At 37.1% G+C, this 121896-nt stretch overlaps 1 protein-coding gene across 3 annotated transcripts; it reads left to right on the top strand.

The window, feature by feature from the left end:
* Window positions 1-20207: 20207 nt before the first annotated feature.
* Window positions 20208-103862, top strand: LOC137667501 (sodium channel protein type 2 subunit alpha-like). Of its 3 annotated transcripts, XM_068408319.1 has the most exons (27): window positions 20208-20306; window positions 50003-50326; window positions 52567-52685; window positions 53069-53158; window positions 54043-54171; window positions 54616-54707; window positions 55770-56006; window positions 60850-60913; window positions 62148-62289; window positions 63122-63328; window positions 65304-65594; window positions 66249-66629; window positions 68223-68355; window positions 69158-69396; window positions 71177-71350; window positions 72505-72861; window positions 74790-75242; window positions 83330-83447; window positions 85646-85800; window positions 87055-87228; window positions 92009-92131; window positions 92400-92681; window positions 95004-95057; window positions 95871-96008; window positions 99020-99124; window positions 99529-99799; window positions 100273-103862. In XM_068408319.1, the coding sequence occupies exons 2-27, from the start codon at window positions 50054-50056 to the stop codon at window positions 101457-101459; spliced, it is 5988 nt and encodes a 1995-aa protein (XP_068264420.1). In that variant the 5' UTR covers window positions 20208-20306; window positions 50003-50053; the 3' UTR covers window positions 101460-103862. The 3 variants fall into 3 exon arrangements, with proteins under 3 accessions (XP_068264420.1, XP_068264417.1, XP_068264416.1); XM_068408316.1 differs by lacking the exons at window positions 20208-20306; window positions 50003-50326; window positions 52567-52685 and having other exon boundaries at window positions 53074-53158; window positions 74790-74934; window positions 75157-75242; XM_068408315.1 differs by lacking the exons at window positions 20208-20306; window positions 50003-50326; window positions 52567-52685 and having other exon boundaries at window positions 53074-53158.
* The last annotated feature ends 18034 nt before the right edge of the window (window positions 103863-121896 follow it).

The raw sequence follows: 121896 nt of genomic DNA on the forward strand, positions 1-121896 counted from the left end.
TTTGAACTGTTGCCAAAAATATGAGGACACTGTGTCAATTTATTCTAAGAAGGCAACCAGAAAAAAAAATTTAGTCTAGCTATATGAAGCTCTTTAAGGGAATATGAAGTAAAATACAACCAAATACTATAGATGACTACTCAGTCAGGAAAAATGCATTTGACTGTTAGTCTGTCTTCTGATTCATCTACAGTCTTCATCACTCAGCCTCTTCACTTAAATACGTTGTAAAAATAGCTTTCAGACTGAAGCATTGAAACAGCTTACACAGCCAGAAGAATGAAACTTGCTGAGTGATTCTACCATTTTAAGATTATATTATATAAAATTCCCAACATCAAAGGAAGGAAAGCAGTCATCTTCACTTCACCCCACTTCCTTAGGGCAGTAATATGTGCTGTAACTATCCAAATAATTCAGTTCTTTGTTTTCATTTTAAATTTATGTCTTTGTCTTGTAGTTTACATACTAGCATTTCTGCTACAAATAAAATAGTTGTACACATATTATACCATCATGCCTTCATTCATAAAAACAGATGTAAGACTCATACTCCCGTTTCAGGTACAAAATGCTTTGGCCATGAACCCATAGAGGAAGGTGCCTACAGTTGAGAGAATTTCAAAAGGTGGCAGCAGTGTTTCAATATGGCCAGGCAAATAATGAAATGCCAGCAAGTAGGAATAGTAAGAAGCAAATATGGTATATTAAAGTACCCAAAATAACCTGTGGGACAAAAGTTCTCTTCTGTATATGTAAATAGGTGTGTTGCTTCTTTCCAAAAATCTCACTCCTTTAAAAAAATGCATGTTACCATGATGATGGCCGCAGGGACAAAAATCAGGCAGAAAGCACCATTTTAGTTTTTCTGCAGGTGACCCAGTCCCTCCAGGATGTGTTTCTGCTCCAGTCCAGTTCAACTCCCTCTTTGTCATGCTGCTCAGACAGCTTGTGCACCCTGCCCCTGCATGACTGCCCCTGCACCAATGCTCATCGATCAAACTCAAGGAAAAGGCCGGTGAGATTTGAAAGTCTGCTGGCTTATGTGCAGAGCCAGCTTCCAGGGATTTGGTACAGTACTCAGGTAATGTTATCCTCCTCTGACACATCAGTACAACTACTTTAAAATATAATTTATTATTTAAACATATTTATGGATGACCATAAGAAGTTAAGCAAAGGTATTGCAGTGTTATTATTCTGAACCATGGCATTGCCCTCCTAAGAGATTAGGATAGTTCACGTAACAGAGCATATAGAGTCTTCTTCAGTCTTCAATTCATGCAGGATAGCTACACCATGAAAAAATTTGCTTTTATATTTTTTCACTAATATCTTTCAAAATAGTCTCTTGTGAAATGTTCTTTCTGTGCTGTTGCTTCCTTGATGGTTCATTTTTTGATTGCTCTCTTAAATACAAAATAGGCATCTGTGAGATTAAAATGAGGACATAAATGGGGATTAATTTAAAGGAGGATTATGAGGGGATTCTAAATCTAACTATATAAATAAGGGACTACAAATGTAACCCAGTGCATTCATTAGTGTGATTGGCAGAAATAATTTAGCAGCCAGCTGAAAAATTACATTGACATTGTTTTCTTATACTATGCACTTTATCAAATGTATGCTAAAGAATTCCAGCTCTGTCCAAAGTGTCACCTTGACCAATTCCATATTCCACTTACTGCAAAGGAAAACAAAGTCCTTCCCCCTGCCCCCCAGACACCTGCTATGTTCATGCAACTGGCCTGAAGAAAGGATATTTGGGAAGTGAACGTACAAGCTTTGTTGTAGAAAATCTGTCCCTCATTTACACAGATATGCTGATAGAAATAGGACAGACTATGAATAATTTTAATGACTAATCCAGCTAATGCTCTAATAGCTTTGGATTTCTTTCTGTTGCGTCACATAATTTCCCTTCTATGTATGTCCATGCCATCTCCTCTGCAATTCTGGAGATACAGGCAGCTTCCCTACCTCTCTACCTTGCTTGCTTTATCTCCCTGAAGTCATGCCATTAGTAAAAGACAAGAATTCACAAAGGTGCAATTACTACTACTGTAGAAATGGACATAGATGACATCAATCTGTGTCACAGGTTTTGAGTATATGCTGCTATGAGGCAAATGCCTATGTATTTAAGGTGATACTAGAGAAGCCTCAGCTGAATTTTTCCTACCATCTAAACCCATTTCACTCTGCATTTGAATTGCCCATCCTGCAGTTCAGAGTTTACGTCTATTTAAAAGATGAGGAAAGAGGAGTCACATTGATTTCAGAGGTATATTTGAATAGAACTGGCCACCCATGTCCAATTTGAAAATCAGGGTAGCCACAAAGACTGATTTCTTCCAAGCATGCTCCTGTCATTAGGAGAGGGCAGCCTGAGAAACACTACACTGCCATTTATGAAGGGCTTTCAGAACCCCATGCTTGGCTGGAAAACTTTGAAAAGAAAACTAGATGTGCTACATGTCTGTGGGAAGCAGAAGGCAACAGCAGTTACCTTTGAAAAACCTGACTTAGGAAGGGCAACTTGAATAGCAGACTTGGAAGCAAAGTACTTGATGAAGTGTCTTTTGATCCCTATAATGTAAATCACGAGCGAAAAAAATGAGCTTAAAAATATAGCCAACCAATATCAACTAATGAGATACAGGAATCCAGCTGCTGACATTGCTGCCTGTGTTTGCCTGCATTCTTGCAAACAGATTGGCAAAGCCTTTAGTTAGCATTAAATTCAACCGGATAGTTTAAATGACACCATGATGATTAATTAGCTCAGGACTCATTCCAAAACTTATGCAAGTGTCAAACAGTTGCACAACATCTAACGATGAAGATTCCCAAAGCAATGGAAGTAATTTTATCCCAACATCCAAAAACATGGAACAGGTCTATTCCAAAGATGATCTCCTAAACAGCACAGTAGCTGTAAACCACTGTAGTCTGTGGATTTGAAACCCAATTTTCTTCCTCTTAATTGTTACACAGCTGTAGCAACAGGTCATGTAGTGTCTCTTTTCTTCCACGCCCAATAAGCCAGGATGTATTTACACTGATTGCTTAAGTGCCTAAAGAGACAGCCATGTCACTGGGCTGAAAAGAGAACTGATAGAAGATGGAGCAGAAAACAGTATTTCTAGTTGTCTTTTTGTGAAGATTCCTTTCAGAAGAGGAATCTCAGGCTGTTTCATTTGCACTCCGTGTGTGCAAATCTGAATTATCTGAAAATTATAATGTTTATTTTATGTGAATACTTAAATAACTATTGCCATGTAAACTATATTCAATATATGAAAAAGCTGTATAATGTCAAAAGGACAGTTGTTTTTTTTTGAATACTGGAAATAATGGAGCTTAATTTATTAAGGCTTTCTATATTATTTTTGCTTTTGAATGACATACAAACTTTAAGTAAATATTTGGAACAGTTCTGTCTCATCTGGATGCTCTAGTGTTTGATAACTCTTGTGCCCAGGCTCCACTCTTTTTCTCACTGAGGGCACTAACAACATCTGTCCCTTCTGCATACCTGGTGTGCAGAAACTTTTAGACTCTTAATAGCTAACAGGTTTACTTTTATCAAATCTGGCTGAGATTAGTCAATGGGCTTAAAAAAATCACTGGGAGGAGGGCAGGGAAGCAAAACTCTAGTGAATGGTATTTCTTAATATCCTTAAGAAATAAGCCTAAAAACGAAGGTGCTAACAATATGCTTTCACCCATATTTCCGCAGCCTATCCCTTACATATGATGATTGACTCATGGACTCCCTTCTTTGTGGAAACTTTGTTCTTGGTGTCTTTCAAAACTTTTCACATTTTCACCTGCTGGTGACCACAGGAATCTTTTCTTATTGGCTTGCTTGCTCGCTCAGCAAGTACTGAATTCTGTCTAACCAATAAAGCTGTGCGTCCAAGACTTGGGAAATGCAGGTTTGCAAATTCCTTTTCGCCCTACCCCATCTCTTCCCCAGTAGGGCAAGGACTGCTCTTTGAGAAGGATGCTTTTGAGGGAGCCTATGACTGTCTTTTTTTTCAGTATTTTAAAGGTTGAAGATTTAAAAGGTTTTCTTTTTCAAGATTTTTTTGTTTTTTTAAAATAATGCTATGCATTTAAAATAATATGCATCTAAATTTTTTTACCTTGTGTTCTCTGGGTGACACCCAGACTCTGGCCTTTATGCCATACAACTTTCTTGCATCAATACACTCTAACATGGAGGTTAATACCCTATGTCTTATGTTGCCAGAGGCCCCACTAATCTTGCTAACAGCTGCAGGAGAAAGGAAGTGATGCTTTTAAACATTTGTTGTTGACTGCTATGAAGAGAAAGTATCTGATCTACTTTGTGTCTTTCAAGATGTAGCAAAGTTCAGCAAATTCCCCATGCTACTTGTCCTACTGAAGACAAGGACTCCCTTGAGGAAGGGAGATGGAATTCATTTTTCCAGCTATTCCCAGACTAAATTGGAGAAGAGTCTGAGTACTGGGTTAGATTGTGACAAAAAAGGGGACTTCAATATGAAAACTCCTTGATAACTAATGAACTTAGAGGAACAACTTCTGCATACATGTTCACTGAAGCAAACGTTAACATTGGTCTACAGTTTACAGGATGCTTTCCTATGCTAGATAGAAATCAACACCCTTGGGTCTGTGAAACTCAGTCATTTTGAACCAAAGTAATCAGAGTGCATGAAGGAAACTTTCTGTGCAAAATAAACACCACTTGCACAAACAACTGAATTTTATCCTTTTCTTCTTACCTTCCTGTATGGGTTTTGTGTGACTGGACTTAGGTAGTAACAGATAGAGGAGAACCCAGCAATACTCTCCCTACTTCTCCAGTCAGGTGATAATCTTCTGACAGCACAGGATAACTATTTCCACTTCAACTTGTAGATTTTTAGAACTATAATCCCCTCCTTACCCCTCCTATACCTTACAGCTTCCGCTGGGAAATCCTTGCTGCAGAGATCCTTTCTATCTAGTTATACAAGCATGAACTTTCTTCTTAGGCAGGCCATGAAGTGAGGAATCTTCCAATTAAGTGGTGATGTATTTCTCTGGTAGATGGGAACAATGACCTAAATTTTGTCATTTTCATTTTTTACTATTCATCTGCTTTACACTAGGAACCTTGTGTATTCAAGTAATTTCTAAACAATGTGGGTTCTGCTGTCAGGATGAAAGTTAATTTTTTTGCCATGAAGTATTGTTTCTGCTCATAAAGGAGTTATCAATAATTTCCGTGGCAAGTTCTTGCCAGAATTCTGCTGGAGACCGACAGTCTCATGTGATGTTCCTAAATGTGCTTGCACAAGTCCTGCTTGTTTGGAAAGTCACCAGCATGAATATAATTCATGTTTTAGAAGTGTGATGTGCTGAAGTTACTGGAGTATGAGTATCAACACTCAAAAGTTTTAAAATAAAACAACCCTTTAAATGTTTGAATTCAAACTGAAACCATGTTAGTCTACGTTTGTAACTGTTTTTCGCGAGACCATATGCAGACAGATATCCCACTTAAAAAACATAATAAATATATTTTTGTGCTTATATATCTGGGGTATTATAAACAGCATTTTTGTTTTATGTCAGATTTATCATTCAATCTTGCAATCTGTTCTCCTGTTACCTATATTTGTATTCTCAAAAGGTACCAGTAAAGACAGCTTTTTTTTTTTTTTTTTTTTAAACCTGTAAGTAGGCCATGAAGCCATGGTGAGACACCCTGACAAACTTGTATGGAATGTCTGTGAGCCCCTGGGATCCTGGTTCAGAAGGTCAGTGGTGGAATTCTAGTTCATTTCACAAATGTATGGCCATATGCTGCCATCTGGCTGCTCTGCAGCTGGGAGTCAATAGTGCACCATAAGTTTTGTGTACCAAATTGCAGCTGTTTCGTGTGTTTCTGAAAAGCTGTTAAGATTTCTGCTGTATTATTTACCCCGTTTCAAAGCAGGTTCTCTTGGTCTGCTTTGGCTCTTTATGGGAAAGCAGATTGCAAGGCTGAAAGGTTTGATATCTATAAACAGATTCTTTTTTCTTTGCCTCTCAAAACAATGATATTCTTACCATCTTTCTAGAATGCAAGAGGAACCGAATCAATGTTGTCTGTGATATCTATCATTCTCACAACTATTATTGTGACAAGTTAGCACCATATTCCAACATACTATATGAGATCTCGAAATGCTAATTCAAGCCAAAGCCTATGATGGGCTTTTTCTTACCTCATTTTTCATAAAAGCCTCTGAGACTGAACTGGGACTGACTAGCATCCTAACAGTTCTGTGTATTAGAGACTATTACACCTCATTATTGTGACAAAGATTGTAAGGGAAGAAAGAAATGGCACAATATTAATTCATACTTTTCTTACAGTGCCAGTCTCATCTTATTATAAGTTTTATAAATTTATACCATTTTCATTGCAGATGTTCCCGAGGTGCAATTTTGTCCATTTGAAGTTATGGTGCTTGACCAAGCACATGATGAATACGAAGTACTTTGTATATCTCACATCACATCCATTTGATCATGCCACCAATGAGAAACAATTTGACAATTTCAAATTAGACAAATCGATAATTTGACAAATTTTTAAGTTTGTCATTTTCAAACTCGAAATTGTCAATATTGTCTTTAGTATTCATTACTTATAATAGTACTGTATTTTAGTGAATTCAAGTCGTAAAAAAATAAGAAATGAGGATATGTATTTTGTAGGCAAGAATACTAGTTTTTATGCAGATGCCTTATTAGAGATTTTAATTTATATTCCAAACTATTTAATCTAAAAAAGGTGTTATTCAAATACTGAATATTTACAAAGCTGCTCCAGTAAGTTGATTTCTATATGCCCATTTGTTGTCCTTATAGCTAAACCCTAGATAACCCCTTCTGATTAAAAGCAAAGATATTTGTCATTGCAATAATCAGAAAGACTAACAGTTATATTTTTTGAAATAGGAAAGCTATTTGACAAACTGTGCATATATTTTCCATATAGTCAGCCATTTCATGACGGTAAAACAAATCAAGAGAATGTACCTTTTATAAAATGCTGTTTCATTGTTAAACTATAATTTTTCCAGAGAAACAGCATTGTGCAGTTCACCCATATGCAAAACACTTGTAAAACTGAGAGATTAATGGAGGGTCATCATTTATATCAGAGAGTAGGGGAATGAATTCTGTATCATTATGTTCCTGTGAGAAATATGAAGGTAATAAACCCAGCATTTGTTCTGAGTTGTTTTCGAGAATATGTGCTGTTAATAGTATTGCTAAACTTAATACACAGGCTGTTTTTTTAGCTGGCTGTGAGTTTAGTCCTAACCTCACAGTCGACTGATCTTCCTAGCTTCTTCCTTCTCTTGCAAGTTTCTCTTGTCAGGTTATTGACAAGAACATGACAGAAGCAGCCCTGCTATGTAAAGCATAATGGGAGAATTATTGTAGGAGAAAGGAGGGTAAAAGCTACTTTGGCATCCTCCCTTCACGAGATATTTGAACTTAATCACCAGGTAATGCAATCTGAAGTCAGGAGTTGGCTTTAAAAAAAAAAAAAAAGACAAAAACAAAACACCACCAGGAAAAAGGAAAGATCAGAAAGGGCATATAGAATTTCCAGGGTGAAGTTCAAAACGTTAGAAATGCTGAGAAGTTTGTGCTGAAGTTTTTCATAATTATGTTCTTTATGCTCTAGAGCAAATTAAACAGAATTTTTAACTTTGATTCTTTTCATGAGAAATATCAACCTACATGAATGCTTTTCAGTGAAGACTGGTTTTGCTTCAAAATAGTTCTCCTTTCTGCAAATAACACAATGAAATTGTCAAAGCACCTTGCCCGTTACTGTTTTAGAAGAATGTCACATCAAAAGCAGTGTAAAATGTAGTGGTTTTGTTGTTGTTGCTTAACTTACTGGGTTTTTTTTTTCCAAGTAGATTACGTTCCTTAAATTTCCAATGTAGGCATTATGAAAAATTCACAACAGAGACCTGGAAACCCTGAGGAAAATGTTATCCAAAAGAGACTTAAAATGTGTAATTTTAAAATAATTTTTCTACAAACCATATTTATAGAGGTACCTACCCTGTAACCCTATCTCAGTAGGTATGTTTCATGAAAATCACGTGAAAGACACAACTTCTTTCATAGTTAGAGTTTGATTCAAAATGCGGTACCTCTAGCAGTAATGGCTTAAGCAGTCACTTGAGTGCCTTCAGTGTTTAAACAGCTGCACAGTCAATTTAACTCAGTTTAAAAGTATCCATCATCAGATAGTCCATTTTGGTTAAACAGACAGTGGATGTTATGCAGCTTGAATTGCCGGGAGGGGAATCTCATACTCAAAATGTGATGCTAAATAATATGGCTCATAAGAAACTGGTTAATTCTGTCTTCTGAGGCTGTTGTAACAAAATTGATGATTATATTCTGTTTACCAGAGCTATTGAGAATGAATTAGGTTGTATTATTTTCTGCAGACATTGGGGGCTTTTTCTTTGTTCCAGGTTTTATTTGGTAAATCTGTAGGTAGATTTGCGTTCTGTCTGCTCAGCAGATTCTGCATGTACCACTACTTAAAGTTACTGCAAAAACTCAAGAACTTTTCCAGCACAGAAGCTTGAACCAGAACTTTTAGTACTTGGAGGATTCCTTCTGCCATGATTTTAGTGTGAAGACTCTTGCATCCTTAGCCTTGTCTTAATCCTTTGTTCTCCATTTCTACGCTGCCTCACGGTAGGTGTCTTAGCACTCTTGCTTGTGATGTGGTTGTAGTTGTAGATGCAGTGTTCTGCAGATTAGGGTCACAGCCATACTAAGAGCTCAATAGTGCATTTTTTCCAGGGTCAGAAACTCTGCTAGTAGATTTTCATGGGTGCCAGGAATCAAATCAGTAGAAGGAGCTCCAAAGATGGGATGGGATGAAATGAAATTAAATTAAATCAGACAGCCTACATTTCCTACCCATGGGAAGCTTCACAGTTTCTGGGTTTTCCTTTTGATTCAGAATGAAAACTTTCCCAGCAGAATGAAATTTGAAAAGTCTGACCAGATCTATTTTGAACTCTTCTTCAAGTGTGCTCTCAAAAAGGCTCCCAATTACATGATTTTTTTTTGATTTTTCATCTCTTCTATTTCCTACAAAAAAAATACTTGTATATTACCCTTTCCTTTTCCTTCCAGTCTTCCTCCTGGTTTGTCCCCTCAAACTTGCTCCATACAGTTTGCCTTCTGCCAAAGAACTGCAACTTGTTCTTTCTTTTGTGATGCAATCAAATTTTCATACTGTATTGAAAGCATAAGTTAGTGATATTGTTTAGTTTTATGTTCTTATAAATATGTATAGTTCTCTGTGAAAATAACACAATTTCACTGATCAGAGGAATTTATCATCTAGTACCAGTAAGGGAACTCTCCGATTTGTGCGTGACAGAAGTCCACAAAACACATCAAAGATTATTGCTGTTCTGTTCAGAATGCTTGAATGCACCTTTCTGCACAAGAAAACAAAAAAAAAAAGATCTGGTTTCAGCTAACCGTATCTCAGCAATCATAATCCTTTGATATTAATCTGGATGCTCAAGTAAAAGATAGGCTCTCCAGCAACACAGCAATCCCCTTTGAAGATCTAGTTGTCCTTATATTCGTAGTACAAATGCTCCATTTTTTCTGTTTGGTTTCAGCCTCTGAAACAAAAGCTAGACTAGAAAGCCCTTGCTGAAAAGAAAATTCCTACTGGAGAATGACTGCTAAGAAATAGTGTCTCATTAATTTTCCTCAAGACTTTCATCTTGCAGTTACTAGCAGAACACTCAAAACAGCTCACAACTCTCCTACACTTAAGCCTTTAAAAGCATAGTCCTTTTATGAAACAGACTTAGTTGCTCTTGGTTCCTTTAATGTGGGAACCCTCTTTGTCTCACGACCTGTGAGTCTGCTCTTCATCTATTTGTATGCTCCTCTCTGAAAGTGGAAGACGAGGCTAATAGCAAACGAGCATACTTGTCAGGATTTCCAGTTGCTGAGAATCCCTAAAAGTAAGGAGGGATGCTGTATAGATGGAGGCTTAGATCTGTTATATGAAGGTGAATACTCTATTGTGATAATATTGGATGGGCTAGAATAATTAGCGCAACAAACAAAAATATCACAGTTGTACTTTAACCTTGTTAGAACCAGAATGGTTGTGCCATCAACGTGTGTATCTAGTAGTATGATAAGAATAGAGTCTTGTCAATATGTAATATTGTATATACCTGACAGCCACATAAGGGAAGGTAAAGTTCTCATTTGGCAGATGCTGTTGGTCAATAAAGCCTCACAGGCACTATTTAGCCAATCACCCTGCCATATGGCTTCCTGTCCTACTGCCTGAATCGAGTGGAACAAAGTGAGAATTTTGAATGTTCACTGCTGGAGAGAGGAAAGTCATAAGCCAAGGGAGGGGCTTACCTCTTCACTGTCTTTGTTCTCCTACCTTCCTCCAAACTCAAATTTTATAGCAATCCTTTCAGCTCACCTATCAAATTCCTGTTATTTTTATCTGTCTTGCTTATGTAGATAAGGCGTGTCATCCATTTTTGCTGCTTGAAAACAGGATGCTCCTCACCTCTGGGTAAGTAGGTCAAATTTGGCTTTTTATGATCATTGACGCTCTCCTTATGGCCCTGCTGTTGTACTTGTATCAGCTGTAATGCATACGTGGAAGCACGCAAGGTAACATTAAAGATACATGGGATAATCCCTGCAAACTGCTGCTGCATTGAGAAATGTAGTGCCACTACTTCTGTAACGTTGGTCAGCTTCCAGTGGACACAGAAAGCACCATCACCATTTATATCTCTGATCTCTGGTTAGAATGGGTGCATATTGAGACTGAACTACATGCCTCCCCAAGGTCCCCCCTTACCCCTTATCCTGGAGATAAGGAAAGCTTTGTTTTGCTGTAAATCAGAGTTTTCTGTCTCCGGGAAAATCAGTTCAATGCCTTTCATGACTACTAAAAGCTCTGTGGAGACAAAAGTAAATGAAGTAGGTTATCAATTGCTGTCTGTTGGCATCATGGGTAACTTGGGTGTTTTGCATGTTCTTCTGAATTCTTTCTTCTTGAGTGAAAGTGAAACAAAAATCCTGGATAACATAATTTGTTTCATATTTATAGTACTAATACTGGTAAGTTTGTTAGACTAATAGTATTTATGGCTCCCCTGCCATTGGTGTCCCTGACAATGCCAGGGGGGTTAGAACTAGATGATCTTTAAGGTCCCTTCCAACCCAAACCATTCTATAATTGTCCTGGTAATGTAAATACTGTTTTACACATGTAGTTGTCTACCAGGTGTTAATAGTCATATTTTTTCATAATGGTGTAACAAGGAAAATGATGGAAATAAAATACAAAGAACGGAACAAAATACAGTATGTCAGCTACTACTGATTCTCCAATCTTGGCAGTCAATTGCTGTTGGCCTTATTCTTGCATCATACATGTTTTTTCATAGTTTAAATACTCCTTAAAAACTCGAAGTTCCCTAAAACTTACTTATTTTTGATGCTGAAAGGACAGCCTTACCTTGTATATATGGATGCATATTGTATACTATGTATAGTTGATAAGTTTTCCCTCTTTGCCATATGCATACATAATATACATAATATATAATATGCAGTTAAGGGAACAAATAAACACGCATAAATATTAGTGCTAGTTTTCTCTACCAGATAAGAGTTGAGAGTTGAATGGTTCCAATTTTCACTTCTGTTGGATTTGAGCCATTTAAAATAACTGATGTGCATCTTGGTCTAATGAGAGAAGAATGAGAAAAAGAAATCAGGCCAAGTAAAGTTTGAGGCAGAAAGAAGCACTTCACAGTACTCTGCTTAAAAAAAAAAAAAAAAGTCAGCAAAGGTAAAACAGGCATCCGAAGAAACTGTTGCTCAGCTCAACACAGCAGGGACATGAAGTTCCTTTCATTTGACAGATCTCCTGGCAGTAAATTTCAGCTATTGGAATTAATAATCCTTAAGTAAGATATTAGCTTGAATGAAAATGGTTTTGCTTTGGAAATCAGTTAATTGTATTCCTCAAATTCAGCAGAGACAACCTGCATCTTCTGAAAATAAATACAAAATAATCTGTGACACTAAAGATTATGATTAAAAATTAATTTACAATTCAAGGTCAAGTCATCCAACTTTACCTTCATTCTCATTTAAAAATAATTTTCAATACATTTACCATTCTATTTACATAGGATGTTTAAATTTAGTTTCCTCTCTTGTGAATTATGTCTGTGACTTAAGGCATGGAAATCGCAGTCATTTTTGTCATTTTATTCTTCTTAAATCAGTGATGTTTTTCTTTGAACTACTGCTATTCAACAAAAGTGGTTCAGGGAGTGATTCAGATTCGGAGAGGTTCCCTTTGGCATTTCACAGGAATGGCTGAAGTCTCTTCTTAGAAGTTAGCTACCTTACATAAATCAGGAGTAATAAGGTACTCTTCAGTGTACCTACCTCTGTAACTAAGATCAGAATCTGAGTGTACAGGGAGATAGACAAGGCAATGGCTACATATCAGGCTTCATTTTAAGGAAAGAAAAATACAGCGGGCGCAGAGCAAAGCGTATGTAACCATAGTTTTGCAAAATCAGAAAAAAAAAGTGTATGTTTCTACATAATACTGGCTATGACCTAATATACAGTGGGTTTGGCAATGTGCTTACTGGTTTGGTAACAAAGGAATGGTACAACTTGTCTTGCCTTCAGTGTTATGTGTAGGAAACACTGGTAAATACTTTTCATCCATCAGTAGAAATTTGTGACAATTTCCCATGTCAGAACAGGGCATGTCTTACTCCCTTAGGATGGATGTTGGGGACTTTTCTACCTAGCCTCCTACCCTTCCTTCTGAAAGGTTAGCCAACATATGTCCTTTCTCTAATGGTTTTCATCCTCTAAAAACAGATGAGAGGGGAGAGATTTGTACCAGTGTAGTTAGCCAAAGCACTCCATCAGTGTTGTTTGCTTTGTGTGTTTCTGCACAGGTAACATAAACAGGTCCCAAAAAAGCAGTAGGTCTCCTCAGAGGAGGATGACTTCAGACTCAAGGAGTAATCCTGAGATCATAACCTGAGGCAAGTGGAAGAAAAACCCATCTGGATAGAAGGAACAGCACTAGTCAGAAGGGAGCTGTAGCTAATTTTTTACTATTAGCAATTCATGTTATCTTGGTGCTAAGCTTGTGCCTGTCTCATTATTCCAGGGATTCTGCCCACTTGTGTTACTGTACTCAGGAGATGATAACAACAAATGATGTTTGATCGTAAAGACATTAAATCTAGGGACAGTGAAAGTCCCTGGTTACATGTAGTTAAAGCTAACTACAAAAGCAAGCCAGATAATGAAAAGACAGAGTTTGCAAGCACACGAAGAAACTTTTGTTCTGGGACAGTCTGAAATGCCTGTTTAGAAGGTCTGTTCAAACTGCCTCTGCTAAGACCACACTTGAGTGGGAAAAAGTCAGCCAGACTGCTTTAACATTTAAAACCACAAACAGTCTTCCTCCTGGCTAAGATGCACTCAAAAGCGGTATCTTAAAAATGCTTTTGAAACAAGTATCCTACTACCAGTCCAACCCACTGTACCCGAATCTTAAGTATCCTGCTAACAAAAGAGAAACCTAGAATATGTAAAAGTCAACAGAGGAGGTTAGAACCAGTGCAAATTTCTTGTAAATGGAAATTGTTTTGTTGTCAGTAGTAGGGGAGCAGATGAGTGAAAATGTTACAATTCCTTGGCAGAGCAATAGGTTTTTGCAACAGATGCACACATATTCCAAATACATTTCTGACACTTTTAAATGGCATTTATTCCTTCTGGACACCCTAGCATATGGATAGACATCTTAATGGCAATCTAAAGATGACAATTTATAAATTAAATAATTTTATCCACTGTTTACAGACTTTTTACCATGTAAATATTATCACTGACATCATCACAGACACATCAGCAGTAATTGAACTAGACATAGTAGCTAACACTCTTGTCAATATTGTTTCCCTATCAACAAAATTAGGAAACCTGACCTTACTGTGGTAAGATAGAAGATAAAACAAAGGGGGTGGGGAAATGTTCTTCTTGCTTGAGGATGTGTTAGCTAGACTCCATTCCTCCTGCTAGCAAAGCCTGTCTTGGTTAAATAAACCTATTTTACTAGACAATGCCAAAAAAAAGCTTTATAATTCTGGTGACCCAATTACATTATTTTAACTTTTAGACTACGAGGAAATTTCAACAAAGTTGTTTTAGGAAAACATCAGTATAGAATTAATGCATGCTTTCAGTTAGACTTGCCTTATCAGCACTAAAATGATAATTAAGGTAATTTAATAGCTTTATATCTCACTGAACTCTCCATAGGGTTTTCTCTCCTCCTAAAGCTTTTGGAAAGGCCTTTTATTTTCGTTTTTATAAAATTCAGCTGTTAGATAAGGGTGCCCTCTAATGGAGATTGTGAGCACAAAGTCTTGTTTAAGTTTTCAAGTTTTTTAATGGGCTTAGTAGACACGGCTTTTTTTACAAATTACATAGTGGACAGTCAATAAACTACAGTAGGTGGACAAGTAATAAAGCATGCAATTTAGAAAGTAGAGACTGTCTTTGAAATAAGCACTTAGTTTCTTCATAGTACTCTCCTATGAAAATCTTTCTCTTTAGGGCAGTTTTGCCTTTGACTTCAACAACAATTGGATTTCTCTTTCAATCACAGATAGAAATTGTGCAAGTACAATTAAAACTGATGGAGAAAAAAATCAGTCAACCTATGGGGAAAAAAAGAAATGTGAATAGCTGGGGAAAGACTTGATTCAAATAAATAAATTTTTAAAAGCACCTAATCTCTTTTCAATATTAATTTAATAACCATTATTTAGGGTTTAAGTCAGAATACAGGTATACATTTCATATCTGTGAAGTAGATCCAACTTTATCTGTATTACTCCATGTTTTCGTATTGGAAGCTGAGATAAATTCTTACATTGATGTGGTTGTGAAAGAGGGATTTAGGCCAACCATTTTATGAATAGAAATATTTTCTTCATTTCCTACTAAAAATTTATTGTTAAAAATATATTTCTTTGTTTTCTTTCTACTTAAAAGTGCTTTTTAAATAGCAATTAAAATACTATTAACATTTTTCAGGTATCCACAACTTTCCAGTCTTTCATATTCCATCCTCACAGGTATAAGGGCATATGCAGCAGTTTTTTCATGTGGATGTGTCAATATAATGTGACTGGAAAGATACATGCAAAATCCAAGTCATATCCAGGTGAGATCTGACGCTAAAATGCAGGCCAAACTAATCAGTTATGATACAGAAATACTGTATTAATATTTCTATTATTATTCAAAATTAAGCAGAATGGTTTAGATGTTAGTGTGCTAATGCATTGCTTAACTGAGGCTTAAACAGCTTTAAACATCTGTGTTCACCGGTAATATTGAAAGTACTGAACATCGAAAGTAAGCTTGCATCTTTTCAATATCTAAAGATCTAAATAGCTTGTGTCCCAGAGTAAAAGGAATTGCCTGAGGAGCTCTTCGAATCACTGATGATGTATTTTTTTTGTTGCTTGTCACTGTGTAGCACATTTTACCGTTTGCTTTGTAAGAAGGGAAACAGAAGGCTGCAGTTGGAGTTACTCTAACAAATGCAGTTTTAGTGAGACCATTTGTGGAAACCAGTTCTACTGCCCCCACAGCTGAAAGAGTTAACAAACTGGAAGGGGGTAAGAAAATAATAGAACAAATAATTTGAAATCTGGAAAATACATGTGATGGTAAGTGGCTAAAGAACTGTCTGTTGAGCTTGTCTAAAAGAACTGCCTGGTCTACAGGTATTTAAGATTACTGATGGTGACGGCTCTACTTCAAACAGACAGAATGGGATGCAGTCTTCAAATACCTTGCTAAGTGCAAGTTATGACACTTCTACAAAATACATTTTTCCATCAACTTCACCTGTTCTGGTTTTTATAATGAAGTAGCAAAAGAATGTGTTTCCAATGTAAAACTGATAATCAAATGTTGCAAGTGTTGAGCAATCCAATGGGATTTTGCAATAAATTCTTAGTTTGATCCCTCTACAGTGTTGGCTCAGACACCCATATCGAGACAAAAATAGCAATACAAATGGCGTTTTAGAAATACTCATTTTCTTTAAAACTTCTTAGTCAACAAGAAGTTGAACTCAACCTTCTGTAAACGAGTTGTATTTGTGAATGACAATTCCACTAAAATAAGAGAAAAAAAACAATATGCAAGTCTTCAGCAAGAAGTAGGAGACCACTGTTGGTGGTCTATTGAAAGAGGAGGAAAGACTAAAAGCAGTACATGAATTTCCTTATTTCGACTCACTGTCTTGAAGCAGTGTTTTCTGTACAGTCTCTGAGCCCCTTGACACTGCAGCTCAGTGAGACCTTTCAGATACTGCTTCTAGGTTGCTTTGCATAGCGATAAATTCATTTTTGCCTAAACTGAAATGGATGTACTACAGGAAAAGTTTTAACTGCAAATTTTGACTGCTGTTTACTTTTCCACTATTTTTTTTAAGTTAGGTAATTTCATAGCCATATTCTAGTTCATTAGCAGATTTTGAAGGATTTTAGTACCTCTGATAATAGTCTGCTGCACATGCCAATGGCAGATATACTGTGGAAGAGCAGAGGAATCACAGAGCCAGCAACACATTACCTTCTACAATAAGTAAGCAGTTTGAGGCAACAGAACTTCAGAATCAGCTGATGGTAGACTTGTGCTGCAGCAGTGTCTCATGACACGGTACTTTTGGCTTTACTACTATTTATTTACATACTGCTTCTTTTGGCACGTGTATTTTCTATGCTAATATTGACTCACACCATCAAAAACCATCTTGTGTTGATTTTGATGTTGAATTCTTACATCACTGTCATGGCAGAATGAGTTCACACATATGACAATTCTCCTGTAGGGTGCCATCTGAATGGCTTATCATAAAACACAGGAGGAAATACAGTAAAGAAAAGCTAGGAGAAGGTAGACAATATAATGCCAGAAAGAAACACCTAACTGGACAGTGTAAGTAGCGAAGTCTCATGGTACAATTTTTAACGAAAACTGACAAGAAGAGGCAGGGAAGATTAATATTAGTACACATTTAAAAAAATCCAATGAAAAATGGTTTGTTTCTGACTGTTCACAGGCATTGAGAAAGTTGCTGATCTTGGCTTACTGCAGAGACACCACTAAAGCAGCTCCTGAGACAGCAATATTTCATGACAGAGAGCAACAAGGATTGCTGGAGAAGAAAACGGGATCATTTTAATTTCACATAGATCCAATCCTTGTGAGGAAACAGTCACATTAATACAAGCATCGTGACTTCAACACGGCCCAATGCCAAGCTGGAAATATGATGCAAGAGGCTAGACTTTCTTAAGCCAATTATCAACCATCTCCTTGCTAATTATGTCCATGAATGAAAAGTTATCACAGTAATGCATTATATGGTATAATGTCATTTGGCAGGAAGCGTGGGCAGAGAGTAAGTCTGTTCTGTTCTTCAGGATGATCTGTTGTAAGTAGGAAAGTAGATAAGGAACTAAAGGACTAAATGGGTCAAAAATTCTTTCTTAGCTTTTGGAGAAAAGATGCTGGTAACAAACTAGCAATTTCCATTCTGTTAATACTTCTATTTGGCTCATTTATATCAAGATAGGTACTAGATATTTTTTTTCCAATATGTTTATATTCAGCACACATTTGTATCCACACTTCTCTTATGGTATACCGAAAGGAAGCTGCACATTGCCGTATGTGTATGATTAATGAGGTAATATATAGTATGATCACTGTGTTTCTTCAGGTGGCAACGCAGCTGTTAAGGAAAGTACTGCTTACGAAGCTACATCCAGTCTGAACACTGAGTGGTGCTACGATACTAACTATTGCAATTCACTCCAGCTCCCTTGGAAACAGGTTGTACCCCATAGCTTTTCACTTATTAATTAGCAATTACAGTTATGATCCTATTACTTGTATTAAATAGTAGTAATGGCTTTATTATTACTATGGGGTGTGACTAAGACTTTGCGTGAAAACAGGGACCAAATAAGTAAATTAGCTGTCGTCTGTACTCCTTGTCTGTGCGACTCTTCTGAGTAATCGCAGCATAGTAATGAATCCAGATCCCATTGCAGGAGATGTTGTTATATGAACAGATGAAAAACGTCACAGCTGTGTGAGGATGCTTTTGAATGACCTATTTCATTTTAATGTAACAAGTTACTTATTTAATATTAATTTAGCGTTCTGTGTCATAAGGAAATCTATTGGTTGTACAATGCACAGTAATTTTTAAAAGCACTGTCATTGTTAGCCAACTACATAATCATCATTATCTGAAATATCACAGGCCTGTTTTATACCTAAGGCAAACATGACTATTCCAGTAATGTTGGATACTGAAATATTACAGATTTCAACATAGACAAGGCATTCAGAAAGCAAATGTAAATCAACACTAGAATGTCAAAATGGTAAGGAAAAGAAAAAAAAATTGGAAACAACTTAAAAGAACATAGTAAAAAGGGGGGAAAAAACCTTTATTTGGGTTGCCTTTTGAGAGAGAAGGAGAAAAAATAAAAAGAAAATTCTCCCTCTGCATGTGATTTCTTCCAGTTTAACGTTCAACTTTAAGTGCATGCAGAAATCTAAAGGGTTTCATTTGTAGTCACCAAAGTTGGGTAACATTGTCTCATGTGCTAAATTACAGCTTCTTAGAATGTATGTTGTTCCGAGCAACCAGACTGAAGCTACCGAATACCATTACTATACTGCAGGGAGTAACTGCCATTTTAAATTTTTAAAAATTTATTTAAAATGAAGAGAAAACTAGACACAATGAAGAAGTTGGTTTCTGGCAGTCAGACAGGACAACACGGATACCGTTTTTTGCAGGCTCCACGCGGCTGGTACCAAATCTGACACAACTTGGGGAAACGACTAAGTGTGCTACAGAAACAGGTAACCTGCTACCTGTGCTAAAATGATAGAAGTGAAGAGGAAAACGCCCTCTTAGCACCTTTCTCCCTCCTGTGGTATGCTGGTGCTGTGTCAGGAAAAGTGGCAGATTTTGTGCAAGCAAATATGAGCACAGGAGACAGGTCACACAGGAACCTTTTCAAATTTATGCTTGTGGTTTTTGTTAACATATTTTTCTTAGTTCTAAAGAAGGTGAAGAAAAAAGCACTGAGGACATTTTTATTGTCTAAGCAGGGCACAACGACTTTGAGGCACCTTTACTTCCGTTAGTAAAATAACATGTAAAATGTCTCTTCTTGCACTGAGCTGCAGACTAGCTTATTTTTCACTGCTTGCTTTTCAAGAGCTCTTCAAAAAGTATTACAATTAGCCATCAGGAGAAAAAACGCACCTAAATATTTTTAAAAGCTCATTAGGCAAATGTGTAATGTCCCAGCCTTGGATTACAGCCCGAGGACACAAGGGACTGCCTTCCACTCGGAAACCCATTAAGCCCTGTACGCGAACGAAGAACAGCGAAAGCGAACGGCTGCGAAGAGCTCCTTTGGCTTTGCCCTGGCCAGGAGCGCCCCATGCCCCCACCCCCCCCGCCGCCGCAGGGGACGGAGCGGGAGCCGGGGAAGCGCTGCCCGCCCCTCCGCTGGCAGAGCGCTCGGCCTCGCCCCGGCTGTACCCCCCGCCCCGGCTCCCTGTGGGACTTCCACGAGCAGCCGCGGCCCCGGCAGTGGCGGGGCGGGTGGCAGCGGGATGGCTGCCCGGAGGAAACGCGCTGTCCAGCCGGGACGTTTCTACGCGGCCGCCTCCCGGCAGCGGCATCCCCAACAGCGCCGCCGGGCGCCCCCCTCCCGCGGGGACCCCTGGGCTCTCCCTCCGCTCCGCACTGGCGGCCGAGCAGCTCCCGCCCCGGACACGAGCCCTTTCCCCTCCGGCCGGCCCCGCCGCCCCCCGTCGCGGCGGCGGGCTGCGCCACGGCTCGGCCCCGCCCGGCCCGCGGCCTCCGCGAGGGGGCGCTGCGGCGGCGGCGGGCGCGGCCGGTTCCCTGGCGGGGCCGGGCGGGGCTGGTGGGAGTCGGCCGCGGCTGCGGAGCTGAGCGGAAGGAAAGCGGAGCGGAGGAGACGGCCCCGGCGGCTGGGAGGCGGCGGGCGCCCTGCAGCGCGCAGTCGGCACCCACCTGTGGCATGGGAGAGGTGAGTATGGTCTTTCCTCTGTCGTGTTTGCGGGGGTTTGCCCCGACTTCGCTCGTAGCCGCCGCCCGCGAGCCCATCTGCCCCCTCCTCGCCCTGGAGGGCGGTGGAGCACTGAGTGAAAGTAGGTAGAGCATTCAGTTGATTCCCTTGTCTTTCTGGTGCTTTTCTCTTCCCCATCGCCGTGGCAGCTGGCGCTTTTTTTTTTTTTCCTTTCTTTTGTTTTTTGTTTTTTTTTTTTAACTGGTATCAGCATTTGGGGAGCTCTTTTACTGGCCAGTCGCACGTTCTCCTAGTCTCCAGCTTGTTAAATTCTCCCAGTACACCCACCAAGGAAAGAAAATTCAGCTCGCACCAAGCTGCATCTGAGGTGTATCTGGTATCTCTGAGGCAACAAAGAAAACCTATTCTTCTTAATTTGCCGTGAAAGATAGTTTGTAGCCATGGGGGTGGAGCAGGGTGAGCTCTAGGTGAAGGATTTTCCTCGGTGCCATCATGTCCCCTTGGTTGCTAAGCAGTGGTGACCACATCTGTAGAAAGATGGAAGAAGCACACAGAGGAGAGCAAGCAACAGGAAGAGCTCGGAAGAACAGCGTGTTCTTGTCTCGGACAGCCTTATCTGCTGCGTATTTGTGTAGAAAATAAAAACCCAACGCATTAATTTTCTTATGCACCTTGTTACCTTAACTCTAAACTTCTCACATCCCGTCTTGTACTCTAGGTAGGGCAAAGTTATTTTGTTTATCGAAATTGGTTTGTCATGACTTCTATACAAAGGGAAGTAATTTAGAAAAGCGCGCTTCGTGCTTTCCACATGAGTGGTACTGCTTCAACCTCAAAAAAATCTTGGTAGGAAAACGAATGCTGGGAGCAACCCTTATATAAATGTACATGGTTCATTTATGAAAAGTCATGCAGTGGGAAGGCTTTCATCGAGAAAATTAATTTCAGTACACATTTCCCCTACTTAAACGGCAAAATCTGAATTTACATGAGGACTCCAATCTATATAATGTTTCTTTGTTACCAAAATATCTCATTTTTTCTGGAATGTATTAAAGATTCGTAATCTGAGTGGGATGCAAAAAGCAAAAATAAGTAGTGGAAGGGTAAATGTTATTTTTTTTTTTCCCCAGTTGAACTTGGCTTAGAGCAAATACATGTGTGGGAGTTAGCAACAAAAAAACAAAAAAACCTTAGTATTTCATAAGATGAATTACTGTGATGCATGTTTACCGTTTGATGCATAGTACCACAGCACTATTAAGGTGTGAATTTTCACATGGAATGAAAGGCAGTTCTGACACTGCCATTTTCATGTCAGTAGTGTGTGTGTAGGGGGAAATGTCTTCTAGCTTCAAAGTGGACTGAAAATCTACTTTTTATTGGAATCTGATCAGTCGCTGTGTTGTTGTTGTTTGCCAAATGCAGCTGTTGCAGGCAAATAGGAAGAATCCATCCTGTGTGTTGGCTCTGCTTTCTGTGTGAGAAACACGGCTCCTTGACCGGTCAGGATGGAAAAGGGTGTGTCAGGGTGGGAAGGCAGAGCTCTGGTGTGTGTGTTGCACACCGAGGTTCGGGGCGGTTGGAGGTGTGCACAGGGTGTGGCAAGATTTGCCAAGGGCCAGGTTGGCCATCAGCCAGTCCAAGGGGTTTAATGTCATCTTCACCCACGCTCCATCCTTGCCACCTGTCTGTGTTAGGGATTCAAGAGGATAGTTTCGTCTAGGCTCTTGGCTTTTTTTCTTCTTTCTTACATATTTTTAAAAATACTGTGGTTTTTAAATAGTCTTCTAAAGGTGCATTTAGCTGAAGTTTATGCCAACACAGATTTGATGAAAATACCGTATTTGCATAAATCTTAGGCATTGATAGATACTTTTATATTATTCCTAAGAGACACAAGAGCAAGCATTGCCCCTTTCATATTTTAAAACATTATTCAGTGTTTGCAGCTGAGGTTCAACAGAGAGAAATGGAAACGAGTGAAACAGGTTGTTGATTTTAAAATTACACACATTAAAAGAAATACAAAATGCAGATAAATAGTATGAGACCGAACAAATTCCTGGGCTTTAAAATAGATTTTGTTAATCTAAGGTTTTATTACCAGCAGTACAGTATTGATATGGACAATTTTTGCCTTCAGTATTTTATTTTAAAACTCGTTTCTCTTGTTTGAGGCAAAGAGGAAGCTTTGAGGTAATGCTGAAAAACAAATACTTTGTTTTTCTTCATATAAGCAAACCTAATTTATTGTTAATACATACTTACTACTAAGCAGTGATAGCATGTAGAAGGCATTCCACCTTATTCCAGTCTAAGGAAACATACTATCCGTGGATCCAATCCTTTAAACACAAAAAATGTACTCATTTAATTTTTTTTATAGGGACACTAAGTTGGATGCTTTCTGCAGCATGTCCTTTGGGACTGCATATGTGCATACAAGTGCAACACATGGAGAGAAAACTGGTATAATTTAATCTTCAAAAATATTTTTCCCTCCTGTTGAAATAAATTGTAAACTCAGCCCAGGACAAGGATGTATTTATCAATAATAATCACAGATATCATGGTCCTTAGGGAGAGTTGAGTCATTCTCAATGTTGAGTGGTTGTGCTGGTTGAAGCACTTGTATTCAAAGCACATTGGTCTGTTACCAGGGAAGATTTCCCATTAATTGTCTTGTTCCTCTTGTTAAGGTTTTTGTCACCATTAACTAGTTGATTCCCAGACAGGGGACAAACCCTTTCTCAGGTTTCTAAATACAGGTTGCATTTTCCTATGTAATAAGTTCAGTATAAATAGTTTTCTTCAAGTCTTGGAAGAAATCCACTGTAGAAACTCAGTAGCAAAGCAGAAGTTTGAAAGAAAAATTAAACCATCTTGCATGCAGTTGTTGCATTCTGGAAAAAAAAAATCACAACAGAAATTTGAATATATTTTCGTATGTGAGATGGTAAGTTTAATACAGTTATTTCCACAGAAGTTCTATTAAGTTCTCTGTCACAATTGGACTCTTCCTTTGAAAGTCACACCATGAAATTTTATTGCCCGGAGTTCAACAAGTGTGGGAAAACAACAACAAGTGCTCCAGCAAGCTTCTTTGAGAATATGCACTTTTGTGACAGACATTAGATGGGAGTCCCTCCTGTATCTACACATTTAGTTGATCCTCTTGGGTTATTATTCTGCTGACGAGACTATTGACATATAGATCTAATTCATTTTTCTTTTAGCTTGGAGTGGTATCTTTCTTGGATGATGTATTTGCAGAATCACTATCCAATATTATCCTGAAATTTTGGACATAAAATTCTTGTTTAAAATTCCCATATCCTAGACAGAGTGGCCTGAGTGGCCAAGAGACATAAAGTGCCCCTCTGTGCCCTTGCAGCGTTACCTCTTCTTCAGATGGGCTGGATCACGTACTCTCTAGCAGCTGTTCCTTGCACCCGGGGGCTGGCAGCGCTGGGGTGCCATAGGGTCCAGTACTATGCCCAGTGTACTTGTCAGGGCATAGAGATCTGATGCCATTTATGCTGCACCCAAAGCAGCAGCAGGCAGGTTGTTTCTAGGAGTTTTGGTCTGTCTTGTGGGTATTCCTGGGATGTTGCCCAGTCTTGCTGCCTGAGTTCCCGGAAAAAGCTAGGCAAGCCCTTTGCATTTGACTCACTGTTTGGCTTTGTATCTGGACGACTATGATTTACTGTACAGATCATCCTGGTACGAAAATGAGTAGATAATACAGTGAGAAGATATTAAGGAGGAAAAATAGCCAAATAGCAAACACAATCTTGAAACCCAGTTTGATGTCATTTTAAGGTGCACATAACTTTACAATACTTTTACAGATACCGATTTACCTTGCTACAGTGTTGTTGACAAGGGCTGTTTTGTGCCTTAAGTACGTAATTTGAAATCCTATTGTGTTCATTAATATATTTCCAGGTTTCCTGAGCGTATAATATATGTCTTGTAATATTTACAACATCCCTGAGAAGTGTTTTGTCCAAATATTTTTGCTGTGTACAAATAACTTCTAGATCAGTGGATAGGCTATTACAGATGGTATAATCCCCTCCCCTTCCATTTGCTGCATTTGTCTTCTTTCCGTTAGTAATTCTTGACCGTTTCACACCTCGTCTTTCTTACCATAGCTCCCCTCGTGTCTCCATCCTTTCCTTCTGACTTACTGTCATGCTGCTGCCTCCACCCACCGTGATGATTGCCCTCTCAGGTTAGACACGGTTGTGCAGCAGTCATGCTGGCAGTTTAACTGCATGTGCAGGGGAGATGTCTGATATTTGATCAGATAGCAGCCAGATAGCAGCTCTAGGAAGGAGCTTTTTGTTTCTAGTACCCAAATGCTTAATTAGTGTGTGTATACTTCTTGGCCATCTGGCTTTGTCAACTTGCATGCAAATACTTTGTAATAGTGAGGAACATGCCTTCTGAGCAGCTGGCCAGCCAGTGAGGAAATGTTTGTTTTGGAGGTCTGCCACCGAGTAGGGACTTGGGCTTCTTTGCTCTAAATCCATCAGTGGCTTCTCTGGTACCTGCTGCCTGGGAGCTGCACACTTCCTCAGCATTGAGGTGGTGGTTGGCCAGCCCTCATATCTCCATCCTGATTCTATCTGAGAACCCTTCTTTTACAGCAAGGTTTATATTCAAGCAGAAAACCTCAAAGGAATTGAAATAAATTTGACTATTTGAAGACATGCAGTAGCTTCAGAGTTTTTAATATGTATAGCCAGATTAATCGGTACAGTCAGAGGCAGAAGAAAGCAGTTACAATATGTTGTGAAGCTACAGTGTGTTTATAAAGGCTTTGCGGCATTTTGATGAAAAAACTTCTGATTTGCTACAAGTTTTACTGGATTTATTTATCTGGTGCACAGGGTGTTTTAAATTTTTTTTTTCCCTAACTAGATAGTTGGTGGAGGAAGGGGAGGGTCATTATTCAGGAGCTGAAATTACCAGATAGAGTACTTCTAGTGTTGGTTGTCTTTGAATACATAGAGGCTAACTGAGGAGAGAGTGGGGCTCTAAGAACAGTCACAGCGAGGTGATACTGAAGAAAATAGTATGTGGAGGCACTGCTTAAGTAAACATATCTAAAGAAGGAGCAGTAGGCATGAAGGAACTTCATGTTTGGAGTCATGTATGTTAAGGGTGCCACGAAGGTGACTGCTTTGCTTAGCAATCCATCAAAACCTGAAAAATCTTTATTTAAAATAGAGACCTCAGGTTCAGCACAGTCAGGGGGATCTCGTCCAGGAATAGAGCCTCTTATTGGGTAGGAGACACTGATTTTCATGGTGTAATCTATTTTTTCTTCTCTCCTATCCCAGGAAGAGTGCAATTCCTTTTCCGTTACAGTACTTCTGCCTTGGGACTTGGACTCTGGCTTTTCCGTAGAGCAGTGGTGGTGATGGGTTGTGTTGAACTTCTGTTGATCTCACAGTCTGTCTTAGAGGATGTAAGATAGCAGCTTGCTTGACCTCTGCAGTTGGTCCTGTCACTGTTGGATTGAAAATTCTTGACCAACACAGCCTATATTTCTTCTGTAGCCTGTGCATGAGATTTCAGAGGACATAAGTATATGACGTGGTGGACCATTGTGTTAGATAATTTTGAGCTCTATGTTTTATACCACGTTTATTAAGAAAAATATGTTAATTAACTTACATTTGGATTTCAATAATAGATCCTAATTATCAGAAGGTTGTTTTTCTGTTTGCAGGGTAACTGATGTATTTTTAAGAAGGATTTACTATATTTTCCTATGTTAAAATATCTTTTTACAAAAAGAGATCCCAAGGTATTCACTTCATTAGCATGACCCTCAGTTTTAGGTGGGAAAAGATATTTCAGAATTAGCGTGACACCTTGGAGGACTTTTAAAGAATATATAAGTAAGTAAAAAAAACAAAACAAAACAAAAATTGTTACTTTTTTTTACCTTTATATTCTTAAAGACTTAAATCTATTGTATGTCCTTCAGGTGATGTATCAATTTTCAGTTCTTTTTTTTGTAAGACAAAGGCTGTCATAGAGAAGATGTGATTTAAAGCTTTCAGGGTGTAGATACTTGTGGTTAATACTTAATGATGTTTCAGAGATGATACTTAATGATATTTTGTAGCAGTTTCTGTTGTTTAAAAAAGATTGTTTTGTTAATTAGATTTAATAAATTGAATGAAAGAAGAGTCCATTTGTCTGGAGCACCAAATAACCATAATCACTTATTTTGTCTTTCTTTCCTTCACTCTCCGTCAGTCTCCCAATCCTCAGAGGCATATTTTAGTTTCATCTTGCTGCGTCTTTGTCCTTTCACTGAATTCAAGCAGAGTTCTTTCCTTCCATGTTCTATTTCATGGATGATGAAAAGGAATAAAATAATGATCTCCAGAGGCTTTGCTGCACTAAGTGAACAGAGATTGGATTTGTTACACACTTTGTTACGCAGATTTGTCCACACTTATTAGCAAAAGTATCTGCGTTTATTTTGTTTCTAAATAATCACAGTGGTTTTCCATTTAGGGATAAGATACATACTGTTCTCATGAAACGTGTGCACCAATATTTCTGAGATGATAAGTTAGAGAAGTTCAAAAGCTTGAAATGGACTTTGGTGAGGCACTATGAAACTAAGAGTGTCTCTTGTTTTCTGCTGCAGAAAGTTGTTTCAATTCTCGAGGAAGTCTTCAGACACTTGCTTTCCGAGAAGTTTTATTTATTGTGAAAAGAGAGTATAGCAATTATTGTAGCCTTGTGCTTTCCCACGTTTTTGTTTTGTGGATTCCAAAAACTTTCCAGAGCCTTTCAGAAATACTTCTTTTCTAGATTGTTGTAAATTATGCACTTTCTGCTGCATAATGCTTTACTTACTTTTTGTGGATTTCTTTGAGTTGGACACAGGGCCCAATGGACCAGTGGTCCACAAGAGTCAAACAATGACCTAATAATTTAAAGGCATGCAGAGCGTGAGAGAGTGTTTCTATTAATCTAAAAAAAAATTGAGTTAACAACTCTAAGATGACAAATCATAGGAATTGCTTTAAAATTAAATAGTACTGCATGGATATGCTGAACAATTATCTCATAATTTTACTGAGGGATGTAGATATAGAAGTAGGGTATTCTGCACTGAAACCAAAGTCACTGTATTCTAGAAATGAATCTCAAGTTCTTATATTGTGAAGTGTTTTTTAGGGCTTTTGTTTTGCGGTGTGTTTTTTTTGTCGTTTGTTTGGTTTTGTTTTGTTTGTTTTTTGTTTGTTTTTTTTTGTTGTTGTTGTTTTGTTTTTTGTTTTTTTTTTTTTACAGCATCCATACCATTAGCTTTCACTGTAACAAAAAAGTAAGTAAGTAAATTTCTAGTTCTTGGGGGAGTGATGACTGGTTTTGTTTCTTAGAGAAATGGTTGACAGTGTGGCAACTGCATCACAGAGGCAGATAAAACAGAAGGCAAATGGCATCAAGCATTAATAAGCCTCAGAACAGCAACTCCTGTTCTTTTAAGCAAGTGCCATAATTTCTAGGGCCAAACACGGGTATGTTTTATGTTTGAGAGCAGTACTGATATCTTTTTTTTTTTTCTGAAGCTTTTACATTGTTAAAACATTTATGTTAAAACTCTAGAAGCAGGACAAGGGTGTCTGACAAGGACACTAGTTGCTGCTCCATTTGTATTTGTTTGTGAGGATTCTAGTCCAGCTGGACTGGAACGGAAATAATAAATAAGGATGATCTTTAAGTTTTTCTGTTTAGAATCTGCCCCTGGTCAGTCAGATTAAGGACAATGTTCCTCCCATCTTTGGATGAATGTGTCAAATCACAGTAGCTTGGTACTTTGTGAGTGATTGAAGAAATGTAAATGTGTTTACTAGCAAATGAGCTAGCCACAAAACCCACTGCCTTTTTCATGGTTTTGCGTTACGGGGATGTGTGCTCATAGGTATCTTTTAGAAGGAGGTGGGTGTTTAATTTTGGAGATTGAAGAAGTCTCCGGTAACTGATTTGCTAAAAGGGGTATTGTTTTAGTGCTATTCTAGTTTATTATGCAGTGTGAATTTTCTGGTTCTTTTCCAAAAATTGTAACATTCTGTTTATACTGGTTCTTTACTCACTTCTAATTTTAGAAAGCTGTGTGTGAATTTGAAGATACTCACAAGTTTCCTCTTTTCTTAAGGTTGTAGAGCTGTTTTTTGTCCGAGCTATAAAATACACAGCTAGAAAGATGTACACTTCCACCTCATCTGGAGTTCTAAGAGATGCAAGGCAGTGAGGGGGAAGGAATGCAGGCACAGACTAATAGGCTGTTCCTCTCTCCTGATGAATACTTGATTAAATTATTTATTCCTACTGTATGACTGGGAAGGAAGGAACACGGAAGGTTTTGAAGCGGAGTGTCATTCCACAGTGCTGATAAAGTACAGCAGCTCTGGTGGTCTGGTCTGAAACAGCTGCTCACTTTCTGCCTGAAAAAGAAAATGGTGGTGAATTAAGTAAAAAAATTAAATTACTTTTTTAAACCAATCGCTGCACTTTATATAGTGCTTTTTTTAATAACTGTTTTCTGTGAATGTCTTGCAATTCTGTTTTAATTATAATTTGCGGTTGTGCAATGTAATTGCTACTTTCTGCAGCAAGGTAACACTTTGGGGCAAAGACTCCCTTGTTTCTAGGGAACTATGTGCTACTGCATGCGTATTAAGAAACGTTGTCTGCCTACACCAAGGGACAATAGATCAGTCCGTGTACCAAATTACACTTTGTTGTTTTTTGGTTGGTTGTTTATTTGGTTTTTATATGGCCATCTAAAAAGGTGTCTTCAATCCACTGGGGCAGCAGAGAAATGTGGGGTTGAGTTTTGGCACGTCTCATTCTGAATTCAACACCATTTATTTTCCTCTGCACACAAAAGTTATAAATGTGCATATGAGTTAAGCAATGGTAGTCAATAGAGGAAGCTTTAGCCAGTAATACAATACTTTGATGTCAAGATGCATCATGGCAAGTGCTGAACTTTCTGAAGTGTATGTTTGAAATCTTCACAATGAGTTTGTAAAAGCTGTTTATAATACAAATATTTAATTTTAAGAGTATTTTCACATGAAGAAAGCATATTGTGATGACTTCTAATAGTTTCCTTTAAATTTCATATTTAAATCTACCCAAGAGTTTTTGTTTATATGCAGTTTGCCCTCTGTGCTCTCAGCTTTGATGCAGGGGTTGAGGAGGAGATATGGTCTCTCAAGCCCTTCTCATTCCTTCAAATGTTGCAAAAAAAAAAAAAGCCCTCAAATTGCTTGTTCTACTCCACATTTACTCGAGATTTTATAGTGAGACCCTTTCATTCAATTGCACATTTGCCTTAGGGTGATTCCAGAGCCTCCCTTAAAATGACAAAATTGCATGAAGAATTAATTTGATCCAGTATCATGGAATGAGCTACCTGTCATCTTACCAGTAATCCTTTACCTGGAATATCATTTTATGTTCCCCTAAGTCATCAGTTTTTTAAAGGCACATTGTGATATAGCCTTCTTTTTCAGTTGCAAATCTAAGTTCGAAGAATTGGGGGAATGTCTGTCTCCTATATGCTTATGACTATTTTTAGTTACTGTAGGTACGTTTTCCGAGATCTGCCTGTAGGTTGCCCATACTCATCTGGTGCTTTGTGCTGCAGAGTAAATGATTAACAGGTGTTATTTCCAGAAGTATTCCTAATGGCTCTAGATTTGATAATGAACAAACACTGATAACTATCAGGGAAATCAATTTGGATAGTTTGGTGCTGATCATGCTGTATTAATAAAAGTGGGACTCTGTGAAGTGCTTTCATGTGTGTGAGGTGGGACCTGTAATGGTCAAAAGTGTATTTACCTCTCTATATGGGAGACAGGGATGTCTTTCAGGCAGGGACAGGCAGACAGGCCTGTCATCATAGACAGGGAGGGATGTCTTTCACTGGATGAGGTTGCTCAAAGCCCTGTCCAACCTGACTTTTCTTGAACCACACTAAGTGCCCAGGTGGGCATGTTAAGAAGAGTTGTGAATCACTGGGTTCAAGGCAGGGGAAATTGGTGATTCCAAGCCAGTAGATGGTTCTGTGACTTCTGAATAAGTGTTACTGGCAGACACTTCTATATAGGTTTTTCTTCCTTCTACCAAGTGGCACACGCTGATAATAGTGAGAACTTGGCAGATTTTTGTTTTATGTGGTTATGCAGCTGATACGATGATTGCAAACATTTTCAATATTTCAGAATTATTATCAAAAGCTAGGTCAATAAAACTATCAACTTTGTCTCCTTAGTCTTAATCATTGAATTTTTGAGTGTTTGGGAAAATATGGGTATATATCATACTAGTATGAGGTGAAAAAAGTAATTTTCTTTTGAATTCTTTGTATGTTGTCAATGAGAAAGAGTGGATTGCATCAGAACACTACGTTTATCTTTGTCTACAAATTAGCATGAAATAGCTCATAGAAGTTAGTAGTTTTCTTGCTGATGTTCAAGAATCTTTTATACTTAATTGCTGAAAAGTTGTTTCTCATCGCACGTAGCCACGACATCCTTTAAACTCGTCTCTGAATCAGGTAACTTGGTTGCAGAATGTATTTCCCTAGTTTGATTCTAAAACTATCAATAGTAATGCTTCATTAATAACTATCAATATTTCAGTATTTTTCAACAATCCAAGGTGGTATAGTGTTTTACGGCTGCCTCTTATTCATATATATTCATTCAGCTGGTAATTGATATCAGCTGCGGCAACCTTGATTTTGAAACTCTAAATTTAAATGTGGAGGGCAAAACATTTTCAGTGGAAAGAAAATAATTATGGAATTAAATTACTATTTCAGATTTGCATTTCCTTTTTCATTCAGCAGATTTTGTTTTCTTTTAGAGGATACTCTCATATCTGTTTATTGTTCATTGTTTCCCCTGCAGGTGCAAGGGTAGCATTAACTTTGGGGTTTTGTTTTAGAATAACTTAATCTAATCCAGTTAATTTTTTTGTTGTCCACAATTGTTGTTTACACAATCTGGAACAGTAGTAATTTTTCAAAAGTGAGTAAATAAGAAAAGTAAATGAAAATATGAGAGATGTGTTTCCAGCTGTCCTTTAGAGTCTTCAGTGGTGTGGGTTTTGTGCAAGTGGAGAAAAGTTTCCTGTTATATTCTTGCCAACTGGATGTACTGTCAGATAAATTTTAATGCCTACCTGTCTCACAATATAGAGCCAAGTAAAGTAGAAAGCCAAGAGGAAAAAGGGATGAGGGAGGACAAATACTTAGGAAAATACAAAGACTTTTGTATTCAAGCCGCAGAGAAAACTACTGCCAAAGCTGCCTTGAGCTTCCATTGTTCTGGCTTATGATCACATGAATGTCTGAAAATGACTGATAAAGACTAAGTGAATTAATATTGTTTACAGAAAAGACTCCGTGGTCATAGGGAGAAAATTTCTTTTTAAAAAAATTACATCCCTGAACAAAACTGAGCAAAACAGTTGCATCAAATGTAACAACAACAGTTGCAACAGTTGTAACAAATTCAGGCTTATTTGATTGTGAAAGAGACTTGTGGTTATCATCCTACTCTCACCGTGGCATTTTCTAACACTTCAAATTCAAGCAACCTGTTTTCCAAGTTTCTTTCACAATCTTTTTTCCCTTTGTCTTTTACTTGTGATAGAAAGCAATTCTGTAGTGAAATAGGTCTGACTGTTAGAAAGTGTAAGAAATCCAAAGAAAATGCTTCCTAATTCTTTACTTCAGCACTGGGATAATAGTGGAAATAGTTTGGTTAACATTTGGGTTAAAAACAATGATGATGGGGGTGCCTGTTTTTCTTTTTTTTGTGGTAAATTTGGCATGAGGAAAAAGGCCATCAATGCTTCCTCTCATTCCGTTATGTCCGCGCCAACGGCTGTGCGGTTTGTAATCTGTTACCATGTTCTGCATGTTTCTACATTGCTGTTTAGCTAACATGTATGTATTTCCTGTATATATTTTCTGCTTCAGCTGGAGGAGTTTCTTTGTATCTCTGACAGATTTTGATTTGTCTATACCCTCCTGGCACCTTTGCTTGGTGTGCGTTCCTGTGGACATTCCACAGCTACAGTGTCAAAGAGAAGGCACAGTCTTATATTAGTGTTGGTATTTATAAAAAGCAGTGGGTTTTGTAAACTCACAGAAATATATGCGAATGTAAGTGAATCTTTAATATTACTGTGCTGTATTAATTGAATTGGTCAGGACAGAATATGCAGATAACAGGAATCATTCCCATATATTTACTGTAGTTTTGTTTGTAGATCATATTGCTATTTGACAGTAAAGCTGGAGTTGAATGCAACTGATTTATTTTGTATAATATGTATGTCATCAATAATAGTAAAATAGTGTAGAAAGAGGGGGAAAGAATCTAAATCCAAATTTAATCAACAGTTCCAGCTTGATATAAAACTTTACTAAAGTCAAAGGCTGTGTTCAATAGGTTTTGATTCAAAATACAGACTTAAATTCAAACTAAAAAAATTTTACAATACACAAATAGTTATTTCATGTGTTCCATTTTGTCTTATATTTTAGGCTTTTTAAAAAGTTACTTGGCTTACTGGCCTGCTAATTCAGAGTTGGTAATTAGTTTCCAGGCTTGGTCTGCTGCAAATTCCTGCCTCTGTCAATTCATGTTCATATACATTGGTGAATATCTTTTTCTTGTTCAACTATGGAACAGCCTTAATTTTCTGCTTCAAAAATTATATAATTGATTAATTGACCTTATTGCAGTCTACAACTACCTGAAGGGAGGTTGTAGTGGAGTGGGAGTCGGCCTCTTCTCCCAGGCAACTAGCGATAGGACAAGAGGACACAGCCTCAAGCTTCGCCAGGGGAGGTTCAGGTTGGACATCAGGAAGCATTTCTTCACAGAAAGGATAATTAGACATTGGAACGGGCTGCCCAGGGAGGTGGTGGAGTCACCATCTCTGGATGTGTTTAAGAAAAGACTGGACATGGCACTTAGTGCCATGGTCTGGTTGACATGGTGGTGTTAGGGCAATGGTTGGACTTGATGATCCCTGAGGTCTCTTCCAACCTGATTGATTCTGTGATTCTGTAATTACTAAAATACACCTGAGGCCAGGCTGCAGTTTCTAGAGAAAAAGCTAGCTATCATTTTTATCTTGGAATGAACTATCTAAATAGATCACCCAGGACTAAATGTCAAATCATGTTCTTTTCAGATGTTACCACAATCCCAGAAACTTCAAAGCCTAGGTCGTGTTAAGGCTTAACTGTGAATTCAAATATTTTAACTGTGGCCAAAACAAGATCTTTTTACCAAAAGATTAGCAAGCACTTCTCTAGGGGTGCAGTTTATATTAACAGACTTTATACTACCTTAGTGGGTGAAGGGAAAGAAAAAGGGAAACTGAGATTGCCAAATGAGCGAGCTTTTCTTTCATTCCAGTCCTTTCTAAGACCCCACATTATAAAGACTCTGCATGTTTTGGTGGCAATCTCTGTTCTGTTCCCATAACTCAGTTAGCTCCAGGCGGGACATCGGGAAAACCGGCATTGTTGATAGAGTTCCATCCAGCTCCTTTGTTCTGGCTTTACGTAGGGGACACAGCTATTCTTAGGGCGCTCCTCTGTGAAGAACTGAATGTGAAACTCTTAAAGTATGCTAGTGTTTTCGTGCTGCTGATTAATGAAAAAAATGGCATTAAAAACTGCATTTGTTCTGCAGTTTGCTGTTTTGTTTTGTTTTTAGTGCAAATTCAAATATTTAGAAAATAAAGCTTTCTGTGTTGATTGGATGTCGTATAAACAGTGGTATTAGAGTCACTCCAAAATGTCTCATTACCGTGGGCAGAACTTTTAGCTGGAAATAGGTTAGCACGGCTTTGTCATGAGAATGAATTTTCTCTTACATGTCTGTTTTGGTCTTTATCTCCTGTGATTTCCCATCATGGTGTCAAGAATTTTCTCATTCTCTCATGTTCATTGGGAAGCAGATAGTGACCTTTGCCAATGTGGCTGACAGCCTCAAGATCTCTTGTAGCAATACAGCACTGCATTTTAGGCTGTTGAACTGAAAGGGATAATTGATATTGAACTCTCATCTCAATTTTACAGCCTTATTCTGCTTCTGTGGCTTTTTAATGGATGTCATGAGTAAACAGTTTTTTTTCTCATGCATACAAAAACTCAGTAATATAGTGGAGGTGCTAAATCCTTTTTGAACCTGACAGGTGAACCTTTTCAAGAAGAACATCCTGCCATACATCTCTGCGATGACGTATGCTGATGCAATTTTCCATTTTCCGGGTGTTTGCACAAAGACATAGAACAGATTTGGGAATTTTGCCTCCATATCACTATAACTCGAGCCAGGTTTTAGCGATCACCCCCAGCCTGTATCCATTTGCAGAACAGCAGCTGAGCCTCACTAGGAAATTAGGCACAAAAAGTAGACTCGGATTACACTAATGAGCCCATTATGTGAGGTACAGGGAGCCTGTCTGGCCAGAATGAGGAACTGAGAGAGGTCTGGCTGTACTCCTTGCTTTATGTCTCTTATATTCTGTAGCCAATTTTCACCTTCTGTATATTTATGGGGGGAAGTGAGGGGGTGTGTGTGTGTGGGGGGTGTAGTTGTTTTTTTCTCCCCCTCCTTCTCTCCTGTATTCTCTTATTTGCAAAAAGAATTCTTATTTTCCAACATCTGAGGGAGAAAATCTGACACAATTGGTGTTTGCAGGCTATAAAGCTTGTGACAAAGCACTAACAAAGCACATTTGCTTTCTAAAATCTTTCAAATGATGTATCTGTTCAGTTACGCGCTCTGACCATTTTTCAGAACTCTTCGTTTACTACATGGAAAATCAAAGCACAACAAAATTACTAATTTTTCAAATAGTCATTAGAAACATCTAATAAAAATCCCATCATGTTTATTGTGTCATAACAATGTTATCCATGACAACAAATAAACTGCGAGACTGCTTCAGAATTTTAGCAGTTTTTAGTTAATGGAAAAATGTATTTTGTATTATAGGTAGACATGTGCTTTGCTGCTATGGCCTAAAGGAAACAATAATGTTTTGAGCTTTCTGATAGATAAAAACCAGGGTCTACATTTTAAGAATTTGAGAACACTATTTTTTACTGTTTCAAATCCAGTGAAACATAGGTTTGGGTTCTGCAGCATGTTATTAACTTGTATCTTGTTAGATTTTGTTACGTTTTTCTCTGCTGCTGCCTTTTTTTTCAGATTATTATTATTCATGAGGACTTTCCTAATATAAAAGTCTGCCTGTTTTTAAACCTTGATTTGGGGTAGCTTAAAGAGCTCATTCTCTTTCAGTTCCTAATTCATTTTTGTTGTTCAGGAGGGAAGCTTTCAGATGCAGTTTTTGGGTGCTGTGCTGGTTTGACATCATTTATTGCTGTTGCTTTGCAGTGGTGACTTGTGTTAGTGATGGCCCAATACTTGGCAGAAAAACAGAAAGGAGAATTTGATAACAGACCAGCAAAAACCTGCAGCAAATATTCCAGAGTTCCACCTGGTGGAACACAAGCCAGAAAGCTGGAGGGGCAGATGGTGCTGAGGTCTAATAGAGAGATGATAAAAAAGAAGCCTGGGTTTGCACAAGGAGCAGGTTGGAATATGGTGAGTGGAGGTTTATTAAGGCACCTTGGGAGATCCTGGAGAGACCCAATGGAGGGGCATGGGGAAGCAACCTGGAACAGACCCCTTGAACCTACTGTGTTCTTAGTCTAGGCGATATAAGGTGGGTAACCTTAGCCTCGTTTTGAGCTGGAGTTTGGACTATCTGACTTCCAAAGGTGCCTCCCAAACAATTTTTTTCTCTTATTTCTGTAACCTTATTTTACATATCTGATTATAAATACAATACCAAACATTTTATCAGAAATTGACATATTTTTTTCTTCTGTAGCTGCAGTTGAAATAAACTAAATCTTCTATTTCAGACATGGCATACATGTTCCCTGTGTGGAAAAAACAAATCCAATGTTTTCATCTAACTTTCAAGAAATCAGTCATAATTCACAATAATACTTTCTGCATTAATGAAAGTTTCATTTATCTAAAGGCAGTGTTGGTACAGTCAGTCGGAGGGATCCCAGTACATTGACTTTAATCTGATAGAGGTAAGACATTCAAGAAAATTTTACTTTAAAATGGATTTTATGGTAAAGTTATTGGAATGATGATAACAGAAGTTCGAACCATGTAACAGTCTAAAGTCTGAAAAATTTATAGCAAGTGATACACCTGCGTGAGTTGGGATAAATCACTTAGAGATGTTTCTTCAATGTCTGAGTATCAGTAATTTGAGTAGTTTACCTGGAGCATTCTGATGTACGTGGCTTAACAGATGACTTTTTAATTCCATGCTTGGAAGAGTCAAAGTATGAAAAATCCCATGTACGTGGATGTGTGCAGTTTCTCTGCTGTGCACAGTGCTTATATACTTTGTAATATTGTGTGCATGTAATTTATTTATTATTGTATTAATAATTCATTAATACTAAATTATGAGGCCTGAACAAATTGTGGAGCAGTTCTGATTTGCTGCTGAGGCAGTCTCTCTGGATAGAAACAAACTTTAAGAGGATATATTTTAATGGATCAGCAATGGATTCACTGTGAAAATTCTAGCACCTAGCTATAAAAAGGCAAAAGAAACTTTCAACTTCTTTCCTCCCAGCCCTAAATGCTTTAACTTGCAGTGAAAAAAATCTTTAAAGGGAGGATTATCTATATTTTTATGAGAGAGAACTGAATCTGAAATTGTTGTTGTGTTGTCTAATTTTTATATCAAAAGCTTGGTATAAGTTATTTCTCTAGTAAATGTTTTGTGTCTTTTGTAGCTTCCAAGACAATAATAGATAATTCCAAGAATTATTCTCCTTTCTAAAAACTGTTAAATTTCACAAAATCCAGTGATTTGCCTTGCCTTCAAAAAACCAAGAGGTTCATCTCGATGTATCCTAGTAACTACTGACAGCAGTTCTGTCAGATGTGGGGATTCTCCCAGGTGCCAATGCAGAGGCTCAGCCATATGCCTTCAAGAATTCTTTCTCAAATAGCACCCTTAATGGAATAAGTAATTTATCTGAGGCATTTTGCTTCTATTTGGTACGTCCAGCTCCTCCTGTGTAATGTCTTTTTATCTAATGACTGGTAAGAATGACAAATCAGTAAATTTAGATTGTCTTCCAGGGTCACGGGCAGAGCTCTGTAGATATTGGTAGGATGATAATACATTGCTAACAGTGTGAGGAACATGTGTCTTTTATAAACAAAACCAAGAAAAGCTATATTATTTTAGTCAGCTCTGTGGACCCCAATAAATTTTTAGTTATGAATGGAAAAATATACTTGATCATAAAAGGACATGGCCATTAGCAGTACCACTGTATAACAAGGAAAAAAAACCAGTTAATCACCAAAATAGGTTGTTGAAAACTTATACTATGTTTGATGTAATGGTCTTGCCAGGGTTTAGTTAGACTAGTGAATCATATGGATTAACTCGAAGTGCCCTTTTGTTTAAGGAGTGAATGCAGATAGTTGAGATAGGCTCACCTCCTTTCATTCACTGCAACATGTTTGCTGACACGGTGTGCAATATGACCTAACTCCTCATCCTAAATTTACTTAATGTTGAGTTCTCTGTTAGGAGAGACTCATTTAGAAGTTTAAGTAATTTAAAATTTCACATAGATCGTATATTTGTTTAGAAAGATAAATAATTCCTTGCTTGCTTGCGTTATATAGATATGAAGTTCCAACTGCTGGAGGCAAGAAATTCTGTGTTTGTCTCTGTGAAGAAAAGCAAAATATGGGTAATTTAAAGCAGTGACCTGTTTCAGGGAGAATAATATCCTTAAGTTAGAGTCATAAACCTCTTGTGTAATAATGATAGTTTGGATGCAGAGATCATTAGATTTAGTATTTCAGATACTGCTGCTTTTTTGCTATGAGACCAGAAAATTCTTACCTGTAGAAATATAGAGAAATTTCTATATGCAAGAAGAAATGCATGTTCCTTTTGTCTAAGCTGTTTAAAATAAACCACTTGCCGTTGTTTGTAGATACGCTTCCCCAGAATTAAAGCTCTCAATGAAGTGGAGATATTTCAGAACTACTTCGGTTTGATTGGCTGGTTGCCTTTGGTTGCAGTATAATACTGACCTTCTCTGTGTGACTTTGTTAAAGGCAGTAATTTACTGTAAGGTTGACTGATGCCTAGAGATTTCTGATGCTCAGCTTTTTTCAGACAGTTTTTAGGAAGAACCTCTGGTTTATTCATTAAACAGAGTGTTTTCAATCCATCACCTTTATTCACAGCCTTGATTTTTGTGAGATTTATCTGAAACTTGCTCCGATAATGTAGTGCTGGACATAGGACCGGTAGAGTAGCTGTGGTGGTTTTTTTTTTCCTTTGGTTTTCATTTTACAAAACAATAGTGAAAAAGATCTCTGACAACACTACAGTTTACACACAAGCTTTAAACTATCTTGGATTTTGAACTTAACATTAATATATTTAACATAAAGAAGTATTATGGCTGTGGTTTTACAATGAGGCTTCTCACAACAGAATGTAGATGTTAGGCCAAATGTTATGTATCTTGTCTCCCTGTCCATTTCATTTTGCAGGAAGTTTGCATTTTATGCATGGAAAAATGCGCCTGCTTTTCATTTAACATGTCCTTCTCCAAGCATATAACTTAATACGTTAAAATATATTATCCTGGTTTTATATGCAACTGTAATACAAAGCAAAATCACTTCTTGTGAAAGTTATAATTCTCCCATTAATTCAGAAAAGAAATGTTGCTTACTGTCTCCAAGTTTGTAACTTCAAAATGTAGTTTCTTTGTAAATGTTTGCTCTTGATAACAAAGACTGTTTGAGAGACCTTAATCACTTTAAACATAATTGAGGGTTTTTTTAATCTCCTTCATATGTCAATGGAAGTCACAAGTGGCTTTGGATAAAACTAATTTAACGTTAGTCATGTAACATAATGCTGTATACAATTATGCTTACTCTTCTGCTGTGTGAGAAAGCAGAGTAGCTGAGAGCCTTCCAATAAATGGTCTGTTATGCAAGGAGAATCTGCATAATCAGTTTTAGATATTATGTTAAAAGCTTCAGTTCTCATATATATGTGCTAAATCAAATAAGAATTCTTGACTTAAGAACTTAGACCAAATTCTAGTTGTTGTTTGTTGTAACAGCGTTTGACAGATAATAAGTGAAGTTGTGAACTTGAAAGAAACATTTTTCCAATTTCTAATACTGCAATTTATGGATTTCTTTGTACATGTATGTGAATATTAAGCTCTTATTCTGTGGATCAGAGTCCTGCTAAGGACCACACAGCTTTGTCAGGATCCCATTTGAGAAAAAAACAAACAAACGAACTAATTTTTATTTATTTCTTTCCACTTCACAAAAACCCAAAGATTACTGGAAAAATATTTTTTTCAAACATAAAGATTTTTTTTTTTTTTACTCATTTTAACAATTGCATTATCCAAGAAAATGTGAAGTAAGCACATGTGCTGGTGATGGTGCCATGACTGCAACCTATAGGAATTTTGTAAATATCTGGACCTTATGAAGACAGAACATTTTAAAGCAATGCTTCTGCCTATTGTGGCAATTCTTTTCTTCACAATTTCATTTCAAGGATATATGCTTTTCTTTTTCATCTGGCATTCATTCAGCAAAGGTGAAATCTTAGCCAGGGAGCTTCTGAAAATTTAATCTAGAAGTACTGTAATAATTTCTTCTTTTCTGAAAGTGCTATTTATTGACTTATTGGAAACACTGCAGCAAATTGCAATGTAAGAGAAATCTAACTCTGAAAAGTAACTTGCAACGTTGTCATTGCCATTCTTGTTTTTCTTGTATGTTTGAGATCTTATTCCGTTAAGTGAGGCCAGAGTAAGTAGTTCTGAAAAATCTTTTTTTTTTTTTTTAATTGGAGTTTTGTCTTTTTTTAAACATCTTTATTCCTTCCTTTAAATTTGAATGCTTAAGGAAACAACCACCCTCTTGGAGAACTGTTTTCAATTTCCTTTTAAACATGCTGCTAAACCTGCCTTTTCTAAAACTTTTTCTCTCTTGTACAAGAATAAAAATTCTTTTTCACTGTGTTGTCACTAACTTCTCTTGGTGCAAAAACTTAGAGGATTTAAATGATGCAAGATCAAATCCATGCTATTTCTGGATAAAATACATTTTGAATTATCATTTGGGGAATCTGGCAGTTACATCCTAAAGCATTCATCTAGCTAAAGCAAGTTTAAGTGGTGTATTCAGTTTTGTAGCTGCACACAATTACTGGGTAATAAGTACTCTGTGTGAAGAAAATAAATTTATCCTGTATGATGGTTGCCCTTCCTTCATACTCTCTTACTAATGAATGCTTCTTATTCTCTCATACTAATGAATACAAGGAAACTAAACACTGTGCAAGTACCATGATTATTTGAAAATACATATAGAGGGTATTGTTTCATAGCTTAATCTCTAAGCAGCTACAGTATGTTATTATGTGGTATCCATGGAGATATTTAATTTTTCTATTTATCTTTTAAGCAACAAAACAAGGAGCTAGATGCATGCTCATTTAAATCCACAGACAGAATAGTATTTAAAAGCTTTGATGGTTGACTTTGCTATGAATTTATACAGAAAAATTATCCAAACTTACAAAGATAAAGGTCATAATGTTATTAACTTGATGCCATCATCTTCAGTGTCATAAAAGAGAAGTGGTTTGGAGCAAAGGTCACCCAGCACACGTTATCAGCGCTTTGTGTTGGAAACTACAGAAAGTCTTATTTTGCCATAAACTGGTTTAATGACGTATAAAAACAGCCGCAGATTGAAGGAGGAATCTGGAGAACTGAGGAGAAAAAAACACCAACACATTGATAATGAAACCTTTCAAGACCAAACACCAGCATTTACAAAAGCAAATCTGTCCCACAAAGTGACATAAACACAAAAAATGTAAAAATAAGTTTCAGTGACTAATATAATCTATTTGACTCAAAGAAAAGGTTTGCTGAACTAATTGCCAGATGAAAATTTAAGAGATGAGAATTTTTTTTCTGTAAATACATGAAAGTAGGAAGCACCAGTGGCTGACGGGCTATTGAAGTGAAGAATAGCCTTAGGGTAGGAGCAAATCTGATGTAAACTTGTCTTTAGATTGTAAAAAGAATTAACAGTTTGAGGAAGCTTTAGATTAGGATTATTATCTAGGGACTTGGCTACATGACTTATTCGGACCTAACTAGAAGCAGGGTCTTGAAATTTTGAGAAGAATTTCTGTGGTCTGGAAAAATGCCATAGTAGTCACTCATGTGAATGACAGAAATATCATACTTGCTAGAATAAAAATAAAATAAAAATGTCACATTTCTGACAATGTAAATAATTTTTTTCACTGGTTTCCATCATGTTGCCAACAACAAAAAACCTTCACAGTTTTGTATTTGCTATGTGTTGGCTCTGTTCCAGATTTTCTGTTTGGTACATCAGTGACTGGATTGCTTGTTTGTGAGGACTGAATTTCCTGGATCTGCACTTGATGAATACATTTTCTGACATAAAGGAAAGAGGCAGATCAGTTTGCCTAAGTGTTTGCAGATTTGAAAAATGCGCTTATATTAGAGAAATTTTCTTTTTTAAGATCAGCTAGCATCCTCTACCTTTTTATCATTTTTCTTTCCTGCAATATTAATATTTTTCAGATATGAGTATTACTATAAATTCATACACTGAAATCAGAGATTATTGAATTGAAAAGAGCTAGTTTGGAATAACTTTGGAAAAGTTACAAGTCATGTAAGGTGAGTTGCATATAAGAAGTTGAATCCCTAGAACTGAACAGAAATTCATTCTAACTTCTGTTGGTGTTTGGTTTAGTCTTCAAAATTATTTTCATGAACAAGCTGTAGAGAAAGAAACAACTTATAAATGAAGGACATGGCAAAATCTTTTGTTTAAAATGAGTTGTCCCACTTAGTCCTATTGTATTGGCACAGTCTCCTGCCGAGAAGAATCAGGGTGAAATGTACCATAGGTCTAATTTATTCAGTCTCAGAGCAATTAATAATTCAGAAATGTTTGAGTTCTTATTGATGTTTAGCATTGTAAGTAGACAAATAGTGTATGTACTGTTAGCATCTACACTGGAAATTATTTGAGAGGAGAAGGAAATATACTAGATTTTTAATTGTTGATTAGAGCAGATGCTTTCTAGATTAACACATTTTCATATGAACTTTCTGAATTTGTATTATAGCCTGCTTCTTGCTGTGCAAGCAGTGACAGAATAGTAATATTGAAGTCGCAGGGATAAAGCCAGCTTATTTTCTGTAGAAACTGTAACAGTCTGAAGGCTGCATCATTGAATAATGACAATATGGTAGTTAATAATGTAAGTCTTAATTTATATAGTAAAATTCAATATCCTGAAAAAAAAACATATTCTTTTATATACACATGTGCACAAAAAAGAGCATAGCAAAGAAAATATATGTAGGTTTGCTTATGACTCATCAAATTTGATCATTTGCCTAACCGAATTTCACTGTACATCTTCATCTGACTGTTGTGGTAGTAGCTTCTAATTTTTAGTTAATTTTCATATATGTGAGACTTATATGGTTGTTGAGACTTAGTAATTTCACCTGGCTTCTTTAGTATGCTGAAAACTTTATTCAAGTTATTCAAATAGCACTATAAAATGTACCATAGTACACAGAACATTGAATATAATACTGTAAAAATTCATCGTTATGGAATATAGAGTAGTAAGAGCAGACGTGTTGTTTCTAACTCTGAAAAATATGAAGATAAATACCCCGTGTCTGCATGGAAAACATTTCCTCAGTACTGAGGGTTTGTTGCTGTATGGTTTGGGTCTAAGATTGACCATTATTTTTGTAAATGTTAAAATAAACATTTTGTAGATTCCTATGGAAAATATAAACAATGGGTTCGTTCTTTTTTAGCCCAGTGGACTCAAGCTCAAAACCTCAAACTTCTACCTGTAAAATAATATAGGACTAGATTTAATATAACTTGGTGGAGAATGTAGTGGAGCAACAATCTGTTTACATGTCAAATGTAGAAAATGGAGTAATAAAAGAGATGTACTCTTTCTAAAATGACATAAATATGACCCTGATGCTTTTCTTTGTATACATTTAAAAAATATATTTTAAAAGATCATTTATTCTTGCTTATTCAACCATATTCCATAAGAATATATTAATGTTTACATTAGTATCATGTTGTTATTGTCTCATTCCTGGGCCCAGGAGTTTTCCTTCTAGTGCTGTGCTACTAGATAGTCAGTGGTATGGAGTAGTTGTCTGTAATTTTTCATTTATAACTTGCTTTTTCTGTCATGCTTGGTGGAGAAAATCTCCATTCAGGCTTACATGCACAATATAGCCCTGTTGGATTAGAAGCCTATTTCTTAATAGTAAGGTGAGAAAACAGGGGGTTTTGTGTTTGGTTTTTACTGTTGGTGGATTTTTTTAATGTTGGGGTTTTTTTTGGGGGGGTGGAAGCTTTCAGAAGGACCTTTGTGGAGTTTTCAGCGGGGAGGGATGTCAGTTTTAGTTTCTTCAGTATTCATATTCTTTCTTGTTTTCTGATTTGATTTGTTATTACCTCTTAGTTCATAATAGAAAAGCCATCAAGATTGCAGAAGAGAGAGGGAGAACATTTAAGTCATTAAACCAGTCCATCTGTCTTTGTAATTTTTTGCACTCCATTTCTTTCTTGGATAAACTGATTTTCATGAGGTGATGATGGTAAGTGGCATCAGTTTGCTCCACAATGCTACAGAGTTTATATATTTGCAGTACTTTTTAAAAAGCCATAACAAGAAAATAGTCACTGAGCTGTAACTCAAGATGTGTTTAATAGGTGTGGGGTTTTTTCCAAGCATGGGTTGTGATTAGGCTGCTAGGGTAAATCATTAATAGAGAGATTCTTGTTATGTATTGGAAAAGAAACATTTTCCGTTTTATGTTAGCACTGAAAGATGTGCTGCAGTCATTGGCTATGGTGTCTCTAGAGAGAAATACTGGAGTTCATCTCAGCCCTAAGGATACCACTTAAGCCTTGCTGGATAATCCGGCGCAATATGAACATGCAAGCGGACAGATTGGTTTTCATACTGAGACCATCTGTAACAACCCAGAAAAACTGCCATAAGGCCATAGTGGTATTTGGTAAGATGAACAGTCATAAACTTTTAGTTTTGATGTATTACAGACTTCTGAAGGGTAAATTTAGCCTAAATGCATAGACAGACATAAGTTAGTGACATTTTTCAAGTACATGTTTGATAACAAGTAGTTTCTGCATGCATTGTATTCGTCATCTTCTGAGCCTACATTCATAAAGTTGACTAGAAAACTATTTTTAAAGTTTTGTAAAATTTTTCTCCAGGTAATGAGAACATCCTCCCAAAGACTAGCTGAATGGTATATATGGTTATGGTATATATTTGTCTTATTCTCCCAGAGTGTCTCCCTCTCTTTTTGTTTACATGTTTGTTTCTGCCTGTTTTGTTTCTGAAGATAGTAATCAAAACATGAAGTTGCATAAGTTTTTCTTAGACTGCCAAGTATGCCTCTACTTGTTCATAGGCATGGTGGACTGGTCAGTGGTATGTAGATGTGCTGAAAAATCTGTATCGTATTTAACCCATAAAGTGTATCATGACTGTAACAGGGCAGCACTCTGTGTACAGCTCCTGTTTTATTTGATTTTAAGATAGAAGTTGTTCTAATGGCTGTAGATCTTGCTCTCTTGTCTAGACTCTAAAAGTTTTTGCAACCATCTAACCGTTCTAGGTAATAACTGAGTGTATGTAGACTGATTGCATATATATTAACTGTAGTTTGCATTACACAGTACAGAAATGGCAAATTTTATATAAGTGCAGTCCTCAGAATCTGTTACAACACATACAGTATTGGTTAATGTACCATATAGGAATGGGATTTTTTTTGGAAAACCTACTATTTAGCTTAATAATGCTACCACCTTGGTGTAGGAAAAAGCCACTGCTAGTAAGAACTTTCCTTGACTTAAAAAAAAAAAAAAAATCAAATTGACATGGCTGCTCGCACTAAGTAAATCTTTGTGAATTTTCAGCTTACAAATAAAGAAGCAGATAATACCCTCCCCACTGCCCCCCGCCCCCATTTTATTTCTGAAAAACAGATTTGTAAGCTAAATAAATTACCTAAGGGTACCAAATAATACTTGCATGACTTACTTCAGCTCTTAGGTAAAAATGAAGCTTACGGGAAAAGATCCTGGTGTCCTTCCTTGTAAGACAGATCTCCCTCCCTTTTTTCTGGTGCATGTTCCCTGGGTATTTAGAGCCACAGATGTCATCCGGCTTCTGAAGGAAAAGCACCTTTTGAGACAAAGCTGGTTCTCAGTCCAAGTGTGGTTGGGCAGATCTTCTGGGTCACTGGTGCTATGGATTTGGGAAAGGTTTGCCAGAGAAGGCTAAACAGTCAAGCCTTTCATTTGAGAATGGTGAACCACTTTAAGGCGGCACGGATGAAATTACTCATTTTTTAATAAACAAGGGAAGACTTGGCATTCTCAGGCTTTCTCTTCCAGATAAAAATAATTTCTGTGTTTTCCTAAAGTGCCTTGTGGCTGATATGAAAAATGTCTGTTTTCTATAGCTATTTATTAGGATATGTCTCATCTCTTTACTAGCCTGTGCAAAGACCCCTTTTTTTGTGTCTTTTATCATGGTAAAGAGTATTTGCTAAGGACTCAGAAGCTGTTGTAGCTCAGCTGAAAAAGCAGATGTTTAAAGTCTGTGCATGCCCTTGACTGGCTTATTTTGAGGAGGAGATGGCTTGTGTAACATTAGGTTGCGTGTCCAGGAGAATTTAGTTTCTGCTGGAAAATTGTTAAAAAATAGAAAATTTCCCCAACTAATGTTAAGTTGACCTAAAAGTTACCTAAAAGTTGACATAGAAGAAGCAGATTTCTGGGATTCGTGGTGTAATGTGTTAATTGACTTTGTAGCTGTTACACTTCACGAAAAAGTATGTTGTCAATTTTTTTCCTTCCCAGCACATGCCTGCTATTGAGTGCACACTGTGATCGGAAAAAAAATTGTGTCTTTAGCCAGCTCTCACCTCCTGAGTAGAACAGGCTCAGTCTGTGACATTCTCAGGCATTGGAACAGGCTGCCTAGGGAAGTCGTGGAGTCACCATCCCTGGAGGTATTTAAAAGATGAGTAGATGTGGTGCTTAAGGACATGGTTGAGAGGTGGACTTGGCAGTGCTAGGTTAACGGTTGGACTAGATGATCTTAAAGGTCTTTTGCAACCAAAATGATTCTATGATTCTATAATTCTATCATTTTTGGTGACAGAAGCCTGTAACAAATGGAGCAACTCATCTAAATCTAATGAAACGGTTGAGGGCCCCAAGAACAAGGAGGATGTTGTAAATACCTTAGACATTCGACTAACCTAGTTATATAAATAAACAAAGGGGAGCCTTTTTTTTTTAATTTAGGTGGGTATATCTCACTTCAGACAACGGGGCCTTGAAAATATAGTTTCTAATTAGGATGGCTGTATTTCACTTCAGACAACTTGGCCTTGGGAAAACAGAGGCACAGAAACCTAAAGATAAGGGAGTTGCAACAGCTGCCTTGAAGGACACAGCCTACGTGACCTACGTGATCCCTGGACTGAGTTTGCGCAGAAGCAGGGGTCAGTTAGCGAACACAGCGAGGAAGACTATAAGCCTTCATCTGAAGACCCCTGACGACCACCAGAGAAAACGACTGCGCATGCGGAACGGACATTTACATATATTAATGAGTCCCGGGAAATCTCATGACTATGCAAATGAGTTATTGGGAATCTTATGACTATGTATAACTTTATGGTATATAATCTCTGAAAATCTGCCAAATCGTCGGAGCACTCATGGTGGATAATCCCCAGTGCTGCCCAGCGCTGCAATAAAGAATGCCTGCTTAATGACACACTCTGGTGTTATTGAGTTTTCTTTCGGACTCCTTACCCAGCCGCACCTAGCTTCCCACTTCGGTGAGGAAAGTTAGAAAGCAAGGGGGTTTGGAGATCTCCGATTTTTGTATCACTACTTCAAGTTTTTTCCTCTCGGGAATTAGGCCTCACAGCACGCTGACCAGAACTCGGTATCTCTGTACCGCGTGCCTGTGGCACCGCCCGTTTTGGCGGGGGCCTGCAGGGGCGGCCTCTGTGAGGAGAGGCAGGGCCTCCCCATGCTGGACCCAGCGGCTCCAGCAGACCCGCCGCAGGGCACAGCTGCACTGGTGCTGCCGCAGGGAAAACACACCCAAGAAAGGGCAAAAGGCCACATGTCACTGTGAGGAAAAAAGTATGAGAAACAGCCCTGTGAACAGCAAGGTCAGTGAAGAAGGAGGGGGGAGGAGGGGCTCCAGGCACTGCAGCAGAGCTTCCCCTTGAGCCTGTGGGACAGGCTGGGGTGAAGTAGGTGTTCCCCTGCAGCCCATGGTGGAGCATGCCAGAGCACATATCCACACTTGCAGCCTGTGGAGGACAGCGTGCTGGAGCAGGTGGATGTTCCTTGAAGGAACTGTGGCATATGGAGAGCCCACATTGGAGCAGTCTTATTCTGAAGCCCTGCAGCCTGTGGGAAGGACCCATGCTGGAGCAGGCGAAAAATGTGAGGAGGAAGGAGAGGCAGAGAGGAACTGCAGTGGTCTGACCCAGCCCTCCCGTTTCCCATCCTCCCCACGCCACTCAGGGAGGGAGGAGGTTTAGGAGTTGAGAACGAAGGAGTGAAGTTGCGCCTGGAAAAAAGGGGCAAGGGGAGGGGGAAGTTCTTTTAGGTTTTGTCTCTGTTTCTCACCATCCAAATCTATTCTAATTGGCAATAAATTATTTTCCCCCAAGTCAAGTCTGTTTTGCCCATAACAGTAAGTGGTAAGGCATCTCCCTGTCTTTATCTCGATGCATGTGCTTTTTCACTTTATTCTCCCCCACCCTGCTTCCTTTTGAGGGGGGGTGAGAGAGCAGCTGGCTGGGAGTCTGGCAGCCAGCCTAGGATGACAAAGGCGACAACACTTACCAATGTCAGCAAGCAGGACTGGATTCCATTTTGTCTCTGTTCATAAAATTGGTTTGAGGATTGAGCCCATGGGTGTTAACTGTGCTTTCACTGTAGAAAACAACCTTAGAAAGAAGTGATCTATTGAAGACTTATTGTTTGTTGTCATTTGTTCCATTTATTATTTGTAGGTATTTTGAAAATATATCTGGCCTCAGAGAAGGTACTGTAACTTCGGGGAGAGTATGCTGTGTTTTTTGTATAAACCTAGACCCCTTCATCTGTCATAACTTCCTTAATTATGGAACATAGCATCACCAAAGTTACAATTAAAAATCGGGAAAATGCAAGTCAGAAAACCCAAAAAGGGAAAGATTAAACTTCAGCCCAATTGCTTTCTGCTTATGCATATGGCTTTAAATATAGTATGTGTTTAGATAGTACCTGTCTAACAGTATAATATAAACATTCATTTAGCAAGCATATTATAAGCCACCAGATGGAGTAGTGTTGCCATCAGAAATGAAAGAGTAATAGGGCATGTTTTTTCTTTCTACTTTTGTAATATGAGTTGCAAGTTTTTTTTAAGGTACTATCCCAACTTGATGAGTAAATCCATGTGTTAGAACTTGTAACCGTTGACTGCAGTACATAGCTATGCTAACACATTTCTTACCTTTTCACAATAAGGTGTGTTTTAACTTAATGTTTAGTCTAAGGAAAGCGAGAATGTTTTTCCTTTTTTCTTGTTGTGAGGTTTGTATTAACCTCAATTGACAACCTGTGTGCAAATTTGATCTTTTTTTTTTTTTTTCTCCTTTCATTTTTTTTCTTTACGTCATAACTTCTATCTGTTTGCCATGTGTCCTGGTTTCATTGGGATTTTGTTTCAGTTTGTGGCCAGCCATGCTGATCAAGGCCCTTAGCAGTTAAATGAAGGGCAGCTGACCCAGGCTGGCCCACAGGTGTATTCTATATCATTAACATCAAGTTCACTGCAAAAGGGAGGGCTTGCTGGGGAGAGGGGGGAGGTTGGTTTTGCTCTCCTCTCTTCTGGCTTCCCTTTTTCTCATTCCTAACGATGGGTATTCCTGGAACAACCTGCTGCAACGCTGTAGCTAAGTATACTTTTGTGTGTTTTGTGTTTTTGTTGATATTGGTTTCTTTATTTTATTAAATCTGTTTAATTTTAACCTCTTTTTCCCAACTTCCTTCCTTGGTTGAAGAAGGGATACTGGGTGAGAGAAAAACTGTTATTATTTAGCCCCTGGTGCAGGCCAAACAAAGACACCATGTCATTACTTTAGGAAAGCTAAGGTAGCTAATTTTTTATTAAGTATCTGACAATTAATTCAAATACTTCTTGCTACAATGCTTTAGAATTAGAAAAGACGCAGATGACTGTGCCAAAAGCTGTTGTTTGAGGATTTTTGTTGCTGTTGTCCTCTATTTTCTGTTTCTTTTTTTCTCATGTTCTCCTAGGATCTTCTTGCACAAGAGCCTAAGAGCATTTAAAATTTGCAGAATGAAAAGATGGCACAGGCAATGTTGGTACCGCCAGGACCTGACAGCTTCTGCTATTTCACCAAAGAATCTCTTGCAGCTATTGAAAAACGTATTGCTGATGAAATATCTCATTGTGACAAAGACGAGCATAAAGATGATGGTGGTCATGAAGAAAATCACCCAAAGCCAAGTAATGACTTGGAGGCAGGAAAGATACTGCCATTTATTTATGGTGAAATTCCTCCAGGAATGGTGTCTGAGCCCCTGGAAGACCTGGATCCATATTATATCAATAAAAAAGTAAGTGCTAAAGCATTTAATATAAAATTAAGAGTGTAATTAGTACACTCCTGTTGAACTATAAAGTGGTAAATGCTCTGGTGTGGAGGTAGTCAGAAGCCCTGGTTGAAAGTATTATGCAGTATGTGATATCATTTTAATCATTTTGACTACACTATAAATATGACTGTAACTCTTTTGCTTAAGTTGCCTTTTTTTTAAAAAGAGCTTTTCTTTTAATGTCTAAGGTTTCCTTATGATGATATTTTGAGTTAGTGGATTTTGCATTAGATGTCCTTTAACCTCTTCAGACCTGATTGAATGCTGAAGCATTCGAAAACTTCCTCTGTGGCTACTCTCTTCCTAGGGTTTCTAGGCAACACAGCACCTGACATCTAGTTCAGTAGGGTAGTCTTTGGACAAAGTGCTGGTTCAGTCATCTGCCAAAACGATCAACTGTCAAACATTCCTTGAAATCTTATAGAAATTTTACAAAAAGTTAAATGTTAAATTTTTTTACTAGGGAGGGACATAAGTAAAAACAATTATTATCACATATTGCCAGCTTCATGTGATGTGATTTCTGTGGATTGGTAACAGCTTGTGTCACTTACAGATGTGCGTTCATTATGCTAGAGTTTGCTTTAGGACAACTGCAACTGTTCTGAGTCTCATGGGGAGGATTTGATTTTTCTGGCTAGTTACATTTTTGCTGATGATTTTAATCATCAGGATGATTTTAATGCCAGTTCCCCAGCAAGTAATTCCCTCCCTGCACTGTCCTGAAGAACATGAAGACAGTACAGTTGTAGGACAATTTGAGGACGTATGCCCTATATGATAGTATATATCAGAGCAAGGAAGTTCTTGAAAGTCTCTGCATCGTTACTCTTAGAATTATTTTACATCTGCATGGATGCAAAGTTTTTCCCAGAAATTTTACATAAATGCTGTGACTTTGTTTAATGTAGAAGAGGATTTGTTGCTTAGTATCAGTTTAGCAAAACAGTATAAAAATAAGTCATGTGAGTAGCCCCACATTCACTTCTCACATGGGACTGAGTGTAAAGACTAAAACTGTGTACTTTGTGTTTCAATAGTGGGTCTATGTTATAGGCTCAATATAGACCTGAAGACAAAATCTAAATTTATATATAGGAACTGTAATGCGACTCCATTTCTTTTATAGATACAATGATTAAAAAAGGAGAAAATAGCAAGGGTGATGACTTTGGCAAGTGCAGACGAAGAAAAAATGTTTTTATGTAGGTATGAGAAGTGGAGTGATGTTCAGAATGAAAGCAAAATTGAGTTTACATTTAAAAGGCAGTACAAAATAAGCAGCGAGTGGTTTTTTGGTTATGTAAATCAATATACTTGTTGAATTAAAAACATAGAACAGGTTCTTGAAATGACATACTCTATAATCAACAGATCAGTATCTTGCGTGTAAGTAAGTGACCAGAGAGCTATATTACCTTTGTAAGAGGCAACTAAGTTAAAGCAGTGTGTTTTTTTTCTAGTACAGGATGTTGATGACTAATAATCATATGTGAGTTATTTTAGTTTTTGTTGATTCACCTTCATGAACACTACTGTCAAATCATCCATTTCTTTTCCAATAGAATATCATTAGAAAACAGAAAGATCCAGTGTTAAAACCTGCTTATTTCCAGATATTAGCCTTTTGGGAGAATAATCATAAGATGTAGATTGAATTAAGATTTCAGTAGATGACAGTTTCATTGTGTCTCCTAGTCAAAATCAAAAATGGTTGCATAAATGGTACTAGTGGTGACTGCACAGGCAATAGTAAAGCCTTTAAAAGCCAAGGATGTCTCACCTCAGAAGCAGTTTTAAAGTGCTGAAATGGTTAAATAGTCGCTCGTAAGTGTCCAAAAATGGTTAATTAGGTGCTTTGTTTTGCAATGCCAGCTATGATCTGAAATACAAGTAATATAGCTGGATTAATTTTTAATGTTAAAAATGATGAATTTTAAATTATATTTTTAATGTAATTGCATAATTCTGGAAAATGATGAAATGAAGATTTTGTTTAAGCACAGAGACAAAGAATGCGTGGTGTTCAGTTTTCATTGCTCATGTGAAAATTTAGAATCTGATATTTGCTTGTATAATTTTACTGAAAATAAATTTGGCTACTTCATCTGTGTAAGTGCAGCCTCTATTTATGGCAAGGCTGCTAATGTGTATCCTTAATTTCTTATTCCCCCCCCCTTTTTTTTTTTAAAAAAAAAAAGACATTTATAGTATTGAATAAAGGGAAGACAATCTTCAGGTTCAGTGCCACACCTGCCTTGTACCTTTTATCTCCTTTCAATATTATTAGAAGAATAGCTATTAAGATTTTGGTTCATTCATATCCTTTTCAAGTGGTTTGTTAAATATTATTGCTGGTCTTTTTTTAATATTTAATAACACTGCATATTTTGGTTTAGTATTTAAATGTGTTCCTGCCCTTAATTCTTTCTCTCAAAATGAATCAGAGCTAAGATTTGTCACTTTAACTCTCGGATTAAACTCAGAGGAAGAGATGCACAGCATGTATACCTAGATTACAGAGTTAGTGGTATAGTCATCATTATTGTGAAACATCTTTGCATTAGTTATGACATTGCTAGTGATAGTTAACTGTTTGGTATCATATATGTTGTCAGTATTCTATAGCCTGGACAATCTGCATGTTTTGTGGGATGCAAATTCAGCATTAAAAAAAGAATATGTTCCTTAACTACAGTTAACATGGTTCAGCATGCTCATTATGCTCACTATTTTGACAAACTGTGTATTTATGACATGGAGTAACCTTCCAGACTGGACAAAGAATGTAGAGTAAGTATACTTAAATTAGATAATAATTTGTTAAGTGGTTTAAAAATGAAAAGTTAGATTAAGAGCTAGACCATGTAGTTTTACTTACCCTAGTATGTAATACTAGTATTCTCCTTTTTCTCGCCTGGAGTTTGGTCCTAGCTGCAACTCAAAGCAGCACAGACCTGTAAGGTTTAGGAAGGAAAAAAGCTGTGATATTGTTAACCTTTTTCTCTGAACAAAACTCAGATTAATACTTTTATTCAGAATGTTTGTGCAACTAATATTTTTATGCATTTTCCCTTAAGCTGTTCCTTTAGCATTTTTATGAAAAAAAAAAGAAAAAAAAAGGGGGGGGAAAAAAAAGGAAGAAAATAGCCATTCAACCTGAAACTGCTGCTTTTCAGTGTGGAAGATGCTTTTTATAGCCCCTATGAAGCACCTTCATTTTGTGCAACAAAATCTAAAAATGGGACGCACACCCTCTTTAAAGACCATACCTCTGCAGGGAATTATTGTTTGAGATTCTCAAGTCTACCTAGTCAACCGTCAAGTAACTTTAGTAGGTTTTACTTAACCATTAATTTTATTTCTGATGTGGCAACTATGCTGAAATTATTTGAGAAAAAAAATTTTCTTCATGTTAGTCATGATTATTATTATTATTTGAACTGAAATGTCAAAATCTTATGTGCCAGAAATGGCAAAAATAGGTTTCAGATAAAATAAATAAATCCAGTTACCTTGTGGAAGAATGGTGGGAAAACAGTCATAGTTTATGTGAGTTTGTAAGTGCTGTTCCAGGGCATGTACTAATCACTGGTTTTGTGTGGTTTTCCTTTAGGCTTGTGATGTTGTATCACTGAACAACAATCTTTAACTTTTGCTTGGATGTTTTCCCATAGGTACACTTTCACTGGAATTTATACTTTTGAATTTCTGGTAAAAATCCTTGCAAGAGGCTTCTGTATAAATGATTTTACTTGCCTTCGTGACCCCTGGAACTGGCTTGATTTTGTTGTCATTTCCTTTGCGTAAGTATGTAATTTTTTTTAAGTAAAATATCAGAACTTTTTTTGAACCTGTAATAATTTGTTTGGGTTATTTTAGCTTATTTAAAATGAGTTGCAGTTGAATCGTGTTTCAACTTTTTCCATTTTAATATTTTACTCTAATGTAGCACACAGCAGAATAAGCGGACTATCCCACAGTACAAAAGAGAAGTTACCACTGAACAATCAATTTTTAAATAGTATTTAAACAATAAAATCAGGGAAATCCATTTCATTTTTAATTTGCATTCAATGGAAATACTTAAGGGTGTGTTTCTTAGGGAAAACTTAATTGAAACAGGAAAATATGAATGCAAGTCTTTCACTTAAAGTTGCACCTTCCAAAAAAAATAGTCTGGATTACAGGTCCAGGTAAGTAGCATACATTCTACCTTAATTGTGAATAACTGTGATTTAATCCTACAGGTATATAACAGAATTTGTAAACCTAGGCAATGTTTCAGCTCTTCGAACTTTCAGAGTATTGAGAGCTTTGAAAACTATTTCTGTAATCCCAGGTAAGAAGTAAGTGTGTAAAATGGTAGGCTCTCTACATCACCTCTGTTTAATTTTGTGTGTGCTGTCATTGTGTTTGTGTGTGGAATCCCTCGCTGCAGATATGTGACAGAGTTTGTGGACCTGGGCAATGTCTCAGCATTGAGAACATTCAGAGTTCTCCGAGCTTTGAAAACAATATCAGTCATTCCAGGTGAGAACGAGGTTAAACACTGAGGCTGACTGAAATTCCACAGAAGCTGAACTCAAATATTTAACAGAAACATCCACATTTTAGTCTTAACTTCAATTTGATTCCCTTTTCTAATTCTCTAAAACACTCAGCCTCAGAGTTTAATACATTCTTGCATGAGAAATTGAATTACGTAGCCTGTGTATATTTCCATTTCATGTCAAATTTTCTCTCCCACATTAAGGATCAAAATTAATTCTTTTTATTTTTCTCTTACTAACATGAATGTTTCTATTTATTGAAGACATTTGGGATTGAAAATTTCAGTCTGTTGCAAAGGTTGAATCCCTGACAAAGACAAAGGAATGAGATAATGAAGAGTAGCATGGGAATTGCATGATATATTTATTACCTTAAGATGCCTATCTTCACCAAACCCCACCTCCAGTGGAACAGGATGCAATAGAATGCAATGATTAAAATTTCTACTGCAATGCAATTGTGTTCTGGTTTTGTTTGCCATTATAGAACCAATATATTGTGTATTGGAATAGAACAGTGGCAAAGGTTTGGAGGCAGAGGCATCAGGAAGAAAAGAAAATGAACAATTTTCTTTACATGTAGTTTACATGTATAGAGAGCATGAATAAAAACTTACTACTTCATTTAAGAGCAGGTGCTTTTGGAATGTGTACCATTCATTCCCATTCATATTCAAATTAATTTGTCAGGAATGATGAGACTTATTGGTACCTTTTTCCTTTGGAAAATATTTTAAGACTATTTTTGTGAAGCTGTGCATGATATTTAATAGTGTGTTGGGGTAGTTCACACTGCATTTTAGCTTAGGAAAATATTTAATATTATAATAAAAATCTGCCTCTGTTTGCAGGCTTGAAGACTATTGTTGGAGCCTTAATTCAATCTGTGAAGAAGCTCTCAGATGTAATGATTTTGACTGTGTTTTGCTTGAGTGTATTTGCACTAATAGGACTGCAGCTGTTCATGGGCAATTTGAAGAATAAATGCTTATTATGGCCATCAGAAAATTCGACGTCTTTTGAAAAATACCTAACTCCGTACTTTAATGGTACAGTGTTTGATTGGACAGCATACATTGAGAATGAAAGTAAGAAATACTGTTGTAACGTGCTAAAATTTTTGTGTGTAAACACACCCAAGATGACTGTTTCATACTATAGGCTACTGATAAAAATCAATTAAATAGGATGACGAAGAGTAGAGATTTTTATCTTTTGCACCCCAAACTCATGCTGACCTGATTGTTCTTTCCACTAGCTGCACTTAGAAATGTATTTATAGGGTTAGCTTGGTTTTAGAATCACAGAATCATGCAGGTTGGACAGGATCTCCACCATTCTCCAGACCAACTGCTGCTTAGCTGCATGTCCAGTTAGAGCAGACTGCTCAGTGCAGCGTCCAGTCAAGTTTTCAATATCTCCAAGGACTGAGAGACCACAGCCTCTCTGGGCAGCCTATTCCAAGTGTTTGACCAGCCTCATGGTAACTTTTTTTAATATCAATTCAGAATTTCCCATGCTCAAACTTTTATTAGTCACCTCTTATCCTTCCAGTGTGCACCTCTGAGAAAAGTCAGGTTCCATCTTCATTACACTCTTTCATGAGTTACTTGTAGGTAGCATGAAGATCCCCCCCCCACACAGCTTAGCCTTCTCAAGACTGAACAAAACCAATTCTCTTAGCCTCTCCTTGTGTCTTTAGGTTATAAATAAGACAGAGAAGCACTAGATAAATACCAGAGATTTCCTAGTTAAGATGTACTTTAATTATTAGGTAGAAGTAAGAAACCAATTGCTTTCTGTGAAATAAAGCACTCACTAGGCAAGTAGAGATTCTGGTGGGGAAGGAGATGGTAGGACCTATTGTTACTAAGGGGGCTGACAAAGACATCTTTATCCAGATGTTTTTCGACAGTGTTAATCTCTGTAGACTGAAGTGGTGAAAACTTTTAATTGCCAAAAGTTAACAACTTTTAATTGCCAAAAATTTGATTCATGTTTATGGTTGTGCTGGAAGTGGATTTACAGAGTATTGTTCAGTAATTAAAAGTAGTGTATTTGAGTAAAAAGAAATTGGTAGAATAATGGATGCTAGCTTTTCTCCTCACTGACCCAAAAGTAAAAGAAAACACAGCTGTTATAGGCTGAGTTTTGATGAGTCACATTTTCTTCCTTACTTAAAAATGGACCTTAAAGTTCTCTGCTGTTTTCTGTATTTTCAGATTTTCTTTTTATACTTCTGAATTGTTAAAGAACTGGAAATTCTGTGACTGTATTTATATTTTCTGTGCAATATATCATTTTAGCTAGCTTATTTGCCTAAGAAGGGTCACGATAAATACCACTACCACCACTCCATTTTCAGCTTTGTGGGCAATTTTGAGTGATAGCTTATATGCTGTAAAACACTTGTGAATTCTCTCTTCAAATACCGTATATAGATTCTCTATGTCCATTTCCCACTAAGCAGCAATCTAAAACTAAAGACAGAACTAAAATCTTCCAGAACGTCAGTTGCTTCCTATGCTACAACTGTTGACTTTGCTGGGAGTCTCTACAGAGTGCTGATGCAGGCAAGGCAGTTCCATCTAGTTGTGTTTGTATTCTTCCTTTCTCATATAACCTGTTCTTAATCATTTGTATGTGTCAGTTGCATTATAATTTCACTGGGCTCAGTTGTGGGTCCTCCTAATATTTATTTCAGTGCATCATATGTTAGTCAGCTGTGACTGAGCGTGATACCCTCTAGTGGCTTTTCGTAACATCTGTGTTTTTTAATTTATTAAGGATAAGGCCAGATTCACTTTTTGAAGAGATATGCAGAGATCTTGGATCCACATGTCAAAGTATTGGCACCTGGCATTTAGATCAGTATCTGAACATTTAGAGTTTTGGCCAGCTCTAAAGATATTATGGAAGTAATAAGATTATAATTTTTCTAACATTGTATAAGTACTGTTCTTGAATGGTACGATTTTGGCATCACTAGATTTGATTTTAAGTGTTCAGTTTAGAATCCTCCTGTCTTCATATATGCTTCATCCTGTGGGCTGTTTCTATTTAAATACTACAATAAGTGTTTTACCCTGTGAAAACCAGAGCCATTTGTTAGCTTGAAAGATACATTGAGGATATTCATTGAGGATGACAGAAGATTAGTTTAGTTGGGATAAGAGGTTTTTTCCAGATCTCTGTTCTCCAGATCTTAGTGCCTGACTATCCTTGTGGTGAAAAGTTTCTCCTTATAACCACTCAGAACTGCTCTTGTTTCAAATTATGCCCTTTGTCTGTCATTCTCTTGCCACGCACTAGTGAAAAGAACCTGTCTCTGTCGCTTTGATAACCTCCTTGTAGTTGCTGGATACTTTCTACCAACTCCCCCCACAGCCTCCTCTTCTCCAGGTTGAACAATGTCAGGTCCCTCAGCTCATCCTCACAGGGCGAATGCTCCAGACCCCTCATGACAATGGTGACCTGCTGAACTTGCTCCACTTTATCAATGTCTTTCTTGCATTGAGGGGGCCAAACCTGGACACAATATTCTAGGTACATTGTAATGAGTGCTGAGCTGAGAAGGACAGTCACTTCCCTCGCTCTGCTCGTTGTGCTTCTGTTCATGCAGCCCAGGAGGCTGTTGCCCTTCTTGGCTGCCAGAGCACACTGCTGGCTCACCTCCACCTTGCTGCCTGTTCGCCAAGGCCCCCAGTGCCTTTTCTGCAGAACTCCTCCCCAGCCAGTCAGCTCCCAGCCTGTATCATGGCAAGGGGCTCCTCCTTCCCAGGTACACAACTCTGCATTTGTATTTGCTGAATTTTCTGTGTCTCCTGTCAGCCCTTTCCTCCAGCCTGCCTAGGTCCCTCTGAATGGGGTCTGCCCTCACTTACATCAACTTCTTCCCCAATTTTTTATCATCTTTCTATCTGTATTCTTTTTTCTTTTTTTTTTTTTTTTTTGGAAGGACAGCACAGTTGCTAATCACAGAATCACAGAATGTTAGGGATTGGAAGGGACCTCGAAAGATCATCTAGTCCAATCCCCCTGCCGGAGTAGGATTGCCTAGACCATATCACACAGGAACACGTCCAGGCGGGTTTTGAATGTCTCCAGAGAAGGAGACTCCACCACCTCTCTGGGCAGCCTGTTCCAGTGTTCGGTCACCCTCACCGTAAAGAAGTTTTTCCTCTTATTTATGCGGAACCTCCTGTGTTCCAGCTTGCACCCATTGCCCCTTGTCCTGTCAAGGGATGTCACTGAGAAGAGCCTGGCTCCATCCTCATGACACTTGCCCTCATGACACATAATTTATAAACATTAATGAGGTCACCCCTCAGTCTCCTCTTCTCCAAGCTAAAGAGACCCAGCTCCCTCAGCCTCTCCTCATAAGGGAGATGTTCCACTCCCTTAATCATCTTTGTGGCTCTGCGCTGGACTCTCTCTAGCAGTTCCCTGTCCTTCTTGAACTGAGGGGCCCAGAACTGGACACAATACTCCAGATGCGGCCTCAGCAGGGCAGAGTAGAGGGGGAGGAGAACCTCTCTCGACCTGCTGACCACACCCCTTCTAATACACCCCAGGATGCCATTGGCCTTCTTGGCCACAAGGGCACACTGCTGGCTCATGGTCATCCTGTTGTCCACTAGGACCCCCAGGTCCCTTTCCCCTACGCTGGTCTCCAACAGGTCTGTCCCCAACTTGTACTGGTACATGGGGTTGTTCTTGCCCAGATGCAGGACTCTACACTTGCCCTTGTTATATTTCATTAAATTTCTCCCTGCCCAACTCTCCACCCTGTCCAGGTCTCTCTGAATGGCTGCGCAGCCTTCCGGCGCGTCAGCCACTCCTCCCAGCTTTGTGTCATCAGCGAACTTGCTGACAGTGCACTCTATTCCCTCATCCAAGTCATTAATGAATATATTGAATAGAACTGGTCCCAGTACCGACCCTTGAGGGACTCCGCTAGACACAGGCCTCCAACTGGACTCTGTCCCATTGACCACCACTCTCTGGCTTCTTTCCTTCAGCCAGTTCACAATCCACCTCACTACCTGATCATCCAGACCACACTTCCTCAGTTTAGCTGCGAGGATGCTGTGGGAGACCGTGTCAAACGCTTTACTGAAATCGAGATAGACCACATCCACAGCTTTACCATCATCTATCCACCGGGTAACATCCTCATAAAAGGCTATCAAGTTGGTTAAGCATGACTTCCGGTTGGTGAAGCCATGCTGAGTGCCCCTAATGATCCCCCTATCCTTGATGTGCCTAGAGACAGCACCAAGGACAAGTTGTTCCATCACCTTTCCGGTGATCATTAATAACAAAATATATTCCTTTACTTCTGAAGGCTACCACCTTATAATGAAAAGAAAAATTCTGTAAAGTTGTTTATAGTACAACAGCTGTTATAACATTGTCATTGGAACATCCATCTCCCTTTTAAATGCTGCCTTCATATTTTCAGTTGCAAGATGTGCTGGTTAATGTTGCTCTGACTTCAAAACTGTTAGACAGCCATTGTAAATAGTTCAATTTTAGATAAGATAGACTTTAATTGTCTGATTACAATCTACATACTGATTAAGAGAAGAAGTTTTAAGCTTCGCGCTTTCTTTCTCTCATTTCTTGAACAGCAGTTTTTGGAAGGATATTCTATGTTTGCTATAACTCAAGAAGAGAATATGCAATTTATATTGTTCTAATAATTGTGTTGGGGTTTCATTTTTACATTGTGTTTTTATTTTATTCTTTTATTTTGCAACTTTACTTACCAGTATGGGTGTGCCAGCATTTGAACCCATTATTGAGAAAACATGAATGGAAGATTATGAACATTCAAACCACGATGACGTGAACGTAGGTTCATCCTCACAAAAAAAAAAAGAAGACTCCTTCCATTTATAATAATGTCACTTCCTATTTTTTCTTTAGGTCATTTCTATCGCTTAGAAGGACGAAAGGATTTTCTGCTTTGTGGCAATAGCTCAGATGCAGGGTAAGGTACACTGAAAATTACATACTACCTGTCTAAAAAACTGTAAAAAAAATCACTCAATTTAAAAAGATAATTTAGCTACCTAACTTCACCATCAATAATATATGCAGTCATGGTTCATGGTAAATAAACACTTTAATGAGTAAAAATGCTAAATGAGAAAATACTTTGCTCTAGATTTCTTTTAAAAGCTCATGTAACTAGAAAATTCCATTTCAGCAGGTAGATATTGCTTTATCAATGACTTAACATACTATATCACGGGTTTCATGCCATTTCTCATCTCTAAAATATGCATGGGGTGCCGGGACTTATGACCAACTTTTGGGAAGACATCTTCTGTCTGTGGACTGCGTGCATGGCACTGTCTTGCTTTCTCTTTGTGACAATTCTTTGTAACAAAATCACATAATTCTGTATTTTAAGGATACATCAATCCATCACTTGGTTTTGGGTGGTTATGTCTTTAAAACAGATATACTTAAATCTTTTTTTTGTAAATATTTTGTGTATATATATCAATAACTAATATGCATGCACATATATGAAAAGAAATCTTTATAGTGTCTTTCTATGGAGTTTTTGGAGGCAAGAACCTCTTCTACCTTTCAAGAATGGAATCATAACTGAAGTAGTGTGCCTACAGTTGATATCAAAGTTGGATTACCTACTAAACCGATACGTACTGTTTCAGGAGATAAAATTATCACTATGACTGTTATTTGCTGTTGAGGAATTGGTAGAATTTGTTAATTTGACTTGACTAATTCACAAACCTGAAGAAATGAAGAAATCTGGTATGCCAACCCTGCTGACAGGCAAAATTCAGCGTAAAATATGTATACTGATTTTTTTTTTTTGCATGGAAGTGTTCACCTTATGGAATCTCTGTATTAAGTAAATATATTGTTTCCATTGAAGAAGCATCTGCAGAGGTAATACCAAACTGTCTGGAATAAGTTTTATTTTGTGTATAATGGTGAAAGAAGGTAGGAAGAAAGATTTTCATTTGCTTGTTTGCTCTTTTCTGGCTTTTTTTTAAAGAACACTCCTTTCGTTTCCTCACTAATTTTTAAAATGTTGTAAGCCACAAATAGCAGCCCCCTTCACAGATTAGATCTAATGAACTTTCATTAGAAGCTCAAGGTACAATAATTTAAAAACAATTTTAGTGTTATATGATTTTTTTTATATGCATTGCTTTACTTTTTTTCTTTTTTCTTTTTCCTCCTAGTAAATGTCCAGAAGAGTTTATCTGTGTGAAAGCTGGTAGAAACCCCAACTATGGATATACTAGCTTTGACACATTCAGTTGGGCTTTCTTGTCACTGTTTCGACTGATGACTCAGGACTACTGGGAAGATCTTTATCAGCTGGTGAGTGTATAGTAAAAATTGTGGCTAGTGTCATACTGGCCTGAAATCGAACACGAAAGGCCATTCATATGTATATTACATACCATTAGCTATTGTTAGCAATTGAAAATGAACAGTATTTATGGAAGGAAGCAAATGCAGTTGCAGAATTAAGCAGACATGGACACTTAATGCAGAATCTCACATGATTTCTGAAGAGGCACATGAGTTTTTTTTTGATCCTTTTAATTAATTTTTACAGTGTATATTTCATTTTGTACCTCATGATAAGATCTTATTTTCAAAAAACTTTAATATTGAGTTTAAATTGTAAAAATACTGTGACAGCAAAATCTGAATCTTAATTTCTCTACTTTGAATTCTATTTTTGATAACTAAGAACACACGTCTTGATATAAATTACTTTTCTTACCATAGCTTTTCATTATGTGGTGTGTGAATATCCATTAATTATAATAAATATTATCTTTTAATTGTTTAATCAATTGTGCTATCTTTAATTATTTTGGTTATTTCAAGGGGAAGGCATGCTAATACCTGGTAAACGTACTAAGCAACCAACCTGTGATGTGTGATTTACATTAATTACTCTGATCCCGCATCCTTTTCAAGATTATTAGGCATTAAGAGAGTTTTGTCTCAAAGCAGCATGATCCTTAAACATGTTTTTTTCGCATACATGAATGCTCCCTTTATTTTAATTACATGATAATTCAGAAAGCTTGTATGACTCCATAATAGTGTTGTGCTTTTCAAATTCAGTAAATGCTTATGAACTGCAGAACTGATACATGTCTTCACCAAATGGGTCATTTCTCCTCTTCTCCTATAGACGCTACGAGCTGTTGGCAAAACATACATGGTATTTTTTGTTCTGGTCATTTTTCTGGGTTCCTTCTATTTGATTAACTTGATTTTGGCTGTGGTTGCCATGGCCTATGAAGAACAAAATCAAGCAACTATGGTTGAAGCAGAACAGAGGGAGGCAGACTTGCAGCAGATGCTTGAACAGCTGAGGAAGCAGCAAGAAGAAGCGCAGGTATTTTCTGACAAGCGTTTGAGATTTAGTATATTCCTTTGCATGCAATTTGTTCAAAACAAAATAATAATTAAATTAACATATTAAAAAAAGCCATTCTTTTACATACCTCTCAAGTACTTTAGACTGCTTTCTCTATGGCTTTTTATTGCTTTTTAAATGTATCATGTCTAAAGCATTAATGAATTTCTGAGCTGAGAACAAAAAGTACTCCTCAAATCAGAATAATAGTTTTTAAATAAATATGTCTTATCTAGGGGTAGTATCTAATAACCTGTCATGATGATTTTCCAAATTCTTAGCTTAGAAATAATTGCAATACTTATGAAATATTTGTCAAGCGTTGATTAGAGTTTAAAATATTTTTATCCATAAATTTCTGACTAATTTTTGCTACTTGTGTTATCACCAGTGAATCAAAGACTGGAAGTAGTACCCCAAAGTTTTTTCCTAAGAGCAGCTTAAGGAAGCTGTTACATACAGTAACAGTTAAAATTAGTTTACTACATTACAGAATCACACAGAATCAATCAGGTTGGAAGAGACCTCTGGGATCATAGAGTCCAACCATTGCCCTGGCACCACCATGTCAACTAGACTATGGCACTAAGTGCCATGGCCAGTCTTTCCTTAAACACATCCAGGGATGGTGACTCCACTAGCTCCCTGGGCAGCCTATTCCAATGTCTAATGACCCTTTCTGTGAAGAAATGCTTCCTAATGTCCAGCCTGAACCTCCCCTGGTGAAGCTTGAGGCTATATCCTCTTGTCCTATCGCTAGCTGCCTGAGAGAAGAGGCCAACTCCCACTCCACTACAACCTCCCTTCAGGTAGTTGTAGACTGCAATAAGGTCACCTCTGAGCCTCCTCTTCTTCAGGCTAAACAACCCCAGCTCCCTCAGCTGTTCCTCGTAGGTCAGACCCTCCAGACCCTTCACCAGCTTGGTCGCCCTCCTCTGGACTCGCTCCAACACCTCAACATCTTTCTTGAGGTGCGGGGCCCAGAACTACTGCGGGGCCCAGTATTCAAGGTACGGCCTCACCAGTGCCGAGTACAGAGGGGCGATCACTTCCCTAGACAGGCTGGCTACACTATTCTTAATAGAGGCCAGGATGCCATTGGCCTTCTTGGCCACCTGGGCACATTGCTGGCTCATGTTTAGCCGTCTGTCGATCAGCACCCCCAGGTCTCTTTCCACCGGGCCGCTTTCTAACCCCTCTTCCCCCAGCCTGTAGAGCTGCATGGGGTTGTTGTGGCCGAAGTGTAAGACCCGGCACTTGTTCTTGTTGAACCTCATGCTGTTGGTCTCAGCCCATCTATCTAACCTGTCCAGATCCCTCTGTAGGGCCTTCCTACCCTCCAGCAGATCGACACTCCCACCCAGCTTGGGTCGTCTGCAAATTTGCTGAGGGTGCACTCAATCCCTACGTCTAGATCATCTATAAAGATATTGAACAGCACCGGCCCCAGAACTGAGCCCTGGGGAACACCGCTAGTGACCGGCCGCCAGTTGGACTTTGCCCCATTCACCACCACTCTCTGGGCTCGGCCATCCAGCCAGTTTTTAACCCATTGAAGAGTCCACCCATCCAAGCCCTGGGCAGCCAGTTTGTCTAGGAGGAGACTGAAGTATGACTCTGGCTCTTTTGTTTGCAATTGCATTCACTCTAATTAATACATTTATTAATTTTCAAGTATTTTCTAACGAAATTTGTAGCAGAATGCTGTACACAGTGCAGGCTGACTCCATGATATAGATGCAAAGTAGAACTCCATTCGAACAGCAACTTTCATAACTGCAGTTTCATTTTAACTCGTATTACAGAAGTCCATTTGAAGTTTTGCACAAATTCATCTAGGCTTTTGTCACATTTCTAGAGGTAATTTGATATAAATCTTAGGAATAAGGACTATAGCTTTCTTTAAAAAATGCTGTGATTTGTAAAGTATCACATTAAATAATTGCTGTGGCAGGCAATAGCAGCAGCTGCAGCAGAGATGACAGAGTACAGCGGTGAAAGTGGGATGGGTGGACCCTCAGATAGTTCTTCAGAAGCATCGAAGCTTAGCTCAAAAAGTGCCAAAGAGAGGAGAAATAGAAGGAAGAAAAGAAGGCAGAGGGAACTCTCTGGAGAAGAGGATGACATGAAGGATGAAAAGCTTCCAAAATCTGAATCAGATGGCAGTATCAGAAGGAAAGGTTTCCGTTTTTCTTTCAATGGCAACAGACTTGCTTATGGGAAGCCGTTCACATCACCCCACCAGGTACTGTGAATAGGGCAGTTGTCATTTTCCGGGTTTGTAAGATAACTGTAATATCCAACAAACTTTGCTGCAACTTTGCAAAGTAATACAACTAAGGAAAAATAATGTTGCTTATTTTAAATACTGACTTACAGTTGGCATTATTTTCTAGAGTGGACCTAAAGAATTGTTTTGAACTCTCTTATTTTATTGTTTAGGATCTGAGGGGTCTTAACATGCACAGCAGTGTTGCATTTTTCTAGTTAGTATGAAAGATAAATCCCTTTTTAATTCATAAAAGGAAAATTTAAGTATAATGTATCAGTGTAGAAGACTGAGGTTATTGATATCTTTTAACGTAATGCATGATCTGCTTAGTTCATTTGAATTTCTAGAACTCCTGATTTTTCACTTTAATACAGAAATGGAAACTACTGTGGCCTTATGCATGTTCGTTTTTTTTTTCTCCAATAACTTTTTTAGGTATATTATAAATTTACTGATTCAGATTACTCTCATCTCTAGTGTATGTGTCTGAAATCTAGCTAAGGCACTGTATTAAAAATAATACTGACAGATTCCTGGGGAATATAAATTATTATTTTTTTAATACCTAGACATGCATTTTGTATATTTAAAATCTTCAGCTGTTCATTTTGTTTGTTTCCTTTGCAGTCTTTATTGAGTGTTCGTGGCTCCCTGTTTTCTCCCAGACGTAGTAGCAGAACAAGTCTTTTCAGTTTTAGAGAATATGGAAGAGAGATAGCATCTGAAAATGACTTTGCTGATGATGAGCACAGCACTTTTGAGGATAATGGGAGCAGAAGAGGTTCTCTCTTTTTGCCGCGTAGACACGGTGAACGGCGCAGTAGTAACATTAGTCAGGCCAGTAGATCGTCAAGAAGGCTGACAGTTTTTCCAGTGAATGGGAAGATGCACAGCACTGTGGATTGCAATGGGGTGGTTTCCTTAGTGGATGGACCACCAAGTCTGTTGTCACCTACTGGACAGTTTCTACCAGAGGTGATAATAGATAAAGCGACAACTGATGACAATGTAAGAAAGTTTTAAATTACTCCAGGTTTCATGACTTTTCTTTATGGCACCAGACAATGGTTTTATGGGATGAAATGCTTTGAAAATGGTTGAGAAGTTGTGAATGCTTTTGTATATCTTACTGTAATGAAATGGGTTTACAGTGATCACTCAAAAGTGGGAGGCTGAAGCATGAAAATGAAAGACAACAAAGTAGCACATTTTTATATACCTGCAGAGCAAGGATATGCATGCACCTGCATAGTGAGTCAAATTAGTAATGTTCCATTGCTAAATCTGTTTTAGAACCCAAAATAGTGTGCTCAGCTTTCTAAACATTCTGCACATTATTATGTTTTGTTGATTTTTTTTCTTTCTTTGTGGTTTTAGCATCCCTCTAAATGTATTTCCTAATTCTCTATCAGTAATCTGCTGCTTCTGCTTTTTTCCCCTGTCCATGTATTTGGTATTGTGCAAATGTAATGCAGCCTTTAAGATTATGTTGACATTTTAGAAGCTCTGAAAGCTTTTTTTCTCCTGTGTATTAGAGATGACCTGCATTTCTCACTGCCTAGGATCAGGGTATAATTAAAAAAACCCAAAGAACATGCAAATTCATCCATTTCTCCCTCTGGTCAGTTTTCACTTTTTCCCTCAGTCTGCTTTAGGAATGGAGCAGAAGGATCTGTTGCATGTTTTTTCCTAGAAACCTTCTTTTACTGAAACAAAAATTTTTACACAGGTCACAGCATCTGAAAGTACATCAGCCAGATTCCTTGCAGTTGTAATCATCTTGCAGTAATTATATTTTAATTTTCATGCATTTATTTAATTTACTGAAAAAAAATTACCCGTACCCATAGATTCAAAACTTCTTTATAATTGAGGTGTGTTCAATGATATAACTATAACACAGCTTTCCTTTTATTTTAATAAAATACTTAAAAAGAAAAAAAGTATTCATTTTTTGGGTCAATTAAGTCAGACTTCTTTTTTTTTTCTTCAATTGAAATTCATAAAATAAATCAGAGATCATAGCTATTCAATGGAAAAGATATCCTTAAAATTTAGTTTTCAATGGGTATAGAGATCAAAACTGATCTATAAAAATTACTTCTAGAGAGTAATTGTTATTGCAGAAAACTTCCTAGCATAAATCACTTATAAGTTTCTTGTGATTGAACTAGTTTAGCATGGAACTGGGAATTTTTCTGATTCCAGTGCTGCAACAGTCTTGGTTTGTTTCTAGTGAATGGGAAGATGCACAGCACTGTGGAGGCTACAGCCTCCTCCAAAATGTCTCTGTGTCTACTGTGGAATTAATAGTAATTAACTATAATGCAGTGGTCATCAGGGAACTACATATCAAAATCTTTTTCTAGTATTTTGTAAGTATTAATGGTATTCAGAAGTGTAACATGAAAATAGCCATTAAAAAGTACTAGGGTTATGTTATTTGTATAATGGAAAAAAAAATGGATGTGACAGGACTTAAATACAAAGCTTTATATATTATGAATTCATTGAAACTGACGTGTCTTTCTGATTCCTGTTTTGCAGTATTTCTAAAGTTGAATTTAATTTATGCCCCTCTTTTTTTTTTTTTTTTTATAGAGCACTACTACGGAAATAGAAATAAAAAAAAGGCGTACAAGTTCATATCAAATACCAATGGAGTTGCTGGAGGATCCCAATTTAAGGCAAAGAGCCATGAGTATAGCTGGCATTATCACAAATACAATGGAAGGTGTGTTATAACTGCAGATGCGTGAACTTTCTTGACATAGTCTTAGACTTGCTTGAAGGTGTTATATCATAGGGCAAATACAGAAGACAAAAAATATGGGACCACTGCAAATACATAACTGAATAATAGAACAAAAGTGCATGGACATAGTGAAAAAAGAAATTAAGGAATCTGATAAGCAGGCAAAACTATAAAACACATTCTAATTCAATACATAGCGTGGATGTGTTTTATACTAGTTGTTCGGTTATTGGATAAATCATATACTGTGATAAATTTTCCACTAACTGTACTGTAAAAATGTCACAAAAAATTAAAGGCCAGGCCTTAGTTAATAAGGAGAAGGAAATTTGTAGTAGGATTATTTGGAACAGTGAAATTATTACTAGTGAAATTCTTGAAAACGCTTGAATAGATTTCAAAAACCTATTCATGGTGAAATTAATCTTACTTTTCCCAAAAAGAAATAATTAGACATTTGAGAGGACTCTGAAATTGGAAGTTTTACTGAGAAAACTATCTCTAAATGTAAGCATAAATAGTTTTCTTATTAAAACAAGGTCGTATGATATTAAAAATAGAAAACTTTTTCAATTGTTAGCTCAAAAGTCTTCAGGTTTTCCTTCTAGTCTTCTAAAACCTTTTCAGTTGGCAACAATAAGTTCCTGGAAATCTGAGGAGGTTCCTACGAACATACTTAATGTTTCCAGGGATAAAGATTAAAACCTGAAAAAGCAGTTAAAAAAAAAATTCTCTTCAGTTTCTCCAAAACTTGTTCACTGTACATTTCTTTTTTTCCCAGAACTTGAAGAATCCAGGCAAAAATGTCCACCTTGCTGGTATAAGTTTGCCCACACTTTCTTAATTTGGAATTGTTGGGAGCCCTGGTTAAAAGTAAAGAATGTAGTTGAGTTTATTGTAATGGATCCATTTGTTGATCTGGCTGTCACTGTTTGTATAATTTTAAACACACTATTTATGGCCATGGAACACTATCCAATGACTGACAATTTCAATAATGTACTTAAAATAGGAAATCAGGTAAGTCCATCAAACTATATAATTTGATACAGTTGGAAGCTGGTTTCTGTTTGAAATAGAATGACTTTTATTGTTTTTATTATCATCCGATAAAATAAAAGTTAAAGGCTTAATTGTACTAAAAATAGTCTAAAATACCATTTGAGATATGTTGTATTTAAGTTTGATTTCTGTATAAAAATTTCTGCAAATAGAGTTTTTAACAACGAGAGTTTGAATGACATGAAACCAAAAGAAATCTGACTTGCTCTTGTTTAGTATTACAAAAAAAGTAGGAGCCAAATTGGATCCTTTCTACTCGAAGTATCATTGATAACACAAGAAGAGTTGGATGTTATTTTGGATTATTATTTTGCACTGTTATTTTTTGTGTTATTTTTGTATTTCCATGAAGAATGTTGCTTTGATTAATGGATAATCCAGATGTGTCTGTTGATACAGTTGGATTTTGTTCCCTAGTGGACACAGTCTGTACGTCAGGGTTGGGGTGGTTGGTTTGTTTGTTTTATAATGGCAATGATAATGTTACCTGCTATACTTCTTAACCTATGCTTATTGTAAGTGGTAATTCTAGTGATTATGATGTAGCAAAGTAATAAAACAAATCAGTTATTAGAATATATGAAATTGTAGTACACGTTAGGAACATATTCAAGTTTAAGTCCAGAGATGCTCATGTGTCAACATTTAAATTGTAGGCTGATATTTTTAGCCAATACAGACATAGTTCAATGTTTTCACCTTAACCTGGAGTCAGAGATCGTTATCTGTGGAAGATAACCATGTCATGTTGCTGTTTAAAATAGATTCAGATGTATTTGAGGAGAAAGGGAAGACGAATAGGTGAGGATCAATAGCTGTTGCAGAGGGCTGTCTTGTGATCATGCCTGTGTGTTTTACCCAGGGAACACAACCATTTTTTCCTTTCATATGTAATGGAGTATCTTAATATTAATCTAATTTTGAGCTGTGTGAGTATAAGTGTTCCTTCATGCTGATAAGAATTTGTATTTACTCCCAGTCAGCTAAAATGCCACTATAATACAGGTGTAGTTTCAGCAGTTGATTTCTTGCTTTTTGAGCTGTGTAGCACTTTTAAAGACTGTCAAATGCTCCTGATTTTTTTTTTTAAAGTTTGTTCAGCTTTCTACTAAAAGATGACAATTTATGCAATTCTGTAGATGCTGATGGTCATACATCTACACTAAATACAATGAATTTACTCCCTTTTCAGAGGCATTTTTTTGCCTTCTGCTTCAGAAGGTATCAGAGGCAGAAAGGAGTTTTACTTCAAACATGAGCCTCCATGTAACTGAGGGGTTTTTTTGGCAGCTAGAAAGACAGGGTATGCTTGCTGTATCTGTGAGTTCTCACGAAGGCTTCATTTAATAGCACATCACTCTCCAATTTGTGACCAATTCATATTTTTCCACACACCTTTGTTAAAGCAGCTTACATTGTGGCAAGATCAACTGTTATTATCTTCCTGAGGAAAGTTCCTTTAATTAGATGGACGGCAGATATGAGGAGCAAACAGGAGGCCTGTTAGGAATAGTTTATTCTTCACTAGCCACTAAATATATCTCGGGTTTGACTAAAGAGAGTTATGCTGCAGCTCATTTTGATGTCACCACTTCTCTGTGAGGTTCAGCTTGTGATAATTTTCCTTACTAACTTCCTGTTTTAAGAGGGTTGTTACTCTTATTTAAGTTGTTCTTTATCTGCTGGTTTAATTTACTCATACTCATTTATAAAGTAACAAGAAATGTTCTTCCTTTAGGTTTTTACTGGAATTTTTGCAGCAGAAATGGTTCTCAAGATAATTGCCATGCATCCTTTTTATTATTTCCAAGCTGGCTGGAATATTTTTGATAGTTTTATAGTTACCCTTAGTTTGGTGGAGCTTTTTCTGTCAAATGTGGATGGATTATCTGTTCTCCGATCATTCAGATTGGTAAATAAATTTGGAATAATAATATATCTACATTAATTAATGTGTTTATATTTGTATGTTAACTGTACTTATGTAAATAAGACACTTTTTACTAATGTTATATATATTTTTTGCTAAGTGTTACAGGGTATCTCTGCAAGCATGTTTTACAAAATTATTTGTTATCACTGAATAGTGTGTGCCGTTTTATGGTTCAGAAGCAACTAACTTTTTTCAAGGGAAAGAGCTGTAATTGTAATTATTTTAATATGGATCAGTAAAGGACAATGAAGTGTACAATTTATTTACTACGTATTGAGAGATATAAATAAATAAAACATCTGTAGTCTTCTGTCTACTTCCATACCTGGAAACGGCAAAAAGACTAGAAGTATTATTTTAAAATGTAGGAATTATAAAATTCATATTTTTTTCAATTTAAGAAAGATTTATTTTTCTTTTTCCCTTTGGCAAAAAAGGAATGCTTTATTTTATTAGAAATTTAAAAAAAAAAAAAGAGAAATGAACTATGAGACATTCTTTCCCTGTGGTCTCCTTCCATTTTGCGTTTCAATTTTGCTTTCATCTGAAAACAAAAAAATATTTAATACCTCTTTTATTTTGGGTGGGTTATGGGTAAGAAAGAGATTAATTATTCTTTTTCCCCTTCATAAATTGAAAAGTTTGACTTAGGTCTTGTTTTTGGCTTTTATTTCCAGACTGTGGGCCTGTCTGTCTCATCCGTTTTAAATTTGTTGGAGGCAATATTTTTTTTGGAAGACCCCATTTTTCGAGGATTTCAGAATCCTTTATTTTCCTTCAGTAGCATCCTGTTGAGCTTTATTGTTTTTTTTAATTTGTTTCTGCACATAATGGTTGAGATGTAGGCAATGTTCAGAATTCACCAACCAAATTCAACCAGTGTGCTGTTTCTTTCATGTAGAAAAGAATACAGGCATGCTACACAAAAAAAAAAAAAAGAGCAAAGTCTAAAATTGATTAAGCTTTAAAAGTGTGGATTTTATGACACTCCTGTTTGTGTAAGTTATGGTTGTTGGAATCATGTTGAAGTTTCTTCTTTTGTTATTGCTGAGAGTTACTAGTTCATAATCTGTTTATTTCTATAGCATTTTTGTAACTACTGCAAATAATGTCTCTGTATTTTTGTTTTTCAGTTGCGAGTTTTCAAATTGGCAAAATCTTGGCCAACTCTAAATATGCTGATAAAAATTATTGGCAACTCAGTGGGGGCTTTGGGGAATCTGACCCTAGTGCTGGCCATCATTGTGTTCATTTTCGCTGTGGTTGGGATGCAGCTGTTTGGGAAAAGCTACAAGGAATGTGTCTGCAAAATCTCTGAGAACTGTGTGCTTCCACGCTGGCACATGCATGACTTTTTCCACTCTTTCCTGATTGTGTTTCGAGTGCTGTGTGGAGAATGGATAGAAACGATGTGGGACTGCATGGAGGTTGCAGGCCAACCCATGTGCCTTACTGTCTTCATGATGGTCATGGTGATTGGAAACCTAGTGGTATGTAGCCAAAATAATTTGAGAATTCATTTGGAGAAAGAATGGTAACAGAACCAGTAATGAAGTTTTTAAACGTTATTAAATGTGTTATTTAAATATGTTTTTTTTATGACTTTGCATATTACGAGTATGGGTTCTGAAACAGAGTTTTCTGTTTGTTAGATTTCTGGTCCTATATAGAATCCTCAGCTTGGAGGATGGGCCCCCTCAGAGGTCTAGAGTGCAATTCAGAGGATCCGGGTGAGGGAGAGAAGCATTGTGTGTTCAGGTTTTTGTGGACCACTCCTGGTTACCTAGAGAGAGAGAGAGAAGAGCAAAGGCACCCCAAGCGTTGTGCTCCCAGGATGGGAGTTTGCTGTTTCCAGGGGGCATAGCAGGGTCTTTTCTCCCTAACTGATTGAGGGATCACTTCCAATCACTCATAGCCAGGTTGTTTTCTTTTTTCTTTTTCTGCTCTCTGCTGTCTAAAAGTCTTTAGACATTCTTAAACTCTGAAATTCAAGCCATTTTGAGCCCTGCTTGCTGCACAGCCAACTTTTATACAAATGGACTAAGGAAACTTGAATTGGAAGGCAGCAGTTCCGCAGAAAAAAGAGATTCAAATACTTCACATTTTCTTCCACCTCTTCACCTTTTTCCTTCCTATTTCTTATGTACTTTTTTACAGACACTTTTAAAGCGGTCTGTATTGTATCTTCTTTTTCAGAGCAAGGCATCAGATCTGTACCCGTTTGTACATTACCATGTATAAATTTGTCTTTTTAAATGTGTTTTATATTTATTAACTCACCAGTACTTGAGGCCTTTATTCCTCCTCCATTTGCTCTGCTTTTCTCATTGCCTACTGAGTCTTCCTCTATTATTCTGCATATTTTCTTTAGGCAACTGACAGTAGCAAAAGAGATGTTAAATTAGCCATTCTGGAGGCATTCTTTAGGAATAAATACCTAACAACAGGAATAAGCTAATTATCTTTAAACCAGCCATGCATTACTACTAGTAGCACAGCCACTTGCTCCAGGATTTTCTATCATCTATTGTCTTATAATGAAGAGAACTGTGAAATTGGTTGACCAAACAAAACATCCTCCTTAAATAGTTTTCTAAACCAGAAGATAGAACTTTGTGGAATGAAGTAACCATCTCTGTGAATTTTTTCACAGTAGTTACTGTATTCTGATTTTATACCATAGCTCTAGTAGAATTTCTTACATGAGTAGACGATCTCTGCTGTATGTTCAGGGCTCTGTTATCCAGTTGTCTTCCTGTATTCCCAACACATAGTTTTACCCTGTTGTCTTCAAAGCTGCATAGAAGAGCTGATCTGGAGGCTTTAAGAGCTGGTACTCTGCTGCTTTGGCTATCCTAGTACCATTTGAGCTCCTGGTAAACTCTGGACTTGTATAACTGATATGTATTATGTTTTGTCTTGCCATGGGAAGAGGATGACTTGGGGGTTAGGGGACAGGGCGTGCTTCACATTTTTTAAGTCACATACAGCAAAACATCTGTGTGAGTTTGGACCAGCATTTGAGAAAGCTGTTTTCTGCACACATCAGCTATGTCTTCTGTTGCAGAGTGCTTCCCTATGCCAGAGAAGTAAACATTTTGTGTCTGTTCAGTCAGTACCAAAGAATCATTCATTTCTGACCTTCCACAAACGTGAACAGAAAAAGAATCTACAAGTGTCTTTGTAGTCATACAGCAATGCAAAACTACAAGAACACCTGCATTGGGGTATAGGGCAGGTGTTGTGCTTAAATTACGTTTACGTTTTATTTACTGTGTAATTTCCAGAATTGTATACAGCAAAGGAAAACATGAAGCCTAAATTCATAATGGGTGATAGAAGCAGCATGTGATTGAAAAATTAAGTGAGAAAATTCAGCTGTATTGTCTTTTGGTTTGTTTTTTTTTTTTTCTTTTAGGTATTGAACCTTTTCTTGGCCTTGCTGCTGAGTTCATTTAGTTCAGACAGCCTTTCTCCTACAGAGGATGATAATGAAATGAACAACTTACAGATAGCTGTTGCAAGAATTCAGAAGGGAATAGATTATGTGAAGAAAAAAGCAGGTGAATGTGTCCAAAAGTATCGTTGGGGGAAACAAGCTGTTGTAAATCAAAGAACAGCAACAGATCAGTTGAATGATGAGAGAGATCATTGTATTTCCAACTGTACCATCACTGAAATAAGGATAGATACAAATTATCACAAAAATGAGAATGGAATGGCCACAGTTATAGGTGGCAGTGATTATACATCATTCATAAACAACCCAAGCCTTACTGTTACAGTACCAATAGCTGTTGGAGAATCTGATTTTGAACATCTAAATACAGAAGAGTTTAGCAGTGACTCAGATTTGGAGGGAAGCAAGGAGGTAAGATTTAAATATTTTATATTTTGTATGAATGACTTATAGCAATTGTATACTTTAATAGCGTGGCTCTTCCTGCTTAGAAATAGAAAGCGATTGTGGTTTGAGATTGTTGGACTGTACTGAGAGTGAATAAACTCAAGTGGGACAGTGGGGCTAAAGAGAGTAGGAAATCCGGACAGAACTGTATAAACATATACAAACCTGTTTATAAAAGGGTTTTGAAAAACAAGCTTTTCCAAATTTTTGGTCGGGTAGACAAACTAGTATATATGTACAGAATAGACAGAGACAAAAGACATGCTTTTTTGTATATAATCATAATATCTCCATGAAGGATGAATGTAAACTGCTATTTAAAAAAGCTAGAGGAGATATTAATAAAGAATATTAATACCCTTTGAATCTGATTTTTAAAGCTCACTGAATTCTACAGAAATCAGCATTATTTGTACTGGGTAATCTAACAGAGGTGCTCACTCAGGCTAATGAGAGCAATAACAACAGTTTTCAAGTTCTGAAGTTAAAATGATGGGGGAAAGCCAAGGGAAACAATGTCAGTATTATAAGGTGAATACGTCAAGTAAAAATTATGAAAAAAATATAATTACTGAATGAAAAAAGTATTAATTTCTTGCTTGTTTGTGGGAGTTTTGAACCAGTCACTTCAAAGACAACTGCCTGACCTTAAACTGTGTCAGCTTTAGGAAAGTAGTCATTTGTCAGCAGCTGTAGGCTGAGGGAGGAAGCAAAATCATAGATTTCAGCAGGAACCTGAGAGACACTTTGAAAATTCAGATTGCTATGCTGTGACTCCAGTGCAGACTGTGTCTGATATCAACTCCCCAGGCACCTGAAGACACGAGGACATTAATGGAGTGTCACTGCTTATGCAGACAGCTGTACTCCAGCCTAGATTGCTTTGTCTGGATTGTTTTATTTTCCTTTGGGGTTTTGGGATTATTTTATTTGGTTGTAGGCTTCTTAGGTTTTTTGGTTGTGTTGTTTTGTGTTGAACTGGCAATGAATTTGCCCATATTCTTGCAAAATTTTAGAAAATAAGTTTGTTCTAGTAAAGTGTAGTTAAATCAAACTTAAATTTGAAAGGTGTAATAAGGTGACACTTCAGGTGTTTCTTTTACTGTAGAGCACAGTCTTCAGTAGTATTACACTCATTTGTTATTTCAGCAGCTCATTTCCTGACACTTGATTTGTTCCGACTACTTTTTGGAGGTTCTGTTACTCCATATATTATGTTGAACTATCAGTTGAGAAGACCTTAGATTACTGAGAGGCCTATTAAAAGCAAAGCAAACAATATTCATAACTTGTTTTAAAGTATTAACTGCACTTTGTAAAGAAGCTATAACGTCTGCTGAACAGTGGCTACATCTTTTACATATTATTAATCTGAATAAATGATACTGGACGCCTTAGTATGCTTTTAATAAAACTTGGTTTTATGGAAGGAATATCTGATTAATCCAGGTAATTTACTGAGAACTGTGATAAATCTAAGCCTTACTGGAAATTATCCAGCAATTGAAGACACCTGATTCTTCATTGTTTTATATTTAAGAATTGGGTAACAAAATCTATGCCTTCTCACCTCTGGTATTCAAGATTAAACATTTATAAGATACTGTTACCTAGTATTAATTTTAACCTTCTCAAATTTGGAAAAGTGACTAAGGATTGGCATAGTTGAAAGACAACCATAGGAGATACATATATTAACAACAAAAAACCATTTCATATATACTAGTTGATAGCCAGTAAGGAAATTGTCTTTCATTTTGTGGATTATTTCAGCTCTTTCCTTCAGAATTTTCCTTTAAATGGGAGCAGTTTATATTGGAGTTGTTAGAGAGCTACATTATTTGATGAGCCTTTGAGAAGTCATTAGTGAGAAGTGAGGTTAGATTTATACTAGAAGACTAGTAAAAGATAGATATGAGGTACTTGAAATTACAGGCTTATCGCAAGGCGTGGGGTTTCCTTTTTACATTGCTATATATCTGTTAGAATCCATAATGCACCTTAAACTATTTGAAATGTGGTGGTGGTGGTGTTTTTTTAAGTTATGCGGTTAAAAGCTAACAATGCTGGGAAAAATTGCTTACCCAGAGGTTCTTGTGTTTGACCTGGTATGATTGATTTTGTTTGTTTGTTTTGTTTTGCCTGCAGCTTCTTTCTGAAAGTATATCCTAGATACATATTTAGCATCTAGTGAAGACCAGGAATAACCTTGAAAATGAAATGCAAGGAAAAATAATTTCTGTTATTTTATAGGTGTAATTACTACCATTTAGAGGATGCTTAAAGCTGTAATATACATAGTGTGGGTGTATCTGTCTGTCTTTTTGGTTTGGGTGGGGGTGGAGGAGTTTTTTGGTGGGTTGTTTTTTTTTTTTCTTGTGATTTCTTTCTTTTTTTTAAGTTCAGGCCCAAGTCCAATATACATCTATGAGCTTCAGATATTCTGCTAATTTTACCTCTTTCAGTATGTCTTTGGATATGCTTACAGCTGTAAATGCTGTATTTTGCAAATATGTGACATATCTAGAAAACACATTTTTAAATAAGTAGGAATCCATAATTCTGCTGTTTCCAGAACTCAAACAATGTAAAGGGTACCATGTTTTAACTTCATTGCGTACCATTCTTACTTCTCACAGGAGTAAAATCAAGCTGGATCAGTCAAGAATGCAGATCTGGTGCTTTTTAACCAGGCAGAGCAACGTGTCAGCATGTTTACACAGGTTACCTAAACAAATCATACATACATGGTCACTTTTGAGATTGATTGGCCTGCATGCTACTCAGCTACAATGTATTTTTCCCCATCCATTGCAATGTAGTGGAAACATGCACAGCCGCTCTGTAAGCCGAGTCCCATGACTCACATCACAGCATGGTTGAGGGCAACCCCAACATGTTCCTCTCTCCTTGTTACATCTTTGGTATTTTCTGTACAACTTCTGTGGCATAACCTGCATGCTTTGTAGGTTTTTATTATTGTTAACTGCATTATTATTAATTGTAAAGACTGTTCAAGTTTAAGAGGTTAACAGCCTATGATTTTATGAAAATGGAAAGGTATCTTCATTTGACTTTCTCTGTTCATCTGTTGAACCATGTTTTTGGCTGTCATATAATTATGAACATTTTCTGATCATGTTTGTTTGACCAATGCCTTTGTAATATTACATATATATAATTAGTTGTATGCTAAAATGTTTATATCTTTTGATGTAAATTGTTTCATGTTTGTTCACAATGTTTTTATAATTTACATTCCAGTTTTCTCATATAAGAGAATCTAAAATATAGGATGAAAGATACACTCCTGGGAACAATCAAACATATCTTTTTTTATACATATGCATAGTCCTTTTGAATATGGATGTAATAATTTATATTCTATATTCTATTTATAGAATATAGAATTTATAAACTATATTCTACTCTTGAAGTTTGTGTATTGTCTGTAAGATTGGAAGTTAGGTAATCATTTATATCAGTTTTTCTCATCATCATCAATAATTGTTTCATGTGAACTTAATCCAGTTGCTTTATTTTTAGAAAGGCAAACATAAAACAAATTCAAGCAAAAATTCTTGGTAGGATTCTATGTAGATATCTAAATAAATCTAGGTGTTTTAAAACAATATAAATAAGGAAATTCAAGCAAGAAAGAAATACAAAAATTAGCAAAATCCAGGATAAGGCTAAAATTAAGACTATTGTTAAAAAGACAAAGTAGGAACTAGTACCTTCCCAAACCTCTAAACTCAGGAACTCCAGAACTGTAAAACAAACCTTAATTGTACCAAGGTGTCTGTTTCTTATTCCTGATGATCCCTTCTGAATAGTTAGGAAGTTCCACTCTTTGCCATTTAGGGGTCATTGAGGTATTCCTTTTCCAAATAAAAATTTTGTTCATGTGGTTTTGTTGTGGAATCCTGCATTATCTTTCATGTATTCTTTTGCACTGTATTATATATTGGAAATATTTCAGGTCTCACTTGTGTGCCCAGGGGGCCTGTAAGCTATTCAGAAAGATGGAATGGAAAAATACCTTTCTAAGGATTTTTCCAAACCGTTTTATAAAAGGCACTTAAGTAGAGAAGAGTAGAATGTGGTAGTATCCCATCATATTGGTGCTAAGTATGGAGGGATGATTCTGATTTGATGGGTATTGTTTATGTTACTCTGCTCCTGCTTCAAGCTTCTGCTGCCATGGATCTGGACAGGTGTAGAACAACACGCAAAATAGTAAACCAGGGGCTTGTAATCATTGGACTGAAAAATACTTGAATCTTTTTCATTTGCATGTCACATTGTCTTACTGTAACCTTCCTTGCATAATAAAGTGATGCTTTTTTTTTTTTAATAGATGTGCATGCCATTTTTTTTTTCTAGGTCCCATAGAGTAGGAGAGGTAGGTTTTGGTTTTAGTTTGGTGAAAAAAACCAAGTTTGGTGGAATATAAGTGGTTAAACATAGGTGTGCTAAGGTTTTCTGTTGCATTTCTACATAGTAAAATTTTTGGTTCCTCTTTCCTAAGAGGTTCCTGAGCATACTCTCCAAAGCACTGTTATCAACAATTGTCTTTCACATGTTACTGCAGTTCTTTACCTTCTTCTCCAGCAAAAAGAGATTCAGTCTACTTAAATTAAAAAGAAAAAAGAGAGAGATTCTTAGTAAATGAGAAGATGAGAATATGCACCACAGTCATCTTCTGGGTTTGGTTTGTTTTGTTTTTAAATTACGCAAGACAACGTTTCCCTTTTATTCCTCATATTATCAGCTGCATTGCTGGTACGTTTGTTCTCTGCTTTAGAGGTTGGAAAACATATCAGATTTTCCTTTACTATTTGAGTATCAAAATGTGAATGACTTATAAGTTGAAAGCACAGTAGGTTGCACCATGTGAATAATCAGTGGCCTATTTATTATTAGCTCTTACTACGGAGTTTTCTTTAAAGTCATTATCTGCAATATTGTGTACGCTTTCATTTATTATTTTTAAGATGATGCTCACTAAAGATTGACTCTCTACTAATTACCTCAAGCAATCCTAAGTGGCTTCAGTGGGACAATTTGTAGCAGTAACATTACTCTTGCAAGTATTTATGCCATCATACCTTGACTCTTAGGAAAAAAAGAAAGACGATGATCTCCACATTATGACCTTATAATAGTACAGTAGATATTTGTATTGACAAAATTAATGTATTCAAAATCTGAATAACTTTTCACTGCCAACAGTGAAAAAGAAAAAAGGTATTATATTGAGGGAATTGTCTCTAACAAAAATGTTTTAGCTGCTGATTTGCAAACGTCAAGGCAGCTAATCAACTTCTGAGTATGTGAGTTGACACATTGAATCCAGTGCTTAGTGTATATACAATGAGGCCTTCTTATCTGAGTTTGGTAAACTTTGAAGAGCAGTTAAGTGCCCTGGAAAGTAAGGATGAGCATTTCTGTCTTTCCTAAAAGTCCTGGTCCTGGAGTGATTCAGAATATCAGTTAAATCTCTGCAGACTTTGTACATAGCAAAGAAACTAACTGAATTTTTAATTAGAACAGAAACTCTTCTATGCATGTTGCTTTTTACCATCTGTTTTTTTTGTTGTTCATCTGAGTGAAAATATTAGCACCCCACATGAAAATGGGAACCGATGTTTAGTTAAATCTGTAACTATTCAAGCACGGGATTATATCCTACACTGTCCTTAGAAGAGGGAACCAAGCTACCTGTCCTTTATATCAAAATAGTTCATTGAGCCTCCAATTTGATTTCTAGAGTCAAGAAAATTGCCTTTCTTAACCAAAAATAAAAAAATTATCTAATCTCTCATACTTATACCATGTATTAAATGAGATATATAACTTCATGTTCTAAATACATTGAATCTTTTCAGTATCTTTTCTGTTTATGGGTGTTTATCTTTTAATGTTGTTAATTCATAAAAATCTGTATTCTTTCAGTTGAATTCATGTCATCTGCTTAAACGGTGTACTAAGTAGCTTACAGTTCAAATGACCCAGGGATACTTCATGTTGTTTTTAATTTTTATTAGCAATATGACCCAAAACTTCCTTACTCTTAAAAAATATATATTTTTAAAATTAGCTATTTGATTTATAATTCATTATTTCAGTTTACCCACCACTGTTGCAACATTTTGCAATATATATGCCATGTCATGGAATGATGAAAGCAGCATATTAATAAAATGATGGAGGTATATAGTGCTATCCTCAGGTTCAGTAGAATTAGTGGTAGGAAAAGATGTTTGCTGTGAATATTGATATTTTAAAATTAATGCTACTAAAAATGAAAAGAGGTGTTTACATTAAATATGAATAATCTGAGGGTTCTATTCCAGATAATCAGTTTCTAAAGTAGCAGCAAAGTAGGCAATTTATTGAGTCATTTTTAATAAAAGTTAATGCAGAACACTAGGTTACTTTTTCTTATTGAATTGTCTCTGTCTTCTTTCACAAACATAGCAAAAAAAAAATAAATTTGTTTAAGACCTAAAATAACTTTGTCCTTTCACATATCACAATGAGGTGTAAATATAGCTTGATTGAAAAGTGCCTGTAACTTGTCTGCTTTTATATCTTAAATGTCTCGTAATCATGGAAGTCTAGCTAAATTAATGCAAATGGTGTTAATTCTACAAAACCAAGGCTGTTTTTATGAAGTGTGCTTACATCATTCCCTACAGGCATTTAGTTGTGTGAATTCATTACTGATGTTATATACTTCTTGATAATAACATTGTAAAATGTCAGAGAATGCTGTGACCAAAACTACTTTGACTTAGTTTGGTACTCATACTCAGATTAAGTGTACAGGACACCACATCTGCCTTTAAAATCTCCAGACTATGAATTTTTTCAATACCCATGCAGATCACAAAATAAAAAGTAAATTAAGGCTTATTCTTTAAATAGTAATTTTTCACGTATTAATGTGACTTATTTAATTTTAATTATTAAAAGAAAAAAAAAAATCCTTCCTTTCTGGGTGTTAACTGTACAGGTATGTGTACCAGAGTAATGGGTAGTTTCAGAATGCACAATGTAATACATATGTGCATTGGCAAAAAATAATGCAAATTAATGCCAGTTGAAATGTATCTATCATACTTTTTCCTTTTTGAAACTTATCAGTATATATGGAAAAAGATAAAAGGTGTTCATATGGTAGTGATAATTATGGGATAAAATAGGGCAGGCTTAATTTGTTTCATGAATATGTTAAGGGTAATGTTCAAATTCACATCTGAAACAACATTTTATATTAATCCTGATTTTACTTTAGCATTTTCTAATCTAGATCATAAGAATGATCTTAAACCAAAAAATAACTAAATTATCTGTGGTAAAAGGTAACCAAATTTTATTATAAATTGTCATATATGCCAGAAGTGGTTAGCTTGCATCATACTGATGTTTATGATTCCAGTGAAAAATAACTGGTAATTAATTTCCTTTATTTTTATATTATGAATAATGGACACTGAATTAAAATCAGTCCTTAAAAATCTGCTACATTTTCTCCCTTGGATGGTTTACCCTGACAGTTCATAACTTGAAGGTTTTTTGCAGTCAGGATTTACTATCTTCAGGTTGAGGAAACTGCTCTAATGGAAGTAGCTACCAACATACATCATCTTAAAGTATACAGTCTAACTGATATTGGTTTAAAATGTCGCAAGAGAAATTATAGTAAGAAAATAATAGTAGGAAACAAAATAAATGAATATGTATCAGAAAATCTACCTGGTTGTAGTAAACTTTGATGAATGATTACACTGTACTATGTTTAGACTAGAAATTCTGAAACTCCATGACAGATTACACGATACGCCTTGCAATCTCTAGGTAGAAAGTGGATGATTTATGCACATTTCAACAGCATTGACTGCTATATGTGGATGTTTGTGTGTATTTCTGGTGACAAATATTGTTCTTATTACTTGCACACAGTGTTGCATGCTTAAAGTTAATTAAAGTTCTAAAAATGTAAATATTAGTAAAGTATAACTGTCATTGGATTTCATTTTCAGAAGCTAAATTTTTCCAGCTCATCTGAAGGAAGTACAGTTAATTTAGCTCTCTTTGGAGAAGAAAAAGCTGAAACTGAATCAGAAAAAGCATCAGAGCTGCAGGCATGCTTTACAGAAGGTATGGAAATAAAATCTGGGGTTAGCAATTACGTTTTGGTTGTTTGCAACAAGCATGGGCAGTTCAAGGGCTATTTTTTGTAGCAGTCCCAGATCCTAGTTTGTCAAGTCTTATGATATGATTAATTTTGCCTGTTGTAGATAGTTGTACTGAAGTCCATAGAGACATGTGGGTGATGCAAAGTTAAACACGTGTGTATGTGATCATTTATAATATTTTTAAGTAAACATCAGGCACAATTCTGTAAACTGATTCTCAGCAATCAGTAATCCTGTTGATTTAAATGACATTCTCAGTAGTGAAATCTGCAAGACCAAACCCTACAACAGGTTCAATCCACTGAGAAATTTAAACCAGAATCATGTGATTACCCATGGTCCCTTCGTAGTGCTAGAAAGCAATCCAGTGGATGATTCAGATCTTGGAAAGTTTGGCTGAAACAATAGAGTTATCTTGACATTACACCATTAATTGGGGGAGGAGGTGCATAAATACAATGTGGGATGCAACAGGGGAATGAGATCCTGTGTTTTTATTCAAGTAAAGAAGTAATACTTAACAGCATACTTGCATGTCCTTAGAAGTTCCCATTTATTTTAGTTCTGCATAGCTATATCCTTTAGGGGACTACTGAAATTTACTGTATAGGAATGTATTTCCTATTTTTGTGATATTACAGATTTTACTTTCCTTTTAAGTCATGATTAAAATCATTCAAATTTCTTGTCCTTTGAAATATTATTTCACTCATCTTTAAAAAAAAAAAAAAAACAAAAACAAAATTATTTTGGAATGTGGGTTTATATTGAATATATCAAGGTCTTGATTAAAAAAAAGAGTACACTTCTCAAATAATTTCACATTATATTACAATTCTTCCTTATCCTTATATTATATGATGTCTGTCAATCCTTGGGCATAAGATTAATTTTTCTGTAATGTAGACATTTTGAGTAGTTGAAGGTAAGGTAAGTCATGCTGTTCACAGTGGTAGCTGTTTTTTCTGAGTTGATGAAATATAGCATAACTTACTTGTAACATATGGACTTAATGACACTCACAGGAAAGCTAGAATAGTGCCTTTGGGACCAATTAAAATCGTTTAAACCTGGTTGTGTTTCTATGTGATTAATCCTTTTTAAAGAAATAAGGAGACTACTATTAGCCAGGCAGATACTGAGGTTCATTGAAAACTGTGCCTTGAGGCCCCATGATAAGGTAGGGAGCTCTCCAAGGTGGTACAGATTCTATGGATGGTTGCCCTGAATCTGTACCACATGGAAAAGCTCACACAATCCTCAGTTAAATCACAGAATCACAGAATGTTAGGGATTGGAAGGGACCTCGAAAGATCATCTAGTCCGATCCCCCTGCCGGAGCAGGATTACCTAGATCATATCACACAGGAACGCGTCCAGGCGGGTTTTGAATGTCTCCAGAGAAGGAGACTCCACCACCTCTCTGGGCAGCCTGTTCCAGTGTTTGGTTACCCTCACCGTAAAGAAGTTTTTTCTCATATTTATGCGGAACCTCCTGTGTTCCAGCTTGCACCCGTTGCCCCTTGTCCTATCAAGGGATGTTACTGAGAAGAGCCTGGCTCCATCCTCATGACACTTGCCCTTTACATATTTATAAACATTAATGAGGTCACCCCTCAGTCTCCTCCAATCAGTTGTTTGTCATGAAAGAGGTATCCTTAGTCAGCCCTTGAAGCAGAGGTCATTCCTCAGTATAATAAAATAGAGTGTTTACATCTGTGTGATTTATTTGAACCTTAGCTGAGAGACAAAAGTACTTTTAAAAGAAACTGCTGTACTCTTGAACTAGTTCATGTGAAAGTTGCTATGTGTTTATGCTCTTTGTTTCTACTCCCTGACAATTCTCATATGTTCTTTGATTATCTGTATATAAATGAAAAATAATTTTTTAAATGTGTTTATAAATGAAAATTAGCTCAATTAGATGACTCTCTTTGATTCTAAGCCTGATGTAGCGTCAGGGTAGTAGAAAAATTGTGTATGTGCAAGCTTTCCTACATCCAAAGTATCAAATTGAGAAGGTAAGGATGCTTTAAGTAGCATGCAGTAATTTGAAGTGCTGACTACCTCATGAAACAGGAGCTAGTTAAGAGTGATTTTGCTTTTTCAGTATAATGACAATTCTACCATATAATAATTTGTCATTGTTTGTATTATCAGGCTGTATACAGAAGTTTAAATGCTGTAAAGGCAGTGTGGAAAGCACAAAAGGAAGAATCTGGTGGAACCTTCGAAAAACCTGCTACAAGATAGTAGAACACAACTGGTTTGAAACATTCATTGTCTTCATGATTCTTCTCAGCAGTGGTACTCTTGTAAGTAGAGCTTGCACGCCTACAAACAGTACCTATAAAAATGTTTTATCAAAGATAATATTATAACACATCTGTGTTCATTAAGAAAAAAATACAAAGTTGCCTTGAAAGAGAGCTTGGTACTAAATTCCCAGAATATTTTGGGTAGTGCATACAAAATAAGTTGTTAAAATTCAGCTGTCAAATAACATTCTGCAGATGAATTTTTTATGAATACAAGGTGATATGTGTGTATGAGGATGCTTATGAAAAGGATTACACTAAAAATCTTGTTTAAGAAATTATAAAAATCATACAAAATTAACTGCATGCAGTAACTGGAACAATTATTCTACTTTAAATTAAAATTGTCCCCAAAAGCAGTACAGATACTGAATTCATCATGTTCTCAGTTAATTTTTTGCTTCAGTTTTAGTTTCAGTATTTCTAGACTGTTAAATAGGAACCTTGAATTCCTCTATACTATTCTTAGTGACACTTAGTCCTTCACACAACTAGTTAAGTACTCGGTTCTTTTGGGTTGTTAATTGACATATAATTTAGTATATACGGTCATTATCTCTGCTCTGGCATCTGAAGCACCACGCCCCTTCCTTCTCTGACGCTGGTGTTTGCAAGGTAGTTTCTCTCCCTTTTTTCTTCAGACCTCATACTGCCATGCAGTTTTGCCCTTTCTTAAATCTGTATTCCTGTAGACATCACCAGCTTCACTGATGGGCTCAGCTGCTTCCTGTGGTGGGTCCATTGTAGAGCTGGAACAAGGCAGCCCCTGGCCTCTTCTCACAGCCAAGAGAGGCCTTGGGCCCTGCAGCCTCCTGCTACCAAAACGTTACCACCAACACCCAATATTGGAATTCAGCAAAGATCAGCAGCAATATAATATTTGGTCATAGTAGCTCATTATTCTCTTTTGTTAGTTGATTTTATTATAATCAGGAGATTGCCTTCTGTCTGAGACTGACTAGACTTTTCAGGGTGACAAATTGTAATTCTGTGTTGACTGTTATTGAAATTTCTAAAAACCTTTTTGGCAACTTCAGTCATTACATGGCAGTTCCCTTATCAGGCAATGATAAAATCTAAAACTCAGAAAGAATGCAATTCTAATCTCTGCTCATGCTGGCTTTTCAAAGTAAAACATCTGAAGTTGAAAGTGATTTTACTTTGCCATGTTTAATTCAGTTCTTCTGTCTTAATTTGTAGTTTGCAAAGACCTATGACATATCTGACTTATATGCAACCCATTCTTCACAGGCTTTTGAAGATATATATATTGAACAGCGCAAGACGATAAAAATCATGCTGGAATATGCTGATAAAATCTTCACTTATATCTTTATTCTGGAAATGGTGCTAAAATGGGTGGCCTATGGTTTTCAAACTTATTTCACTAATGCTTGGTGCTGGCTGGACTTCCTGATTGTTGATGTAAGTACTCTACTTTCTAAGTAGCCTATTTCTGTTGTTTAGGCAGGTCCTTTTATGTAACTCCAATTTGATACATATATATACAGTGAAGAATATAAATGGGATTTAAAAGAACAGAAAATTACATACTGGTGAATAAGATTCCATTGTAATTACTCAGTGAATAACTAAATCCTTGTTTATATTTATGCTATCATTGACTCCATGTATTCTGTGTTTTACTGCGCTGGGTCTCAGCCAGTGGGTGAGGACTATCAGCTCATTGGACTTCAGCCTTCTGGATTTGGTGACAGAGAACAAGGAGGAAGCAGACACGGAAAGGAAAGGGAAATTTAAGTGATCACATGGGGTTGGGGTAGGACAGTTGATCCAGGGGTTAATGAGTCACTTGCAAAAAACTGCAGGGGAGAATGGTATCAGGAAATCAAGACAACAGCAAAAGAAAAGGGATGGGGGCAAGAAGGCAGCAACTGGAGTAAAGAGAAGGATTGAGGAAAACAAAAAGTGATGGCCTGTGGATCAATATAAAAAGGTGGGAATCATTCATTCACAATCTTCATTTTGATTGTTATGGCACTCACTGGGTACTAGACTGCAAGGCTAATTTCAGTGCAACTTTTCCACTTTTCATTGACGTATGACTTTCTAAAGATTCTTTTTTGGAACCTGAAATTATTCTGATTTTGTTTGGCTCTGTCTCCGATCATAGAAAATGCCTCTTGTTGCCTCTCTGAATTCTTATAACAGAAAAAAAAGCCAGGTTTTAAGTGACAGAATGAATGTTTTTCAACAATTACAATAAAAAGTAGTGTTGAAATTGCACTCCAAAGAAATTAATGAAATTAGTGACATTGCATGATACATTCTTATAAAGGAGTTCTTTCACTTTACATAGACATTTGAGTGGAAATTCAACAAATGGAGAGGGGAAGACTATATTAATCGGATGGAATCTGGAATCTAGGACAGAAATTTTGTCCCCTACCAATAGAACTGAAACCTACCTAATGCTCTTTTTTAAATACTTTTTTGGAGGGAAAGGCACAAGTAGTGTTTGTTATCTGTCTTCCTCATTTAACTGTGCCTCTCTTTTTAGCATCAGTTATAGGGCGGGGCACAGAATCCCTATTCTGAGCAAATGGGCTAACTTAGTGAAATGAGAAATAATGTATGTTTTCTCTGGGAAACGCAATTTTTAGCTTGCTTCTTTCATGTCCTCTCCATTCCTTCTGTTTTGAACACCCAATATATACTTATACAAAGTATAATGTCAACATGTATTCCCAGAAGAGATGTATTGATATCTAAGAAACTTAGTAAGTATAAGAAGTTCTCCCCTTTCCTTAAGATTAAATTCTGCAAAACAAGATACCCTCAACAAGGCAAAGAAAAAAAAGTTAAGACTCTCTTTGAGTGAGGCTGAATATATATATATATTTTTTATATTAGCTTTCTTTATGGATGCCATAGACTTCTGATTTTTTTTTTATTGTAACTCAACTGTTAGCTGAAAAAGTATGACAATTTTATAATTAATGGGAAATCAGCAGCAATCATCCAGATGGATTTTGTCGTCTTTGCATAGAATTGGTTGATTCCATGCTTTAGTCTCATTTCCCGTTAGGATTCCAAAACAGTATGTTTCCAGAACCTTGTGATACTTAAATTTGCATTTCTGTTTGTCCATTAGAGTTCTCATTTGTGAAAATGAAAGTAAGTTAAAACTAAATAAATAAATGTATTGCCATCTAAGAAGTATTCAGAATGAATATCTTTGTACAAGCCTGTATTGTGAAAGGTTGATCTTGAATTGCGTTTAAGATGAATTCTTCTTAGTAAAGCATACCGTATCTCCATATGGGTAGGTATGGGCTATTCCTTTTTTCAGTGATTTCAGTGCTTTCATGTAGCCATCTTCATCTCTTGCTTGGAGTGCCTGCATCTCATGACCCTATAGCAGCATCTCATAGAATAATTTAGGTTGGAAGGCACCTTTGGAGGTTTTCTGGTCTAGCTCCTTGCTGAAAGCAGGGCCAGCTTAGAAATTAACTCTAACCTCAAGGTTAGATTAGGTTGCTCAGGGTGATACCCAGTTTTGAATAGAGATTTTGCCATCTTACTTGGCAATCTGTTTCCACACCTGTATTGTAAACCTGCTCCTCGCCCCCACCCGCATCCCCCCGAAAAAGTCAGTGGTGGTCTGCTTAGCTTTTTCTGACTTGATTGCCAGTTTCACTTGTTATTGTTTTCAGCTTGTAGTAGCAAGCAACTTTACCTCTTTCTCTTACTGCTGGCATTTTACCTTTTGGTTTAGGTAACAGACAGTGTGCTGCTGATAGTTTGAATCTGTCTTTGCTTTATCTTCCTGTTCTGTGCCTTTGTCCAGCTAAACGTTGAACAAATTTGCCATACCAGTACCAGTCTAATTAAGTTGCCTCACAGTGAGGCAACATTTTGCAGTATCTTTTTAGGCAAACTGTTCTATACCTATTGGTCTAAACTCTCCAGCTGTCCCCTATTTGGGAAAGAACTTACAGCACACAAACAGAAATTCTTACCCATTGTGATGTTCACGGTGTTTCCAGAAAAGGATAATTAGCCCCAAAACAAGTACAAATGCTGATTTTGCTCAGCCTTCCATGTGCAAGTTCAAAGGGTATAATGAAAAAGAGCAAACATGCGATTTTGTAGTGTTTAACCGCTTTCTTGAACTACCCTTAGAGGAAAGAAATCTGCATAAGGCTTCCTCATGTGTAAATGCAATGGGACACAGCCATCTGGAGTGGAAGTCTCAGTAAGGACACAAGTCATTGACTCTCACCAGAAGACAGCAGGACAATCAGCTTTTGAGCTGTTAATCCAGCTGTACTGAAGGTTTCAAAAATTCTTATGTATTAGACCCTCTCTTCCACAAGAGTAATGATGTTAAAAGAGGAGATAAATCTCAAGGCACATTAATTGTCCAAAACACAAGCAGTTTAACAAATTCAAAGTAAGATGTTTCCACCTTATGTTAACAATGTGCTTTTCTGCAAATGCCCTATTTGGTAGTTACAAGAACAGAAAGTTGAAATAAAGCTGAGGGTGGAGTCTGTCTCACATCTATCATTACAGTGTGTTTTTTATATTTCCCCTTCTTTTTGTTACAATAAACATTTTGAATTTACTGTATTGGTGAAAATATATAATAGTATTTTCTAATTTTACATCACAGAAATGTTACAGTTAGCATGTTTGTATGTGGAAAAAAGTTCAGAGCTGGTATCGGGAGTTGTCCAAACTATGATCATACCTAAAGAAGAGGAGGAAATTATTTATTTTAAAAAAAAAAAAAGAAAAAGTGCTTGCATGCACATGCACACACATCAAATTGGTACCAAAAAAATTAAGCTTTAATTGCCATCAGCTCCAATGTGGTGAGATGAACTATCCTCGTTCTGCTTTCTCCACTCCAAAAAAGAAAGTCGAAAAAAGCAATATGTTAAATTGCATTTTAGTTTCCAAAGAAAGATAAAATTATGGCATCCTTAAGTAGAGATGTGCTAATCTTGCAGGAAGAGGTTTTCTTGCAATGCAGATGTAATAACTGCATTATCTAAGAAAATATGGTTATCTGACAGGAATTTGTTTTTATCTAGTTTGTGTGATTTACAAAAAACTTTGCATCTTGATTTTTTTAAAATCACCTGATTTTATTAAAACATTGCATGCTACATTTAAAAGACAAAAAATTAGCCCATTTCTCCTCATTATCTATGTATTTTATAATGTGCCATTGTTTAACTCATTTCGATACTGTAAGGCAGATAACTCTTAAGCATATCTGCCAGCTTCTTTGATCATTCTTGGACTTAGAATTTTTAACTTCAGTTTTGAACTTCAAACACCGGAAACAGTGCTCTTTGCCAAACGGAGGTAAACATACGTTTTTCTTCTGGTACTTGATATTAGGATTTTAAAATATCTAGATTCCAGTAGTCTGAAGAGCCAACAAGCCATAGCTCACAATTAAATTACTAACTCTTTCATAACTCCACTTCCCAGGAAAGTGCTGTCTACCATTCTAGACATTTGAGTGCATTGCTTTTAGGTAATTGTGTTGACATTGGTATTTCTTTGTGTCTGTTGTACAGTTATGAGTCACGTGTGTCAGAGTCCTCTCTGACTGAGTATATACCACTTCCAAGTCTGACATCATCTGCAGGCAATATGAATTACTAGTTATTCATATATCTGCTATTATGTGAATTATTATAAGTGCAAATTAGCAGAAGAAAATGCTGCTGGCTCACATTTTCTCATGAGTATAATAATGCATCTGTAGTAGAGCACTATTTAGTATTGTAACATGTCATGTAGAATGGGATTAGGTTTTCAGTACACTTCAGGATTTGTCTGAGTTTATTGGGAAGATGAGCTTTTATTTAAATTCTTTTTATCCAGATTGCCCTTCATTTTGCACAGGTATGATGTGTATTCTTCTAACTAGCACTCTGTCCATGATGAAAATTCCAGAGATTAAGGTCTCTTTTTGTTTAAACTGTTCTGAAATCTACACACAATGTTCTATTTTTTTTTAATTTGTTTTGTTCTTTTTTATTTGTTCTTGCTAGAAGCTTAGGGTCCTTATGCACTTTTTTCTGATATCCAGATTAGAGTTTTCTTCCTCTAGGTATTACATTTGTATTGTGAGGCTATTTGAAAAAACAAACAAACAAACCAAACAAAAACAAAACCAGAAAAACACATAAGTTCTTTTGTTTTGTTTTGTTTCCTCTAGGTCTCCTTGGTTAGCTTAGTAGCTAATGCCCTTGATTTCTCAGACTTCAGTGCAATTAAATCCCTCCGAACATTAAGAGCTTTGAGACCTCTAAGAGCTTTGTCACGCTTTGAAGGCATGAGGGTAAGAAAAAAAGAAATAGTCTGTAAAACAAATCCATAAAAATATGCCTAATTATAAAATCATGGAGGAACACTGAACTGCATGTCTGTTTTCAAGGCCAACAGTAGCATGTTTGATTGTATTGCATGTTATTCCTTTTCTGTTGGCGTTACTTCAATGTATTTTAATGTTTTACGTTAAATATTTTGCTATAGTTGAAAAAAAGTAATCTTTTTACTGCTGTACTTAACATTTTTAAAAAGATTTTTTTTCTGTTTTTATTTACTAGGTGGTTGTGAATGCTCTTACTGGAGCAATCCCATCCATTATGAATGTACTTCTGGTTTGTCTTACATTCTGGCTGATTTTCAGCATCATGGGAGTAAATTTGTTTGCTGGCAAGTTCTATCACTGTGTTAACACCACAACTGGTGAGCAATTCCCACCAGAGGAAGTCAGTGACGTAACTGTGTGTGAAAATCTTACAACCACTGCTACGGATGTTCGGTGGAAAAATGTGAAAGTAAACTTTGATAATGTTGGAGCTGGTTATCTTTCTCTGCTTCAAGTAGTAAGTGTATAAATTTTGATAAAGTAATTTTCCAGCTTTAAGTGTTGTAGCAGTAACATTTCATTCCGTGATTTTCGGTGTTATTTTACAATATATGAATGGATATGGGATTTTATAATTGTGTTCTATGAAGATAATTAATATTGCTTATGGTATAAATCTGATACATTCTATGGCCGTTTTGGAAGAGGAGGAATATCTAATATCTACCAGATGGATATAAAGTTCTTTTGCACCCAACCACTAGTACCTTTTCAAGTTCTACAGAAATACAGTACCTAGTGGAAAAAAAAATGCAGCTAGGGTTAGTTTTCTTTTATTTACTTGATCTGTTAAGGCATGTTGACTTAAATTTTTACCAGAGTAGTCAAAAAGATACATTCTAAGGCTCATCTGATCTTCAAACAAGGAGAGGGCCAACTATTGATTCAGAAAAAGTTTTTAAATTCACTTTTTCCTTTCTCTTCTTTTCCTTTTTTATTATTCCTACTAGTCTCACTCCAGTCATTGCCTATTATTGTCAAGTGGATTTTTCAGAGATAGTTTTTAGCTTGTTTTTGAACTCTAGATGAGAAGTTGTAGAATTTACTAGTGTTAGATTTCTAAGCACAAGTGTTCTTTAGAGGCAGCATCTGTAAATAGGAGCCAATAGGACAGAAACATATATTCCTCATCGGATTTGCTTGACAAACTGCTGCTGGGAAAATATTTGTGCTCATAAGCACTTGGTAATTATTCTGTCTTTAAAAATCTCCAACTGGTAGCATTTAGTAGTTAGTATTGTGCTAGCAGGCTACCATCTGATTGCTCCAGGGAGTAACAGTAGCTATTACTAAATAGCACTAGGCAATTGCATAAATTACCAGTGTAGAGGACAGCAGTGCTTTTAGCTTTTGTAACCTATCTTGCATAGAATGGTTCAGCAATGTAATGTTTCCAGTAAACGTACCATTCATACCTTGTTTTTACTTAATATCATAGCTCACAGGAGTAGGTTTGATGGAAGGCCCACTAGATGGATAAAGAATTGTCTGGATGGCTGCATCCAAAGACTTACAGTCCGCAGCTTAATGTCCAAGTGGAAACCAGTAACAAGTGGTGTCTCTCAAGGGTCTGCACTGGGACCAATACTATTTAATAGCTTCATCAATGACATAAATAGTGGGATTGAGTGCACCCTCAGTAGTTTGCAAATGACACCAAGCTGAGTGGTGCAGTTGATAAGCTTAAGAGGGATGGGATGCCATCCTGAGGAACCTTGGCAGGCATGATGAGTGGATTCATGTGAACCTCATGAAGTTCAACAGGGCCACATGCACCTGGGTCAGGGCAATTCCCAGTATAAGCAGACTGGAGGATGAATGGATTGAGAGCAGTTCTGCAAAGAACTTGGAGATACTGGTGGACAAAAAATTGGACATGAGCCGGCAATGTGCGCTTGCAGCCCAGAAAGCCAATCATATCCTCAGCTGCATAATAAGAAGTGTGGCCAACAGATCGAGGGAGGTGATTCTCCCCATCCACTCCACTCTCATGAGACCCCACCAGTACAAGACATGGATGTCCAGGTGGACCTTATTGTGGCCTTTCAATATATAAAGGGGGCTTATAAGAAAGATGGAGAGAAAATTTTTCCCAAGGCCTGTAGTGACAGGACAAGGGGCAACAATTTTAAACTGAAAGAGGGTAGATGTAGATTGGATTTTTTTTTTTTTTTAACGATAAGGTGGTGAGACACTGGAACAGGTTGCCCAGAGAAGTTGTGGATGTGCCGTCATTGGAAGTGTGTGATGTAGTGAAAGCTGTCCCTGCCCATGGCAGAGGCATTGGACTAGATAATCTCTAAAGGTCCCTTCCAAGCCAAACCGTTCTATGGTTCTATTATTTTCTTAAGATTTCTTGGGACTACTTATCTTCTGGAGTTTCTTCTAGGACTATTTGCATATTCTGTCTGAAAAATGCCAACCTATGGTAGATGATTTTGGAGTCCTCCTGCAGTTTTTTGGTAGTCAGAAACTTAGAATTGAGTGCCTTGTTATAAATTGAAGCCTGTTTGTTATGCTCAGATATTGATTGCAACTCATCCCACATAGAGTTTATACGAATTTGCATGAAGATTAGAATTTATTGAGTGTTTAAGTATTAGGGAGATGTATTCCACAGTAAATTACTTCCTCTGAACACTTCATCTGTGTCTTACCAGACTTTTAATATTCCTCTTTATTTTTGTGGGTGCAAATACATTGCAGAACACAGTGTATTGTTTAGAATGTTTACAAAATTGGAGCTTTGATAGAAAATATTAACAAACTTTGTTTTTAGGCAACGTTTAAAGGATGGATGGAAATCATGTATGCTGCGGTTGATTCTAGAGAAGTGAGTGCAATATAAAATTTACTGAGTGAAAAGAAATATGATTGATGTAATGCTTCTTGAATGGCAGTTGAAATAAAGTTAAATATAAAGAATAAAAATGTAAAGCCTTGATAAATGTTCTATGTAAATCTATGCATTATAAAGTAGTTAAATGCATATACTTTTAATAGGTAAAAAAAAAATAGCAATAGATCTACATAAAGTATTACTAATTTAGATAAGTCGTCTGTAAATAACAAAACTAATGAAATCTGGTTTCCTATTAATTTATGTCACTGAGATCATAGAGATTAGGAAACAAGTTTTTCGTGTGTCTCCAAATATAACCCAAATAATCAAGTGGCATCACCTGCAATAGCTAATCCAGACCTGCAGATTCTGATGATCTCAAAAAATAAAATGGCTGAATTTTGCCCGTTTTTCTGTTAATGCTGGTATTTGTTTGCATCTCTCTATTCAGCTCCTGATTTGCATGAAGTCCATAGGAACTGAATTGCTTTTGAGATTTGCACACTTCTGTCAAATTTAGTAGGAATTACCTGAAACATCAAATGTTATCAGAGAGGAACTGGCAGACAGAAAGGGGAGGAATGGCAGGTCTGTGTGTGCAATTACAGACACCTGTATTAAATAGATTTTCAAGTTCAAAGATAAGGCAAGTGTAGGGTATGCTCCGAAACAGCTGTTTTTCTCCCCCTTGTCAAGGAGTTGCTGTCCAGCTGGGTGCAACTTCAACTTCTGTCTTTGCTCAGTGTTCTGTAATTTGTCTTAACTGTTATTTGTGATCTATTGCTGTTTTTCTATGTTACATAGACAGGGAAACAGCCCAAGTATGAGGACAACTTGTACATGTATATTTACTTTGTTGCCTTTATCATCTTTGGATCGTTTTTCACCCTAAACTTATTCATTGGTGTCATCATAGATAACTTCAACCAACAAAAAAAGAAGATAAGTATCACATGTTTCATTTTCACAACACTTCATTGTTATTGAGCATTCAGCAAATGTATGCAAGGATAAATATGAGTGTCTGAATTTTCTTGTGGTAATAAAAAGAAAAAAAGAAATCAGCTACTAAGATTTCCTTTTATTCTATTCAAAATAATGAAATAATACTGTCTGCTTTTTAAGGCATTTGAAATACTTAAAACTTACACGGAGTGTTCTCCACATTCCTGTACAGCCCAAGGATATGTTGTACAACAGAAAGTTATGTATTGTTTTTCGCCTACCCTGACAGTGCTGTGACAAATCCATGTGAAAATGCAGATGACTTAACTCAAGCAAATAGATGACAGGGAAGAAGAGAATATGCAAAACTACAAGTATCAAAGTTGATAAACAGATAATGTATAGCAGTACTGTGAAGGCCTTCTCAATTACAAAGAGACTAATACAGACAAGCTGAATGCTGGAACTGCTGCTCTGTATTGTAAGATTAGAGCGGGTTGAGAAACTGTCTCATGAGTTAGTTATTTGCAAGAGAAGGAAAATTGTTGGTATTTGAAAATGTGTAGTTTTTCTTTTCAGCTGAAATTGTTTCTACTATTCAAGTGAACACAGGATTGTGTCAAGAACTCCAGGAGCATTTAAATAGATTAAAATGCAGACTCTGGCAAATTAAATTCTACTTGCTATTTAAACTATAAATGCTAAGGTCTACAATAGTCTTATTTTTCTGGACACATTTGGAGCAGAATCATACTGGAATATCGATATTTGTTTTTTTAAAAAAAGAAAGTAAGCTAAGTAATAGCAAGGCAGTACATAATTTCTTAATTTGTGATTCTAGATGGTTTGTCATTGTACTGAAATGTTTGATTCGTTGTACTGAAAAAAGATATTGCTAGACTTACTGCAGTGGAAACTTCCAGTAAATCTTTCCACTTGAGACTGGAGTATGCAGCTTTATATGTCACTGCTTCAGATCCTTTGAGTTTCTTATCTGCAGACCCACATAATAGAAAGGATGATTTTGTGGTTCCAAACCTGATGACATCTTCATCCTCCAAGATGCTTACACCCCCCTTGGAATAAACATCAGGGTCTTCCAGTACTTTAAGATGAAGGTGGTTCAGTTTCTTATCCTTGGAGAGGAAGATTAAGGTTATATACATGCTATTGGCATTTTTGGCAGTCTGTATGTAACACGATGAACTTGCTCAGTAATGAGGTGATTATAAATTCTATTAAGTTCACTTGACACACACTGTCTACTGACTAGTAGTCTTTATGACTTAAAAGGCAGAGAAGGGTTTCTGGCATTGTGGTATACTCCCCTTGTACATTTGTAGCTGTTTTAACTGTCACCAAGAAAGTAAAATACTGCAGATATCACAAAGGACAGCAAGTAGAAGGGGAAAATTCTGTCTACATGCTATTCTTCAGTTTCATGTAGCAAATTAGCAAACATTAGTCGCCTGTCTTTTGAATTTATAGATGCACTCGTGCTCATAGAAATGTGCAGATCATGCAGTGCATGACTACCCAGCAGTATTTTTCTTGTCTTTGTTCTGCCTTCACATCACTGAGATCTCTCCATTTTGGGCAGTGTTGTTGGGATATGAATGGGAAAGACCTTATGTTGCAACATACTGTCCCTGTGTAGTTAAACTGTGTGCATTTCTTTGGTCCCTGTGTGCATCCTACTTTTATTACGTTAGTTTCTATGGGGAAAAAAATGTTCCGCTAGCTGTCAAATTCCTAATCATCATGGTCTTCAAAGGCATGTAAGGTGTATCTCAGCTTGAGACCACTGTTCTCCCTATGGACAGCATGCTGAGACAATGATGACTTGTTCACTCTTGATAGCCATTGCATCAGTGAGGCAGCAGAAGAAATCCCCAGTTCAATGCCAGTTCCTTTATAGCATTTTATTTATTTCCCACTGGATAAAATCTCCTGACACAGTGACATCACATTTCCACCATAATCAGCAAATTAATTTCTTGTTTTTCTTCCAAGACCCTTACTCTCTAAGAACTGAATTTTACTTGAATATTTGGCTTATGAGAGCATGCTAAATGAGATCTCTTTTGGCTTCTAAATCTTCATGTCTATATGTAGCCACAGCTGAAAGACTCAAACACATCTTCATCCAGATTCATCATTACTTTCTTAATAAGATTGACACTGCATTTGACAAAGTCATTGTGACGAAGTCACAGAATCACCCGTGACTCTGAAATTTGTTTCCAAATGCCACTGCTTTGGCATCATGCATACCTGGAATATACTTACAAACAAATACATGAAAGAAAAAAAGAAGTTACTTGTCAACATAAGTTGTATTTCTGACAAGTGTTTCCATATGTGTATTACACATACTAGTCTAGATGTCCTTTTACTCAGACTGCTGTCCTCTGATTCAGGCAAGAAATCCCAGAGCAGGCCCATGCTTCTGATGATCTTTGTACAATGTAGGAGGATGATCAGGCCTCATATACACTGTGGAAGTATTATTGTGGCAAAAAAAACCATCTGAGCTGAGATACGTGTACTCACTTGATAAAACATTCGTCCTGAAAAGTAACATCAGTAATTTCTTTTTCCTTATATGGTTTCCCTGAAGGCATTACCAGCTCTCAGTGAATCTTTCTACCTTTGAAGCTTTTTTATTTCTGGCTGATTGGTTTACAGTGCGGAGTTTATGATGTTAGATTTATAAGTATCTATGGAATGTATATTTTTACAAGGTTTTTTTTGGTATATATTTAATTGAATTAATCAGGTATGTATTTTTTTAATAACAAATAGAAGTTCTGGGGTTTTTCTCCATTCCTTGATTTGTTTTATTTTTCTGTGAAGACTTGTCAGATATGTTAACAATCTTTGATGTAATTACTATATTTTGGTTTTGGTAACAAAGTATAAGAATGAATACATGGTTCATAAAAACCATGCTGTGAATTAATGGATTTAAAGGCTCGGCTGTAATCATTCTATTTTTATTATTTTACCTTGGAGGTCAAGACATTTTCATGACAGAAGAACAAAAGAAATACTACAATGCAATGAAGAAGCTGGGATCCAAGAAACCACAAAAACCTATACCTAGACCAGTGGTAAGAATATGTGCTCTTCTCATATAATCTACATTTGGGAAGAAATTGCAGCAGTACAGTAACTATCAAAAAAATTCTCCCTTAACTCTAAATGGCCCAATTCAAGTTAGCCCTTCATTCTGAATTGAAACGTGTACATATTTCTGTTCTGCAGGAAAAATCTCTCATATTTGTTATGCCTGAGGAAATAAGAGAATCAAAGAATCTGAAGAAATAGAAGCCTGTTGGGTTTTGAGGGGAAAACTTAGAGCTAGCAAATAAAGAAGTTATTGGACAGTGCTTTTAGATTTTTCAGCCTTTTGCTTGGTTGTATACTTTGGGGGAGGAAGAAGGAAATGGGAGGGAGGAAAAGGATGTTCATTATGTGCAAGGTACTATCACCTTTTCTTTTTTTCTCCCCTCAGAACAAATTGCAAGGTCTGGTGTTTGATATTGTAACAAAGCAAGCATTTGACATCACCATTATGGTTCTCATCTGTCTTAACATGGTCACCATGATGATAGAAACAGATGACCAGGGTGAACTGATGCAAAATATTTTATACTGGATTAACTTGGTCTTTGTTGTCCTTTTCACTGGAGAATTTATCTTCAAACTGTTTTCACTCCGTTATTATTACTTCACCATTGGCTGGAACATTTTTGATTTTGTGGTTGTAATTCTTTCAATAGTAGGTAAGAAATCCTTATATTTAAAATGAAATACAGTAAGACATATTAAATGCTTTATCAACTGCAAAATGTCAAGTTTTGCAGATCAGAGGAAACACTTAATTTTAATTTCTCCTGATTATTTAGGAAATGAAAAGCATACTTTAGAGTAGTAACTTTCTTACTAATTCTATATCAATTTTAATACTCCTTTTTTTTTTTCTAAGAGTGCTGGGAAAAAAGATAAAATTACCCATAGCAGGTAAAATTTATCTCCAATTATAATTTCCACTGATTCCACAGTTAAAGTTATTCTTTATTCATACTTTGTTGTGGAAAATGTAATCTGTGATAAAATGTTATCCTTTTAATTTTATTTTTATGTTTCACAGGTATGTTTCTAGCTAAGGTGATTGAAAAGTACTTTGCGTCCCCCACTTTTTTCAGATGGAGATTAAGTGGTAATGAATCTTGGTTTTATGTTTTTTCTGTTTTAGGTATGTTTTTAGCCGAGATGATTGAAAAGTACTTTGTATCCCCCACACTATTCAGAGTCATCCGACTTGCCAGAATCGGTCGAATCCTGCGTCTCATTAAAGGCGCTAAGGGAATCCGCACTCTGCTTTTTGCTTTGATGATGTCTCTTCCTGCTTTGTTCAACATTGGGCTGCTGCTGTTCCTGGTCATGTTTATCTATGCGATATTTGGCATGTCCAACTTTGCCTATGTTAAGAAGGAAGATGGTATAGATGATATGTTCAACTTTGAAACATTTGGCAACAGCATGCTCTGCCTATTTCAAATTACCACATCTGCTGGCTGGAACAGTTTGCTAGCCCCAATTCTTAACAGTGGGGAGCCAGACTGTGACCCTAACAAAGCTCATCCGGGGAGCTCCGTTAAAGGCGACTGCGGCAACCCTTCCGTTGGGATTTTCTTCTTTGTCAGCTACATTATCATATCATTTCTGGTAGTGGTGAACATGTACATTGCTGTGATTTTGGAGAACTTCAGTGTTGCTACTGAAGAAAGTGCTGAACCTTTGAGTGAGGATGACTTTGAGATGTTCTATGAGGTTTGGGAAAAATATGATCCAGATGCAACACAATTCATAGAATATAGTAAATTGTCTGATTTTGCAGCTTCTCTGGATCCTCCTCTTAATATACCAAAACCAAACACAATTCAACTTATTGCAATGGATCTGCCCATGGTAAGTGGCGACAGAATTCACTGCCTTGACATCTTGTTTGCTTTCACAAAGCGTGTTTTGGGGGAAAGTGATGAGATGGATGCCCTCAGAATACAGATGGAAGATCGGTTTATGGCAGCCAATCCTTCTAAAGTCTCCTATGAACCAATTACAACCACATTAAAACGAAAACAGGAGGAAGTGTCTGCTACTATCATTCAGCGTGCTTATAGACATTACCTTTTAAGACAGTCAGTAAAGAAACTTTCGTTTATCTATCAGAAAGATGGGGTTGATCTGCTTATCAAAAAAGATACAATTATTGGTAAGCTAAGTGAAAACTCACCTCCAGAAAAAATGGATATGTCTGCATCCACTACATCTCCGCCTTCTTATGATAGTGTAACAAAACCAGAAAAAGAAAAATATGAAGATGACAAACCAGAAAAAGAAGACAAGGGGAAAGACAGAAAAGGAAACAAAAAGACATGAAGAGGTTGTCCATGACGAATGTTCACAAGCCTGAGAAGATGACATTTTTATCAATAGCACTCTTATTAGATGATTATGCCAAAATTACAAGTTTTTACATATTTGCCCACTGCTACAGTCAGTGCCTGTACCAAGACAATGATGCTTTACTAGCAAACTCTCAATCTGTAACAGGGAAACAACTTTGCCATAAGAATAGTTTTTATTATCAGCTGGCACTAATGGAGAGGAGACACAAAATTTCTGCTTGGACTGTAGGAACCCTTAATGGAGTGCAAAATTACCAGTCCTAATAAGTCTGTATTTTTGTGAAATAAGTGTATCCACTGTGTAAATTTAATCTCCTTTGTATGTTCTATGTGTGTCCATTTTTTTTTTATCTCATTTGCTTTAATTCACATACTGCTATTTGTAATTCTGCTGTGCTGAGAAAAAAAACCTAAATACTCTTGGAGAGGAACACAAATGTCAGGAATGTGTAATTATGGCATCATAATGTGAACATAGTTCTCTTCAAGCCACTTCTAAAAGCAGAAAAACAAGATTCCAGATTATTGAACCTCAAGATCTAGATCAAATCAACAGCAAATGATAAAAAAGAACAGAATATAGATAGAGAATTTATCAGAAGACAGAACAAGGGAATCGTTTTCACGGAGAAGAGGTTGGTAGTTTAGTCTCTTGGTTTTAATATATTTGTTTAATGCATTTTAGTAATTCTTAATTTATTATACAGTCCATTTCAGATACAGTGATTTAAATAAATGATGCTACACACACAACTCCTGTTTTGAAAAATGTGAAACTATGAAAAACAGTAAGTTACTTTCAGAGTCCAAGATAGCTCATAATTCCTGAGACATTTAAACAGTTCTTTTCACAGAAAAGCTAAGAATGCCAAATTTTGCCTGCAGGGAATTACTGAAGTAAAAAAAGTTGTAGTTTTTTTTTTTTTAACTGTAGACCCTGTAATTTCATGAGTAGCTTCCATACTTCATCCGAGAGTCTGTTTCTACACTTCTTATGTCACATGAATATATCCCACTTAGGACAATAATCAAAGCTACGTGTATAAATTGATAGCAAAGTACCTTTTTGACAAATACTACCTTAATGTATACCTCAGGCTTAAATTTCCATAATTTGGAAGGATAGGTCATGCCAGAGACACCAAATATGTATATCAGAGGTGGTTTTGACCCCCCATGGCACTTTAGTCAGGTTTCCACAGTATGTAATGCAATCTTCTGTAGACAGCTGAGATGACCATTGTCCTTGCATTGTGGTTTAGGTGACGTTATCGTCAAGGCTGACACTATATATGTAAGTAAAATATCCTCTGTTATTTAATCAGTTGTTTTATGCAGTGATACCTGTTTGAACAAAGAGACAATGACCTAAGTACTGTATTTATTGCTTCAAATATGTACCCTAGTAAGTATAGCTTATAACATTTCAGTAGATAATATGATATATTCTGTAGTACTCCAAATAACTGGGAAGCTTTAACTGATGCATGCTTGCTCCTAGTATCCTACAGCTATTAAAGTCTAAGATGGGAAGACATGTGAGTGGTAAAAAGAAAAAAAACTGTTCGATGAGAGCATCATTCTTCGTACTAGTAAGCAATAGTCTGCTGCTATTATAGATTTTATTTTGTTTGAGTTTTTTAATCAGCAAATACGCAGTAAATAAACAGACTACACAGGACAAATATATTGCTTAAAATGTGGGGCTAGAAAAAGACTTTTATAATATATAACTATTGATCTATTCTTGTTATTTTGAAAATAGTTTTATTTTATAACATTTTATACTTATTATAAGAAACCGCACATATCTTCATGTTGTTAGTAATTTTTATTGTGGTCTATCTGTGACACTACTGTTGGGAAAACTAGGATACAATGTGAATTGGTAATTGCAAGTTTCAGCTAATAATATTAAACATATTTTAATAAGGAATAATTTTAAAAGAAATGGACAGTACAGTTCTTTTCCTGATCAATAGGTAGGTCTTTGTGAAACAAGATAGAAGGTTTTCTTTTGGAATTATAATCCTATCTGTCAATTTTCAGGGTAATCTTAGTCATAGAAACATTGCTTTTCCCTGGTGTTAGTCTCACACTGTCTGCTTTTCTTGCTGATTCATACTGCAGTAGAAGCGCTTTAAATATAATTTGTTATTCAAAATATTTCTTTATGAGAATGAATAGTGAACTTGTGCAATGGACAGTGGAACACCTTGCTTTTCTTACAGAAGAACTAGAATATAGATGGGCTCCTGCTTTTATAGAAACTATCGGCTCATAGTGTACTGATGAACTGCATGCAGGAAGTTGTTTTACCAAAAATAACTACATTGCTAACAACCCAAAAGAATAAAGATAACCTTTTTATGTACTTGTTTTAGTCTTTGTGGTTTTATTGTATGAAGTTTATACAGATTAACAAGTAATTGTTGGTGAAATTAAGGGGGAACCACTTTAGCAATGAGGCAGTGTGTTTTAGGTATTTAGATCGCATTTGCTTTATGACTTAGATCAATATCAACTTGTCACCATCTAGATGAAATGAAATGCTTATGTTGTCCTGACCAGAGAAGTTTTTCTAGAATTCAGGAAAGAATTGCATTCCAACTATGCAGTTTTCTGTCAGATTTTTACGAGTTGCCCAGGAAGAGCTCCAGTTGTCTCCTATGGTAGCCAAGTCCAGTGGAGGCTGTCTCCACATTCTTTGAGCAGTGGATCCAGCAGACACTGTTTACCCTGGGGTGGGCGGTCTGGGATCTGTCACCGAAATAGCCCCACAGCAGCATGTAACAGAGTCGCTTTAATCCCATTCCCCCTCATGAAACTCGTGCTTGCCAAGAGAAGGAAAAAAGACCTGTTAGAGGTGTTAATGGCCACCTGATAGCTGTCTTCAGGCAGCTGATGCCTTTACAGAGTCTAACAGGCATGGTCCCTGGCAGGAGTTTACTACATACAGGTGGCAGGATATGGGGCAGTTTGTGGGCAGGTAAACCTGTGCATGGAGTAATTAATGCATTTTTTTCCATTCTCATTTCTGTTGTAAAGAGTAGCTGCTGTATACTTGAGCCGATATAGCTAACAGAAAAAAAACTCCTCAAGTATGCTGGGCTTTGAAGGACAATGTGTATGTTTTTAGTAACTGTATCTGATTTGAATTAAACCTTCTTTCCTTTTTTTTTTTTAATCCAGAATAGTTATTGTTTTAATATCTTAGTTGCTAACAATAATTACTCAAAGCAATAATGTAAATGCTTTAAAAAATCTTGGTCATACTCTTGAATTGCCATTTAAAGAACAAAATTGTAAGTGCTGGACAAGTACATAGTTAACTTAAAAATTCTATGTAGAAAAGCATGAAATGTGTATGTAATAATTATTCTACAAATTTCATAGTGTGCAGAAGTATATGAGGTCATTTATAAAATAATTTTACCCTATAAAATTTTTAACATTTTTAAAGTTGTGTTTATTGAAGCCATAATCCAACTGAAGTCACTTTCCATTTTTGTTAACTCAAATTCTAAACTTTTTGGTCCTTTGCAAAAAGAGTAATATATTTGCAGATTTCAAGTGTATATATTTGAATAAACTTGTAATCTTTTATATTTCTTTGACATTATTCCAGTATACCTGGAAGTTATTTGCCTTTATGGAAGACACAGTTGACTTGCAGTCTTCCTCCTTCCTTTATACAGGTATAAAATACATTCATGTTTTAATGTTGATCTAAGACAGGTGCTTCAGCATAATGCGTCAGTCATATATGCAAAGCATTAAGCAAAATTCCTGGAACAGGGGGACACTGCACTCTCTTACTGTCCTAGTTCACAGAGAAGGGAAAATTAATAAGAAAGGCTCCCTTAAAATTTTCTCAGAAACAAGCTTATCCACCCAAAAATGTAAGTGTGTTTTATTTTACGAAGATGCCAACAAACCCCACCCCCCCGAAGAAAAACTGTGCCAAAACCTTTATAGGACATAAAAGGGGAAAAGTAAAAGTTCTGTTTTGTTTTGTTTTTTTTTTAGATCTTGTCCTTGCTCAACCCCATAAGAAAACTCTGTTTTACTTCTAAGGACAAGTCTTCTCCTGCATCCAGGATACAAAATATTGTAAAAATATAAAAGGGCAAGATGGCAGGGGGAAGAGAGAGGATATTGCTCATTTGCTTTTTTTTTTTTGCGAAGAGGTCTGAAATATGTTCTGCAGGTTGTTTGTGTTATTTTTAAGCAGAAATGCATGTTGCTGAGTACTGTAAATATATCAAATTCAGTAGAAAGCATCTCTACTGTAGCTGTTCGCAGTGTAGGATTTCCAGTCAATAGTTCAGCTTGACTGCATGCAGTAGAGGGCACGAACACCTGCCCCATGCTCATGGTGCTGTGCCTGGGGTCTTAAGCCACAGAAAAAATCAAGAAATACAAACTGCAATCACAGGCACAGGGGAGAGCTTATAGGTTTCTAGAGAATGTATAGATTTTTACACTTGTTTTGTTCTAGTGAACTAATGAAGCTACAACACGATAATTTGGCTTGTTGTGTAAAGATAGCTTTGTTGGTAATACTTTTGTGACTGGGCCATCAGTTTTTGGATTTAGGTTCTGTACCCTGTAGGGCATGTGGCCCTATATCCAGAGCTGGCCCCTCGTTGGTTAAGAACTGCCACACTTCTCCGAGTTTACTAAAATATAGCTGAAGGGTGTTGATGCGCTGGGGAATTCCACAGATAGCTTTAGCTTTACTTTTATTAATAGGCATTATTCATTTAACTCCACAGTGCACCTGGGAAACAGCCCCAGCCTTCTAAAAGAATCACATGTGAAAAGATCTGTCTCATTTTCATGGCAAACAATCATAAATAACATCAAGTATTATTAAAAATGCAATGGTTTTTTTGGACGTAGAAAATTCTTATGATGCTCATTCTATAGTATATATTCAGAAAGGCTTATCTAGCTTTGTAATGCATTAGGAGAAATACTCCAAAATGTCTGCAGTGTAGGAATATTTAATGGATCACAAACCTCTGCATGAGCAACATCATTTTCAGTGGGGGATGGTACCCATCTCTTTCATTCTCTGAGCACAGCTATGTTTTGTTTATGTGATACAGCATGCAGTCACTGTTAGCATATTTTATTTTTCCTTGCTGATCAGTGGGAGCTGTTGCACAGTGAAAGACATATCCTAGTTCTTGCCTTTAAAAAAAAAAAAAAAAAAAAAGAAAAAAGATACTGCAGTGTAACCAAAGCAAAGTAAACTGCAGCACATTCTCATCCCTCCGGAGAGGGAAAATTGCACACTGAAGCTCGCGTGATCTCTGCTGCAAGAAAAGCTTTTGATGAAAATAAGGAATGACACTTCATAAACAATTTATAACAATCAAAACAAGCAGTGCCAGACATGATCTGCACTTGCGTTTTCCATTGTCTTAAAAGCATGGTACTTTAACAGCAATCTTGATAATAATCTTCATAGAATCTGACAGCTGATTAAAAAAAACCCCCACAATATGTTTCTCAGAAAATGTATATCTGAAAAGGAATGTAATAAGCTGTTTTAGTTTTTAAAGTAGGAAGTATGTCTAATGTTTGTGTTCAAAAATGGTCAGAGAATTAAATACTGTATTGCTTTTGCAGTATTGCTTTATAAAAATGTCATGCTTGCAGATACCATAGCAACCTCTGTCGTGGTACTTTTTGATTGCCAAACTATACAGTAGCTTTATGCCCATATTCTGCAGCAATACTTGCATTAATATCTGTATATAATGTTTAGTAAAAACTGCATCTGCATCTACCATATAAGGCAAACTGGACTATGCCAGTGATGATCATGTTCATGGTCTCAGGCAGGCAAAAAGTTAAAATACTCTCTCCAATAACAGGCATTGTGAATCCCTATAACCTTTCTCTTAACTTTTTGATGGCCTTGATGGCTGTCAAATGTGTATGAAGGTTCACGCAGCGTTGCTGCAAATACTAGTATATTTATTTATATAGATGTAAAGCAGCTGCTCATACTCTAGCTGTATAAGATTGGAAATTGGATGTGATTTATGTGGTGATGAATAGGTGGGCAGATAAATGCAGGTTCCTGATAGCCTATATCTGGACCTGCATGTACATCCAAGAAAAAATATTTTGGGAGTGATGCTCAAGAGCACTGTGAACTCACCAGCTTTACTGCTCTTGCTTTCTCACATATTTGAAAAGCATTTACTTGAAATTTAATTTATCTGCCATGTTGCAACAATCTTTTAGAATTTTTTTACTTTTTTATGAAAATTAAAAGAACAAGGAAGCGAGATGTTTTGAAAGAACGAGGTCCCTTCCAATCCCTAACATTCTGTGATTCTGTGATTCAATGGCAGATATAGAGAAAACATAATAAAATGTTAACATGATTTTTCTACTTGTATTTTAGGATTAAAACCTTTATTTCACAATTGAATTCTACCCATATAAGAAGAGCTTCAAACACAGGAAATTTCAAGAGGTACATAGAAGAACTGATGACAGGAAAGGAAATTACAGTGCAGATATTACTGAAAGGTTATTAATATAAAATCTTTTGCAGAAGTTAATTGGAAGTTGATGCACTCTAAAACTAAAAGATTGTACCAAAGAACATGGCAGTGAGAAAAATCTGCAGCAGAGTACAATTAGAAATAGTTGTCTTGGCACAAGTGAATCTGTTTTTCTTCTGTGATCAGACAGAAAGCTTCATACTAAAATCTAGGATCAAAAAAATACTTTACACATCTATTAATATCCAAAACGTATCTAGGGGTATGTACCCTATTTGTTCATGTCTATTATTATATGAACTTCTTTAATCTCTTAGAGTGTAAAAATCTCCTTCATTTTCTTAAGAAAAAGAAAAGGGGAAAATGCATAATAGGAGGACATGCAGGCTCAACATTCCCGTATTACTTGGTACCTGCTTGCACTCCAGCTTCTTTTTCCCTGTTCCAATATCAACTCCTTTGCATGATGTGAAGATTTCACATGACAATTTAGACTGAAGTGGTGTGTATTAACTTCTTTTTAAAAATTCATGATGAAGTAAGATAACATATTTTTTCCCCTCTGAAAGACAGGGAAAGGTAGAGTTTGCAGGCCTTCCTAGCCTTGTCAATAAGGTACTGTCCAAAAAAAACCACTCTTGTGCAATTTCTTAGCTTTTAAAAATTTCTGGGCTGTTAAGTCAAAGGTACTGAATCTGAAAGGTTTCCTCAGTATTCCCCCATATAGACAGTGTAAAAAAAAAAATACATTCTTCAGAGCTGCATTTAGTCTGCAAGCTCTGACTCCATTTTTGCCATTGTTCTTATGGAAGTGTATTTGTGGAAATCTCAAGGAAGAAAAGGTAAGTAGTGTCCATAGTATGACATGTCGTCAGCAGTGGCTGTATGTTTTCAATTATACCTAAAAAAGAAAACCAATTTCTCAGTATATCCACTTCAAACACTAGATCCAGATTGAAAACTGCTGAAAACAATGTGTCTTGTACAACAGCTTTCCATACAATTTAAAGCAAACCCATACTGACTTAACTGTTTTCCAGTTACAGATTTCCTAAAAGAGCAATACTTCTACTTTCTTCTAGCTCTGTAGTCTAAATAAAATGAGTCTTAGTCTTTACCTTATGGTAAAAGGGTCGCTTCCTTATTGCCTTGTCTAAGGAAGAGTACAAGACATGCCTTCAAAAGTACAATATTGAGGAAGGACGTTAATTTTTCTCAAGACAGCTTTGCCAAACAAAGACTGGCAACATATGCCATTACTGCTCATTTTTGATGTAAAACATGTAAAAGAGGTTACAGATTTAGCATTATTATTTCACTAAGATCAGTGAGATTTATAATCTCAAGGTAAATTGTGCAGGGAGAAGACATGAAAAAATTAATTTAAAAGGATCTCATTAGATGTGTATCCAAGAGCCAAGTCTCTGAAATGTTATTTATATATAAAAGTGTAACAACAATAATAATAATATCATATTGTATAGCCCCTGAGGTTCAAGGCACTGGGAGGAAGCCATGCATGTAGAGGAATGGACAGGAAGAATTTCAGAGTCCAATAATGAATATAAATATCTCTCTAATTACAAAAAGTTAATCTCAAAAACCATTTTGTAGGATTTTTTTCTGCACCTAAGCTTAAACATAAGTCATTATAATTAGTTTAATATTCTGTGTGATGATTAATGTTTATAGAACATCAATATATTGCTTTTTCTGTTCATAGTTTGAATTGTTGGAAGACAGCAACGGGCATATTGGAAAAGCCAGCTATTGAAAATGGCATAATTTTAGTGAAACAGGACAAGTGTTAATAATATTTAGTGGATCTTTCTGTATGAAAAGAATGTAAATAAGCATTAATAACTGCTATCAAGTCCATTGGCAATTAGTCAAGAATAAATTAGCCTACACCTGGACTACCAAGGTTAGATTGCCATGTAATTGGCACGATAACCCAGATTAATTAACAATAATACTATGCTTATTCTGTGAGTAACTAATAGAAATTTAAAAACAAATTTCATTGACAACTGCCAAATATTGGGAGAATTTATTTTTTTTAGCTTCCCAACGTTACTGAAAAATGAAAAAATAACCCCATTTTAAAGTTTTTGTTGTATTAAGACTTCCTGTTCTTGTATGTAAAATGTAGACTTCTGCAAGATTATAAATCATTAAAATCCATAGGTTTGCCACATAAAATATAGCATCTCCAATAGCTTGATTTCAATGTAGTTTATTGATTTATTGTCAATTCTCCGACAATGTAAGAATCACAGAATCACAGAATCAATCAGGTTGGAAGAGACCTCAGGGATCATCGAGTCCAACCGCTGCCCTTACACCACCCTGTCAACTAGACCATGGCACTAAGTGCCATGTCCAGTCTTTTCTTAAACACATCCAGAGATGGTGACTCCACCACCTCCCTGGGCAGCCCATTCCAATGTCTAATAACCCTTTCTGTAAAGAAATTCTTCCTGATGTCCAACCTGACCCTCCCCTGGCGAAGCTTGAGGCTGTGCCCTCTTGTCCTATCGCTAACTGCCCGGGAGAAGAGGCCAACTGCCACTTCACTACAACCTCCCTTCAGGTAGGTGTAGACTGCAATAAGGTCACCCCTGAGCCTCCTCTTCTCCACGCTAAACAACCCCAGCTCCCTCAGCCGTTCCTCATAGGTCAGACCCTCCAGACCCTTCACCAGCTTGGTCACCCTCCTCTGAACTCGCTCCAACACCTCAACATCTTTCTTGAAGTGCGGGGCCCAGAACTGAACACAGTACTCAAGATGCGGCCTCACCAGTGCCGAGTACAGAGGGACGATCACTTCCCTAGACCGGCTGGCTACACTATTCCTAATAGAGGCCAGGATGCCATTGGCCTTCTTGGCCACGTGGGCACACTGCTGGCTCATGTTTAGCCGGCTGTCGATCAGCACCCCCAGGTCTCTTTCCGCCGGGCCGCTTTCTAACCCCTCTTCCCCCAGCCTGTAGAGCTGCATGGGATTGTTGTGGCCGAAGTGAAAGACCCGGCACTTGTTCTTGTTGAACCTCATGCCGTTGGTCTCGGCCCATCTATCTAACCTGTCCAAATCCCTCTGTAGGGCCTTCCTACCCTCCAGCAGATCGACACTCCCACCCAGCTTGGTGTCATCTGCAAATTTACTGAGGGTGCACTCAATCCCTACGTCTAGATCATCTATAAAGATATTGAACAGCACCGGCCCCAGAACTGAGCCCTGGGGAACACCGCTAGTGACCGGCCGCCAGCTGGACTTTGCCCCATTCACCACCACTCTCTGGGCTCGGCCATCCAGCCAGTTTTTAACCCATTGAAGAGTCCACCCATCCAAGCCCCGGGCAGCCAGTTTGTCTAGGAGGATGCTGTGGGAGACAGTGTCGAATGCCTTACTGAAGTCTAGATAGACTACATCCACAGCCCTGCCCTCATCTACTAAGCGGGTCACTTTGTCATAGAAGGAGACCAGGTTGGTCGAGCAGGACCTGCCTTTCATGAATCCATGTTGGCTGGCCCCAATGCCCCGATTGTCCTGCATGTGCTGTGTAATGGCACTCAGGATGATCTGTTCCATCACCTTGCCTGGCACCGAGGTCAGGCTGACAGGCCTATAGTTCCCTGGATCATCCTTCCGGCCCTTCTTGTAGATGGGTGTTACATTTGCTAATTTCCAGTCAGCTGGAACTTGTCCAGTTAACCAGGACTGCCAGTAGATAATCGAGAGTGGTTTGGCAAGTTCATTTGCCAGTTCTTTCATTACTCTGGGGTGAATCCCATCCGGGCCATAGCCTTGTGGGTGTCCAACTGGCACAGCAGGTCACTAACCGTCTCCTCCTGGATCATGGGAGGTTCACACAGCCCCCCGTCCCTAACTTCAGGCTCTGGGGGCCGAGTCTCCTGAGGACAACCGGTCTTGACATTAAAGACCGAGGCAAAGAAGGCATTGAGCACATCTGCCTTTTCCTCATCCCCTGACACTACACTACCCTCCTCCTTCAGCAAGTGGTGGAGGCTCTCCTTGACCCTCCTTTTGCTGTTGATGTATTTATAAAAGCTTTTTTTGTTGTCTTTGACTGTAGCAGACAAATCGAGCTCTAATTGAGCTTTGGCCCTTCTAATTGTCTCCCTACACGACCTGGCCACGTCCCTATAGACCTCCCGAGTTACCCAACCCTTCTTCCAGAGCAAGTAGGCTCTCTTTTTTTCCTTAAGTTCTAGTCTAAGTTCCCTGTTTAACCAGGCCGGTCTTTTTCCCCGACAGCTTGCCTTCCTACAGACTGGGACAGCCTGCTCCTGAATATTTAGCAATACCCTTTTGAAGCATGTCCAGCCTTCCTGGACTCCTTTGCCCTTCAGGAACGATTCCCAAGGGACTCAGTCCACCAGCGTCTTAAACAGGCTAAAGTCAGCCCGCCGGAAATCTAAGGCAGAAGTTCTGCTCTTGCCCCTCATTACTTCCCCCACTATCGAAAACTCTAACATTTCATGGTCGCTACTCCCAAGATGGCCACCGACCCTCACATCTCCCACTAGTCCTTCTCTGTTCACAAACAACAGGTCAAGCAGGGCCCCTCCTCTAGTGGGCTCATTTACCACTTGCATGAGGAAGTTGTCCTCCACACATTCGAGGAACCTCCTAGATTGCTTCCTCTCTGCCATGTTGTATTTCCAGCAGACATCTAGCAAGTTGAAGTCGCCCACGAGTACAAGGGCTGGCGACCAGGCGGCTTCTGACAGCCGCTTGTAAAACGCCTTGTCCGCCTGCTCATCCTGGTTGGATGGTCTATAACAGACTCCCACCATAATGTCCGCCCTGCCCACCTTCCCCCTGATCTTCACCCATAAACATTCAACCTTGTCATCCTCACCATCTTCCTCAATTTCAACACAGTCCAAGCACTCCCTAACATATAGCGCTACCCCACCGCCTCTCCTGCTTTGCCTGTCCCTCTTAAAGAGCTTATAGCCATCCATAGCTGCACTCCAGTCATGAGAGTCATCCCACCACGTTTCTGTGATGGCAACCACATCATAACCTTCCTGCTGTACAGTGTCTTCTAGCTCTTCCTGTTTGTCCTGGTTTGGCCCAAACCAGGCCAATTAGTCTTAGAGAAACCAAGGTCACTGCTAAATTCCTCACTGCTTACGAGTGAAGAGCTGAAGGGGGTCGCACCTGCAGGGAGGAGCAGATGGGGCAGGTGGCCCAGAATTGACCAACGAGGTATTCCATCCCACACACGTCATTCTCACTTTCCTATTTATCACTAACCCACTGCCTCCTGGAGGTGGGGCCCAGGAGGGAGGGGCCCTCCTGTCTCCCACTGATTGGTACCAGCTTTGCCAAATCTCCAGTTAAAAGCCTGCAGGTGTGATGGCAGGGGAGCTACTGCATTTTCCCCTCTGCCTGTGCTGGGGGAGCAACTCTGCCTGAGGAGGATTTCCAAGCTCTCAGTCTTGGTTTTGTATATATTTGTATATATTTGATTATTTCTATTATTATTGTTATTATACTCTTTTTTTCATTATTATAGTTTATTAAAACTGTTTTAACTTTCCAACCCATAAGTCTCTCTCCCTTTTCCCTTTCCCTTAGGGGGGGGAGAGGGTTAACAGAGAGCATCTGCCACCTGGTTAATAGCCGGCCCAGCTTTAAACCGTGACACTGTTTGTTGCCCATACTGCGTGCATTGGTGTAAACGCACTTCAGCTGGGCTAGCGGCCTTGCCCCCGACGCAGGCCTGTCACCCCTAGGTTTATTTGTGGCTGCCCTGGTCTTATCCCCCTCCCCCATCGAACCTAGTTTAAAGACCTTTTAACCAGCCCTGACAACTTCTGGGCCATAACCCTTTTCCCCTTCTGACTCAGCTGTTCCCCATCTGGCATAAGCAGGCCTGGTGCCATGAAAGCTGCCCCGTGGTCAACAAACCCAAAATCCCATCTACGGCACCAGTCTCTTAGCCACATATTAATCTGTTGTACTTTCATAGTCTTTCTCCTATTTTCACCAAATACCAAAGGAATTGAAGAGAATATCACCTGCGCACCTACCCCCTTTACCAAACGCCCCAGGGCCCTGAAGTCCCTTTTGATAGCCCTGGGACTTCTCTCTTCAGTCTCATCCCTACCCACCTGGAATACTAATAGTGGGTAGTAGTCAGAGGGCCTCACCAGTTGAGGAATCCTCCTGGCAACATCCCTTACCCGAGCCCCAGGGAGGCAGCAGAGGAGAAATGAAAGAGGAGAAATGAAAGCAATTACTTCAAGTACATGAGACCCATCTTTCTAAGGCAGTATTTTAGAACGGCCTCTTACTAAAATAAATACACAGTTAAGGTGTACAGAAGCTGTACTGTGTTTTTTCTGATATCTACATTTGTCACTGTTACTCTTTCAACAACTGATGATTGAGACTCTTTCAACAGCTGATGATTGAGACTCTTTCAAAAATAAGATTTCTTAGATAAGGGATTTCATTTTTTTGCCAATGGCTTTCTTCAAAATTTTTACCAGTAACTTTTCAGGGGATAAATTATGTGCCACATACTGGAAAAAGGTGTTTATTGCTTTTAGATATTATTCTGAGTTTGCTAATATTTTTTTTGATAATGTTTCTTTAATATTAAAGTGTGTCTGCTTGCACCAACAGTTGATTTTGACACTGTGCTGTCCATAATGGTCAAGACTAAGACAACTTGTGTGTTGTCATCACATTAGTTAGATACCGGATTATGCATACAACCCGATTCTACGGTCTTGCCTAGTTTCCTGACTTTTACCTTTTATCGTTGACAGTGATTTCATATGTACTGGAAATGTCTGAATGTTTAAAGAAGATTCCCCTGAAGTCTGGGAAGTCGGGTCTAAGGTTTGATTAGTTAGGGAGCTCCAAAATAGCAACTATATTGAGATATTTTTGAGGACCTGATGTCTGTGCATTCATAAAAAATCTAGAGAAAGAATACGTAAAAATTTATTTTTTTACTAAAAAGGAAAAAAAAAGTAAAAATTGGAAAATCTGTTGACTTCTTATTTCTCTCCCTTATCTCAGAGTAGTAGAATTTTTCAGAGGACAACCACCTGATTAAAGCCCAGGAGAAATGGAGATGCTTGAACACAAGTGAATATTAAAACTTCTCGTGAGGCTCAGGTCTACTCATATAACAAAGTGTAAAAGTTAAGCATTCAAAAATTCATACTCACTTTTATGGAAGTACTTTATCTGTAAGGGCAAGGGCAGCAGATGTGCATAGGTGGTGTAAGGTTCAAAAGACTAGTAAAGGAAATATTTTAAAGTATTTTAACACCAAAACCCAAAAGCAATCATCAGGGTCCTGTGTAAGAATTTAATCTGAAGTGTGTCATTCTCAGTATGAATTTTCTCATAGACTTCTGCTCTAAGTTTCTATTTGTGTAGGTGAGATGCATTTGAAATGTATGTCGCTTTGATTGAATGAGGAATTCGAACAAGGAATTCAAACAAGTTATAGCACTTTTTGTTCAAATGCTTAATGAGTAATCTGTTTTTGGAGAAAGTGGGTGTTGGTATACCACAGCGTGCTGCATCTCAAATCCTATTGCAGATGCCCAAATTGTTTCTTAGTCCCCATGTTTTGGTGTTAGGATATCAAGTTCAGTGAAAAGATATATTAGAAGGCCAACTGTAAGTGAACCAAACAATGGATTAATTTGTTTAATATAAGTTCTCTATCTTCCTCAATTCTAATACTACTCCTCTCCACAGGTAACGAATTACTGAATTTTTGAGATGCACATCTAACAGTTGAAAAAAACTTTACCAGTTTCAAAATTCATGTAGTACCCATTTGATATGAAGGGGTCAATACATTTACCTTTAATGCAACATTTAAGAACCTACACCTGTTCCTCTAGACATAGGTTCTTTTCCCTTCTGACTTTAAGGCAGCTCTAGTAGAGTATAATGCACCATCTCTTTTCCTTCTCCGTCCTGCTCTGTCCCCAGTCTGGAAGAGAGAAGGGTTGCCTTTCAAGCAGGAAGACCAGAAATCAATTTATTGCAGCAGATGGTTCAGTGGAGCTGAAGAGTAATTGGATCAGCTGTAGCAGTTATTTCACATATGACAGCACCAGCAAATGGTGGTAGGTAACCTCATTAGGAAATAGACTTCAGCAGCAATTAGAATAAATGTTAAAGAGTGAAGAAAGAAGACACTGTTATTTAGAAAAACAGAGACAAGTTGAAGTCTTTTAGGTTTTGTAGATAATTGTATTCCACATAAACTATAGCTTTGTGTATATATTCTTCAAAAATCAGATGCACAATACTCGGCCCTCCCTCATGGGGATAGAAGACACTCTAGAAGTGATTTTTAAAAACTTTGAAACATGACAAAAATACTACCTTAAAACGTTCTGTTTAAGCAGAAGCAGATAATAGTTCATACTTAGAGACTGATAACCAACTTCCTGCTTGTACTTATTTTTTTCATATAGATAAGTTTGTTCTGTCCTTTTAAAAACATGTCCTATATGATGAAAATGATAAGGACTTTTGGAAAGTATCTGGTTTATTCATAACCTTCTGAGAGTTTCTTTAGGTTTGACTGTATTTTCTTAATAGTTTCAAGAGTATAGTTACATGTCAGGGCAATTTTAGCTACAAACACTTTAAAAGTTTTCTCATGGTGCCCAATGACTTATCTAAAATCTTGCTAATCTATACAGCACTAAATACACTTTAAAAAATTAAAAAGTAGAATCTGGCAGAGTCTAATCTAAATTTCTAGTCTTTCTGAGCACAGCTGAGATACTGATCTGGAAAACCTGCCCTGGAGATCACCAGCTGCTGGTCATTCTGGTGGTGAGAAATCTTGAGGTACCTTTAATGCCAAAATGCTGCCAAATGTATTCCCAAGCTAAGCTAAAGCTTAGCTGATTCCCTGATGACAGACTGACCAATCTATTGCTTTCTAATTCTTCCCAGCCTATTCATTGCAGATGCACTGGATAAGTCATGGTGTAGTTACAAAGCAAGTAGAAAACTCTGTCTTTCAGCACACCCCAAACAAGAGCACAGCATCTGAATCGTTTAATACATCTGTCTGTGAAAGCACAACAGTTAACAAGTCATTCCTACACCGTGGTGAAAGGCTTGAGTGCAGAACTGGCAAATTCTGTTGTGGATGAGGCGGGGTTTCTCTGTCAGAGTTTCCCACTCTTTACTGTTTACCAGAGTTTGAGGTGAGGGAAATAAGGGAAGAGATGGAAAAGAAGAGGAGAAGCGACTCAGTTCAGAAAACTCACAAGGAGCTGGGCAGGGTAGGGATAAACACAAAGGAAAGGAATAAAATTAAGCTGGACAGTAACTTTTGTTCCAGACTGTCAAAGACCGAATTAGCTGAACTGGTTTATGGTTAGTATTATAGGCAATGCACTGTTTAATTTAGCATTAAGAAAAATGTTGTAATAAAATAATGAGTCCACTGAAAATATGAAAATTTTTCAACTTGATTTCAGTGAGGCGATTCTTTAGGATAAGGGGTATTAAGCAATTGCATGGCTTTCTTTGTATTTATAAAACAGAGTCACAGAATTATCTTGGTCGGAAAGGACATTTAAGATCATCAAGTCCATGCATGCTCAAGAGTTTCTGGCTGCATCTGATCAGTTTATGTATTAAGGGATTACTGCAAATTTGTTTAAAATAATCTAGATCTATTACTGTCAATTACACTGACATGTCATGATTAAATATTACTATCACAGATAGTGCACTGTATTTCAGTTAGCAATCCGTATCACTGCCCTTTCCTAGTTTTATTTGTTCTTAGCTACAAAAGGAGTTGCGTCACCTCGTTGTTTTTATATCAGTGCTGTCCCCTAACACTTTTTAGAAACTCTAAAATTGTTCTGGCCTTTCAAAGCAGGTTAAAAAAATGGAAACATTTATATTCCAATATAACTGAAGAATCTTATAAGTGGCTGAGAAATCTGCTAGCACACACTGTCAATTCAGCAGTTTCTTCACAATGCAGTTGTGAAAGGCATTCTGGGAAAGTCTTGTCAAAGTGTTTCTGAAAAGAATTTGTTATAGAGCTGTTAGGTACTTTTAATGTTCAAGGTTTATATAAGAGACTTGTTAACATAGCTGCTAGACAGTGAATGGAACACAGAGAAGTTAGGGTCAAATCTTACCAAATAACTGAGTTTTCCTGAAGTTGCGTAATTTAGGAAGAAATTGTCATTCTTTGCATATTATCAATGCAAAATCACAATAATTAAAATATACTCAGGAGTAGCTTTTGCTTATATAGCTTTATGTTTCCATGCCGTCTGCTGCAGCTAGTTTTATAGCCTCAAATGTGATGCAAAATTTCTTAATTGTGTCTTTCAATCATTTTACTTTCAGTACAGGAATTATTTTCTTCAAAGTGTTGTCTAGCCAGAAAACTGCTTTCTTGTTCTTTCAGCATCTTAGTAATACCTATATTTGTCACCTCCAAAGTAGACTGCTGTATGTGTAGCTACTGATTTATCAGCCAGTCATTTCATCTACCTGTAAGAGAAATAAAAGAAGCCAATCAACTTCTGAGTGATGAATTTTAAACCTGGATCCTTTATAGCCTTTCTTGGGAGTTACCTCTCCTTACCCAATCTTGCCACAAATAATTAGACAAAAGTATGACTACAATGCAGTCCATAGTTAATATATAGTGCCACCTCTTGCAATGTGCTTATTCTGGTTATTCCAGTTTCCAAAAACGCTGTTTTTTGACAATCAATGTTTAGAGGGGAGTAGAGGTAGAGAAAGCCAACACAGGCTACTTCCATTTTAGAAGAGGATGACTTTGCTCCAGTTCCAAGCAAAGAAATTTTATCTATTACTCTGTTGTAGTATATACAAGTCTGTTTTTGTCTGACATGAAGTGGTACCTTGGCAGGGGGACAGTGAGGTGGCAGCAGGGTGGGTGGGTTAAGGCAGAGGCAATGACCTAGTGAGGTACGAGGAGAACCCATCATTGCGGCTCAACTACAAAATGTCTGGGAGCAACTGCCATATAAAACTAAAGTGATAACTTTGGTAAGTGGTAGTTGTATAAAATCCAGGGTCAGGGATAAGATGTTATCCATTCAGTGAATTTACTTTCACTTTCAAGTTGACTTTCATCTTTTGGTTGCATTTCCCTGTATTATTTATTCCATGAAGATCTGTGAATTTTTAAACTAATGTAAAAAAAAATAAAAGTGTTAAGTTGGGTTTCTCTCTGGATTTTGAGCATGCATAAGAAATGATTAGTGAAGAATGCATAGACTATGGGGATTAATATCATTTCCTCTTCAGGATTTGCATAACTTGAAAGTACGTCAGGCATAACTGTCTTTGCCATAGCCATATTTTCCAGGGATCAGAAGAGATTTTTTTTTTTAAAGGAGTTTTTATTCAATTAAAGATAAGCCTTTGAATTCCAGAGATCTTTTTATGAAGTAAAATGTCTCCATGACTTTTTTTGTAAAATAGGCTGTGCACACATTTATTACCATGCAGCTGATTTTTTTAAAAAAAATTCTACACTAATTGTTCTTAAGGTATTTTGAGTCAAAATTAGGGATTTGTATTTTTTTAATCACTTCTTAATGTCTAACAGGACAGATAATAATATTAAGAGGTAATGTCCCATGAGGTGTTTTTCTTTTTATCACCTTGCCACCCCACCTCTAATGGCTTTTTAGCACTTTTGGCTGCCTCAACATACCAACCTGAGTCACACCATCAGGAAGCAGATTGTACCTAAGCTGAATGCAAGGATTCCCAGATGGTGATTTTTTTAAGTCAACCTGAGAGAGTTATCTCACATATGTGAGCAACTGTGAGAAATTCTCCCTCTCTCAAAATCCTTATCAATCATTAAATTTAAGAAATGCAGCTTTTAGCAGCAATAAACCTTTTGATAAAGAACATGCATAAATTCCCTTCTTTGAATAATCATTGTTTCCAATATGAATATCTAAGCCATGCATCTGAAAATAATTCATTAACCTAATTCATACCTATATCTAGTAATCACATATGCCTCTTAAACTAGTAAGAGAATAAAAATATATTTTCTTAGCTTTAAAAGATTTAATCAAAGCAGTACTCCCCTACGAACGAATAGAATCATCCTCTGTCATCCTTGGGTTCTCTACCAAGATTCCGGAGTATGACAAAAAAATTAGACTGAAGGCTTTAAGATTAGATCTTACCCCGTCTCTCCACAAATGCTAATAAAATGGAAAAAAATAACTCACTTGGATGCCAGGCTCAGTAAATGTACCAAGATTTTGGGGGCTAAAATGGAGAGAGACAGGATTAATTCTCCAGCATGCTTGCTGAGCAGGGGGTTAAATTTCTGAAGCAGGCAGCCAGCGTGCTCTGCAGCAGTTTGCAGGTGTTCTTAAGGACAGCAGCCTTTTGCAGTTTGTGCTCTCAGAAATCCACTGATTTTGCGGACATCTTTTAAGAGAATATTGAGAAATTCAGTAAACTCCTGGTTCCTTATGAGCATAAACACCATGAAGTCCAGAGGTATGCACTCGCTAAAATGATGTCTTATTCACTATACAGATTCAGGAAAGTGTCTATGTTATTGTAACAAATAATAAAAAAACCTGCTAGTGCTATTGACTACATTTGTAGGAATAGAGATTGGTAGTGACTCTTTAGCTTTTGTGGGTTTTATTTCAAGTGTGGAATGTAAACTGATCAAGTAGTGAACTTCAATATTAAAAAACAACAAACAAAAAAACCCCAACCAAACCCCTAATATTCACTGTCACAATCTTTTTGGGAGTAAAGGGAGGTATGACAAAAATGGAATAATGCCTGGGAATTTATTATTTCAAGGTGAATGGTAGACATGTGCCTACTATTAGTTGCATTTTGGTTGTTTTTTTTCAGGGCAAAATTAGAGGACTGATTACATGTACCATCAAATGAAATGCTAGCGTGTGGCAACTTGAGGAATAGCCAAGAATGGTAGCAAAAAAACTGCAGGCTGATGGCTGGTGTAGTGGGTGAAGTCATTCACTACTGTGGTTGCTACATGATTATTGAGCAAAGTGTGAAGTTATCAGCATGTAAACAAAGCAGATAGACATTACTTTGAGCCTTATTTTATTGGTAATTAAAAACCAGCGTAGCAAATCAACTGTAGAGTTCATTTCCCCCTGCCATATGGGGAGGGAGGCATGCAGGATTCAGACAGCCTGAGTGGAAGACTTTTGTGTTACAAAAAAGACTGCTATGGGGTGGGGTGGCAGCAAGCAGTGCAACATATTTTCCTAAAAGCCAGCCTCTAGACAAACCAAGTGCCTTCAACATTTGGTGACATAGTTAGACCTAAATGCATTTGTGCCATTCTGTGCCTGCGCCCCTTACACTCAGAGTACATAGACATGAGGGAGTAGGTCTGCAGGAGTGTGTTTCAGTCAGATTGGTGTTGTTTACCCTGCCTCAACACCAGCCCTGTCCTGGGCTCAATGCAAAAACAGATGAGTACCTTTACAGAATGCTACCCTGCTACTCCCATTTTTCCCATTGTTTGGTTAATGAGAGAGTGTTTTGATTTTGGTGGCTGTAATAGAGATAAGCCTGATTTGCTGCTGCTTTACTAATTACAAAGCAACTGATGTGAAGGTGAACCTGTTGTTCTGTGGAATGATGTAGACACAGGGAAATAATTTCAGATTAAATCTTTTTTTTTTTTTCCTTTTTAAATTCTGCACAGCATGAAGAAGTTCTGTCTCCTGACTCTGCCATCCAAAGAATTACTGGTAAGTACAATACTGAATGAAGTATTCTTCTACTTTGTTCAGGTTTTCTTTAAAAAGCTTTTTCGTACC

Source organism: Nyctibius grandis, chromosome 9, assembly GCF_013368605.1.
Source record: "Nyctibius grandis isolate bNycGra1 chromosome 9, bNycGra1.pri, whole genome shotgun sequence".
NCBI lineage: Eukaryota > Metazoa > Chordata > Aves > Nyctibiiformes > Nyctibiidae > Nyctibius > Nyctibius grandis.

Bases quoted from the DNA above. Each gene is read 5' to 3' on its own strand.
- LOC137667501 (XM_068408319.1), top strand. From the start codon at position 50,054: ATGGCACAGGCAATGTTGGTACCGCCAGGACCTGACAGCTTCTGCTAT. The intron at 56,007-60,849 runs GTAAGAAATACT...TTTTTTCTTTAG, and splicing joins AGCATACATTGAGAATGAAA to GTCATTTCTATCGCTTAGAA. The intron at 87,229-92,008 runs GTAAGTACTCTA...TGTTTCCTCTAG, and splicing joins TGGACTTCCTGATTGTTGAT to GTCTCCTTGGTTAGCTTAGT.